Below are 143,591 nucleotides of genomic sequence, written 5' to 3'. Positions count from 1 at the left end.
AATCATTACAATAATTATAATTGTGGGGTCATCTGAAGAGGAAATAGAAGGAGAACAGGAGAGTTTAGACATGATTCAGACCAATTATGTTTATAAATTGATTCAGGCTAGCTTGTGATCTAGGATTTCTGTTTCGCAATTCAGCTCTTTAGAATTAAATGCGATTAATTCATTCATCTTACTGAAAGAATATGAAGTATGTCTCATGACAACATGAATCACTACATCAGGGTCAGCTACGTTTCTACCATAACATGACCCTCAGTCGGTCAGTTATAATACCTTTCAGAGTTACTGTTGTTGTTCTGGTGGCTGTCCCAACTCTATTCGTGGCAGTGCAGATGTAGATCCCAGCGTTGGTAGACGTGGCTGTGGTGATTCTAATAGTCCTCTGGCGCCCCTCAGTGGACAACTTCACATTGCGTGCAGCGGTGTAGTTCCACTTCATCTCAGGAGAAGGGTTCCCCTTAGCACTGCAGTTCAGAGACACATTACTGTCTGCACTCACCACTGTGTCATTCCCTAGAAGGAACTTAGGAGCATCCAAGGAGAAAGGAGGTGATTTTAGAGTAGACCACTCAAAACTATGCAATTTATGGGATTTCAATTGGAATTGGAAGCCATACCCGTCAAGTGTTTTTGATTTATGAAAAATATCAAGATTAATAGCCAACTTACAGTGCACAGTAATGTTGAGAGGTTCTGATGTCACTGTAGGATGGGGTGGTGGCCCCTCTGGTCCCAGGTCCAGTTCTGCTCTACATCTATACTGATCTCCATCATCATCTCTACTGGGGCTGATCATCAGAGTATCTGACACATCCACTGGTGTCTTACTGACAGTACTGTAAGTTACATTATCTAAGGGTTCATTCCCTTTGTACCACTTCACAACCAGGTTCTGTAGAGGAGTGATGTTCTGGATGTCACACTGCAGCTGGTACTGTGTCCACTCCACCATGGGACCAGAGTGTCTCAGAACAGAGATGGAGACGCTGTCTGGAATCTTTGTGATATAAATCATTTTTTTAAATAATTGGTTTCCACCTGTATTTTTCATTTCTCCTTTACACTTCCTACTTGTATGTTTTAATTGTATAGTGGACTTCACTATTGTACAGATTTAAAAAAAAAAAATTATATAGTAAACAGTGATATTTTCCTAATGAATCTACTCATATTCAATGGGACACACTTCCTGTACACAGTGAGAGTAAGGTCTTGACTGCATAGGAGACTCCCATTCAACTTTATGTTGCACCGAGCCTGTGTACCCCAGTCCACCACAGCCATGTTCCAGGTGACAAACTGGCTATTTTTCTCCAAGCTTGTATTTCCTTCTGTAGAGACCCAGTGCATCCCTAGGTGGGTATTGAACAATGTGCTTCAGTTGACCTCCAGTGGATTCCCGTGTCTCACCACCACCACTGGAGGCTCCAGAGTCAGGGGGTTGATGTCAGGAAGACCGGCTTCATCTGCAGCTGGTGATAAAGTCAGAGTGGGTGGTGTCTTTAGTCTTTGGTTGGATTTCACAATGACCTTTCCTGGAAACTGCAGTACGGGTGAACTCTGAGACACATCATATTAAATGGCTGATAATTGGTTACCCAAACATTTAAATTTCTCATGAAAATATTACATTAGGTTGTTGATGATCTCATCCCTTCTGAAACATGCTGAAAGGGGAATCACCTTGCCCAAAATATTCAGAAGCATTTCCTATTGTGCAAGTACAGTATATCATGGAACAATAATTGCTTAATAGAGCACTGTAAAGTACATAGTCCATCCCTATGCGTTACAAACTTGACAATGGTGCTTCTGTCAAATATGGAGTTTATATAGGTGTAATCGGCCTGTGTGTAGCTGGTGTGGAGGAGTCAGGCGCAGGACAGCAGATATGAGTAAGGAACGTAATTTACTCAAGGAATCATTAAATACAACTCAATAAACCAGCCCACAATAACGGACTGTATACATACAAACAATCACTCACAAAAACCATGGGGGAACAGAGTGTTAAATAATAAACAAGTAATTGGGGGGATTGAAACCAGGTGTGTAAAACAAAGACAAAACAAATGGTAAATTAAAAGTGGATCGGCGATGGCTAGAAGGCCGGTGACGTCGACCGCCGAACGCCGCCTGAACAAGGAGAGGGACCGACTTCGGCGGAAGTTGTGACAATAGGTTATCACATACTAGCCAAACACCCATACTAACAATCAAGCACCACACCCACCATCAGCAGTCATATATGTTGCTCTCAATGTTACACCACATGGAAATTCACACCCACCCCACCCATTTAGACACTGACATATCACTCAACAACATCAATAGTGTCTGAGTTGTACCTGAGTGAGTGTGTGTTTCTTGTGATTTCATGTCATTATATAATTGTATCCTTTAATTAGGGTCCTGAGTTGTTTCTATCCATGTGACCTGATCAGGAAAAACTCAGGGCCCTGTCTACTGATGACTGTTACCTTATTGCATTATTGCAACATATCAATATAACTTTTTATTGCTCATTGAATACTTTAATTTCTTGACTTTAATTGCTCTCAAATATTAGTCTTCAAATTGGCCATTGTGGGGTTAAAACTAATTTCCTTTGTCAACAATCAACTTCCGTTCAAGTTTTGTTAGCGGGAGGCGAGCACATGTTTAAGTACCACCCTGGGAGACAGCAAACAGTTACTATATCACCAGAGTAGATAATAACTATATGATAAACTACAGTCAACATAAACATCATAATCCACACAGCGATCACAACAACAATAGATATTAATAGATAAGTATGGAACAAATTAACCACTCACCTCCATGTAACAGCATGAGCATGAGGAGGCCCAACATCCTCTGGAGTGAGATCATGGTAGTTCTCTGGTACCCCATGCTGAGCAAGGTGAGGGTGATGTTGTAAGACAGGATGCCCTGACTGATGGTCCACCCGTTGGTCCAGGCTTGGTCCTAACGCTGTGCTAGTGCCAGTTAGTGTATCTCAGGCAGAGAGCTTACTGTGTGAAGCAAGTGTTTCAAAGAGGAAATTCAAACCCTACCCTGATGCTGTGCAAAGAGGAAACTGTTAAACTGAAACATGACTGAATCAAACCAGTGATGGAAAAAGTACCCAATTGTCATATTTGAGTCAAAGCAAAGATACCTTAATAGAAAATGACTCAAGTAAAAGTGAAAGTCACCCAGTAAAATCCTACTTGAGTGTAAGTAAAAAAGTATTTGGTTTTAAATAAACATAAGTATCAAAAGTAAATGCAATAGCTCAAATATACTTAAGTATCAAAAGTAAATGCAATAGCTCAAATATACTTAAGTATCAAAAGTAAATGCAATAGCTCAAATATACTTAAGTATCAAAAGTAAAAGTAGAATCATTTCAAATTCCTTATATTAAGCAAACCTTTTTCCTTATATTAAGCACATTCTTTTATTTACCGATAGCCAGGGACACACTCCAACACTCACACATAATTTATAAACAAAGCATTTGTATTTAGTGAGTCTGCCAGATCAGAGGCAGTAGGGATGACCAGGGATTTGCTCTTAATGTGCGTGAATTAGACCATTTTCCTGTCCTGGTAGGCATTAAAAATGTAACGAGTACTTTTGGGTGTCAGGAAAAATGTATGGAGTAAAAAGTATATTATTTTCTTCAAGAATGTAATAAAGTAAAAGTCATCAAAAATATAAATAGTAAAGTACAGATACCCCCAAAAAAACGACTTACGTAGTACTTTAAAGTATTTTTTACTTAAGTACTTTACGCCACTGCATCAAACCACAAAGTCAGTTCTCATTAGCAAAAGAAACGGACTCCTACTTCACCTTGTGGTGTAATCTTCAAACATTGTTTTGCAATTTTTTATAAAATAAATACATTGCAGTTAGAAAACAATTCCACATGTTGTGTTGGCATGTCAGTCTAACGCTGTCTTATTAACATACCTGTTTAACATATAAGAACTTCATTAACATCCTTCCTTTTCCATGAAGGAACCATAATATTGCTGTGATGCATGATTGACATGTGTATAACACAGGAGGCTGCTGAGGGGAGGATGGCTCATAATAATGGCTGGAACGGAGTGAATGGAATGGCATCAAACACATTTGAAACTATTCCACTCCAGCCATTACCACGAGCCCGTCCTCCCCAATTAAGATGCCACCAACCTCCTGTGGTGTATATCTAATAGGAAGAGGGTTAGGTGGGTTTGATCATCATGGTGACTGTTTTGAGGGAGTAGGAGCCCCCATGGAACTCTGCCCAGTAAACCCCGTCCTGGTAGCGGCTGCGGTAGTGACCCCCTCGATACCACACGCCGTTTAAGTTGGAGTGGGCACACATGTGGTACCACCAGCCCCCCTTCTGGAAGTGGGCACAGTTCCCTAATGAGGAAATGGAGAGAGAAACCAACTCATCAAGCCAAACCTGGGTGTTCAAACAGGCAGCCATGAAAAGAGGCAGAAATGAAAAAAGAGAGGGTAGTAGAGGTCAGAGTGGATTCACCTGAATAAGCATCCTTATCCTTGTCCAGAGTTGTAAAGGCTTTGTCATTGTGCCAGGACATTGAGTCTCCGGCATTGCCTTGGTATTCCCCCAGCCTCAGACGGTACCAGTCGCTCTCAGGCTCCAGGCGGAAGCTGTCGTACTCTGCAAACACCTGCCGGCCCTGCCAGTCCTCCATGGCCACCCGAAGCTTGTAGTGGGCCTGCTTGGTCAGCCAGTAGAGGTGCTCCAGACCCAGCCAGTACTCTCCATCCAGGTTCCCAAAGCCTTGCTGGGGTGGAGGGGTGCAACAGATAGTTTAGGGTTATGTTCACTGTAGCAATAGTTTTCATGATTTCTGTGGTGTTAAACCATCCTCAACTGAAGGATACTCTTGAGTCTCTGAGCTCTAATACCAGCTGTTTTTCTGGTTTTATAGCCCACTGTGATGGTTGTCAATTACAGTAACTATACAGCTCATGTTTCATCACATATAATCAGCTGAAATGAAAGGCAAATGGAGGAGGGGAAAGGATTATGGGTCTGCAGTGCACACACTCACTGTGTGTTTTGTATTGCAATGGTAATAGCACACTGGCTGATGTCATAACAAGCTCTTGAGCGCTTCACTTTTAGTGGCTCACTGCAAACTGGAGGTGAGAGCACCTTGTACTGCTCCCAGGTCCTGAAGAAGTTGACTGATCCGTCCTGTCTCCTCTGGATGACGGTCCAGCCTCCCTGGGCCTTGGTCTGTTCACACCAGGCCTGCAGAAGCCGGTTGGCGCTCTGTGGACGCAGCAGGTAGATCCCATTGGTGGTCTCGCCCGAGTCCAGCACATGCTGGCAGTCCCTCCAGGGTCCTGAGGGACAGAGATGGTGTAGGTATGTGGCTCACAAAGGCAGTTAGGATTTCGGAACATACCTAGGTTCAAATAGTCATAATTGTGCTCGATTGAGCCTGCCTGGTGCAATGGAACTAATGGAAGTCCAGAACGTCCAAACTCCGCCCATCTGCCACTAGGCAGGCTCAACCAACTGCTGGAAATGAGGGAGTGAGTGAGACACGTAATGGAGAGAGTGGTCTGGAATTCTGTTTGTTTTAGAGCCAACAGGGTCACAGATACATGTTTTCTCGATTTGCTTCAGCTTATCTCTTTGCTGCAGAAGACATTCTTTCACAACACATGTTGTATGTCTTATGTCACACTTGAAGAGATAAGCGTACACCGCATGAACGGACGCATAAAGGCTAAGCATCACCTCTCTCTCACACAGTCCAGACCAAGGGTTATTCATACTGTAACCGTACACTCATTCTATAGACAAGTATCTCCTTGTCACTCATCCCACACACATAAGCTCTGAGTCATGCTCCCTTTATTCTACATTGTAACTGGTGTGAAGTCCACATGCTGCTGCTGCTGCTCAGCTCCACTGTGGGAGGAGCCTGTCCATACAAGGTGGTGTCACACATCTGAATGCTCTGCCTTGTAATCTCACACATTCCAGTGCAAACTGGATACACAACGTGCATTGTATGGGGGTATCACCTTGTAATTCAAGGTTACATAGCAATGTCCTAAAGATGGCTGTGATTAGGGTGTGTGTGTGTGTGTGTGTGTGTGTGTGTGTGTGTGTGTGTGTGTGTGTGTGTGTGTGTGTGTGTGTGTGTGTGTGTGTGTGTGTGTGTGTGTGTGTGTGTGTGTGTGTGTGTGTGTGTGTGTGTGTGAGAGAGAGAGTTTGTTTGGTAAATTTGATTTTTTTAGATTCTAATATATTTTTATTTGGAATTCATCCTATTTGCTCTTTCTAAAGAGGAGGTGCTGACAAATCTGGTTATTGGTACCAAATTGTGGATTAGCCACTTTTGATGGTTTATTTCCTAAAATAGGATTATATTTTGGCCCATTTAATTGTTATTTATAACAAATATTATTGATGAATTTGCAAATGTTATATCAAAGTCAAACTTTGTGTGTGTGTGTGCATGCGTGTGTGTGTGTGTGTGTGTGTGTGTGTTGCTCATTAACAAAGCCCCTTCTCTACTCTGATAAGAACAGTTGGCAGTTATTAGACATTGTTTAGGCATTCCCAGAGAGATAACAAAGTCCTATCAGCGGGTCAGTGACTCCCCGAGCTTCTGCACAGTGTCTTCTGGAGTGTAAATAACACTGACAAAATACTGACATTGTTTCATACACAAACTCAAGGTCCCAACAGCAAACCATGAAGCATTTGAATGGCCGAAAGAAAACAGCTTAATGTTCTGATTGTTGTCAGAGGTGACAGAAAAACAATATCGAAACAAAGCAGGAACCAATGAGATATGCGATGTATTGACTGAAATAGAAACAAGGTGTTATAATGTGTGATAACGCTGCCGGGGGAAGATACATAGTGTTACTCTTTCACACGGTCTTTCAAAGACAGACCTTCATTCCTACATAGACAGTGTTGGTTAAGCTGAAAGCGCCGTTGGCAGTTGTAAGCTCTGAGGGTGCAGTGATTTACCTGGGGTCTTAGTGACAGGGAAGCTTATGAAGGGGGCGTCGGTAGGGGTGTCGGCCATGTTGGTGGGGAGCACCTTTGACCCCTGCAGGGGTTCTCTCTCCTTCTGTGGCTGTAGTGGAGGGGCACCCTGGTCTCTCTGAACATCATTAGCCAACTCCTTGGACTGTGAGCTGTCATTCAGACGCCCACTGGACTGGATACTCAGGGGTTCAGAGGTCATCTGTCCAATACAGCACAAATATATAAAGACTTTTGTACAGACCCTTGTGGGTACTGTAGTATGTTATGGTACAACTTTAGCTTCATGGGTCAGGGTCAGTGCTTGAGAAAGGCCAAAGATAACAATGCCAGTGGTTTGATAAATACAGAGCTCCCCCTACCTGTGGAGGTGGGGTAGTGTTCTTGGTGGCCTGGCACAGCTTCTCCAGCCGGGCGATGAGCTGACTCTGGTTGCTCATCATGGAGGTGAGGGCTCCATACTTCTTCTCCAGCTCCCTGTAACTAGTGGAGATCTGCAGCATCTGGGATGTTGGTCCACCATGACCGAGCAACAGACAACGGGACAATCAGGGATGTATCAAGGTGCTACATGCCTGTCATCGATAGGTAAAGGATACTAAGACAGTAGAGAGATAGTAGGAGCAGGTATACAGTTATATGATTTTAACTTCCCCCTTATGAACACAGCTGTTCCCACAATGCTCTCTGTCTGTTTACCTGCGCGGTGACGTTGAGCAGTAGGTTCTCGACCCGCCTCTGTTCGATCACCTGGTCCTTCTTGTACATAACCTCGTGCAGCAGCTGGGCGTAGAGCTGGGCGATGCGGGAGTTCATGCTGCCGCTCTCTTTCCGTAGTGCCCGTACCTCCGTAACCAGGGCCCCCTCCTGTTCCAGCTGGCCCCTCAGCTCCTCCAGCTGTTCCTGCTGACGGCTGAACTCACCCCGCAGAGCCGTTACCTCTGAGTGGTTGGAGGCTCCGGTGGTGGACTCGGTGCTCACGCACAGCGCCCCCTTCAGTTTCTGCTGGGGAACGATAAAGGTGTAGGAGCAGCGGCCTGCTTTTAGCTCTGAGGAGCGGGACGGGCGCTTCTGTGACTCTTCCTTCCGCCCCCCCACCTCAGGCATGACTAGGAGGAGCCCCAGCAACAGAGACAGGCCAATAGTCAGCTGCTTCTCCATCTACCTGTTCAACTGCTCTTCTGTCCGTGGAAATAAGCAGTGATAGAGATTCATTAGCAGATTCCCCCAATAAAACATGATACTCTATATCTAGAACATGTAGAGATGTATTCATTCAGTAAAACTAGCTTTTCCCCATGTCAAACAACTATAATCGCAGTCAGACACTGGCCACAAAGATGCAAAATTCCATACAGGCAATTTCAGTGGAAAGCAGAGCATGTAAAAGTGCTACCACAATATCTAAGATGCAGCTCAGACTGTCTCTCAAGCCTTGACAGCCCACCAGATGTTCCCCTGGAAGGTGAAAGTACACTTAACCCTGTCTGCCTGGCTGGAGTTTATTAGCAAGTCAACGCTGGGGTGACGATGGTCAAACAAAACCCAGTCAGAGTCAACTCACACTTCCATCCCATTGGTCAACACAATCCTTTCAGGGTCAACTCTGGCTACCACCATTGTCAACACCATAACCACCATTATCACCTCAACATTGACACAACACACTATATTTGCAGGGGTCACTACTCCTCAACCTCAGTGAAACACATTATTGGTACCAACAAGTTTCTGTAAGTAAACTGGAATTGAAACTGAAAAATAATACATCAGATGATTGCCAAATGGTAGTGTCAGAAGCCCTGTACCATATCGGCAAACATTAACCATTGATCATGTATCATTATAATAGCAGCACTATTCTTATTAAATCTGAAAGGTGATCCTATCTTTGTAACTTTTAAAGTGAGGGAGCATGACTTACCTCAGTCCTGTTCAGAGGTATAGAGTCAGTTGGCAAACTCTGTCAGCTGTGTTCCTGTGCGTATCCCAGAATCCTGAGCTCTACTGGGTACAGAATGTACTTCTTTAAAGCATCCTCATCTAGAATCCAGATGACAGGACTAACGGACCTTTCCTTAGCATTGCCTCAGAATGGTCTACTGCCGCAGAATTGCCTCCCAATGAGAAAGTCCACCGCTGGGGCTGTAGCATGCAGCCCGGCGACCCTTTTTCCTGGTGTGTCTCAGGCAGACCAGAGAGACTGAGCTACAGCAAGAAAGACTCAAGGGAGAAAGAGAACTACTCACCAAACTGACACACAACATTTTTTCAGCAGCAAGACCTCCCCCTCACTTCATCCCTGTCACAGGCCCTCTAAACAAAGAGAGACATAATTACAAACTACCCTAATGACACCCCCCCCCCCCCCTCTCTCTCCCCTCCCATCCTCTCAACTCAGCTGCCTCTGGCCCTCAGTGCAGGAGGCAGGAGCCCTCTCTCTGTCTTGGCCCGTTGCCTCCCTTCAGCCTGCTGTTCTCTCACAGAGGCCTACTCCCAGGCGGTCCACCTGTTACTGCAGTTCAGCTTCAAAAGGTAGCCTATGAGTAATCAATATAATTTATAAAACAATGTCCAATATAAAAACAATATATTGAGGGTTATAATATGGATAAGATGCAGATGAATATCCACCGTTATGACGAGGAGTAATTCTGTCAGTCATCCTGGATAGTCTCTTTCAACTGCTGTGTGCTAGTAGATGCGGGTCAGACGGCATTTCATCTGAAAAGGACCCATGAGCGCAACATGTGAAGTTCACAGGAACATGTCAAATTTGGTGGCAAATGAAAGCTAAGAGTCTATGATTTGACAAATTAAGGCATATATACCTTTTCCAATCATTTTCACCCTAAAAATGTGGAATAAGCAAAGGCTTTGATTTCTGGTCCAACAGATAGAAAATGGGTCTTAGAAAACATCTACCTGAAAAAGTATGAAAAGGTATTAGAAATACATTAAAAAACAATCATGTAAAGACCTCTGCCAACTATTATCAACACTTATATTTTGTTTTTTAGATTACTTTAGATTACATTGCCTTCTGCCTTGTAATTCTGTTACCAAAAACCTCTAATTTCACTCACTCATGAGAAAGGAGGATGAAAGGTCACAGAAGTAACAAGTAAAGGTATACCTACCAATTAGTTACAGTGTTTTTACTGATATCAAGTTTGTTTATGAATTATTAATTAAAACCTCTTAAGTCTACCCCCTCCTTTTTCGAACATTCTGTTAAAAATCGCGCAACTTTTCAGCGTCCTGCTACTCATGCCAGGAATATAGTATATGCATATGATTAGTATGTGTAGATAGAAAACACTCTGAAGTTTCTAAAACTGGTTAAATCACGGCTGTGACTATAACAGATCGTGTGTTTCATTGAAAAGCGCAAGAAAAACTGCTCTCTGAAAGCTAAAAATTATTTCCATGCGTCACTTTCATGGGTTGTTAAAAGGGCACAAAATTAATTATCGACCTGCATGCAATTCCTACAGATTGTCGTCATTTTCAAGGGACTTTTTTCTTGGTAAATCCAACTAACTGGATTCCATTTCTTCCGGTCTCCACCAGGATGTTTTGAATGTGCACATTGGCAGCCATTGATTTGAAAACGAGGAGCTATTGAATATACATCGCCCTGTAATCATTTTGATAGATTATAAACGTTTACTAATACCTAAAGTTGGATTACAAAAGTATTTCGAAGTGTTTTGTGAAAGTTTATCGTCGACTTTTTAATTTTAAAAAATGACGCAGCGTTTAAAAACAATGTTTTTTTCTGAATGACACAGCTTCCATAGAAAGCTATTTTGGGTATATATGGACCGATTTAAACGAAAAAAATACCCAATAGTGATGTTTATGGGGCATATAGGAGTGCCAAGAAAGAAGCTTGTCAAAGGTAATGAATGTTTTATATTTTATTTCTGCGTTTTGTGTAGCGCCGGCTAAGCTATATCTTTGTTTACATCGCATTCAGGCATTTTGAGGTGTTGCATGCTATCAGATAATAGCTTCTCATGCTTTCGCTTGTTGGCTAGGTTCACAACGAGTGTAGCTTTAATTCAATACCCTGCATGTGAATTTTGATGAAGGTTTGAGTTTTAACGAGTACATTTAGCATTTAGCGTAGCGCATTTGCATTTCCAGGTGTCTACTTGAGACATGATTAAAACTATACCAGGTGGTGTCAGAGGAAGGCCCAAGAAATTGTCAAAATCTTCAGCCACCCAAGCCAAAGACTGTTCTCTCTGCTACCACAGGGCAAGCGGTACCAATGCATCAAGTCTGGAACCACCAGGAGACTGAACAGCTTCTACCCCCAATCCATAAGATGTCTAAACAAGACTACTAAATAGCTAATCAAATGGCTACCCAGACTACCAGCATTGACCCTTTTTGTACTAACTCTCTTGCACACACACTAGACTCTATCCACACACTCACATATATTAACACTGACACCCCAACACACACATACACACACACACAAACACACTACATACGTCCACACACACATAACATGTACACACATGTATACTGACACCACACACATGCATACTGATGCCACACACACACACTTTCACATTCACCACATACGCTGATGCCTAGTAACTTTACCCCTACCTATATGTACAGTACATACAGTTGAAGTCAGAAGTTTACATACACCTTAGCCAAATAAATTGGCTGACATTTAATCCTAGTAAAAATTCCCTGTTTTAGGTCAGTTGGGATCACCACTTTATTTTAAGAATGTGAAATGTCAGAATAATAGTAGAGAGAATGATTTATTTCAGCTTTTATATCTTTCATCACATTCCCAGTGGGTCAGACGTTTACATACACTCAATTAGTATTTGATAGCATTGCCTTTAAATTGTTTAACTTGGGTCAAATGTTTCGGGTAGCCTTCCATAAGCTTCCCACAATAAGTTGGGTGGATTTTGGCCCATTCCTCCTGACAGAGCTGGTGTAACTGAGTCAGGTTTGTAGGCCTCCTTGCTCGCACACGCTTTTTCAGTTCTGCCCACAAATTTTCTATGGGATTGAGGTCAGGGCTTTGTGATGGTCACTCCAATACCTTGACTTCATTGTCTTTAAGGCATTTTGCCGCAACTTCGGAAGTATGCTTGAGTCATTGTCCATTTGGAAGATCCATTTGCGACCAAGCTTTAACTGATGTCTTGAGATGTTGCTTCAATATATATTCACATAATTTTCCTGCCTCATGATGCCATCTATTTTGTGAAGTGCCCCAGTCCCTCCTGCAGCAAAGCACCCCCACAACATGATGCTGCCACCCCCGTGCTTCACGGTTGGTATGGTGTTCTTCGGCTTGCAAGTCTCCCCCTTTTTCCTCCAAACATAACAATAGTCATTATGGCGAAACAGTTATATTTTTGTTTCATCAGACCTGAGGACATTTCTCTAAAAAGTACGATATTTGTCCCCATGTGCAGTTGCAAACCGTAGTCTGGCTTTTTTTATGGCGGTTTTGGAGCAGTGGCTTCTTCCTTGCTGAGCAGCCTTTCAGGTTATGTCGACATAGGACTCGTTTTATTGTGGATATAGATACTTTTGTACCTGTTTCCTCCAGCATCTTCACAAGGTCCTTTGCTGTTGTTCTGGGATTGATTTGCACCTTTCGCACCAAAGTACATTCATCTCTAGGAGACAGAACGCGTCTCCTTCCTGAGCAGTATGACGGCTCCGTAGTCCCATGGTGTTTATACTTGCGTACTATTGTTTGTACAGATGAACGTGGTACCTTCAGGTGTTTGGAAGTTGTGTTTGGAAACCAGACTTGTGGAGGTCTGCAAATGTTTTTCTGAGGTCTTGACTGATTTCTTTTGATTTTCCCATGATGTCAAGCAAAGAAGCACTGAGTTTTAAGGTAGGCCTTAAAATACATCCACAGGTACACCTCCTATTGACTCAAATTATGTCAATTTTCCTATCAGAAGCTTCTAAAGTCATGACATCATTTTCTGGAATTTTCCAAGCTATTTAAAGGCACAGTCACCTTAGTGTATGTAAACTTCTGACCCACTGGAATTGTGATACAGTTAATTTTAAGTGAAATAATCTGTCTGTAAACAATTGTTGGAAAAATTACTTATGTAAAGCACAAGTAGATGTCCTAACCGACTTGCGAAAACTATAGTTTGTTAACAAGAAATGTGTGGAGTGGTTGAAAAACAAGTTTTAATGACTCCAACCTAAGTGTATACTTCAACTGTATATACTGTAATCTAGTCAAGGCCTATCCTATTTAATTATTGCTGTACATATACTATTCTATACTACGTATTCTTCAGATATACAAAATATTCTATCTATATACTGTCCATAATGTCTATACATCCCAGTATATATATATACAGTACAAGTCAAAAGTTTGGACATACCTACTCGTTGAAGGGTTTTTCTTTATTTTGACTATTTTCTACATTGTAGAATAGTAGTGAATATATGAACGCTATGAAATAACACAAAAAAGTGTTTTAAAAAAGTGTTAAAGTGTTAAACAAATGTTGCTTTGCACACTCTTGGCATTCTCTCAACCAGCTTCATGAGGTAGTCACCTGGAATGCATTTCAATTAACAGGTGTGCATTGTTGAAAGTTAGATTGTGGAATTTCTTTCCTACTTAGTGCATTTGAGCTAATCAGTTGTGTTGTAACAAGGTAGGGGTGATATACAGAAGATAGCCCTATTTGGTAAAAGCCCAAGTCCATATAATGGCAAGAACAGCTCAAATAAGCAAAGAGAAACAATAATCCATCAATACTTTAAGACATAATGGTCAGTCAATACCAATATTAAGAAGAGAATTGCTTGGCCCAAGAAACACAGTGGAAATCTGTCCTTTGGTCTGATGAGTCCAAATTGGAGATTTTTGGTTCCAACCGCCGTATCTTTGTGAGACACAGAGTAGGGGAACGGATATCTCCGCATGTGCTGTTCTCAAGCATGGAGGAGGAGGTGTGATGGTGTGGGGGTGCTTTGATGGTGACACTGTCTGTGATTTATTTAGAATTCTGCATTCTGCATTTTGCAGCAATACGCCATCTCATCTGGTTTGCGCTTAGTGGGACTATCATTTGTTTTTCAACAGGACAATGACCCAAAACACACCTCCAGGCTATATAAGGGCTATTTGACCAAGGAGAGTGATAGAGTGCTGCATCAGATGACCTGGCCTCCACAATCACCCGACCTCAACCCAATTGAGAAGGTTTGGGATGAGTAGGACTGCAGAGTGAAGGAAAAGCAGCCAACAAGTGCTCAGCAAATGTGGGAACTCCTTCAAAGCTGTTGGAAAAGCATTCCTCATGAAGCTGGTTGAGAGAATGCCAAGAGTGTGCAAAGCAGCCATCAAGGCAAAGGGTGGCTACTTTGAAGTATCTAAAATATATTTTGATTTACTTCAATTTGTTTTGGTTACTACATGATTACATATATGATTATTTCATAGTTTTGATGTCTTCACTATTATTCTACAATGCAGGAAATAGTAAAAATAAATAAATAAAAACTTTAATGAGTAGCTGTATCCAAACTTTTGACTGGTACTGTATCTATCTATCTATCTATATATATATATATATATATATATATTTATACTCCAGACTCCAACATTGCTCGTCCTAATATTTCTATATTTCTTAACTCCATTCTTTAACTTTTTAGATTTGTGTGTATTGTTGTGTATTGTTAGATATTACTGCACTAGTGGAGCTAGAAACACAAGCATTTCGCTACACCCAAAATAGCATCTGCTAAATACACTACATGACCAAAAGTATGTGGACATCTGCTCGTTGAACATATCATTCCAAAATCACGGTTATTAATATGGAGTTGGTCCCCCCCTTTGCTGCTTTAACAGCCTCCACTCCTCTGGGAGGGCTTTCCACTAGATGTTGGAACTTTGCTGCGGGGACTTGCTTCCATTCAGCCACGAGCATTAGGGAGGTTGGGCACTGATGTTGGGCGATTAGGCCTGGAAAAGACCTCCCCCAAAATGTTTCCACAAAGTTGGAAGCACAGAATCATCTAGAATGTAATTGTATGCTGTAGCGTTAAGATTTCCCTTCACTGGAACTAAGGGGCCGGTCCCGAACCATGAAAAACAGCCCCAGACCATTATTCCTCCTTAACCAAACTTTACAGATGGCACTATGCATTGGGGCAGGTAGCGTTCTCCTTGAATCCACCAAACCTACATTAATCCGCCGGACTGCCAGATGGTGAAGCGTGATTGATCACTCCAGAGAATGCGTTTCCACTGCTTCAGAGTCCAATGGTGGAGAGCTCCAGCCCTCGCTCGGCATTGCGCATGGTGATCTTAGGCCTGTGTGTGACTGCTCGGCCAGGAAAACCCATTTCATGAAGCTCCCGACGAACAGTTATTGTGCTGAAATTGCTTCCAGAGGCAGTTTGGGACTCGGTAGTGAGCAGTGGTGTAAAGTACGTAAGTAAAAATACTTTAAAGTACTACTTAAGTCATTTTTAGGGGGTATCTGTACTTTACTTTACTATTTAAATGTTGGACAACTTTTACTTTTACTTCAGTACATTCCTAAAGAAAATAATATACATTTTACTCCATAAATTTTTTCTGACACACAAAAAGTACTCGTTACCCCTTTCCCTTTTCAATACTTAGCAGTTGTCACAACTTCCGCCGAAGTCGGTCCCTCTCATTGTTCGGGCGGCGTTGACGTCACCGGCCTTCTAGCCATCACGATCCACTTTTCATTTTCCATTTGTTTTGTCTTTGTTTTCTACACACCTGGTTTCAATTCCCCCCATTACATGTTCATTATTTAACCCTCTGGTTTCCCCCATGTTTGTGCGTGTTTGTTTTATTGTAAGGCTGTATTCTGACGGCTAGTATATTGTTGCCGGGTTTTGTTGTTATGCCCGTTTATTTCGTGGTACCGGTATTTTTCCAGCACCATAGTGTTGTGTTTGTACTGGTGTTTTCTTGAATTAAATACCTTGTCCACACATCTCAGCTCTCCTGCGCCTGTCTCCTTTCACCAGTTACCCACAGCCTTGACAGCAGTACAGGAAACTGGTCCAATTCACAAACTTATCAAGAGCAAATCCCTGGTCATCCCTACTGCATCTGATCTGGCAGACTCACTAATCACAAATGCTTAGTTTGTAAATGATGTCTGAGTGTTGGAGTGTGTCCCTAGCTATCTGTAAATACAAAAAACAAGAAAATCATGCTGTCTTGTTTGCTTAATAAGGAATTTGAAATAATTTATACTTTTACTTTTGATACTTAAGTATATTTAAAACCAAATACTTCTATACTTTTACTCAAGTAGTATTTTACTGGGGGACTTTCACTTTTACTTGAGTCCTTTTCTATTAAGGTATCTTTACTTTTTCTCAAGTATAACAATTGGGTACTTTTTCCATCACTGATTTTGAGGGGAACATTATGTAATTAATGTGTAATTATACAGTACGTCATCCACCCTGACAACCTGGCCGTAATTTTAAAGCTTCTGGAGCACCAGCCAAGTGAAAAAATGAACACACTATTACTCCACAAAGTACGTGTAATATCTGTCTGTATAAGTGTAATGTAATTACTATGTGTTACACAGGATTTAGCCAGTTAAAATTAAGTGTATCTTGAGATGTACTTACTTTTAATTATTGTGTACCTATAAAGTACGTTACCCATTCTGACAATGTAATCATTATCCAAGTGGGACAATAAACACACTAATACACCACAGAGTATAACTATATCTGTAATATCTGCATAAGTACAAGGATGTCGCTAATTGTTACACAGGATGTAGCTATTAAAAGTGATGTGTAACTTTATAGTTACCGATGAGCAATTTCGATATTACAAATTACGCATTACCAAGTGAAAATACCAACAAACAACAGATGAGCTTCTACTTTAGTTAACTTTATTGCAACATGTAAAAAGACCTTACATTTCTTACAAAATAATAAGGATTTATATTGTTAGATTCCTAATTTGCTTAATTATATTAAACAAAGATATAGGCCTACTCAATAACATGAAAATAACAATTCTAGTGGTGACTCAAATCGAGTCAAATTTTATTGGTCACATCCACATACACTATACAATAGTATGTGGACACCCCTTTAAATTAGTGGATTCGGCTATTTCAGCCACAAACGTTGCTGACAGGTGCATAAAATCGAGCACACTGCCATGCAATCTCCATAGACAAACATTGGCAGTAGAATGGACTTACTGAAGATATCAGTGACTTTCAACGTGGCACCATCATAGGAAACCATCTTCCCAACAAGTCAGTTTGTAAGTTAAATATTAAGCAAACCACAAGGCAACATTTTCTTGTTTTTTATTTATTTAAGGATAGCCAGGGACACACTCCAACTATCAGACATCATTACAATTGAAGCATTTGTGTTTAGTGACTCTGCCTGATCATGTCACGTTCTGACCATAGTTCTGTTATTTTATTCTTTGTTTTAGTATGGTCAGGGCGTGAGTTGGGGTGGGCAGTCTGTTTGTTTTTCTATGTTGGTTTTTGTGTTCGGCCTAGTATGGTTCTCAATCAGAGGCAGGTGTCGTTAGTTGTCTCTGATTGAGAATCATACTTAGGTAGCCTGGGTTTCACTTTTGGTTTGTGGGTGATTGTTTTCCGTGTGAGTGTTTGGTCCACACGGTACTGTTTCGGTTTTCGTTTGTTCACCTTATTGTTTTGTATTGCAGTGTTCAGTTTCTTTTCATTAAAGATTACATCATGAACACTTACCACGCTGCGCTTTGGTCAGATCCTTACTCCTCCTCAGACGAAGAGGAGGAAATCCGTTACAAATCAGTGACCATTTTCTTGTCCTGCTAAGCATTCAAAATGTAATGAGTAGTTTTGGGTGTCAGGGAAAATGTATGGAGTAAAAAGTACATTATTTCCTTTAGGAATGTAGTGAAGTAAAAGTTGTAAAAAGTAAAGTACAGATACCCCCAAAAATGACTTAAGTAGTACTTGAAAGTAAGTACTTTACACCACTGCAAAAGGTACACTTCATTTCAGCTAGCTAAATCCTGTCTACCACCTAGTAATTGCATTGTGTTATTCTGTGGTGTACTTGTGGGGTTAAATCAAAACAAAGTTTATGTGTCACGTGCACCGAATACAAAAGGTATTCAAGTGAAACAGTACAGTGAAATGCTTACTTACAGGCGCTAACCAACAGTGCAAAAAAGGTATTAGGTGAAGAATAGGTAAGTAAAGAAATAAAAACAGTAAAAAAGACAGTGAAAAAAAACAGTAGCGATGCTATATACAGTAGCGAGGCTATATACAGGCATCGGTTAGTTGGGCTGATTGAGGTAGTATGTACAGTGCCTTGCGAAAGTATTCGGCCCCTTTGAACTTTGCGACCTTTTGCCACATTTCAGGCTTCAAACATAAAGATATAAAACTGTATTTTTTTGTGAAGAATCAACAACAAGTGGGACACAATCATGAAGTGGAAGGACATTTATTGGATATTTCTAACTTTTTTAACAAATCAAAAACTGAAAAATTGGGCGTGCAAAATTATTCAGCCCCTTTACTTTCAGTGCAGCAAACTCTCTCCAGAAGTTCAGTAAGGATCTCTGAATGATCCAATGTTGACCTAAATGACTAATGATGATAAATACAATCCACCTGTGTGTAATCAAGTCTCCGTATAAATGCACCTGCACTGTGATAGTCTCAGAGGTCCGTTAAAAGCGCAGAGAGCATTATGAAGAACAAGGAACACACCAGGCAAGTCCGAGATACTGTTGTGAAGAAGTTTAAAGCCGGATTTGGATACAAAAAGTTTTCCCAAGCTTTAAACATCCCAAGGAGCACTGTGCAAGCGACAATATTGAAATGGAAGGAGTATCAGACCACTGCAAATCTACCAAGACCTGGCCGTCCCTCTAAACTTTCAGCTCATACAAGGAGAAGACTGATCAGAGATGCAGCCAAGAGGCCCATGATCACTCTGGATGAACTGCAGAGATCTACAGCTGAGGTGGGAGACTCTGTCCATAGGACAACAATCAGTCGTATATTGAACAAATCTGGCCTTTATGGAAGAGTGGCAAGAAGAAAGCCATTTCTTAAAGATATCCATAAAAAGTGTTGTTTAAAGTTTGCCACAAGCCACCTGGGAGACACACCAAACATGTGGAAGAAGGTGCTCTGGTCAGATGAAACCAAAATTGAACTTTTTGGCAACAATGCAAAACGTTATGTTTGGCGTAAAAGCAACACAGCTGAACACACCATCCCCACTGTCAAACATGGTGGTGGCAGCATCATGGTTTGGGCCTGCTTTTCTTCAGCAGGGACAGGGAAGATGGTTAAAATTGATGGGAAGATGGATGGAGCCAAATACAGGACCATTCTGAAAGAAAACCTGATGGAGTCTGCAAAAGACCTGAGACTGGGACGGAGATTTGTCATCCAACAAGACAATGATCCAAAACATAAAGCAAAATCTACAATGGAATGGTTCAAAAATAAACATATCCAGGTGTTAGAATGACCAAGTCAAAGTCCAGACCTGAATCCAATCGAGAATCTGTGGGAAGAACTGAAAACTGCTGTTCACAAATGCTCTCCATCCAACCTAACTGAGCTCGAGCTGTTTTGCAAGGAGGAATGGGAAAAAATGTCAGTCTCTCGATGTGCAAAACTGATAGAGACATACCCCAAGCGACTTACAGCTGTAATCGCAGCAAAAGGTGGCGCTACAAAGTATTAACTTAAGGGGGCTGAATAATTTTGCACGCCCAATTTTTCAGTTTTTGATTTGTTAAAAAAGTTTGAAATATCCAATAAATGTCGTTCCACTTCATGATTGTGTCCCACTTGTTGTTGATTCTTCACAAAAAAATACAGTTTTATATCTTTATGTTTGAAGCCTGAAATGTGGCAAAAGGTCGCAAAGTTCAAGGGGGCCGAATACTTTCGCAAGGCACTGTACATGTAGATATGGTTAAAGTGACTATGCATATACAGTGGGGCAAAAAAGTATTTAGTCAGCCACCAATTGTGAAAGTTCTCCCACTTAAAAAGATGAGAGAGGCCTGTAATTTATCATAGGTACACTTCAACTATGACAGACAAAATGAGAAAACAAAATCCAGAAAATCACATTGTAGGATTTTTAATGAATTTATTTGCAAATTATGGTGGAAAATAAATATTTGGTCAATAACAAAAGTTTATCTCAATACTTTGTTATATACCCTTTGTTGGCAATGACAGAGGTCAAACGTCTTCACAAGGTTTTCACACACTGTTGCTGGTATTTTGGCCCATTCCTCCATGCAGATCTCCTCTAGAGCAGTGATGTTTTGAGGCTGTTGCTGGGCAACACAGACTTTCAACTCCTTCCGAAGATTTTCTATGGGGTTGAGATCTGAAGACTGGCTAGGCCACTCCAGGACCTTGAAATGCTTCTTACGAAGCCACTCCTTCGTTACCCGGGCGGTGTGTTTGGGATCATTGTCATGCTGAAAGACCCAGCCACGTTTCATCTTCAATGCCCTTGCTGATGGAAGGAGGTTTTCACTCAAAATCTCACGATACATGGCCCCATTCATTCTTTCAGTCGTCCTGGTCCCTTTGCAGAAAAACAGCCCCAAAGCATGATGTTTCCACCCCCATGCTTCACAGTAGGTATCGTGTTCTTTGGATGCAACTCAGCATTCTTTGTCCTCCAAACACGACGAGTTGAGTTTTTACCAAAAAGTTAGATTTTGGTTTCATCTGACCATATGACATTCCCCCAATTGTCTTCTGGATCCTCCAAATGCTCTCTAGCAAACTTCAGATGGGCCTGGACATGTACTGGCTTAAGCAGGGGGACACGTCTGGCACTGCAGGATTTGAGTCCCTGGCGGCGTAGTGTGTTACTGATGGTAGGCTTTGTTACTTTGGTCCCAGCTCTCTGCAGGTCATTCACTAGGTCCCCCCGTGTGGTTCTGGGATTTTTGCTCACCGTTCTTGTGGTCATTTTGACCCCACGGGGTGAGATCTTGCGTGGAGCCCCAGATCAAGGGAGATTATCAGGGGTCTTGTTTGTCTTCCATTTCCTAATAATTGCTCCCACAGTTGATTTCTTCAAACCAAACTGCTTACCTATTGCAGATTCAGTCTTCCCAGCCTGGTGCAGGTCTACAATTTTGTTTCTGGTGTCCTTTGACAGCTCTTTGGTCTTGGCCATAGTGGAGTTTGGAGTGTGACTGTTTGAGGTTGTGGACAGGTGTCTTTTATACTGATAACAAGTTCAAACAGGTGCCATTAATACAGGTAACGAGTAGAGGACAGAGGAGCCTCTTAAAGAAGAAGTTACAGGTCTGTGAGAGCCAGAAATCTTGCTTGTTTGTAGGTGACCAAATACTTATTTTCCACCATAATTTGCAAATAAATTCATTAAAAATCCTACAATGTGATTTTCTGGATTTTTTTTCTCATTTTGTCCGTCATAGTTGAAGTGTACCTATGATGAAAATTACAGGCCTCTCTCATCTTTTTAAGTGGGAGAACTTGCACAATTGGTGGCTGACTAAATACTTTTTTGCCCCACTGTATGATAAACAGAGAGTAGCAGTAGCGTAAAAGAGGGGTTGGTGGGTGGCAGGTGGCGGGACACAATGCAGATAGCCTAGTTAGCCAATGTGCAGGGGCACTGGTTGGTCGGGCCAATTGAGGTAGTATGTACATGAATGTATAGTTAAAGTGACTATGCATATATGATAAACAGAGAGTAGCAGCAGCGTAAAAGAGGGGTTGGGGGGGCACACAATGCAAATAGTCCAGGTAGCCATTTGATTATGGCTTGGGTGTAAAAACTGTTGAGGAGCCTTTTGTCCTAGACTTGGGACTAGGTACCGCTTGCCATGCGGTAGTAGAGAGAACAGTCTATGACTGAGGTGGCTGGGGTCTTTGACTATTTTTAGGGCATTCTTCTGACACCGCCTGGTGTAGAGGTCCTGGATGGTAGGCAGCTTCGCCCCAGTGATGTACTGGGCCGCACGCACTACCCTCCGTAGTGCCTTGCGGACGGAGGCCGAGCAATTGCCGTACCAGGCAGTGATGCAACCAGTTATCTTCTTACTTGGATGGCAAGGAGATTCAGGTTTTCATAATGGCTAGCGTAAACATTAATTATACATTATTTTTGTATTATAATCTGGGATGACACCCATATGGTAGACCCCAGTCAGTGAGGTTAACTTATATATATTTAACTGTCACGCCATGATCTGTTTCACCTGTCTTGTGCTTGTCTCCACCTTCCACCAGGTGTCTCCCATTTGTCCCCATTATCTCCTGTGTATTTATACCTGCGTTTTCTGTTTGTCTGTTGCCAGTTTGTCTTGTCCCGTCAAATCCTAACCGCATATTCCCATGCTCTAGTTTTTGTTTTTCCTAGTCTCCCCAGTTCTGCCCTTTCTGCCTTTCCTGATCCTGCCTGCCGTCCTGAACCTGCCGTTGTGTACCTGCCTGACTCTGATTTGGATTATGACTGTTTGCCTGCCTTGACCTACCTTTTGCCTGCCCCTTGTACTATAATAAACTCTGAGACTCATACCGTCTGCATCTGGGTCTTAGTTAACCCAGATGGTACACTTTGGGGGCAAGTGCTAGCAACAACATTGAGTGGAGCAGCTTCTATCTCAACGCCATCAGACTGTTAAATAGCCATCACTTTGCTGCTTCCACCCAGTTATACATAGACTTGAAATCACTGGCCACTTTAATAATGGAACACAAGTCACTTTAATAATGTTTACATAGTTTTGCTTTACTCCTCTCATATGTATATACTACATTCTATTCTACTGTATTTTAGTCTATGCCACTCAGACATTGCTCGTCCTAATATTAATATATTCCTTAATTCCATTATTTTACTTTTAGGTTTGTGTGTATTGTTATGAATTGTTAGATATTACTTTTTTTTTTTTTTTTTTTTAATTTTACCTTTATTTAACCAGGCAAGTCAGTTAAGAACAAATTCTTATTTTCAATGACGGCCTAGGAACAGTGGGTTAACTGCCTGTTCAGGGGCAGAACGACAGATTTGTACCTTGTCAGCTCGGGGGTTTGAACTCGCAACCTTCCGGTTACTAGTCCAACGCTCTAACCACTAGGCTACCCTGCCGCCCCACTGCACCCACCCTACTGCACTGTTGGAGCTAGAAACAAGCATTTCGCACACCCGCAATAACATCTGCTAAACATGTGTATGTGACCAATAACATTTGATTTGGAGATTTCGAAGGGTGTGGATTGACAGGTTGGTAATTAGAGCCTATTGAGCATCTAATTTGTATAATCTCAGACACCCAGCATCTGTCTACAATAATTACGACCTTGTGACAGTTATTACTGAATCAGATGCAGCTGAGAAGAAACTAAATACTAAATTGGTGAATTGAAACACTAAATTGTTGAATTTAGTGGAAACTTGCCCCTATGTAACAAACATGGTAACAAGCATTTGTTGTTACACCTCTGTAATTACAGAATGAAATTACCACCAGTTACATGTTATTACAGTGTAACTATGAGTTATTACAATTAACTACACTACCTGTTACATGTAATTACACTGTAATAATGAAGTTTTACCTTTTGGACTTCATATTGCAAATGTTCTTCAAATTTTTAGGTTTGACAAAAGTTTGGTTAGGCATTTGAATAAGACGAACGTTTTTCAATGTGACACACAACGCGCCGGCGCAGTGAGGTCCACGTGGTTGAAGAGCAGTATCTGATTGAAATGGAGGACTCAGAGAGGCATAAAGAAGCTTGCTCGCTTTTTACATTCAGATAGTTAGGTTCATTAGCGACGTTTTATATTATTGACTCTATTATATTGTTTTGTTAAACTGCTATTATGGGAAAGTCAAAGGTAAGCGGTTAAGTAGATGTTGGCTAACGTTAGCTAGCTAAAGCTTTCTAAATAACGTTAGCTATCTAGTTATTGACACGATTATTGTAAACTGAATAAAGTTACTGGTAACTATATTTAATATTGTCTCATCTGCATGTGTAGTTAGGTGGATGAAAATGATGTTTTTATGAGAATATCTGAACAATGATTAAAATATTTGTAACTGATTACATCCACAACGGCGTTAGCTCGTAACAGAGCGAAATATCGTGGCCATTTAAACGAACGTGTTAATTCAATTTCAGACCAAAAACCAGAAGAAGTCACGTTTGAGTGCGAACCATGTGGTGGAAGAGGTGTTCGGTGCGGTCCCTCACTCCTTCGTGTTTCACGGTTGCCAAGTTGTCAAGAATGTCGGTCAGCTAGTGGAGAACATGCGGCGCGTCGTGGAGCCCTTCACTGCAGAATCCCTTAAGGTCCGTTTGTTCATGTCATGAAACTCAAAGCTGGTATTTATAACTGACTTGAATCAAAGTGACGTTACTGCATGCCACATTTGTTACTTAATATACGTGTTAATTTTTATAAAACTTTCAACCACTGTTCTGAGTTTATACATGGAAGTGTGTCTTGGCTCATAATAGATTGCATTTGAGGTCTTGCCTGCTTGTGATTGACAGGTGAGGAAGAAGAATGTGCTGAAGGACTTTGTGGCTGTAGCAGGGCCACTGGGAGTGACACACTTCATGATCTTCACCAAGACGCCCAGCAGTGTCAACATGGTAAATAAGTCTGCAAACACCAGGGGTGTATTCATTATTGAAACCGTTTTACTGTTTAAGAACCATTTACTGTTTAAGAACCAAACTGAAGCAAATTAAACAGGGAGTAACATACTTGATTTTGTAAAGTAGAAACTCATATTTTTCTTGTCAAAAAGTATGTTTTGTTATATATATTTTTACCCTTAAAGGGTTTTGTTTGGCGTAAACAGTTTATTTTCCAACAGACAACATTTTGCAACACCTGTTGCGTTACTGTACCACAAGGGGCTTTAACAGTAGACACTGCAGCTGCTCTAAACCCTTGGCCTTTTCAAAGGCAGGCAAAGGGAATAGCTTTATGATTTATCGCTATTGATCAATGAAGTATATGCTGTGTTAGTCACCTCCTTAGTTATTCCAATTGCTGGTGCAGATGATGAGTTATGAGAATATCTGAATTCATGATTAAGATGTTTTATCACTGATGCATCAATATCTACAGTTGGGCTGTTTACTAGATCCTAATGGCAAATTAGCAAGTGTATGAGTATTTTTTTTCTCTTTCCAGGGGCTTGCTCGGCTGTCTAAAGGCCCTATGCTCCATTTCCGGGTGACCAAAGTGAGTACACAAACCCATATGACTTACTGTAAGAGATGGGCTCAAAGGATGACAGATTTTGACGTGACTGTTCGGTGATATATGTTCAAAGTAAACGCACTGATGAGCCCCAATACTAGAAACAAGCAAATATAGGGGTTTGGGCTTCAATTGCTTTTCCTGAATATGTTTTTAATCGTTTTAGGTACTCCCTTATTAAAGATGTGGTCTTGTCACTGAAGAGGCACAGAATGCATGAACAGCAGTTCACACATCATCCACTGCTGGTCCTCAATAACTTTGGCTCGGAGGGCATGCATGTCAAACTTATGGCCACCATGTTCCAAAACATGTTCCCTTCCATCAATGTGCACAAGGTATGTCAAAGGCACCAGTACCTGGATTTTTGCTTTATTGGGGATTTGTGAAATATGATGATAGTACAGTCTTCTGATTATCTGTGACAATCACTCAAAAGTAAACGCTTTCTGATATCCCACAATCTTTTTATCCTCTTATTATATTGATGAGAATCAGATTAGTATGCATTTTAACAGGTTTGCTTTTTGTAGGTAGCCCTCAACGCCATAAAGAGATGTACTTTGCTGAACTACGATCCAGTGTCTCAAGAAGTTGAATTTCGCCATTAGTACGTATACAAGATGTTTTGTGCACTCGTTTTAATTCAAGGTGGCTTGGTTACTCTATAGGAAGACTGCTTGGGCTCAGAGGATGACAGATTGTGATTTGACTGTTTAGTGATGTATATTCAAAGTAAACGCACTGATGCACCCATCATGCAGAATCCCCCCCAGTAGCTGACTAAATGGTTCAGTCCACACTCATCCTTGTCCTTTTCCCTATCCCCCTCTGCAGCGGCCTGAAAGTAGTCCCGGTGGGCATGAGTAGAGGAGTGAAGAAGCTGATGCAGGAAAAGTTCCCCAACATGAGCAAGTTTGAGGACATCAGTGAGCTGCTGATGAAGTAAGAGCCCTGTCTGTCAGTCCTATCAGACTGCAGATTATCTCCTGCTGTACTTGATCTATCTGGTCTATCTGCATGTGTTTGGGTTGTCAATATTGCTTTGATGAATTTGAACTGTTTCACAATGTTATTTGGGTGATACTACCTTGTCTATGCTGGCTGTGAAGTGATCTACCTACAAAGTCATTCTGATTTGGCCAGCTGTTATGTGTTCTCTTACCCTGCTAACTTTCTTTCAGAGGAGCTAATCTTTCAGAAAGTGAAGCAGAGCAAGATGCAGATCACAACATAACGGAACTGCCACAGATCTACTCCGGGCGTGGTAACATGGAGTTTCAACAGGGCGCTGTGAGACTGACTGAGGTGATTACCATGGTGACTTAGTGGCTGATCTTACTGATATTACATTGTAACCAGTGTTTCTATAGAATTGTCTGCTCCTGTGTTGGCAGTGACTATAAATGCTAGGTTTATAGCATTAGTTTGTCTTGTCATGTTCTGTCCATGGGATGTACATGATGAAAAGATATCTATGATTACCTGTGATATTTCACAAAAGTAAACGCTTACTGACACATCCTGACATTTATCACCATGGTGCCTTCAGCGGTTGATCCTACTGATGTGACATTGTCAGCCGTTTCTGGTAGGGTTTTACAGCATCAGATTGTTTTTTCTTCAGATAGCCTCACGCATCACCATGCAGCTGGTGAAGATCGAGGAGGGAATGGGAGAGGGGAACATTCTCTACCATGCAGTCAGTAAGTACACCTGTCAGTTTCCTGTTTATTTAACTGTCCATGGAATGTACATGATGAAAAGATAACGACGATTACCTGTGATATTTCAACAACAAAAATGTAAACGCTTACTGACACATCCACTGAGAATGGGTGTTTCTGTTGATTGGTCATGGTGAAATGCTGATACAGGCACTCTGAATGTATTTTCTGATGTCTCCAAGACTGAGGAAGAGCTTCAGGAGATCCTGATCCGAAAAGAGGCGCAGATGAAAGAAAAGCAGGAACGGAAGAAAAAACAAGAGCAGGATGCTTCCCAAAAGAAAGCTTTGCGTGAGGAGAACAAGTGAGTGTTATAGCACATTGTAACTGCTATTCATTCTACCTGAGTTGGAGTGGAACGGTGATGTTTGTTTCTGTAATGTCAGGAAAAGAAGCATGGCGGGCATCAAGAGGAAGCGCCAGGAGGAGGAAGAGCATGACCCTGAAGTGGAGGATCCCGGGAACCAGGATAACAGGTTGTTGAATCTGACGACGAGGCAGAGTACTACAGACAGGCTATAGGGGAGGAGCCAGATGATGGTATGTACTCTTTCAGTACTGAACCAAATCTCAATAGTTTGTGTTTTGTTGTACTATATTTTTGTGCTACTTTGGCAGACAAAATCACCTTCTATATTTATTTTTCTCCCTCCCATCTAGATATGTTCCCTGCAGCCAAGAGGAGGCAAAGACCTGAAAGGCCCTCAGGAGGAACCTTCAAGAAGAGGAAACCGTTCTCTGGCGACGACAGGAAAAACAAATATGGTTCCAAGTCACCTCATAGGTCTGGTCTGAGAGGGAAACCCAGAGACCGAATGGGGGGTGACGTGGACAGGAAAGAGGGAAAGAGATTTGGTGATGGGGGCAAATCTTTTGGAAAGATGTCACCAGGGGGCAAAAGGTTGGGAGGAAAGACATTTGGTGATGGGGATAAAAGATTTGGAGGGAAGTTTGAGGGGGGCAGTAAATTTGGGGGTGATAGGTGTTCTAAGTTTAAGGGCAAACCTCGTCCTGGTGGTTTCAAGAAGGGTCCTAGAGGGGCGAATGAGGGCTTCAAACAGAGGAAGGGGAAGAGCTGAGCTTCATAACCCTGGATTGATGCGTGCTGAGCGCTCTACCCTGGTAAAACATCAGGTGGCAGTATGGACTCACGCTTGTGGTCACTGCAGTTTCTGATCAACATGAACAGAGGAATGTATTCCTTCATGAAAGGACATTGGTATCGCCACAAGTCAGCTGGAGGACTGGATGAAAATGCAATGATGTAATTTTGTGCCTTGTGAACATGTTTATAAAAAATATTATAAGCATTGGCAAATAAATAGCTGAATACAAGGTACAGCTCAGTTGTGTGTAGCCTTTTTATCTTGGGGCCGACTCATGTAGCCTCTGCCACAAGCTTTCACTTCAAATCGTGATCGTAAACTGGAGCCGAGGCTGATGCACATGAGACTTGAGTATGGAACGCCATTTGGGTCTTTGCGTGTCAAAAAGATACACATAAAATAACACTATTTGACTTGTGTCAAAAACCTTCTTGACCAATCGACCTGAATATGACTCCACGTCACATAATTTAACACGTTTATTATTTTTTTACGGTGTTATTACACATTGATTACACTCACTCGTAATTCATATGTTACATCGATTCACCGATACGCATGCTATGAGTCATAGATTTTTGTCACTGATGATCTACATTTGCATAAAGTGTGTTCGGACTCCGCCCAATTCTCAGGTACTGATGACAGACGTTCACTCACCTTCTGTTCTTCCGAGGTAAAATAAGCTGTCCAAATGGCGTTCCATAGAGTTGTCACCTTTTCATTTGGTACTGTGCTACAAATAGAACAAGGGGCATGCAGTGTTGGTCACATTTCTTGAAAATGCCTACAAATGGGTTGATTTGGTTGGATGGAAGGTCAGAAAAGGAAGTGACTGCTTTAAATCTTTGTACATGTAACTAACCTATCATGGGAAGTTCTACTGGTCTCTGAACGTCTACCCCAGGAAATGTAGCCTTATCTGTCTGTCAATGAGTAAGTACTAATCTGGCTTTATTCTGAGGTCATTGCCATTATACATTTAAATATCTGTAAAGTGTAAGGACAGAAATGGAGTAAATGTGGACCGTTTATAATTGACCACCTGTTTTTGAATACTGGTGCATACTTCTGGTGTTTGTGTCTGTTGAATAGCCTGGAGAAGTAACATCAGAAACGGTCTTGTGGCTTTTCTTAGAGAGAAACTATATGGAACTTGTTTTAGGCTCCATGGGGTGTTTTGGACAGACATTCTGTTGGTTTAAGATTCACACCACCATGGTCCATGGTACTTTAGATTATTATTTGCTATCCATTGCACAACATTAGTATGGAGAACTGCAGTGTGTTTTTATTTATTTTTGACCACAGATGTATATTTCTGATAAGACAACAGCTCTGAAGATATCTTAAACCACTACTAATACTATCAATTTATTACATGTATTGCGACAGAATGATACTGATTGACGTTATGAACTGTTATGACTGATGTATTGGCTGGCACAGTGCAAAGTTCCCCTTAGGGGATCAGGATGAACTGCATAAAAGAATGGTTCTCCACTTCAGAATATAATGAATATATTTATCCTTTTTCTTCCACAGAGATGAACAAATACCACTATTGGGAGCCCGTTTGCACAGCCTTTTCCCCTCCTATTTTCTAATCTCCCACAGAAATCAATACACAAACATGGATGCAGTTATTGCCTTCAATGTACGGTGTTGAGTTCTGCGTGGCGTTGGTTGGTAACCTGTTTGCCCTGAGACTCTTGGCGACCAGGGAGAGGAACAACTGGCACACTGGTGTGGTGCTGTCCTGTAACCTGGCCATCAGTGACCTGCTCTATGTCCTCACCCTGCCCCTGCTCATAGTCTACTACATGCAGGACAAGAACTGTCTGTTTGGGGTGGCGGTCTGTAAGATAGAACGCTTCCTCTTCACCTGCAACCTGTATGTCAGTATCTACTTCATCATGTGTATCAGTGTGAACCGCTATGTGGCCATTGTGTACCCCTTCTTCAGCCAGAACCATGTGAACCCAGCCAAAGCCAAGGCTGCCAGTGTCGTCATCTGGATCTTTGTGACAGCCATCTCCTCTCCTGTGCTGAAGTTTGCCTCCACATGTCCAGAGGGAATCAACAAAACCCGTTGTGTGTCCTACCCCTATTGCACCAACAATGTTGCAGTTGCATACACTCACTTGTTTTACAAAGTATTTCTATCTGTGGCTGGGTGTTTTATTCCCTTCCTGGTCACATTTGCATCATACTGCGCAGTGTTGAGGACGGTGTGGAGGAATGGGAATATAACCTCCCTGGAGAAACGGAAGGTGGCCCTGATGGTGTTTGCAGTGGTTGTGATGTATGCCATTTCCTTTGTGCCTTATCACCTCCTCCAGAGCTACTATTTCTACCAGAAGGTTGACGAACTTGGCTCTGTCTGCGACTGGGTGTACAAGGCCTACCAGGTGTCCAAGGGACTGGCTACACTGAACATGTGCATCCATCCACTGCTCTACATGGCTGTGTTTGGTAACATCCGAGTCACCTGCTGTGGAAGGAGCTCAGCAGATATGGCAATGAATAATACATGAACAAAATGATGCTCTCTCTGCTCTTTGGATGCTTGCACTTATGGTGTTTCTGATAAGCAAGTGTTACACACAGTTGATGACTTATCTGTTAATAACTGCAGCTATATGCACTTCCTTCCAATGTTCTGATGTAAGATGTTTTTGATGGTCATGTTTCTTTTCATGATATCTAAACTATGCCCTCTTCTATATTCATTATTACAGTATCAAATAATAGAAATTGAACATATTCAAAATAACTATTTGAAATGTAGCTACATTACAACATAAAAACGTACAGTTTTCACATGATGAGAAATATATTAACACCAAAAGCACTGGATAAAAAGTTATTATAACAACCATTTATGCCCTAGGAGACAGTGGATGGAAAAGCGTGCTAGTTTGAAATTAAAAAGAGTCGCTGTAGCTATTGATAAAGAACATCAAGACGATGCAGCTGCTTTAGAAGTGGGATGCACTGTTGAGCGTTACATCCCGAGGGGTTCGTGCTGATTGTATGGAGATTGTGACAGCCGTCTCTTGTGAGGGCAAGAACAAGATGAATGTGAGAAGTGCAGCATTATCATAAGGTGATGTATACATGGGGGAATGGAGGGAAACGTGAGGCAGATGAGGTCTAAAAGAGAGGGAGAAATAGGGTGAGCCTAAGTCGGTTAAAAATGGCGGGGAAAAGGGAGATGGTTTTTTAAAGAGGAATGGTAGAATGTGTAAGCAGAGTGAGTTGTACGCAGGATTGAAGACAGGAGGGGAAAGGGAAGTGAAACAGGGCGAAGTATCAGAGGCGCAATGGCGACCTGTCATTTGGGCAGGAAGCTCCACCTGTTTAGTAATATTTTTTTTTTTTTTTATATATATATATATATACACGTTTAGTGTGTTATTTTGGCATTTATGTGTCACATAAATGTTTACAACTCAAACAAAACATTTGTTAGCAAAATGTATAATTGTAAACTGGGTGGTTCGGTCCCTAAATGCTGATTGGTTCCCGAGTGGCGCAGCAGTCGAAGGCACTGCATCTTATTAGTGCTAGAGGCGTCAATACAGACACCCTGGTTCAAATCAGGTTGTATCACAACCGGCCATGATTGGGTGTCCCATAGGGCTGCGCACAATTGGAACCCGCTTCGTCAGGGTTTGGCTGGTGTAGGCTGTCATTGTAAATAAGAATTTGTTCTTAACTGACTTGCCTAGTTAAATTTAAAAATATACAGTTGAAGTTGGAAGTTTACATACACCTTACCCAAATATATTTAAACTCAGTTTTTCAGAATTCCTGACATTAAATTCTAGTAAAAATCCCCTGTCTTAGCTCAGTTAGGATCACAAACTTTATTTTAAGAATGTGAAATGTCAGAATAATAGTAGAGAGAATGATTTATTTCAGCTTTTATTTCTTTCATCACATTCCCAGTGGGTCAGAAGTTTAGATACCCTCAATTAGTATTCGGTAGCAGTGCCTTTAAATTGTTTAACTTGGGTCAAACATTTCAGGTAGCATTCCACAAGCTTCCCACAATAGGTTGGGTGAATTTTGGCCCATTCCTCCTGACATAGCTGGTGTAACTGAGTCAAGTTTGTAGGCCTCCATGCTCACACACGCTTTTTCAGTTCTGCCCACAAATTTTCAATATGATTGAGGTCAGGGCTTTGTGATGGCCACTCCAATACCTTGACTTTGTTGTCCTTAAGCCATTTTGCCACAACTTTGGAAATATGCTTGGGGTCATTGTCCATTTGGAAGACCCATTTGCGACCAAGCTTTAACTTCCTGACTGATGTCTTAAGATGTTGCTTCAATATATCCACATAATGTTCCTCCCTCATGATGCCATCTATTTTGTGCACCAGTCCCTCCTGCAGCAAAGCACCCCCACAACATGATGCTGGCTGCCACCCCCGTGCTTCACTGTTGGGATGGTGTTCGTCCGCTTGCAAACATCCCCCTTTTTCCTCCAAACACAACAATGGTCATGATGGCCAAACAGTTATATTCTTGTTTCATCAGACCAGAGGACATTTCTCCAAAAAGTATGATTTTTGTCCCCATGTGCAGTTGCAAACTGTAGTCTGGCTTTGGAGCAGTGGCTTCTTCCTTGCTGAGCAGCCTTTCAGGTTATGTCGATATAGGACTTGTTTTACTGTGGATATAGATACTGTTGTACCTGTTTCCTCCCATATCTTTAAAAGGTCCTTTGCTGTTGTTCTGGGATTGATTTGCACTTTTCGCACCAAAGTACGTTAATCTCTAGGAGACAGAAAGCATCTCCTGAGCGGTGTGACGGCTGCGTGGTCCCATGGTGTTTATACTTGCGTACTATTGTTTGTACAGATGAACATGGTACCTTCAAGCTTTTGGAAATTGCTCCCAAGGATGAACCAGACTTGTGGAGGTCTACAATTTTTTTTCTGAGGTTTTGGCTGATTTCTTTTGATTTTCTCATGATGTTAAGCAAAGAGGCACTGAGTTTGAAGGTAGGCCTTGAAATATATCCACAGATACACCTCCAATTGACTCAAATTATGTCAATTGGACTTTCAGAAGCTTCTAAAGCCGTGACATATTTCTCTGGAATTTTCCAAGCTGTTTAAAGGCACTGTTAACTTAGTGTATGTAACCTTCTGACCCACTGGAATTGTGATACAGTGAAATAATCTGTCTGTAAACAATTGTTGGATAAATTACTTGTGTCATGCACAAAGTAGATGTCCTAACCGACTTGCCAAAACTATAGTTTGTTAACAAGAAATTTGTGGAGTGGTTGAAAATTGAGTTTTAATGACTCCAACCTAATGTCATGACTGTCCTGACCAGGTCAGGTTACAGGAGAACACGACCCTACAGATTATCTCTCAACCCCAACAGAGGAGGAGAGATCTAGGGGTCTGAAGATGTGGGGGGTTTTATGACCCCTCACGTCCCTGTTAAATCTCAGGCCACAGACAAATTCCTTTGTCCTGTTACTATGGAGAACCAGCCTCAGATCATTAAACATGAAATAAAGGGACTTTGGAACAATGGTTTCCGTCAGCCACAATGGTGGTCATGACGATAGATGGAATATGAAAATGTATGTCATTTTTGTTTTGTTATTAAAGGTTAATAGATGACGTTATCACAAAAACATTGTAATGTGAAGAGTTTTCCTAGTAGATGTTTGATGTTTATACATTGTACGTTGTATGGAAAATATCAAAATCAAAGAGAATGTTTTGGGGAAGATGAAATGTTAAGTTAGTTGTCTAAAATTGGATTTGAATAATATCTAGACCTTGCCTCATTAACTTGGTACGCCCAGAGAATTGCCCTAAAGGCGGTTACGCCCACTTCTGACCCAAGGGTATAAAACCTGTGAGTATAGAATTTACAGACAAGACTTCGTGACCCCAACTGCAGCAAGGTCTAAAAAGTCAATGAACCCAGCAAGTTTAAAGACAAAGAAATCATTTTCTACCCAAGCTACGGATGAGTAGCTGTGTCTAAGCGGGTGAATTCAAGTCGAACCACCTAGCCTCCATCTCCCATCGAATCTTGGTATCTAAAGGGTTTCATTCCTATGCTGTGAGCTCTGAGCTACAGAGCTGTCTGTTCATCCGGAGGGCGATCAGGGAGGTGCGTCATCGAACAGCTGAAGGCCTACGCAGAGAATCCTCTGAGATCATCCCCACGTAATTACATCATTATATTCTGACCCATAAGAGCGGCAGTTTGGGGCAAGGGTTAGAATAGCATAGCTGACAAATTCACCCAAATGTATATTTCTCTTGTGTACTTTCTTTTTTTCTCTCTCTTTTGAAATCCTTATTGTGGGTAACACGCGCCATAGTGTGTTTGCCCGTTATACTACTTTTTAATCAATAGCCTATAATGTGTTTTGTCTATGTGTATCTTTTATCATCATTTTAGCTTTTTAGTAAATAAATATTAAACTAAGATTGGTGTGGTACAAATTCATTGGTGAGACCCGGGTCTGTTGTGAAATCGATATTCTGATATTCTTTGAGTTTATTTGGGAAAAAGAAACTCAATAAAAACTAGTTTTCCCATGGTGCCCCAGGTTAATGAGTTAATAATTGCTTGATTCAGTTAATCACGCAATTAGAAACTTTAATCATTCGATGAACAACAGTCGTCACATTAACTAATACAACGTCACGGCACTAAGTATATGTAAACTTCCGACTTCCACTGTACAGTCGTGGCCAAAAGTTTTGAGAATGACACAAATATTAATTTCCACAAAGTTTGGTGATTCAGTGTCTTTAGATATTTTTGTCAGATGTTACTATGGAATACTGTAATATAATTACAAGCATTTCATAAGTGTCAAAGGCTTTTATTTACAATTACATGAAGTTGATGCAAAGAGTCAATTTTTGCAGTGTTGACCCTTCTTTTTCAAAACCCCTGCAATCCGCCCAGGCATGCTGTCAATTAACTTCTGGGCCACATCCTGACTGATGGCAGCCCATTCTTGCATAATCAATGCTTGGAGGTTGTCATAATTTGTGGGTTTTTGTTTGTCCACCCGCCTCTTGAGGATTGACCACAAGTTTTCAATGGGATTAAGCTCTGGGGGGTTACCTGGCCATGGGCCCAAAATATTGATGTTTTGTTCCCTGAGCCACTGAGTTATCACTTTTGCCTTTGTGCAAGGTGCTCCATCATGCTGGAAGTTGCACTGTGGGGCAGCAGGGTAGCTTAGTGGTTAGAGCGTTAGACTAGTAACTGGAAGGTTGCAAGTTCAAATCCTCCGAGCTGACAAAGTACAAATCTGTCGTTCTGCCCCTGAACAGGCACTTAACCCACTGTTCCTAGGCCGTCATTGAAAATAAGAATTTGTTCTTAACTGACTTGCCTAGTTAAATAAAGGTAAAATAAAATTGTTCGTCACCAAACTTTTCCTGGATTGTTGGGAGAGGTTGCTCTCGGAGGATGTGTTGGTACCATTCTTTATTCATGGCTGTGTTCTTAGGCAAAATTGTGAGTGAGCCCACTCCCTTGGCTGTAGAAGCAACCCCTCACATGAATGGTCTCAGGATGCTTTACTGTTGGCATGACACAGGACTGATGGTAGCGCTCACCTTGTCTTCTCCAGACAAGCTTTTTTCCGGATGCCCCAAACAATCGGAAAGAGGATTTCTGCAGAATATCAGACTTTTGCAGAATATCAGTCTGTCCCTCATGTTTTTCCTGGAGAGAAGTGGCTTCTTTGCTGCCCATCTTGACACCAGGCCATCCTCCAAAAGTATTCGCCTCACTGTGCGTTCAGATGCACTCAAACCTGCCTGCTGCCATTCCTGAGCAAGCTCTGTACTGGTAGGGCCCCGATCCCGCAGCTGAATCAATTTTAGGAGACGGTCCTAGCGCTTGCTGGACTTTCTTGGGCACCCTGAAGTCTTCTTCACAACAATTGAACCGCTCTCCTTGAAGTTCTTGATAATCTGATAAATGGTTGATTTAGGTGAATCTTACTGGCAGCAATATCCTTGCCTGTGAAGCCCTATTTGTGCAAAGCAATGATGACGGCACGTGTTTCCTTGCAGGTAACCATGGTTGACAGAGGAAGAACAATGATTCCAAGCACCACCCTACCTTTGAAGCTTCCGGTCTGTTATTCGAACTCAATCAGCATGACAGAGTGATCTCCAGCCTTGTCCTCGTCAACACTCACACCTGTGTTAATGAGAGAATCACTGACATGATGTCAGCTGGTCCTTTTGAGGCAGGTCTGAAATGCAGTGAAATTTTTTTTGGGGGGGGATTCAGTTCATTTGCATGGCAAATAGGGACTTTGCAATGAATTGCAATTCATCTGATCACTCTTCATAACATTCTGGAGTATATGCAAATTGCCATCATACAAACTGAGGCAGCAGACTTTGTGAAAATTAATATTTGTGTCATTCTCAAAACTTTTGGCCACGACTGTATATAATATATCAGACCATGGGTGTGACAAAACATTTATTTTTACTGCTCTAATTACCACGGCTACGGGCTGTGTCCTAGCACTCTGCGTTGCATGGTGCAATAGAACAGCCCTTAGCCATGGTATATTGGCCATATACCACACCACCCTCGGGCCTTATTTTCTTAAGTAAATCCGATTTGTGCATGTGCATAACTACAGATAAATTCTGACAGGAGAGTTTGAGGGATCAAAGTTGGACAGATGATCTCAATATGTTCAAGAACTGTCTCACTATCTCCTCTGAACAGTTGATGTTGAGATGTGTCTGATACTTGAACTCTGTGAAGCATTTATTTGGGCTGCAATTTCTGAGGCTGGTAACTCTAATGAACTTATCCTCTGCAGCAGAGGTAAATCTGTGTCTTCCTTTCCTGTGGCGGTCCTCATGAGAGCCAGTTTCATCATAGCGCTTGATGGTTTTTGCGACTGCAATTGAAGAAAGTTTAAAAGTTCTTGATAGTTTCTGGATTGACTGACCTTCATGTATTAAAGTAATGACGGACTGTCATTTCTCTTTTCTTATTTGAGCTGTTCTTGCCATAATATGGACTTAGTCTTTTACCAAATAGGGCTATCTTCTATATACCACCCCTATCTTGCGGTCAATTTGCAATCTACAAATGATTTGTAATTATGTTCTGGCCCCCCGACCTACCACTCAAGAAAAAATTGGCCCCCGGCTGAATCTAGTTGATGATCCCTGCTTACGGGCATGTGTAGGAGTGTCTAGGAGGGAGATTCCTTGGTGTAAGACATGTGCAGAATGGGGCATTAGGCAAAGGAATTTGTAGCATTGGGGAAAGTAGTGGTGTGTGATAATTGTAGGGGTGCCCATGGGGCTGGGGATCAGAAATGTCCAGTGCAAGAGAGGCAGGTTGAGGTTTCCAGGGTTAGAGTAATTGTTATATGCTGAGGCAGGGAAGGAATTAGAGGAAGATGGGTCAAGGGGGAGGGATCCTGAGAGGAGTGGTGTAAATTGTAGATCTGTACCAGTACAGAGGGATAGGCCAAGTGATATATGTTTCAGTAAGATTGGATTTTTAGCAATTATAGCAATGGTTATCAACTGAACTGCAGGGACGTAATGTAAATCGCAGAAAATCGAGGTTGTGGTGGCAGCTGCAGAAAGGTTTTTTTGTTGTTGTGCGAGACTTGATGTCAGAAGAGTTACAGTGTGTTAAGTATTTTCAGGCTGTTGGCCTGAGGTAGGAATACATATATTTAAAAAGTGGAGCAGGGGGGTGGTTTATTTTTATATTGTTTATTATTATTATATATTTTTTTGTGTTTAGATGGTAGGGTATTTGTTGATTAAAAACAAATTCAAGCAAAGTATAAGGTAGTTAGTTATACTCCAGTCTAGTAACGTTAGGTTGCGGTAATTCAACATGAATTGGTTGCCAACCGCCGATAAACCTCATCGAATAAGATTTTGTGCCCTATCGTTTAAGGTGCATTAAGTAGCCTCCATACCCGTTGGTGGCACTAGCTATCCTATTTGGTAAGCTTTTTAGTTTGTGTCGTTCGTGTTTTTTTCATTGTTCTCTGGCGGCTGCGCGCACAGACAGAATGCCGTCGATTGAATACGACGAGTGAGTTCTTCAATACAAATATAATGATTATCGTATATATCATGTCTTTGAATTCTCAAACACTGTGTGTTAATCCTTCTTTCTAGTTCCAAGCCCAGTTGGGCCGATCAGGTTGAAGAGGAGGGAGACGAAGGTAAGAAGCTGGCTAGCATTAACTTGCTAGCTAAACCAGGCGATTTCCACGTGTATTTTTTCTTCATTATAGTCGTTAGTTTCTCTGTCACACTTCGTAGTCATTACGACAATTTGGGGGATTTGTCAGGGAGAAGGCTACCCCCCCCCCCCCCCTAACGTTAGTTGGCTAGCTAGTAACGAAAGTTAGTCTGTCAGGGAAACAAAGTCTACTCGTCATATGGTGGGTAGTTGGTGGTAGGCAGACAATCCACTAACAGACAGTATCGATATTATTGTTAACTATCAGGACCTCATTTGTGTGTTGTCATCCCCACCACCAGGTACCCTACCCCCTCCAAAAGAAACCGTCAAAGGAAATGTCAAAACCATCACGGAATACAAGATCGACGAGGATGGAAAGAAGTTCAAGGTACTTTGTTTTAATGCTTATCCAAATAGGAGAGTGGGTTTCTTGATTCCTTCCCACATAGTCTACTGCCCCTGATGTCTAAATCAGATGTAACTAACCAAGAATTGAACATTTGTCATTTGTGTTATAGATTATTCGCACCTTCAAGATTGAGACTAGGAAGGCCTCCAAAGCTGTTGCCAGGAGAAAGGTCAGTATTTTATTTGGGAATTTAGCACAATCTTAACATTTGTTGCACAACACCTCAGTATTGAGTTTGATAGGATTGTACATTAACCCTTTACACTTGTACCTGTATATGGATGGGAAATGGCAGATTTGGAGGCAGTGGCTGTACAATAACATGCTATGCATGACATCAGAGCTCAGGGTCTCCTCCTCCTCAGCTTTGTATGGGTTTTGACTGACAGCTGTTCTGAACTTGAGCACTGCATGTGACAAGAAGTTTCTCCCATCCATCCCGCTAATTGGGTAACTTTAGAATGGTTTTGTCTGAGTGAGGGAAATGCTGTAAATTACGAGGCTCTATGTGTTTTGTGACAGATGAGATGTTACGGATTATAGTAAATACCACTGATGTCATACAAGCAAACCATATCCTAAGACTCATTTAATATACACTGTCAACATCTATGATCACAATGTTTGATATACAGTTACAAGATGACATGACATTATACCCCCCCCCCCCCCCCCCCCCCCAAGCAATTAACCAGCAATGCAGTTATAAGAAAAAATAAGAAAAAAAGAAATAACAAATAATCAAGGAGCAACAATAAAATAACAGTAGTGAGGCTATATACAGGGGGTTCCGGTACAGAGTCGATGTACAGGGCCACCGGTTAGTCGAGGTAATATGTGCATGTAGGTAGAGGTAAAGTGACTATGCATGGATAATAAACAGAGTAGCAGCAGTGTAAAAATGGGGGGTGGGGTAGGGATAATGCAAATAGTCCAGGTAGCCATTTGATTAACTGTTCAAGAGTCTTATGGCTTGGGGGTAGAAGCGGTTAAGAAGCATTTTTGACCTAGACTTGGCGCTCCGGTACCGCTTGCTGTGTGGTAGCAGAGAGAACAGTCTATGACTAGGGTGGCTGGAGTCTTTGACAATTTTTAGGGCCTTCCTCTGACACACCCATAAAATTGCCAAGGACTCCAACCACCCTAGTTATAGACTGTTCTCTCTGCTACCGCACGGCAAGTGGTACCAGAGCGCCAAGTCTAGGTCAAAAAGGCTTAACATCTTTACCTGAGTTTGGTTGTTGGGTATTGTGAAGATTTGCTGCTGAATACACATCTGAATGCACTCATGACACAAATTTCGATTGGCTTCTCTGAGTTGCCTTGTGAAAGCCTAACATTAAGATCATATTTTATAATTTAGCTAGTCATGTTGGCAATAGAAGAAACTTTCAAATGATGCCCATCTGACCCAGATTGGGATTTATAATGGACCGTTTTTGTATTGCATAAACACCAACAGTAATTGGGTTAAGGCAGGGATGCAGGGCGGTGTTCCAAACAAAGTAACTGCAAGTGTGCTTCCTCTAGTTCCTCAACGGCACAGATAGGAGAGCTCAAAAAAGCACCTTACAGTTGAAGAATCTTCAAGTCATAAAAGTGCATTAAAATTGCTTAGGGACTGTTCACACTTTGGAGAGGTGTGGCCACTTAACACCAGTTAGACCTTACTCAAACCCTCGTCATTTTCTGTTCTTTGTTGCACCTACCCAAAATGTTCCACACATATTCTTTGTTACTGAATCTATCCAGAATATTTTCAGATTTTGTTATCAACAAATGTGTCAAAGTACAGTACATTTAAAATGCACATAAAATCAACAGTGTAATGTTTGGATTCAGTCATGTCAGGTGAACTATTGTCATCACCTTTAGTCTGATCATTTCCCCATAATCTCCAAAGTGTTTTCTTTCAGTTGCTGCCATGTGAATAAGGATATGCATGACCATTTCAATTTAGTCCTATCCATATAGGCCAATTCCCATGTGTGTAAGGGGTTAAAAAATGGAAGGTATTTTGATTTGACTTAACATTGTTTTTCTATCCCCTCCAATCAGAACTGGAAGAAGTTTGGCAACTCAGAGTATGACCCACCAGGTCCCAATGTTGCTGATACCACAGTCAGTGATGATGTCTTTATGGTGTTCATCTCTAGCAAAGAGGTGAGAGAGAAGCTGATCTAGTATTGTTCTCTTTGAGCCATCAGAGATCTCTTCAGTCACAACAATCCAACAATATGTTTTTGTATGATGTAGTTATATGATCCTTGTTCATTGTCACCTTTTAGTTCCGGTATAAATCAGTGATGTAATAACCTGAATCCTTCTCTCAGGACCTGAATGCCCAAGATGTGGAAGAGGACCCTATGAACAAGCTGAAGGGACAGAAGATAGTGTCCTGTCGAATCTGTAAAGGAGACCATTGGACCACCCGCTGCCCCTACAAGGACACTCTGGGTCCCATGCAGAAGGAGCTGGCCGAGCAGCTGGGTCTGTCCACTGGAGACCCGACGAAGACTGCAGGAGGTATTGTCATAATTGCCCATAGCTTAGAAGTTATATTGTGTTGTAAATGTACAGTCGTGATTGTGGTTTAATGATTTTGTTAAATTGACATCACTGATGGATATTTTTTTTAAACTTTGTTTCAGACGAGCCTGAGCCTGCCGCACCAGCTGCAGGGAGCAAAACAGGGAAGTATGTGCCCCCCAGCCTGAGGGACGGCAGCACACGTAGAGGAGAGTCCATGCAACCCAATCGCCGTGGTGCATGTACGTATGATTCAACTTTTCCACTGTTTTCTAGAATAAGGAGCATAGTCTATGGAGTCACCAGACCAACACCGTAGTATCTTGATGTCTGGACAACACTCATGGTCCTGGTTCAGCATGGAGCAGTCTAAGCAAAACATTTCTCCTCTTGATTTCATTTGGGTAAGATGCCTAAACGGCTGGGGGTGAGAACACAAACCCAGACTGTGTATCCTTCCACAGCTGATGACAACGCCACCATCCGTGTGACCAACCTGTCTGAGGACACCCGTGAGACGGATCTGCAGGAGCTCTTCAGGCCGTTCGGCTCAATTTCCAGGATCTACCTGGCCAAGGACAAAAACACAGGCCAGTCCAAGGTGAGAGCAGCAGAAGTTCAAATGGTTACTAGTTTAGAAGTAGTGTATACATGCACCAGCAAGTTAATGGAGTAATTGAAAATTGTGGGAGCATTTACAGGTCTTTCAGAAGTTCAACTGGTTGGTTTATTCTGAAATTGATTGTCCTTCAGGGCTTTGCCTTCATCAGTTTCCACCGCAGGGAGGATGCAGCCAGAGCCATCGCAGGAGTGTCAGGATTTGGATACGATCATCTTATCCTCAATGTGGAATGGGCCAAGTGAGTATTGTTTGACTTGTGATGAGCGATTCATGTCAGATGGAGCACTCATCAGGAACTATAGATTCCATATGCATTGAAAGCTTTCAGTGGCTGTTTAGAATTTAGACACTTCACTAAATTGCATCAGATTCATTTACTGATTTTATGCAACCATCTTTTCTTCCCTCCCAGACCATCAAACAACTGAGATGGCGATTACATTTCATTAATGTAGTAAAATGTGGCTCTGAATAAAGACTTAATTCCCTGACTACGTAAATCCTGGTATGTCTCTACAGAACCTTTTCATGGAATACAAACTTGGAATGACTCCATTTTTTTGGGGGGGGGGGGGTATTTGGGTCAATGCACCTCCCAACCAGTAAATAATCTATCCCTGAGCTCATACTGCAAGGAAACTACCTAACAGCATTTGAGGTAAGTGAATGAAATAGTTTCCCCTAGTCATGAACACATTAGGGCATTTAGAATTGGCAGTGAGCGACAGACTGCCGGGGGGGGGTGTATTGGGACAACATTTGACCATTCTACATGGGAACCTGTTTAATAGAATCTGATCGATTCAACATAAACGTCACCAGTTACTGTATGCACTGATTTTTGCTGCCGTTTTGAAAAATCAGACAAATTGATGTACTGAAGGCCAAGAAGACACCATTTAATAAGAGCTTTATTTGAAATATTACAACATATAAAAACTACATACGATTCACGTTCCAAGCAGATATTTGCAAATACAGTTAGAAAATCATAAACATGGAATGGTACTGCAGACTGGCCAGCTCATTTAAAAAAATATGAGGATCTCCTGTGGCTTGGTGGGCTCCAGGGAATTTGATGACTCAGTGGAAAGGGGATTGGAATAGGGCTGGGCACTAGTCCGACACCATCTTCTCCTGCTTGAGGTTCTCTTCCTGCTTCCCATTCTCTGAGGGAAGAAAATGACATCGTATGGATACTACTGATGACATGCTTCCCATCCACATTAAAGCCACTATCAGTAATTCGCCCAAATGAGCAGCGGTAGCTAATACAGAATATAATGCACTTTGAGCAGGCCTAACCTTTCTCATTCTCTTTTGTATCGTCATGCTCCTTGATCCGCTCTAGGACACACTTCTTGATCTCTAGTCCAATGGCTCTGGAGAGTGGTGGAGGAACAGCGTTGCCAACCTGATTTTGGGGGGGGGGACCAGTGTCACTCAAAGGCATTTTCTGGGAGGGGATTGAATTCCAGATGGAGAACAGAGAGACCAAGTCCAGTACCTGTCTGTGTTTGTCCAGAACGTTTCCGAAGAAGCGGTAGGTATCAGGGAAGCCCTGAGAGCGCGCACACTCCCTCACACTGACCACTCGGTGCTGCTCTGGATGCAGGACACGACCCTGACACATAACGGGACATTTTAGTACCCAAAGCATCCAACATTACAGCTCTGCAGGAAAAGGACCCCAATACATTTCTATAGACTAGTATTTACAACCACATGTTATTACATGGCTGTGTCCTGAGGTGAAATGGTCCTAGCCATTCATCAATTCCAATAGAACTGGTACAGTATTAGATTTTACCTGCTTGCCCATGGGCTCAGGGTTGGTAACTGTGGTGCTGAAGAAGCCGTCCCACTCCAGCCTGCCGTAGAGGCCAGCCCAATGGTTGTGGCGGTTCCCCGTGTGGGGCAAACACCAGGGGATCAGTGTGTTGAACTGCCTGTCAGCAGGGTCACAGGGCACCCCTAGAGGACAGGATGGCAATAAGAACATATCTACAGACAGCATTACAACAACCCCTTGGATTTGCCATCCAAATTACATTGGCCATCTGACCTGAAAGTGCTATAAAAATGAACATGTTAAGACTATTTGTCAGAGTTATGAATACTCCAAGCACCCACTGTTTTAGCCAAGAGGTTAAACTGATAAGGTTGCTATTTTTTTTTTAAATCCATTAAGCATTTCATAACATTTGTATGGCCCTAAATATCCATGAAATTTAGTACCTCCTGAACAAGTACAAACACCCCTCAGTGCTCCAGAGCTGCTGCGACCATTCTTCTTGTCAGGGTGGGTGTAGCGGAGCTTCTTGGATGAGGTCCCATCTCTCAGCCGGACCTCGATGTTGGGCAGGTCCCTCCAGTCAGAGCCAGGCGCCAGGGGGATGTGCCTCATACGGGCAGCTACAAGGGCACTCAAGTCCTGGGAACAAAAGAGGGACTTAGTTTGTTTTAGAGAAAGCCATCCATCCTTGTGACAGTTCCCAGTGCATATATGGGGCATTGCATAATTCCATTGAGAAGCAACGATTTTTACTCCTAGTTCTACTTCCGAGATGATCCATTCCTGTTTTGATACACTCATGTAGACAGTCACCACACGCCATGAATTTAACCAACACCGCAAGCATTATAGAGGCACTACAAATTTGCTCTCCAAGTGTGGTGCTCTCTGCTTCTGTAAAAACCAAAACAGCTTTTCACTAAGCTGAACTGAAGTCTAATAGCTGACTAAATTATCCAAGAGAAGACCGAGCCACACCTTTGGCTGTTCTAACAAGTTACTGCTGAGCCACCAGGTGATTGTAACTATGAGGCAGCAGCTGTACCTTGCAGATGTGGTCTTTGAGGATGGGCTGGTACTGCGTGCCTCTGATCTGCCTCTGGAACCAGGACTGGGGCTCTCCGTTGTAGGAGATCTCCAGAGCAGACGCTCCGTTGCGGATCTCTGGCAGGTCAGACATGGTGTCTCTGACTGTGATGGTCCTGTACACACCACCATTACCTCTGAAACAGGAAGGAACAATCAGAAACTAGACAACCCTCATCCTTCACATCACAAGCTATACAACACGCGTTTACATTGACTGGTGGCTGGTTACCGTGTGACGTTGCTGAAATATTTCTTATCGTCCACCACCACGTTGAGAGAGCATGCCCGGGGAGCGAACACATGCAGGGGCTCTGGGTAGCGAGGAAGCTTCTCCCCAGGCGCGGCCGCCAGGATGATGGCCCTGCGCCGTGTCTGAGCCACACCGTACTGCCCAGCCTGGGAAGTGGACAGCAGAGGTCAGGCTTAAGCATATGCCATGGATGACTTTCACAACATGTAGCACCATAACTAAAATTGCATAATACTGCAGACTATTGGATTCATAAATCAGAAAGAAACATGCCAGCTTAAGTAGACTAATAACTCACCTGAAGGACTCCGAATGTGCACTGATAGCCCATGCGGACAAGACAGCGGAGAGTCAGTTTCAGGACCATGGAGCTTTTGAAGGAGACAAAGTTCCTCACGTTCTCAAGCAGGAAGAACTTGGGTCTGTAGTAGTCGCAGTAACTATAGGAGAATACACGTTAGGGGAAAGTATACAACTACACAGCAACCACTTAGACTGGAGCTTCTGTACTTGGCCAGATGAATAATATACTCCTACATATGTTTAACTGACCTGAGATAAGACACCACCAGAGAGTTTTTGAATTTGGAGTAGGTTCTGGAGTTGAAGCGGTTCATGCCGCTGAAGCCTTGACAGGGAGGGCCTCCACACAGCATCTCCACATCTCCCTTCTGGGGCAGCCGCTGGCCCAGGGAGTTGGTCTTCTCTCCAGACATCACCAGCTTTAGCAGCACATTGCAGTCCTCTGTAAACACTGTGGTGCCCGGGTTGTTCAGTCTGAAGGCCTGGGCTGCTGGGTCCCACATCTCGATGGCCCACAGAGTCTCAGCGATACCTGACAGGTAGGAGCAACAAATTGCAGTCACTATGTGGCCTGACAAACACTTAACTGCACTCTTGTAAGAAATTCTCCCTGTATATTAAAATAAGTTCCCTCGGTCACCCACAACTTAGACATTTCCCAAGCTGTTGAAGTGAAGAAACTACTAACCAGCTTGGTGGAAGCCTTCAGAGAGCCCACCGCAGCCAGAGAACACGTCCAGGGTACGCAGCTTGGGTACCTTGGGGTCCTGAGGCTCCTGGTCTGGAGGCTCCTGAACAGAAGACGACTTCCCTTTGCCTTTACCTGGAGGGCAGGGGGTTTGGAGCCACAGTTACAACAGTAGTCAGAGAAGCCTCATGACAAGCCTAAACCTCTAATAGGCATGAGGACATTTCAAAAGGAGAGAACTATGTGACTGGCAATAAGTCCCACAGAGGAGAGTAGTTACCTTTGCCCTTCCCTTTGCCCTTGTTCACAGCAGAGCGGGCATGGTTGGGTGGGTCCTCAAAGCTCTTGGACTTGGCATTATAAGCCTTTGAGTTAGAAGGAAACCGATATTACCATCTTGAGCAAACTTCATTGAACAAGCATTTCAGCTACTTAGCATGCAAGAATAATATGTGAAGTTAAAGTTGCTCAATTGCTTCTCATCTAGTCCAGCCTCACCTCAAGGAAGTAGAATCGGTCAGGTCCACCTGAGGAGAAGTCCTGAACGGTCTCATTCAGGTCCTCTCCGTACTCCACACGACACCGGCCCAACACCTCTGACATGTTGACTGTCACTTCCTCGTCACTCCAGTACAGCTGGTTGATGTCTGTGTGGTAACCTGCCTTCGCCCCCTTGTGAGTGTTCTCAGGCCTGACAGAGGGTGAACATTAAGAGTACAGTAAAACCAAAATACAGACATGCACGTATTGGCACCAGTTCACATCCCTTACAGTGAAGAGATTCATTTTAGGCCAAAATTCTCATTGTACAAAAGTCACTAAATTTGACATGGATCCAAGGGGTCCTTCTTTGCAGTTCTAACATGACATTTGACTTGGGCGCTCACCTGTAGAACTTGTACAAGCGCAGTTTGACTTCAGACACGTCAGCCTTCCCATTGCTGCGTCTGTGGCAGAAGATCTCCTTGATGCGTCCCACTCTGAAGGGCTCAGGAGCATCCAGGTTGGAGCCCTTGATGTAGTCTGAATGCTTCCTGTAGTACTCTGGGTACAACTCCTCATCCACGTCCTCCTTCCTGTGAGGACGCTTCACTGGACTGGCTGCCTTCACACTGAGCACACAAGAAAATAATGTTAATGTAAGGGGAGATTTAAAAAAAATTAAAAGCTGATGTTGAATTTGCCAACACTAGGACTTGCCTAGTTGTCCCCAATGGAGACCATGCCTATGTAAGGCAGTGGTACTGAAACTTTCAGCAGGGACCCCATTTTTGCACCAGAATCTCTTGGGACCCACCCCTCCCAAATCAATACAATTAGATTTACATCAAATGATCTTCAATTCATTAGATTTATCCCTTAACTTCTTGGTGACAGGGGGCAGTATTTTCACGTCCGGATGAAATGCAAGCCCAAATTCAACTGCCTGTTACTCATCCCCAGAAGATATGCATATTATTATTAGTAGATTTGGATAGAAAACACTGAAGTTTCTAAAACTGTTTGAATCATGTCTGAGTATAACAGAACTTATTTAGCAGGCAAAACCCTTCAGATCTTTTTTGTTTTGTTTTTTGAGGTCACTCTTTTCAATGCGTTTTCCATTGGGAATCCAGATTTCTAAGGGACCTTCTTGCAGTTCCTAACGCTTCCACTGGATGTCTTCAGAAATTGGTTGAGGTTATTCCTTTGTGTAATGAAGTAGCCCTGTTCAGAACGAGGGTCACTTCAAGTGTATTGTTAGATAGAGGCGGGTGACCAGAAAGCTAGCTACAGTTTATTTATTTTCCTCCTGTATTGCACACAGATAATCCAGTCTTCAATTTTATCGATTATTTACGTGAAATCCTGAAACAAGGGGGCACTATTTTTAATTTTGGAAAAATAACATTCAAAGTAAACCGCCTATTTCTCAGGACCAAATGCTAGAATATGCATATAATTGACAGCTTAGGATAGAAAACACTAAAGTTTCCAAAACTGTCAAAATATTGTCTAAGTATAACAGAACTGATATTGCAGGCGAAACCCTGAGGAAAATCCAATCAGGAAGTGCCTCTTATTTTGAAACCGTTGTGTTCCTATGCACCCCTATTGGCCATTGAAAGGGATATCAACCAGATTCATTCTTCTACGTATTCCCTAAGGTGTCTACAGCATTTTGACGTAGTTTCACGCCTTTATGTTGAAGAATGAGCGTAAACGACTACATTGCGTAAATGGCCAGCTGAGGGCTCAATGATTTTTGCGTAAAAGACAGAGGTAGTCATTCTCTCGCTCCTACTGAAAAGCCAATTGTCCCGGTTGATATATTATCGAATAGATATTTGGAAAAACACCTCGAGGATTGATTATAAAAAACATTTGCCATGTTTGTCGATATTATTTGGAATGTTTTTTGGCGTTGTCGTGACCTCTATTTCCGGTGGATTTCTCAACATGACAAACAGGTATTTTGGGTATAAAAATAATCTTTATGGAACTAAAGGAACGTTTGCTGTGTAACTGGGAGTCTCGTCAGTGAAAACATCTGAAGATCAAAGGTTAACGGTTAATTTGATTGCTTTTCTGATTTGTGACCAGCAGCTTCCTGCTGCTAGCTGGACAATGCTATGCTAGGCTATCAATAAACTTACAAACGCTTGTCTTGCTTTGGCTATAAAGCATAATTTCAAAATCTGAGATGACAGGGTGATTAACAAAAGGCTAAGCTGTGTTTCACTTGTGATTTCATGAATATGTTTTGACCGTTGCGCTATGCTAATTAGTGTAGTTGATGACAATTCTCCCGGATCCGGGATGGGTAGTTCCAAGAGTTAATGGGACATATTGGAGTGCCGACAAAAGAAGCTCGTCAAAGGCATGAATTATATTTTTATTTCTGCGTTGTGTCGCACCTGCAGGGTTGAAATATGCTTCTTTGTTTACGGAGGTGCTATCCTCAGATAATAGCAGCGTTTTCTTTCGCCGAAAAGCCCTTTTGAAATCTGACATGTTGGCTGGATTCACAACAGGTGTAGCTTTAATTTTGTATCTTACATGTGCGATTTCATGAAAGTTAGATTTTTATAGTAATTTATTTGAATTTGGTGCTCTGTATTGTCACTGGCTTTTGGCCAGGTGGGACGCTAGCGTCTCACATATCCCAGAGAGGTTTTAACAGATCTTTCTCAAAAACATTTGTCTACTGTCCCATACAATAACCTGTACTCTTAATTTGTGTTGTTGCGACCCCACTGCAATTACCCCACGACACCAACTTTGAATACCACTGATGCAAGAGAATCAACGAGGGGCTTTGCATCCTATGAAAATCATGAACGTGGAAGGTGATCCACAATGTGATAGCAGAGCTGAACTAAAATGCCATGGAGTTGCATTGTCCAGAGAATGCTTAGAGTCCAGAGTTAACCTTTTATACCAAGGCTATAATTGAACACATTTGCCACTAGAAATGTTTAACATCCACTGAAGTAGATAGCAAGTTCACAAGATCACTACCGGTACATTGTTTTGGTCACCAAGGCAACTAGACTTGCTAGCTTACCAATCAGAAACAAGTATTCAACAATGCCATGTATAAGTGTCAGTATTCCTGGATGTTGCACTCACCTGAAGTTGTATGCGTCGGGCGGTAGGTAGCAGCTGTCTCCCACCCTGAACTGCTCTCCCTTCAGGCAGGCCAGAGCATATAAGGCCTTGGAGTCGTGGTCCTCGTCCTTTATGGGTTCAAACACCCGAGGAGTCTCCTTCTCTTCCCTCTCCTCAGCCCTACTACAGCTGGCACAGAAGCTGAAATACAGGGGACACGGTAACCCAAGACCAACTTACTAATCCTCCTATGAAAATGTCACACTTAAGGTTCATAGACATTGCTAAGTAAAATTCAAAGACTTTCAAGCACTGAATTGTAATTTGAAGACCTCAATTTGTATTGAATTGCAGTATAGAAGAAAAACAGCATTACCACTTGACAAGCCTTTCCAAAGGCACTATGCATTGGAATTCAACATTTTTCCATTTGAGATGTAGGGTATTGTATCATGTTTCTCAAACAAAAAACAGCCAAAATGTCCCTTTGTATGGCAAGCCAAGTTCAAGACAACATTTGATGTCATAATAACCGTACATGGTTTTACCGCAACACCAGTCAATTGAAACTGTAGGAAAGAAATGAAAGTCTACATCACAAACTGATCAGAAATGAAATCGTTGGAGCAGGAGATTAAAAAACCTTGGCTACAACACATTTCAAAATGACTTTAAGAACCACACAAATGTTTGCTTTTCAAGGTATTCCAGTACTAGATTTTCAGAGCTCCAAATGTAAGTACTTATAGCACTGATAGGGCTGTCAAATGTCAATTATGACTCACTTGAACTTGCAATCCTCTTGGGGTGTGAAGGTGGGCGGGGTCTCAAAGCGGGCACAGTCTCCTTCATACCACAGCTGGTAGAAGAAATTCTTCCCATTGTCATCGTCAATCACCTTGATGTCCTCTACCATGCCACCCTGGAAACACAGTGGTACAAAATACATCAGTGATGAGGTGCATTGAGTAGTAACTGTATAGACAATTGGCATGGCAATGACTGTAGGAGATGGAAAGACCGTGCACACAGATCTGGGACCAGGCTAGCGACTCCGCTTAAAGAGCGATAAAGCCAATGAATTCTTACCTCCATAAACCAGTTGTCTGAAGGGGCCTTGTACATGACGTTGACCTTGCCCTCTACGTAGCTCAGCTGCATGTCTTCACAGTCCTCGACCAGGAACAGCTCCAGAGGGTCAGAGGACTCCCCCAGTACAGTATCTGTACCGCGGCAGAACCAGTGGGCATGAAACCACTTCCCATTGTTATCCTCCCACAGGGATGTGATCCTGGAGACCCAAGACAGTCAACACCTGACCCAGACAGAAACCAATAGAAAAGGCCAAGTCAAGATTCTTAAACTGTTATAGGACCTACCTGGCCAGGTAGAGCAGGATTGATGGGTCATCAGAGCTGACAGAAACACAGTCTCCCACCTCCAGCACCTCATTGTCCATACACACCTTCATGTAGTAATGCTTCTTCCCCTCAGTCTGAACACAGGAGGGAGAGGAAAGAACCTTTATCCCAATAGCTGTTTGCATTGCAGCAAGTCAGTGAAATTACATACACATTTTTTATATTAAACATCTGGTGTACTAAGGGATATTTTGATCAGTTTGAGGTTAACCTCTTTGATCTCTAGGGGCGCTATTTCATTTTTGGATAAAAAACGTTCCCGTTTTAAGCGCGATATTTTGTCACGAAAAGATGCTCGACTATGCATATTCTTGACAGTTTTTGAAAGAAAACACTCTGAAGTTTCAGAATCTGCAAAGATATTGTCTGTAATTGCCCCAGAACTCATTCTACAGGCGAAACCAAGATGATGCGTCAACCAGGAAATGAGCAGAATTTCTGAAGCTCCGTTTTCCATTGTCTCCTTATATGGCTGTGATTGCGCAAGGAATGAGCCTACACTTTCTGTCGTTCCCCCAAGGTGTTAGCAGCATTGTGACGTATTTGTAGGCATATCATTGGAAGATTGACCATAAGAGACTACATTTTCCAAGTGTCCGCCTGGTGTCCTGTGTGGAATTCGGTGCGCAAACGCCAGCTGCTTGTACTTTTCCATTTGATTGAGGGGAGAAACCATGCTTCCACGAACGATATATCATTGAAGAGATATGTGAAAAACACCTTGAGGATTGATTCTAAACAACATTTGCCATGTTTTCAGTCGATATTATGGAGTTAATTTGGAAAAAAGTTCACGTTTTGAGGACTGAATTTTCATTTTTTTTTTGGTAGCCAAATGTGATGTGCAAAACGGAGCTATTTCTAATACACAAAGAATCTTTTTGGGAAAAACTGAGCATCTGCTATCTAACTGAGAGTCTCCTCATTGAAAACATCCGAAGTTCTTCAAAGGTAAATGATTTTATGTTTTTGTTGAAATCTTGCGTGCTGGATGCTAACGCTAATGCTAACGCTAAATGCTACGCTAGCTAGCCACTTTTACACAAATGATTGTTTTCCTATGGTTGAGAAGCATATTTTGAAAATCTGAGATGACAGTGTTGTTTACAAAAGGCTAAGCTTGAGAGATGGCATATTTATTTCATTTCATTTGCGATTTTCATGAATAGTTAACGTTGCGTTATGGTAATGAGCTTAGGTCTGTAAATAGAATCCCGGATCCGGGTTTGGTAGACGCAACAGGTTAAGAACATCAAAACTAAGGAGTACATACTTTGATAGAGTCTCCAACCCAGGTCAGCTTGCCATTGCTCTGCTTCTTAGTCTTGGCCTTGGACACCTTCTTTGAAGGGGCCTTTACAGGCAACAACTCTTCCTCCTCTATGTTCTCATCATCCTCAGCCTCCTTTACTGCCAGGTTGGGGCATCTGGTGGGGAAATTACATTGGCTAATGTGATTTGCTCCCTTATCAATGAGTTCAAGCCACCATACCTACAACATAAGCCCCCAATTTGAAATAAAGGGCTGTGAAGATGTTCATTAGCTGGCTAGCATAGCCCCATTCCCAGTTCCACCCCATGGCCCAGTTCACACTTGCTGGCAGTTAAAAATAAAACAATCGAGTCGAGTTAGTTTTAAGAGTCTCCAAACTGTTTAGCGTTTTTCCAGAATGAGCTCATGGGAAGAAAGTGTTCTGGAACAAAAATGGTATGAGTGTTCAGTTACAGCCATGGCAGGCACAATTTATCTAGACAGCTAAGGGGGAAGAGGGGCACTAAAGACCAGCTAACTTACCTCCTCTTCTGGCAAGCCTGCTTGCTGCGACCACTACCCCCGAACTTGATCATGTCCTTGCAGGCTGAACACTTGCCACAGTCTGGAACTAGGCAAACCTGGAGACAGAAGAATGAGAACATGCGTTTTAAACTAGGGCATTTCATACCAAAGCTGCAGCCTAAAGTTACATCTAGACTTAGACCAGCTGCCAAACGACCATCCTACCCATGCTAGAATACGGAGATGTAATTTAGAGAGCGGCAGGTAAGGGTGCTCTTGAGCGGCTAGATGTTCTTTACCATTCTACCATCAGATTTGCCACCAATGTTCCTTATAGGACACATCACTGCACTCTATACTGGTCATCTCTGTATACCCGTCACAAGAATGCTTACTTGTAAAACCTTCCTAGGCCTCACTCCCCCATATCTGAGATAGACAGCAGCCCTCGTCCTCCATATACAACACCTGTTCCCAATAATGTTTGTACCATGTGTTGCTGCCATGCTGTGTTGTCTTAACCTCTCTTGGGTATGGGGAAGTATTTCCACATCCGGATGAAAGAGTGCCCAAAGTAAAGTGCCTGTTACTCAGGCCCAGAAGCTAGGATATACATATAATTGGTAGATTTGGATATGAAACTTTAAAGTTACTAAAACTGTTAAAATAATGTCTGTGTATAACAGAACTGATATGGCAGGCAAAACCCTGAGGACAACCCCCCCCCCCCCAAAAAAAAAAATTCTGCCTGTTTACAATGGCTATCACTTATTATAAGGAAAAATCCTCAGATTGCAGTTCCTAGGGCTTCCACTAGATGTCAGTCTTTAGAAAGTTTCATGTTGGTTTTTGGAATGAGCCAGAAATGGCAGTTTTTCTAGGTGGCTCCCATTTTGGCTGTAGTGTTTCCAAGCGCATGGAAGAGACCGCGTTCTTTGGTATTTTTCTCCGGTAATGACAATAACGATTCTGTCTTAAATATGATTGTTTATTTATGTATTAGGGTACCTAAAGTTTATAATCAAACATTTGACTTGTTTGGAAAAGTTTTAGTAACGTTTGGGATTCATTTTGTATGTATTTTGATGGAGGGAAACTGGGTGGATTATTGACTGAAGCCTTATTACCCTTCTGATTTTATGAAAGTTAAATATTTATAATTCTGTAGTTTGAATTTTGCGCTCTGCAATTTCACCGGATGTTGGCCAGGTGGGACGGTAGCCCATAAGGGGGCAGTATTGAGTAGCTTGGATGAATAAGGTGCCCAGACTAATTGCATCCTACTCAGGCCCAGAAGTTAAGATGTGCATATTATTAGTAGATTTGGATAGAAAATACTCTGAAGTTTCTAAAACTGTTTGAATGATGTCCGAGTATAACACAACTCATATGGCAGGCAAAAACATGAGAAAAAAATCCAACCAGGAAGTGGGAAATCTGAGGTTTGTCATTTTTCAAGTCTTTGCCTATCCAATATACAGTGTCTATGGGGTCATATTGCACTTCCTAAGGCTTCCACTAGATGCCAACAGTCTTTAGAACCTTGTTTCAGGCTTCTACTGTGAACGAGGAGAGAATAAGAGCTGATTGAGTAAGAGGTCTGGCAGAATGCCATGAGCTCAGTCAGGCGCGTGTCCGTGAGAGGTAGCTGCTTTCCTTTTCCTTTCTAAAGACAAACTAATTCTCCGGTTGAAAAGTTAAAGATTTATGTTAACATCCTAAAGATTGATTCTATACATCGTTTGACATGTTTCTACGAACTGTAATAGAATTTGACTTTGTCTGGCCTGCGCGTCGTGAATTTGGATTTGTGAACTAAATGCGAACAAAAAGGAGAGGTATTTAGACAAATTATGGACTTTATTGAACAAAAAACATTTGTAGAACAGGGATTCCTGGGAGTGCATTCTGATGAAGATCAAAGGTAAGTTAATATTTATAATGCTATTTCTGTCTTCTGTTGACTACACAACATGGCGGGTATCTGTATGGCTTGTTTTGGTCTGACCGCTGTACTCAAATTATTGCATGTTGTACTTTTTCAGTAAAGCTTTTTTGAAATCTGACACAGCGGTTGCATTAAGGAGAAGTCTCTTTAATTCTGTGAATAACACTTGTATCTTTTATCAATGTTTTATGAGTATTTCTGGAAAATCACCGGATGTTTTGGAAACATTACTGCACTTAACGCGCCAATGTAAACAGATTTTTGGATATAAATATGCACATTATCGAACAAAACATACATGTATTGTGTAACGTGATGTCCTATGAGTGTCATCTGATGAAGATCAAAGGTTAGTGATTATTTTATCTATATTTTTGCTTTTTATGACTCCTATCTTTGGCTGGAAAAATGGCTGTGTTTTTTTTTAGACTTGGCTATGACCTAACAATCATGTTGTGCTTTCGCTGTAAAGCATTTTTTTTTAAAAATGTTTTTAAATCGGACACGATGGGTAGATTAACAAGATGTTTTTCATTTGCTGTATTGGACTTGTTAAATGTGTGAAAGTTATATTTCTAAAAAATATTTTTGAATTTCGTGCGCTGCCTTTATTGGAATGTTGTCGAGGGGTTCCGCTAGCAGAACGCCTGCACTAGAAAGGTTAAGTCTCTTTATGTAGTGTTGTGTCCTATATTTTTAATCCCAGGCCCCCATCCCCACAGACGGCCTTTTCGTAGGCAGTCATTGTAAATAATTTGTTAACTGACTTGCCTAGTTAAATTAATTCTAAAGTGCTACATACTTCAATTATGAACAGAAGACTGTTCCAATTAGTTGCATAAGGGTTTAGCTAGTTCGAGTGGCAGAAGGTTTGCACTTATTCAAAGTGCAATTAAATAAGGCTCCTCCCAGCCTTGGCTCAACCTTATTCAGATTGGCACTTAGTAAGTTACCTCACAGACACCACAGCGCTGGCGTTTGATTCCGCCATCCTTCTCATTCTGATCAATCTGGTCAGAGAAGAAAGTGTCAAAGATCTTGTAGACCAGCTTGGTGGTAGTCGCTCTAGTGGGCCCTCCTTTGCTGTCCTTCTCAATCTTGGTGGGATGGCGGATGGCCTGTCTTCTAGCAGCTCTCCTATGAAGGCAAAGAAGCAGGTGGTTGGGTGATGGCCCAATGCAATCAATTATTATAACAAATATTAGTACAAAATGTAGTAATGCTGTGTTCAAGCTCTCAACAGCCAAAGCAGCCATGCTTTTAGTAGGCATGCAGCAGATTTTTTTAAATGACAAACAGCACAAATTGGGATGAGCTATACAGTTCACCAAATTGCTCTATGACAACATTTGTTGCAATGCACACCAAACAAGCCAAGGATATATTCAGACCGAAGGGCTGTAGAATACCTACCAGTACAACAGCATGCTGCATTAGGGAATGTCAAGAGGATTGTTAAACACCAGGGATCAGAGGGAACAGACAGCAGGGAGACAAACATGACCCCCTTATTGTTCCACAACACAAATCAGCATGTGAACATACACAGCTCTGGTGGCTTTAGCTTTACGGTTTCAACATAAAATGAACCACAGCCAAATTAAGACTGAATTGCATCTTCAATCCAGCTACTGACAGACAAGTCTGCCATTATAACTTCATACTAAGAGTTATGATTCTCTTCCAGCCACACAGCTTAGTGAGAAGCAGACAGCACTAAAGGGGAAGGACGGGGGGGGGGGGGGGGGGGGGGGGGGGGTGTGCTTATAATGGCAAGTCTGTTGCAACATCAGACAATACCAGGTCCTATCATTACCTCTTTCCCAGGGTGACCCCAGCCAGCTTGATCAGGTCCCTCATGCAGGGGGTAACGATGATGGGCTGCTCGTCAGAGTCCCCGGCCTCGTCGTAGCTCTCCACCTGCTCCACCACAAACTGGGCGTGGCGCAGCAGTGTGTCCTCTGTGAAGCGGTTGAAGTTCAGCCCAGCAGGAGGCACTGTGGTCTTAGGGGCAAAGAGGAGAGCTGGCGAGTAAAGTCAGTGCTAAAGCTGATGTTGCCATGTGAGGATTTGGCCCATGTTAATTAAACAAAATACTACCTGCATTTATCCATTAAACTTTAGTTGCAGCCATTTGAAACATTTTGCACTAATGAACATGACCCTGGTCAAGTGTCTACACCAAACATTAGTATTTCACCTCAATCTTGTTGAGGAGGTCCTCATAGCTGACGTCAGGGTTCTTCTGCAGGAACTCCACCACCATCTTGCTCATGTAGATCTTCTCCTGCATCACGGCGAAGATGGGGGCGTACTCTTCCCTAGGATCCATCAGGATGTAGTCAGCAAAGGCTGGAGAGAGAAGACGTCATGGGTTAGAGATCAGAGTCACTATATACACACACCCCATGAGTATAGGCATTAGGCTAATGTTTTAACGTTCAATCCACTTAAACCTAAAGGAAGCTCTTGATTAGATTACCTGTAGTGAACCCAATTAAGGCCTTCTCTCCTCCGTCAAAACCAGTGATCCACCAGGCATTGATGGGACCAAGCTTTTTGGCAGGAACCCCACCTAGAAGAATAGCAGTACAGTAGTTAGCCAGATGTACACCACTCAAGTATACCTCACATAAAATGGTTTAGTAAAGATAGTTGATTTAGAATGGTTGGAGGAAAACAAGTATATAAACAGTTAGTGTGAAAAAGGTCAGGGCCATACCATCCATGCAGGGGTTGTCATCATAGATGGGCTTGACGGCACAGCTGAAGTACAGCTCAACATTCTTCTCAATGAGCCCAGAGTCAAATGGACACAGGTGGCCACGCTTGTCATAAACACTGCAACAAAGAACAGTTCACTTTTACCAAGGTGACAGCAAAAAACATGCACTAAAAGGCTGATGCGGTATACATTTGCAAAGGGACAGCATGAAGGGACCACTCACCAGAAGTTGGTAATCTTGTGCTGGGGTAGTTCTTCGTAGTTCTCAAAGCCGTCTTCGTTTGAGTCAAACAAAGAAAGGCGCTCATCTGTTAACATTTCTGGCTCATCCAGCTGTAAATATACAAACATAAGCAAGAAAAGTAATGGTTTCATTGATTGTTCTACCAGAAGAACTCCATATTGTTTTACTCTATAAAAGCCTATTTAGTGCAAGTCATCATTCAACAATTATCCAGTTGGCCCCAATGATACGTTAATGGCACCTTATCACATTTTCTGTAGTCACACACACACACACACACACGAGTTTCTCACCGCATTATCAGGATCTCCCTGAAATAACTTGAGGTCCGAGTCATCCAGATACTGCCTGCAGTCTGGACATTTAGGGGGTGGAGTCTGAAACAGGAGATGAGCATCAGTGACACGGCAACTCTGCACCAAAATTATAACTGCGTGAGTGCAGGAATAGGCCTCACCTTAGCTGCAGCCACTTGCTTCATTTTCTCACTAGTGGCATCCTCTGCAACTGGCCTGAGAAGAGAGATGTGACAGTCAATGCAAATTGGAGGAAGGGTGTGGCCAATTGAAGGGAGGGGGTTAGAAGGTGGAAGGTCTTACTTATTGTCTGGCTCCACTTTAAAACGCTTCTCTTCCGGTGTCTACAACAGAAAGGACTGATTAGGAGGAGCATTGATTAATAAGAGTAAATCACAAGTTGAGTGGCAGGTACAAAACAATAAGATCACCTCCTCTTCCTCCATGTCCCGCTCTATTTTCTCCTGCTCTTCCACTTTTCCATTTGTAACCTCTCCATTCACCTCATCAGACTTGCACTTCTGACTGCAAGGGAGCAAGAGGAAAGTTTACTCATGAGCAGAATGCATAAGACCTTGAAAGGTTAAGGAAAACAGATGAGTTCCTACTCACACTTTGGAGAACATTGATAAGATGGTCGGTTGTTTCCCGGAGACAGAGTTTCTTGTGACCCTGGAACCAGGAGATTCTGGACATAAGCAAAGAAACAATGTTTTCTTATTTAAGGATTTGGAATCAATTGCACATGCATCCATGTGCCTCAACACTTGGTCATTTCCCAAAATGTACAGTTCTCTAAAAATGTGTTCGGTGTTTTACAAGTTGCTTGGTCAAACAATTAGATTGACATCAGAACCAATCTTTCAGAGCAAGAGACATCACAGAAAAGTAAGGGATACTGTATAGATTTCAAATTGATGTTCCCAGCCACTCCTACTCACTCTTGGGCTCAGAGTCTGACTTGATCTTCCGTCCTCCCTTGCCTTTGGGGGCAGAAGGAGACTTCATGGCATCAGCCTCTTTAGTGTCCATGATTCCATCATCATCCTCTTCCTTGTGAGAGTCACCATTTGCTGCAGAGCCATTTGTTTTGCCATTCTTGCAGTTCTGCTCCACAACATCCCCATGTGAGCCATTCTCCACACACAGCTCACGTCCCAATAGGGCCTTCACCTTAGAGAGGTAGCCATCCTGAGGGGAACATGCAGGCCCTGGTTAAAATCACTGCACTATATAGGAAATAAAGTGCCATTTTGGACAAACCCAAAGATACTATTTCTGTGGAGTGAGTGATGGGCCAGAGTGGATGGATTTGTTTGAGTGACAGGATGCAGCCACAACTCACCATTGAGATCTCTGAACTCTTCATCTTGGCTTTCAGGCTGCTGAGCTGGTCCTGGGCATCCGCATGCAGGAAGTCCTGCACCAACTCCACCTTTTCTTTGACAAGGTCCTATGAGTTAAATAAACTCGTTTAAGACCTGCTTTGGAAGGTGCTACCCATCTAAGTTATTTTAAGTGATTAGCCACAAGCAGTTCACTCGCTTACTGTGAGGAAGACTATTGGAGCATGAGGTCTCCGAGCCTGATTTGTATTTATTTAACCAGGTAGGCTAGTTGAGAACAAGTTCACTTTTGCAATTGCGACCTGGCCAACAGGCTTGGAGACGGCTTGTAGCTACAAGCCATCAGAATGTTGAACACTATGCAGCTCTCCTCACATTTATCTTGCACCCCAGTATCTCTACTTGCACAGTTGTGAGAGTGAGTGAGTGAGTGAGAGTGATAATTATTATTTTTCTCTCTCTTTCTGCACATCTACCATTCCTGTGTTTAATTGCTATATTGTAATTACTTCATCACCATGGCCTATTTATTGCCTTACCTCCCTTATCCTACCTCATTTCCACATACCGTATAGAGACTTTTTCTACTGTATTATTGACTGTATGTTTGTTTATTCCATGTGTAAACTGTTGTGGTATGTGTCAAACTGCTTTGCTTTATCTTGGCCAGGTCGCAATTGCAAAAGTGAACTTGTTCTCAACTAGCCTACCTGGTTAAATAAAAGGTGAAAAAATAAATACAAATCCACACGATTGCATGCCACACACAAAAAAATAATGTAAACACTTGCCCTGCAATCCCCAAAACAGGTGTAAATATTAGACTATAGATTGTACATTCTTGTGTTATACTTATGCTAAAATGTTTATTCTAGTTTGAGCCATTTACTTTCTCTTGTATTATTTCATATTGCCAAGTGACCGGCAAGTAACCATTTCGTTGGACGATGTATACCATGTGTATCTTGTACATACGACGAATACAACTTCAAAGGGATAGTCATGATCGGCTTTCTGGGCATTAGTCAACGATGAAATAACATAGAAAACGTAAATAAGTATTTAGCAACCGAAACCAAATGTCCAACTTGGTAGTTCAGGTCACTCACCTCATCTGAGATCCCATCTTCATCTTTTTCCAACACCTCCAGCCTGTTTAAATATATATATATATATATATATTTTTTTTTTAAATAAAGTGTTAACCACTTGCTACAATGACCTAAACATGAACATAGTCAAATCCAACATATCAACATGTCACAACTGGTTGGCAGGTCGCTAACGCTAAATGTTAACGATATCTAGCTAATTAGCTGGACACTTGATTGTGAACCTGACTTAGATTTGAATTCCTATCCTAGCTACTGTACCAATCATCGAATAAAATAAGCCAGCTAGAGTAATGTTATGCTGTAAACAGACAAAGTAGATAGCTAGCCGTTTTGAGTTGCTACCATTTCACAAATAGTCGATGATAGCTAGCAAGCTAACAATTAGAGCGATAACGCGAACGTTAACATTAGCCAACTAGGAAATAAAAACATGCATGTATCCAATATTGAAGTGAGAGGCAACAGCTGACATGAGCCAAAATGTATTATTTGGCGCCAAATCTATTCCAAAGCACAACGCATCTTTGGTACAGTTAAATAGCTAGACATGGCATAGGTAGTAAACTGTGTGGAAGATGCTAGCTAGCTATCCAGTTAGCTGAGCAGCTTCAGCATGGCAACATTAATTCGCAGTATTGTGCATGGAATGGTGGATCGTGTGATGCGGTGAGAATAAGAATACCCAATGCCATGCATGTGTGCTTATTTGACAGGACAAAGGGTGAACTGAATGCAGTGTGCTGCAAGCTAGCTAGCCGAACATGACAGCACTGCAACATTACATTTGCGCTAGCTAGCTTGTAACGTTACCTTTTCCTGACATCCACCGGCAGAGACAAGGAGGTATTGGCTGGCATTTCAAGTGTGAACGTGATAGACTAAAATATAAAATTCGTTTAGATTAAACAACAACAAAGAATCGTTAAAACAATGTGCTAAAACCAGAGCTCTCTGAACAACAATGTGTGTAGCATCTGTTGTAGGCTATATGCAGTTCAGGCGCGCGGGCCCTCTTTTCGCGCGGAAACCCGGGCATTTTGGGCTTTACCATTACGTTGATGTATAGGTGAAACGCATGGAGAATATGGGATCACATTTCATTAATAAATGTATCGATTAAGGTTTTGAACAACTTTTACATTGATAGTTAAATTAAATAATACATCCATTGCATTGGCTGTTTGTTTCATAGTATATTTTCACCTCTATGGAATATTGTAAATTGTTGATACCCCCATTGATTTGCCTACTAGGAAACTACGTTCACCACAATGTACATGATTTTTCGAGGAAAATGCAATCGGATTGCTAGTGATAATGGTTGATGTTTTTTTTACTTATCAGAGATATACATCGCTGGCTTTATAAATGTATTTGTTATGGTGACCTGCTGTACAACTAAAGCCTCATGTCCACGAGATACCGCAAACTCTGCGTTCCGGCGGCTGTCATTCATTGTCAAAGGAGCAGTACGAATGCTACGTTAGGGATGACGCACTAGGTGGTTGTGCGTTCTGTGCACCATGCGTTCAATATTTTCAAAACGCATATACATATGGTGGACACGGGGCAACTTGGCATACGCACACGAGGGGGTGGCTGGGGTGTGGTTTATTTATGGGTAATTTCAGTGGCAACAGAAATTGTATTTGAATTCCATAATTTTTTATTTTGAAATAAAATAAATTGTAACGCACAAATTTAATTCAGAAATGTAACTTGTATTTAATTATTTGAAACTGAATTGAATGAATATTGCATTCAGTTTTCAAATAAAATAGAATTGAATGTTAAAATTCAATATTTATATATTCAGTTTCAATGTTGTAGATATTGCATTCACTGTCTGTGTACCAAGTTTACAAACTATAATTTCAAGTTAATATAAGTTAATATATTAAACTTCTCAAATGCATTCAGATTTCAAATTCAGTTCTATAAATTCAGATTGAAAACCAGAGACCAACATCCTGGTGCTTTACAGTGCTTGACTTGGTCTGAAATAGGTGCCGGTACTCAATTTGGGTGTCGGTACTGTTTATATTTAGGTCCAGAAGCTCCACAATACTTTTGAGCTAATATTTTCTAAAAGTAACAGGAGCTCAAGCAGTAGAACATTTGAAATGCTGGTACTCAGCTCTGGTGCGCTCCTGCCTAAGTCAAGCACTGCTACTTTGCCAGCCAGGAAAGGTAGAGGATAACAGATTTAAAGACTGTGTTAACACACTTAGCTAAAGCCTATAGAGACTCACATTGGAAGTGTAAAAATACCCATAAAACCTAGCGGGCAAACAGGGAAACAGTTCCAGTTGTTTTTCCACCATTCATTTTTTTCATAGGGGATTTTAGAAACACTTAAAATAGGAGCTGTGTTTTGTGTAGGCTTACCCTGGCGTGACGTTTTGATAAGCCATTTAAATCTCTCTCGGAGAAGGTGACATAAATATATTTGTCTATTTACTCTCAGATTCGAAAAACGAATTAGCATAAAAGTAGAGATCATGCAAGACTAGAAATCCCTGCAAGCTCCTGCACATCATCTCTGACACCTTTGTTAACAGGTATTATATCCATTTAAAACTTGCACAGGACAGTTCACAGAATTGTCCACTTAAAATATATTTAGCCAATTTATTCATTACTACATGGTAGTTAATCTAGAGATGATCTAGATAGAGACTGCTTCAATTAGGCAGTCTCGTCCAGATCATCATGGCATTTGTAGTTCTTTATAATAGCCACATGAGCAGTTTCATTTTACTAGGCAAGTCAGTAAGAACAAATTATTTTTTTCAATGACAGCTTAGGAACAGTGGGTTAACTGCCTTGCTCAAGGGCAGAACAACAGAATTTTACCTTGTCAGCACCAGGATTTGATCTAGCAACCTTTCAGTTACTAGTTCAATGCTCTAACCACTAGGCTACCTGTCACCTCAGTTAGGTAGTTAATTAGCATTTCATTTTGGGGGATTAAATACAGGCTAATTTAGTGATAAAAGTCACTTTGTCCTATGGAGATGTACACGGTTATCAAAATGGCAGTCTACACGAAACACAGCCTTTATTTTAAGTGTTTCTAAAAAAATAAAAAAAGAACGGTGTTTGACCGCTAGGTTTTTATGGGTATTGTGACTCATACAGTGGTACTCTATTTGGATACATTCAGGAAGTTCATGTAAAGGACTGCACCCTGCTTGCTTATCAAGTACCGCTTAAAGTGCCAGGGCCCTCATTTATCAATGTTGCGTAGAAAAGCTTCTAAATTAACTGTACGAAGAAAATGTAGAATGTTCGCAAGTACAACAAAGTTTGTATTTATCAATTGCTCGTACGCTTGATTTACACACACGTATATGTATTTTGCCTTGATAAATCAGACACGTTCTAAAACACTGCTAGTGCACGTGAAGTCTAATTTACATAAAGAACCGCCCTAAATGACCAATTATGGTCATAAACCTTCCCTTTAACGCTGCAAGAAATGTCACTAATTTCTGTCCGCCAACGTGGAGAAATCAAAGAAAATAAACTTTTTCGCTGAAATAGAAATATAACTTTTGATCACTGAAGTGGAAGCAAAACAAGACATACTTTTTGGAGCCCTCAGCAATGGCTTGACAAATAAGAGAACAAATATTGCTTGGGAGCAGGTTAGAGTTGTGGTAAATTCTGCCTCTGAGTGCAGAACAGTTAATTAAATTAAATAAATGGTTTGATTGGAAAACGTATGCAAAAAACAAACAAAAAAAAGATCCACAAAAGGGATAGAAGTGCAACAGGAGGAGTACAGAGTGACTCTTCACTGTCTACAATGGACCAGCGCATTGGCAGCATAATTGGAGAGACCTCAGTGTCTGGCATCATTTGATGGTGATACTGAGGACCCTCTCCCAGACCCTGAAGGAATAGCAGACACCAACTGATGGTAAGCCAAACTTTATTTTCGCAACCATATTCAAACATGGAACACATCTAAATATTTTTTCCTGACAAATATATAACAAAACATGAAATCTTCACAGATGTGGGTGATTTGCCTGACCCCCTCAGCCATCCCCAGGCCTACAAGAAGTGTGTCTGCTTTGGCGAGCACTTCAGCTGTGCGGCATGTTTTGACTGACGCAGTACTGAAACAACAAGAGATCAACACATCAATTATTGTACTCCAACAGCAGCTGGAGGATGTATGCAACGGCCTGAGAGAGAAATCAATCATTGAAATAACTTAAGCATGTGAGACAAATTCTGACGCAATGTAAACGTGTTTTCCTTGTCGATTTGATTACAAGATTTGGAAGAACAGATACCTTTAAACCGTTGTATGATATTGACTCTTGTCTTCAGTTCCAGAGCTATGGGTGGTGGGAAACACTCCGTCAGGCATGGGCTCATCGGATCTGGGTGGATCATTCAGTGGAATGCCATTTTTGAATGCAATGTTGTGCCTTGACAATGTAGCAAACCTAAAAAGGAATTTGCACATTGTATTACATTCACGCAATGGCATTTGAAGATGTCATTTCAAAGGCAAGCCTTGCTAGGCTGGTATTGCAGTGTGCCTCCTGTCCCAGACAAGCACAGCCAACTCCCTTTCAACAGGCCTATGGTGCGCGCCACTGTTCTTGTGCGTGCGTGGCCTTGGTTGTACCTTGCATCTTGTTGGTTTGTGAGGGGAGTCATCAGCCATGGTTTTTAATGGGTAGCCCCGGTCTCCTGTAGTTATGAACACAACATTCAGTTTCCCATTAGAGGTCGAACATGGCAAATAAAACACTAGTCACTTACCAATAAGCCATCCATACTCAACAGCTCCCGTCTGGAGGTTAAGGCCAACTGAACTGTTGTTCTGCGCAATGACTGAATCATGTGTCCCACCTGGCCACTACAGTCAACAAAGACAAATGTGAGTCACAGATGACCTGCACATTGACAGAATGGAAACCTTTTCTGTTGACGAAGTTGATTTTGTTCACTGATGGTGCTTTTATTGCGATGTAGGTGCAGTCAATTGTTCCCTTTTCACTCTGGCCTGTTGCACAGCAGTGTACGGAAACAATGTATTGTGGGGTCAATGAAATAATGCCATGAAGGACTGCAGGCAATATTCGGCTCATGGTTGGTTGTGAAATGCCAGACCAATCCGCAGTCTCCCGTTGGAATGTTCCAGTGGCCAAAACTTCCAGGGTGGAGAGGACTTGGGTGTGCACTGGGATTGCATTGGTGCGTTACGTCTCACTTTCTAATACTGGAGAGAGTTGGATGCAGAGATACAATAAAATATGCCTTGGGAAACTTAATCTACTAATAAGCCAAGCGTCGCTCTCAGCAAAAGATTCTGCACGCTCATTGAAAACAGCTCCCTGCGTAATGCAGCTTGTGCCAGATTGACTTTTCTACCACAAGGTGCTGTGCGTACACATGGTCAGAGTTGTGCTTAAATTTACGCACATTCTCAAGTATAAGTACAAATTGATAAATCCCACACTTTGCTTAGAAATGATCACACGCATGCTTTACGAACATTTCTTTTCAAACTCCACATTGATAAATGACTGCCCAGGATGATGTCTCTGAATTTAGAAAACTGAATCTGAATGCATCTGAGAAGTTGAATAGAGTGCATTATTTATTTATTTATTTATTTATTTCACCTTTATTTAACCAGGTAGGCAAGTTGAGAACAAGCTCTCATTTACAATTGCGACCTGGCCAAGATAAAGCAAAGCAGTTCGACACATACAACGACACAGAGTTACACATGGAGTAAAACAAACATACAGTCAATAATACAGTATAAACAAGTGTGAGCAAATGAGGTGAGATAAGGGAGGTAAAGGCAAAAAAAGGCCATGGTGGCAAAGTAAATACAATATAGCAAGTAAAACACTGGAATGGTAGATTTGCAATGGAAGAATGTGCAAAGTAGAAATAAAAATAATGGGGTGCAAAGGAGCCAAATTAATTAATTAAATAAATACAGTAGGGAAAGAGGTAGTTGTTTGGGCTAAATTATAGGTGGGCTATGTACAGGTGCAGTAATCTGTGAGCAGCTCTGACAGCATTCGGGAAGTATTCAGAGCTCTAGAGTGCCTCTGTGGCGATGGGAGACACTTCCAGAAGGACAACCATCTCTGCAGCACTCCACCAATCAGGGCTTTGTGGTACAGTTGCCAGATGGAAGTCACTCCTCAGTAAAAGGAACATGATATCCTGCTCTGAGTTTGCCTAAAGACTCAGACCATGAGAAACCAGATCCTCTGGTCTGATGAAACCAAGATTGAACTTTTGGGCCTGAATGCCAAGCGTCACGTTTGGAGGAAACCTGGCACCCTCTCTACGGTGAAGCATGGTGGTGGCAGCATTATGCTGTAGAGATGTTTTTCAGCAGTAGGGACTGGGAGACTAGTCAGGGTCGAGGGAAAGATGAACAAAGCAAAGTACAGACAGATCCTTGATGAAAACATGCTCCATAGCGCTCAGGACCTCAGACTGGGGGGAAGGATAACCTTCCAACAGGACAACGACCCGAAGCACACAGCCAAGACAACGCAGGAGTGGCTTCAGGACAAGTCTCTGAATGTCCTTGAGTGACCCTGCCAGAGCCTGGACTTGAACCTGATCAAACATCTCTGAAGAGACCTGAAAATAGCTGTGCAGCAACGCTCCTCAACCAACCTGACAGCGCTTGAGAGGATCTGTAGAGAAGAATGGGAGAAATTCCCCAAATACTGGTATGCCAAGAAGTGTCAAGGCTGTAATCACTGTCAAAGGTGCTTCAACAAAGTACTGAGTTAAGGGTCTGAATACTTATGTAAATGTGATATTTCAGTTTTGTATTTGCAAAACAATCTTGACCTGTTTTTGCTTTGTCATAATGGGTTATTGTGTGTAGATTGATGAGGGGGGAAAAACAATTCAATACATTTTAGAATACGGATGTAGCATAACATTTTATTTTTTTTTAAGTTAAGGGGTCTGAATACTTTCTGAATGATCAATGTTTCTTTTGAAATAGTATTTAAATAGGAATAGTTTCACCATATTAAAACGAGAGTTCAGTTCATATAACATGGTTGACCTTAGAATGAGGGTCATGTTTATTTATTTTTTACCTTACAATTAATAACTAATCATATGAAATACGTAAACTCCAGAAATTACTATGTCAAAGCATTGTAAAGGGCTTAACAACGATGGTGAAAACCTTTGGGTTTAAGTGGGTTAAAATATTCCTAGAAGTCACAGAGTGTCTTTATTGATATAAAAACGTGTTCTATATTAATGGGTAATTCGTTTAATATAACATACTTTTAAAATGTAAAATTGGTGCACAATTTATACTTAAAATATCAAAGGGATGCAGAAGGGACTCATTTCGTGGAACGACCAGTACACAATAGCAACATTTGTGTCTATTGTCGAAAAACAAACCTTCATAATTGCAAGTGTGTGCAGTAAAATGTAATTAAAATCATCCCAGAACCATTGAGCACATAACATAAGCCAGCATCTCTTCATATTTATTTTGGGTTGGACAAATGGAACGAATAGATAGATATAGATCTGTATTATTTACATTATGCAACCGAAAACAAAAGTTAATAATGAATGTGTAGAAATACAAAGTATCCATGAATAAAAAATAAAATAATTATATTAAAAACTCACACACATCATACTCAACATATTATGATAGAAATTAGTGCTGTGAATGAAAGTGAAATGTACAAGTAAAGTTGAAGTCTGTTTCACCACAAGGTGGCACAAGTTCATTACGGTTGATGTGAATTTCTTGAGGCTGAGGGTGTAACAGTATAGCTTCCGTTCCTCTCGCCCCTTCCAAGGCTCGAACCAGGGACCCTCTGCACACATCAACAACTGACACCCACAAAACACTGTAACCCATCGCTCCCTAAAACCCTCGGCCCTTGTCTGCAAGGGGAACAACTACTTCAAGGTGTCAGAGCGAGTGACGTCACCGATTGAAACGCTATTAGCGCGCACCCCGCTAACCAGCAAGTCATTTCACATCGGTTACAAGAGCATATGAGCTTCTTTGTACGTGTGTTTTTGCTGTGATATATCTATAACAGGAATGTGCAGCTGACTCCAAGTGCCTGTATGTTTTAAACTCGCAAGTGTGCAGTCTTGTTTTTCCCAATATGAATGCCTGATTGAGGGTGTGCCTGTGTGGCGTGAGTGTTCATGTCTTTTTAAGCATATGCAGCTGTTTCAGTTGAGCTTTATGCACACAGCGTAAACCTTTATGCCTTTTGTGTTCTTCACCTACAGGTTTCTAGACTGTCATATCCTGCTGCTGAGCTCTGGAAATTATTGGCCACATTCCCAGCAGCGCAGGGTCATGGCTGGAAGGGATCCAGCTTTTGTCAAATTAACTTTAAAAGTATATTTTTTAAGCATTTTACCTAACCTTAACTTAATTCTCCTAACCTGCTATGTTAATTATACTAACCTGCTGCGTAAGTTCTAACCTGCTACGAAAAGTCAAATCGGACTTTAATTTGACAAAAGCTGGATCCCTTTTAGTCATGACCGCAGCACAGCCTCCTGGGGCAGATTTAGCCAATGTTCCCACCCAGGAATCCTGGACGTCTGACAGCAACCAGGCCAGACTCTCTTTCAAGTCCACACTCCGTCAGCCTCTCCCGGGCCGTGGCCCAGAGTCCGCCCTCCCTCCCAAGGCTGTCTCCCATCTTTATGGAGCGCCCAGAAAAACAGCCACTCTCCCTCCTAAATAACAATTTCTTAAAACTGCCTGCCACACCCGATTTTCTTTCTTTCCCTCCCTGACCTCTCCTGCCCCTTATGGTCACCCCTAACATTTCACACAACAGAAATCTTTCTCATGTTAGTCTGGAAGCAGTTAAAACCATGCTGTTAGATGTGAAGGCCAAGGTTAAATGGGGAAAGTTTAATGGCAACATTTCCATAGAGCTTTTTCATGTTGAAACAAGTATTTTTTTAGACTTTGTTAGAGCATGTTTGGATTAAATATCAGTTTTCAATTACACCTCATGCAGCCATGTGAGATTTTGAAAGATGGCAATAGGCCTGGAAAGTGAAACGTATCAGAACATGTTTTTCTCATACAATACATGCACAAATATGAACTTTTGTGTGCACACATTCACTTGGTTAAACACACACAAAACGCATTGGATTCTTTTGATACTTACATTTATTTTATAAAAAGGAATGCATTTAAGAAAAACAAATAATGTACCACTATTAGTGTTTAATATGTACCGTTCTGACACAGGCATAGTGCTACTGGACACACAAGACATTCCATACATGAACACAGTTCATACATACATACATACATACTGTACATACTTACATACATAGTTATTCATATATTTATACAGGGTTAGACAACACATGAATGAAGTGATAGGTATGTTTGCGTTGTCTTTTAAGAAACCCGGGAGAGCGCAGGCAGTCAGGCAATATGGAAGCTGCCATATTGCTTTCACTATTCCTACTGGTCTGGTCTAGCCCGGAATCTACATTCATAGGTTCAGTTTATTGTGAAGTGAAACAATTGTAACAGAGCATATCAGTTTGGATTCCAGGCTAGGGCTCGCTGTCTAACTAGCAGGCTGTAAAAACCTGCATGGAAATATGAGGACCAGAAGCGTGGCCAAGTGAGAGTGAGTGTGTCTGGACAAAGGCAGATGAGGTTCTTCCTGAACAACAGCAACCGCTTTATGAAACACAGGACTTCCTGTCGTTAGAGGAATTAAGAGTTTATTTAGGCGTCTTAAGAGAATAAAGAGGGCGACCTCTCTTGAGAAGGGAATGGAGACCCCCGCTCCCCTTGAAACGGGATCTTCTCTCGTTTATGGAGGGGGATTATTGGGGAAGATGAGACGTGTCTACTCTGGACGAATCCCATGTCTTCCTGTGTTGAACAGGACTGTACTATTTTTCAACCATTCTACCTGGACATGCTTGGTGGTGATATTGCTGTTATTTGTTGTAGTCTGTTTTTAAGACTTCACAGTGAGATTGACCTACCCTGTTTAATCCCACTCTCTGCACTGCAATGACAAGTCAATGATCTATAATACTGTAAAAAAATAGAGCGGTCTCGCTCCAAACACTTCAGACTTACATTCAGGCCCATTCCCCTGGAGCAAGAACCAATAATAACAGAAAGCACACTGCCACTGCGTTGCTACAACTTTGTTAAAACAACAGTCCTGTTGGTTATGGGCTGCTGGGTAGCTGTAATTGAGTGAAATTTATCAGTGCCAACTCACTTCAAGAAATGTGTTTTCTGATTGGGCCTTCCTCTTAGGAAACGTTAGTTACAAAAGACAACATTAAAAGGGAGAGGGACAGATTTAAGTGGGCGGAGAGAGAGAGAGAGAGAGAGAGAGAGAGAGAGAGAATGTTAATGAACAAGCTGAACTTACTGGAGTACACCAATACACATTAGTTCTTACAAAGGAGTTAGAATGTCATGCAATATACGTAAGCAGAGTACTTTTGTTTTTTGCAGTTAATAAAAGGGATCTATGTATGTTGATATATGAAGGTATATAGCCCTGGTTTAGAGGGGTACTTGTAAGGGTTTTGGCCTGCATGGAGTGCAGTACTGAGTGAGGACTAGTCACTGCCTGGGTGCCTCACGTCTCTCTATATGAGCAATGGCCTATGAGTACTGTATGTATGGATACATATATAATTCACTCAGGGAAACTTCTGTGGTTTAACCTTTCAAGAGGGCGACAGCCATAAACAATCACACAACGCTTACATGTCTACAAAGTGCAATATGTGAAAGCTTTCCATTATCAGGGTGCAGTAAAACACTCCAACAACTCAGCATCACGATTATGTATATGGTGTCTGTGGATTTGGCTTTCCATAAGAGAGTCTGCATACATGTAAAACAAGTCAACATGCAGAACATTAATTATGTATCGTTATAATCAAGACTCCCTCAACAAAGATTGACTCCACTCTGTGAAAGTCCCTAAGAAAATGTTTAAAACATTGTTCAAAAATAAGATTAAAAAAAGTCTCAGCTATGATTGTGAATTCATTGAATAATAGTGAATTCACTCTCGAGGATGATTGCGTTACCACGCTCTTGTGGTGAATCGGTTGAATGCTGATTGTGAATTCACACAGGTATGATTGTAATGAGAGTCATGTGACATCTCTCCAGACAAACAGACAAGACGGTCTTCTGTGTGGCAGTTCTGGAGTGGGGATGGGGGGGGTCACAGGTGTGCTTTCCTCTTTAAGTCTCTTCACCTGCACACAGCCCCATCACACACACTATCCCTCTCACACACCCAGTCGAACAGACACACGCACACACATTCACATTCAGAAACACACACTGTGTGATTATAGCATCGAATCAGACACAGGTGGTGCACTCTGCCTGCATGATGGGCGTGGTCTGGTGTTCGTGTTTGTTGGTACAGTGCTCCATAGAGCTGGAGCTCTTGAGGGGCACCAGGCATCGGTCAGTGGGGCGCCCGCTGGTCAACAGCCCCCAGCAGCACAGCACACGCAGGAACTCTTTTCTCATGTCCTTGCTGCGTAGCGTGTAGATCAGTGGGTTGAGTGCCGAGTTGAGCGTAGCGATGCCGAAGAAGATGTCTGCCTTGGAGAGGACGGGGCAGTCCAGCCTGCGGCAGGAGGTGTCCAGGAGGAGGACTGTGAAGGCGGGCAGCCAGCACACGATGAAGACGCCCAGCACGATGGTGACCGTCTTCAGCAGGGCGTAGGCCGGAGAGTTGGTGGCCTCCTGGTGGCTGGAGCGCACGATCAAGTAGATGCGCACGTAAAGGATGCCGATAGAGAGCAGGATGATGCTGAAGATGGTGACCACAAACAGGATGTACTTCTTAGAATAGAGAGGCAGCAAGACCGAGCACTCAGGCAGGTTGTTGATGCAGTTCCAGCCGATGATGGGCAGGCCCCCCAGGAGGATGGAGGTGACCCAGCACGTCCCGATCAGCAGGAACATACGACACGTCCTGTTGGAGCCGTACACCCTGACCTTGGTGATGGCGATGTAGCGCTCGATGGCGATGGCCAGCAGGCTGAAGACGGAGGCGGCCAGCGCTATAAAGGCTGTGCCCTCCCGGATGAACCACTGCACCGGCACCAACTCAAAGGTCCTTGGCCCTGATAGGAAGATGTTGGCGATGTAGGCAGAGCCGGCCAGCAGGTCGGAGAAGGCTAGGTTCCCGATGAAGAAGAACATGGCGGAGTGGAACTTCTTGTTGCGGAACACGGCAATGAGCACCAGCAAGTTCTCCAGAATGATGATGCTGCAGATGATGACGAAGACGATGTTGAGGGAGCTGAGCTGGGCCTTCCCGTTGGTGCGCTCCTCCAGCTCCTCCGAGGTCATGTCCTTGGCAAACACATAGTAGGCATGGATCAGGGTCCGGTTGTAGTACTGGGAATACTTGCTCTTCATGGCAACAACGGGGTGGCAGAGCACGGTGGCTTTTCGACAAAGAGTCATTCACACAGTGGTGTGGTGACGGTAGAGCTGGTCTGGGCCAATAGTCATTCTCTCAAGAGGAGACGTCTGGGAGACAGGGGGAGGACGCAGGGCAGGCAGGCTGAGGGGAGGGACTGTGCCCGTCCCAGAATCACGTCTCTGTGGCCCAGGAAGCCTGGTTGGGTCACCTGCAGAGAAACAGAGATTAGGTCAGGATTACTAACAGGGCATATAATAGTATGAATCGTGTGATTTTAACCAATTATGAGTAGGCATTGCCTACTAATTGGTTGATATCATTGGAAACACTTTTTTACTACAAAACATATAAAAAGCACACTTTTCACACGTTGATGTTGGGGTGGTGCTGGAGATAACAATGAAGTTTAATTTTAAAAACTTTTTTCCCTTTAAATAATAATTTTAAGAGGTGGAAAAAGGTTGATTCAAGTGTCAACTCATCTAGGGGAGACAAAGTAATGAGTTGGTCTGTGTGAAATAGTTTATTAAGGTCAGACTTGCTTATGACACAAATCAGAGCAGTTGTGTGTGTGTGTGTGTGTGTGTGTGACTGATTCTTACTGCCATAGGGCCTGCTTTGGCCTGTGGACCTGGGGTGATCAGACATGTCTTAGGGTTCAAAAATAGATCCAATCCGGACAGATCTGGCATCTGCCTTTAGCCACAACTATCCCCTGAGCATTACACAGCGAGGACTGTGTGTTACCACATGTGCTACTGCTGCAAATACACTGTGTACTGTGTCCTTTTGCTACATCTCCAGCTAAACACCCACACAGGCAGACAGTTGCTGCTTTTGTCTGTGCAACAGGATTGGAATGGCAGTAAGGAGATAGTTTATTAGTGTTGAGCATTGAGAGACTCCAGGGCAAGGTTTACGTCATCATCATAACCTATCATGAAGAGTTAGACTCTTTGACCAATCTGGAACTGTAATTCCTAGGAAAATCAGTACGAGGAAAAATAGGAAACAAGACATTTTTCTTCCAGAACAGTAAGCCTATATATTTCTGCAGACAGAGATCACCTGTAGGCTGTAGCCTCAGAACCTAATGGTCCGTCAGGCTAGAACACACAGCAGCTAGGTCTGTCTGTCTACCAAGGATATTCCGCTCACCATTTCTAAGCACCTTGCCGTCAACACTCTGCTCCGTCACACCATCGTTGTCCGGACTGAGCAACATTTAACTCTATTGAAGTCCCTCTAACACCAGCATAGCAGCATAGATCGCGGATCAGCCAGACTAGGGCCAGGGGCAAGCCTCAACGTGATGACCCCCCAAACACTGGAGGGCATATCACAAGATGGGGACTTTCCAGACTTGTGGGAAGCATATTATTAACCAATCTGAAGTGAAATGAAAAATCTATTCTCATGGTCATTGGTTAAGATTGTTGTAAAAGCCACAGTTGGGACATAACATTTTAATTAGCAGATGTGTGTTACTGGCTTTCAGATCCACTCTACCCTTAAACATTTACATTCAATAATGAGTTCAAATTAAGCCGTTTGTTCATTTGAATGATAGTTTAAATAATGACTTGCAATCAAATGTATGCAATCAACACACTTGTCCATAAAGAAAGCTTGGAATCAGTAGTCAAAAGTCAAAACAGTGTTGAAAGCAAAGGGAGGCTCTGTTAAAACCAAAATAAAAGCTGTCCAGCAGTAAAGAGGATCTGGAAAGCTGATCAGAGTCTGAGCTCTTAAATACATTGACGGTAACGAGATGCGTCTGGAGAACAGCTCATAGTAACCGGATCCTGATGCTTTCACTGCACGCCTCCTCTCTACAGCCTGAGCTGCTGCTGCCTGCTTCATTTCCCTAATCTAAACGCTTTTACTGCTGTTTGGGTAGCTAGCTAGGTAGTCTAACTGCCGTCCTGTCTACTGGGCTGTGACAAACCTCGGTGAGGGTGGAGAGAGGAGCTGGGCTGGGGAGAGTGGAAAGAGCGGCGTGCCCATGTGGAATGGCATCTGGACACAAAGGCAGGAATCTGAGACATCTCTGTGACGCACACAAAACCCTCACGCACTCGTGCACACACACTCACAAAAACACACACTGATACCAGCACACACCAGACTCCCACATATAAGCTTCAACGTCATGTGCCTGTCCATGCACCGTACACAGGAATGAAATGTACTGAACATAGCCCTATACACTCTGTCACACACACCTAAGAGTATATACTCAACACACAGAGAGCTGAGTAGAGCAGCACACCAGTCCAGCTGCACACACACACACACACACACACAGGTTGAACACACACACAGCTGCTCTTGGTTACTAATAATAACCAGAATGCTCTGCTGTTTCCTCAAGCAGGAACAAAAGAACAATAGTCTCCTTCGGCGTGGAGGAGCTCTGCCTTCCAGCCTGAATAACACAGCCACACCAAGCCCTGCTGGAGTCACTCCCACCCCGGTCAGACTACTCCCAATAGGGCTGCTGTAACTGTATTAGCCGTTGGACGTGTGCTGATGTATGCCCATTTTATGCTGGGGTCAAATCCAATGTCCCCTCTGTGGAACAATAAAGTTGATTCAATTCAATTAATATATTCCTATTTCCTTATCGGAATCATAGCATCAGGTCTCCGCCCGTCCCCCGGTTTCCTGTGTCCATAAGTAGAGAGAAATCAGGACTTGAGGCTGAGTGGCTCTGCCAGCCGCACCAGTGTAATTACATCAGGTTACATTACTACTGCAGACGGTAATGATGTTGTTATTGGAGGAGTCAATATAAACCAGCTCTCTAAAAACTGCTGAGATTGAACAGAGCAAGAGAAGATGATGTGATGTTTTGGAAGCAACTTCTTCCTTCCCCTCAGCTCATCTTTCAGTTAGGTCTCTTCAGTCAGATTTCTAAGGACTGTTTTCCGACTTTGCTAGTAGACGGCAGCTCAAGGTCCCGTCAGACTGTGTGTGACCGTGGAGACCTTGGCGTGCCACATGACATCTCTGTGACCAGGGGATTTGACAGCGTGTGAAACCTGATGGGCTGGTTTACCTGCAGTGCTGTTGTCTCGCCCTTGATCTGCCCTGCCCTGTGCCATACAGGCCCAGACGTCTCCACGGCAACTAGCTGACAGACAGGACATGAGAACAGCAGGCTTCCTGCGCCACTGCTCTGTAGTCCTGAACCTCATACGGCACGAGTCACAACTGTGCACTGTCTTGACACCTCATACATCACTGTCAGATCCCTGATGCTGTAGCCAAAACAGATAAACACATGCTCAGCACCAAGACCAAAACACACCTGCCACTATTCCTTCCTTCCCTACCTACCTTCAACAACAGGACGTGATGAGAGTGACTGAGATGAAAGATTACACTGAGGGGTAGGCCTAGATCCAATGAGAGAACAAGTCTGTGTGCTATGTGAGATTCATGTGGTTCCACTGGCAGGTTTTACACTGGTGCAAGAACCTAAAGCCTCAGGCTTCTGTATTTCCATGGCTCAAGGCCCTACTCTAACCCACATTAGTGTTCAATGGTCTACTGCAGAACCAGGGGTCTCGGCCATACAGTACAGGCTGGAGAATGGTGTATCCATTGTGAGTGTGTAAAAAGAGAGCGAGAGAGAGAGATGGACGGATGGAAAGAGTGAGAGGAAATAAGAGGTAAAAGGCAGCAGCGAGAGACAGGAAGACAAGCACCAGATATACGTTTCTCAGGTGTCAATCAGAGACAGGAAATCAAAAAAACGCTTCAGGGAGCACATTTGCATCAAGAAAGGAGCCGAAGACGGATCACCAAACATGTATGCTCATGCTGCATAGCCTAGATATGGGGTCATTATCAAAGCTATGTAAACGCAGCAAAAAAAGAAACATCCCTTTTCAGGACCCTGTCTTTCAAAGATAATTCATAAAAATCCAAATAACTTCACAGATCTTCAATGTAAAGGGTTTAAACACTGTTTCCCATGCTTGTTCAATGAACCATAAACAATTCATGAACATGCACCTGTGGAAGGGTCATTAAGACACTAACAGCTTACAGACGGTAGGCAATTAAGGTCACAGTTATGAAGACTTAGGACACGAAAGAGGTCTTTCTACTGACTCTGAAAAACACCAAATGAAAGATGCCCAGGGTCCCTGCTCATCTGTGTGAACGTGCCTTAGGCATGCTGCAAGGAGGAATGAGAACTGCAGATGTGGCCAGGGCAATGAATTATAATGTCCATACTGAGAGACAACTAAGACAGAGCTACAGGGAGACAGGACGGACAGCTGACCGTCCTCGCAGTGGCAGACCACGTGTAACAACACCTGCACAGGATCGGTACATCACACCTGTGGGACAGGTACATGATGGCAACAACAACTGCCCGAGTTACACCAGGAACGCACAATCCATCCATCAGTGCTCAGACTGTTCACAATAGGCTGAGAGAGGCTGAACTGAGGGCCTGTAAGGCAGGTCCTCACCAGACATCACCAGCAACAACATCGCCTATGGGCACAAACCTACCGTCGCTGGACCAGACAGGACTGGCTAAAAGTGCTCTTCACTGACGAGTCGCGGTTTTGTCTCACCAGGGGTGATGGTCAGATTCGGATTTGGAGGTGGAGGGTCCGTTGTGGTCTGGGGTGGTGTGTCACAGCATCATCGGACTGAGATTGTTGTCATTGCAGGCAATCTCAATGCTGTGCGTTACAGGGAAGACATCATCCTCCCTCATGTGGTACCCTTCCTGCAGGATCATCCTGACATGACCCTCCAGCATGACAATGCCACCAGCCATACTGCTCGTTCTGTGCGTGATTTCCTGCAAGACAGGAATGTCAGTGTTCTGCCATGGCCAGCGAAGAGCCCGGATCTCAATCCCATTGAGCACGTCTGGGACCTGTTGGATCGGAGGGTGAGGGCTAGGGCCATTCCCACCTGAAATGTCCGGTAAATTGCAGGTGCCTTGGTGGGAGAGTAGGGTAACATCTCACAGCAAGAACTGGCACATCTGGTGCAGTCCATGAGGAGGAGATGCACTGCAGTACTTAATGCAGCTGGTGGCCACACCAGATACTGACTGTTACTTTTGATTTTGACCCCCCCTTTGTTCAGGGACACATTATTCCATTTCTGTTAGTCACATGTCTGTGGAACTTGTTCAGTTTATGTCTCAGGTTGTTGAACCTTATGTTCATACAAATATTTACACATGTTAAGTTTGCTGAAAATAAACGCAGTTGACAGTGAGAGGAGAGGATGTTTCTTTCTTTGCTGAGTTTAGTTTGTGACCATGTAGAACATCTAGTGTGTCTCCAACACCAAGGTTGTTTTACATCCACAACGGATCAGAACTAAAACAACCAGATAATAATCAAAGCTGCTCAAAGTTTATCACGCAATGTGTATTTAGTAAGATATTCAAATGAACCGTGCTGAATATTCAGGAGTCCGAATAGTAAAGATCTTCTGAAACCTTATCCTCTGGTTTCCCCGGGCTCGACTGGTGCAGAGAGCTAGGTAACACTGTGCAACAAAGTGGGACTTGAAAGGGAAGTGTAGTAGACAGGACTTCAAAATCGTCAATTAACCCAATTGATTCTGAGTTCAGGCATTTACATTTTAAATGTGAAAACTATTTCTAAGATGCGTACTTTCAGATTTTCCAATCTCACCTACGTTGCTCGCACTTTGAAGTCCACAGTGTAGGGGGGAGGTTCTAAGGGTTAAGCTAGATGGTGATGGACAGAGATCAGCCAATTATTACTGAGAGATCAGCCAATTAAAACCAGCGGTTGTTTCGTCCGCTCCTACCACAGACTTCCAGTCAAGACCCGTTCTGAGGCGGTGTAAAACTAGGTGGTTCGACAGAGAGAGCCGGCTGTTGGACAAAATTATCTGGTTCCTAACCCCACACTGAGACCAAGCCCCCCCATCCCGGCATAGTGGTCATGTGACCCACTGATAGCTCCCTGCTCTGCTCTCACAAAAGCCCCAGGTGGTGTTTTCCCTTTCCCAGCAACACCTGATAAGCCCCAATTAGCAGTGTGTCTGTGTGTGCCTGCTGCTCCCCTCCCAAATAGCTGGTCCATTACCCACCTGCTGTCACTGCAGCACTCACAGCTACCCAGCTCCACTTTCTCCCGCTGCAGGGGAAACCAGTGAACCTAGACATCAGTGTTTGAGATACCTCAGACACAACATCGTCTTGTATAACTGCACTCAGTCACATGGACACACACATACATATACAGTACCCCAAGTGTTCAAAACATTAGAAACAACAATATTGAGTTGCACCCCTTTTTATCCCCAGAACTGCCTCAGTTCGTCGGGTCATGGACTACAAGGTGTTGAAAGCGTTCCACAGGGATCCTGACCCATGTTGACTAACTTGTTTCAACTGGGCCCTCACGATTTCCCACGCCAATGAGCTTGGAACAGACACAGCTGTATTTGCGCAACGGAGAAGTGTTCAGGTATTGAAATTTCTCTGACATATTTTGGGTCGGATCTGATCCACCTCGGAAACCCGAATCGGATGGGGTATTGATTTTGCAAAAAATGTCAGATGGGAATTTCAGAAATCCAATTCGATTTGGATCAACATTTCCGGATCTGAGATGACCTCTACTTCACACTAACCCTCTATCACATTAAAGCTGTTGTATTCGCATCAAAGCACCAGACAGACACAATCTTACCTCTGTAGTAGTAATCTCTCTCCTCCTCCTAGCTAATCTCTCTCAGGTTTTAGAGCAGACAGAGGGTTATGGGTTATCATTATCCATCATAGTCCCACGCTGGGTAGGACCCATCTTTGCTGTGATTGGATGCCTTGTCGGGTTCCATTTTTGGCCCGTCTAATGGTGTGGTGAGCATACTCGTTGAGAGCTCTGCTAGCTGTCTGGAGGATTGTTCCATTTTGCACTCCCTCCCCTTAACGCCTCCTCCCCCACCCCGGTCCCTGACCACAGGTTATCACCCTTGACGCCAAGTGTCAATAGTGTCTCTGCGGTATCAACACAAATGCAGTGAGATGGAGCATTAACGATGTCAGTGCAGGAAGGAAGAGAGATTTCTATCTCAGCAGGACCGTTAGACACAATGCAGTGTATAAGGTCAGGAAGCAATGGGGCTTGAAACATACAGTGCCTTTGGAAAGTATTCAGACTCCTTATCATTTTCCACATTTTGTCACGTTACAGCCTTATTCTGAAATGGATTAAATAAAAACAATTCCTCAGCAAAAACAGAAATACCTTATTTACATATTTCGGACCCTTTGCTATGAGACTCGAAATTGAGCTCAGGTGCATCCTGTTTCCATTGATCATCCTTGAGATGTTAGTACAACTTGATTGGAGTCCACCTGTGGTAAATTCAATTGATTGGACATAGATTGTCCAAGACAAGATTGTGCCGAGGCACAGAAATGGGGAAGGGTACCAAAAAGATGTATACAGCATTGAAGGTCCCCAAGAACACAGTGGCCTCCATCAAAGGAAGAAGTTTGGAACCTTCCTGAGCAATCGGGGGAGAAACGCCTTGGTCAGGGAGGTGACCAAGAACCTGATGGTCACTCTGAAAGAGCTCTAGAGTTCATCTGTGGAGATGGGAGAACCTTCCAGAAGGACAACCATATCTGCAGCACTCCACCAATCAGGCCTTTATGGTAGAGTAACCAGATTGAAGCCACTCTTCACATGACAGCCCGCTTGGAGTTTGACAAAAGGCACCTAAAGACTCTCAGACCATGAGAAACAAGATTCTCTGGTCTGATGAAACCAATATTAAACTATTTGGCCTAAATCCTAAGCGTCACGTCTGGTAGAAACCTGAAACCATCCCTACGGTGAAGCATGGTGGTGGTGGCATCATGATGTGGGGATGTTTTTTAGCGGCAGGACTGGGAGACTAGTCAGGATCGAGGAAATGATGAACGGAGCAAAGTACATAGAGATTCTTGATGAAAACCTGCTCCAGAGCACTCGGGACCTTGGAAGGTGAACCTTCGCTACAGTCTAACAGGACAACGACCCTAAGCACACAGCCAAGACAATGCAGGAGTGGCTTCGGGACAAGTCTCAGAATGTCCTTGAGTGAACCAGCCAGATCCCGGACATAAACCTGACGGAACATCTCTGGAGAAACCTAAAAATAGCTGTGCAGCGACGCTCCCCTTCCAACCTGACAGAGCTTGAGAGGATCTGCAGAAAAGGTGTGCCCCCACGCTTGTAGCATCATACCCAAGACAAATCGAGGTTGTAGTCGCTGCCAAAGGTGCTTCAACAAAGTACTGAGTAAAGGGTCTGAATACTTATATAAATGTTATCAGTTTTTAATTTTTTATAAAATAGCAAAAATGTCTAAACTTGTTTTGCTTTGTCATTATGGGGTATTGTATGTAGAGAAAATAAAACATGTTTTCCCCTCATCAAATCAATTTAACTGTAACCTAACAACGTTTGGAAGCTACTGTACATCATACATAGTATCTACAGCAAGTATTGCCATGACGTGGTTTCTGTTGACCCATTATAGATCTATAATAGATGCACACAAACACACTATGGTATGGATCTATAATTCACGAAGTCTACAGTCGCAGAGACTAAAAACACAACTCACTCAAAACCTCTTCCTGTCAGACAGACAAACGTTTTATCGGATAAGAGAGAGCTACGCTGAGGTCGGTTTAGTTTCAGTTAGATAATACAAAAATAAATCACAGTTTAAAAAGAAACGACATTAAAATGCACAAAGCATTATGTGGGTTGAATGCTGTAACAGAGAATAAAACTAAATAAAGTCCCACGATGGTAGTGACTGTCCATTACTGCTTATCACTTATTAACCATCATTTATTCACATGACTTTATTTCAATATTTCACCTTCCAACAGGACAACAACCCTAAGCACACAGCCAAGAGCATCATTTGATGCCTATTTGATGACTACATTATTTCATTGTAAGTCATTATCTCATCTCTGCAGAGCTGAAAGTCACATATTTGAGTTGCTCTTCAATGTAAATAAGGCCCATTTTATGACTGCTGAATACCAACTAACACACTTAGATCATGTACACTACATGATCAAAATTATGTGGACACCTGCTTGTCAAACATCTAATTCCAAAATAATGGGCATTCATATGCACACAAACTATTTGCATACAAATGTGTAGATGCTCTACAGACGATCAGTGACACTTGTATATCACCCTTTACAAGACAGTGTTTTCCAAATCAGACGACACCCCCCCTGGTCTCTACTTTACACACAGACACCAGCTACACTCTCTTCTATAGCTACAAGTCATTACATAGTGGAAACGGGCAGGGAAGGACAAGCCCTCTACAGCCCCAGCCAGTTAGCCACACACTGAGCTTAGCTTCACAGTCAGAATGTAGTGGGACTGAATTTGCTGGTGATAGCAGGTGGCAGCAGTGTGTCTCTGCTCTCTCTCCACATCCCTGAGCCCCAGGGCTCCATCCATGACATGAAGTGATTTCACAGCCATCACTGCAGCATTGATTGCCCTCAGTCCGTTCCCAGGGCAAGGCAGAAGTAGAGGCAGAGCATTCAAGTTCACAAAACCAGCAGGACCAGGGGCAGAAACACTATTTGAATAGTCTATCAGCAACATTTCAACTAACTAACTAGCTACTAACCCTAGCTTTAACCCTAACCTTAACACTTATCCTAGCTAACCCTAGCCCTTATTCTAAACCTAACCCTAGCAAGCAGTTGCTTATCAACAGATAGTTTGTTGATAGTATGATCCTCTGTAGAGCATGTACAGATGGGCCAAATAAAGTGTGACTTTAAAAACTCAGCTAGGTGAGTGGTCACAGAGCAGAAGAGACACGAGCAGCACTCATCCTAAACCCTAACCGCGGTCACTGTATAGATAGATAGGTCTTTGAGTTCCATCTGCAGTCACAAACAGAAGAGGTTTTATCTCGGGGTGTTTTCCCATAGGGAAAATACATACAACATTAACAACCCAATTGTGAGGCGTTAATGAAATAACACTAACTGCTACATTAACCCAGGGTAAGTCTTCAGGGCAACAGTCATGCAGTAGGTTGGTGGTGGTGGTGGTGGTATCAATGATGATCTGTGAGAGAGAGAGAAAGAGAGAGAGCAGTGATCCTCCCCTGCCCTTCTTCCTGCCTGGTGTTATCTCCTCTAAATGGCTCAGTGTTGACAGGCAGGCTGATAACACCCGCAACCGCACAGCCATGCAGCCAGGGCTGAAACCCACACCAGGAGAAAAAAAACACACAAATAGCAACACACACGACTTCCACCGAAGGTGGCTCCTCTCCCTGTTCGGGTGGTGCTCGGCGTCACCAGGCTACTAGCTGCCACCGATCCTTTTTCCTTTTCATTTGGTTGTGTCCGTCTTGTGTTTCACCTGTGTTTGATTTAGGGTAATTAGGGGGGGGGGGGGGCATTTTATCTCGCCATACCCTCTGGGTTTTGTGTGGGATTGTTACGTTTGCTGGCATTTAGTTTGGGTTGCGTTTTCTTGTGTTCTGTTGAACAGGTGTTTTTTTCCTGGACGGGGTCCGGTTGTTTTGAGGCTACTGTTGTAGTCCTGTTTCCTGTTCTTTGGACTTGTTAATAAAACGCCCTTCTCGAAATTTGCTTTCTCCTGCGCCTGACTCCACACCCACTTCTCCTTGGGGAGATTGTTGACAAACACTGAAACGCCACACAACAACACACGCATGCTAGTGGACCAGACACAAGAGATACACACAGACACCTGCAAAATGCCAAAATAAAAATATTATCACTCACACAGACACACCAGCATAATCTTATCTATATGCATACCACTTTGACACTGATAATCACAACTGTTTAGAGCTCAATTTCCTAAACAAAGGAAATGGCTATGGTGAAATCTCCACGAGCAGACTTTGGACTGGAGAGTGAATCACTTGGTCTGTCTGTGATTTGACCTTTGACATACAGTTCTGTAGCACCTGGCTTTGTGGAGCTGGCTACAGCGTGGACTGACTGATTGTGGGGGAGTGAAACTCAGACTCAAGAGAGACGAGGCTCTGTCGCTGAGAGACTTGCACTGTTCATATGACCGCCAGGCAGCTAAATGAAAGAAAAAACAGAGGCGAGAGGAAGAGAGGCTGTTTCTGTGTCGCTCTGTGACTTGTACTGTAGAGAGGCCGGACGGACCAGTGATATGAGATAGAAGCCTGCAATATCTCAGTTTTAAGCTTTAAGAGGAATTCCACAGGGGAACTTAGTGCACATTCGGAGAAAGAGTTTTTTAAATATGGTGGAAAAACGTCTTTGTAGCTTGCTTTGTGTAAACTTACCAAACCATGTCCGAGACAAACACATTCCTCTGGCTCTTCACTTGGACGTATTGTTTAGATGAGTTATAGTGAAACATTAGTCCAGTAATGATCATTAAATATTTACATTCATGCGTTATCACTGCATAGCTATAGTAGTACAGAGTCAGATAACTTCTACTGATGCAGAAAAAAATAACAGAAATATATTTTCTTACATACTGTGACCAGATATCTACTTCTGTTTTTTGTTACAGAACTCTAATTTGCAGAGATGCTAACTTCTTGCTAACTTCACATTGTTTTTAGCTTCAAAGACAGAATGTCTTCCTCTCCCCCCTTGTCGTATGGTGTGGGGATTTGTTAAAATCTTGCTGAAGTTGGCAGATTATCGAGGAAGTGTAAAAATAAATAAACACTGAATGATGGGTAATCTTGTAATTAGGGATTGACCTTCCCCAGCCTCTTTTGGGGGTCGAGTCTAGTTTCTGTCTGCACAGTTCGGTCAAGAAGCAATGTTTACTTTCAATGTATGGATATGTGCCCTCTCTCCCTCCACTTGAGAGGGACAACTGAAGAAGGGCATCGTGCAGCATTGCCCCTACCCAACGGGGAGGGGCAATGCATCAGAGGGGGTGGCACCTTTGAGGCAATTACTGTAATACATTTACCCTCAGTCCATTCCTGTCAACCCGTCCCACGGGACACACTGCCAAATGATTCATTTTCTTACGTCGCACTATTCTGCATATTTCTCTTTCATCTGGCGTCCTGATTTAAAGGGACCACATTTCCCTCTCTCCGTGTTCCCCCTCCTCCTCCGATATACTTTACACTTACCACAGAGATCAAAGCACAAGGGCACAAAGAGCTGACTTAGAACACATCTGGAGCAGACATGTTCTTATAGTTCCGTATTAAGGCCTCATGACTCCATATAAAGGAACCAACCACTCTCTGGTTTGAGGCTCGTCATGACACCCTGAGCCGTCTTAACACCACATCATTTCAACACTCATTTCACACGAAAGGTTTGCAACAACCTGAGCAGTTATACGTCTCTCAAGAGATCACAGTAACTAGGTTTCCATCCAGTTGGCGACAGATTTGTATGTGAATAGACTAACATCAGCACAGAGAAAATGTGAATTTCCTCACCAGTAGTGTGTTTCAACCAAATGGACTTGTGGATAAAAAAATCCGTGTGATGACATTGTTTTTTGCTTGTAACCAAATAAAAATCTAAAAAGTTTAATGGGTTTCCATTAAATTCAACTCTCCCAATAGTGTTGTCACAAAATGTTTTGTTAAATAGCACATGTTCCTACTCTAGTCTTGGCACGTGGACTCACAGATACAGTGAGGGTAGGCTAGTCTACAAGATGAGATTATTATGGATAAGAGCGAGAATATTTGTATTTGTCAAACGGCGGTCAAGCATCGATCATCATGTCACCAGAACAAGACCCCAAACAGTTATTGGAAAGGAGCATCAAGCTCCACCCTGTGAAGTTCATCACAACTTATTTCATCTGTAGCCTAATAAACTGCATGGTTTCCTGAGTCGTAGTGGGAGGACCACACACATATCATTGCGTGACTCCAAGTTTACTTTGATATGATAGTTATTAGATCAATATTTGCACATAAAAGGTGTTTCCACCTCCATTTCTCGCATTATACATTTTACAGACACAAAATTATCTGTCTGCATTTAAAAATTGTACCTACACTTTGTTTCCATCATAGCTGTCGTGATTTATTTTTTATAAAAAGGTATGACTTTACTTGCATAAAAACTGTGGACGGAAACGTGGTTAGTGTCACAAAGGAAGCGTGGTAGTAAAAGATAACAGTAGGCTAATGTTCTCACGGCACTAAGACACGTACACACTAGTCACATTACTGGTAAACCACAGAGGCAAGGCTCGGAATATTTACACTCAGCCCGGAGGCCTGCTTGTCTCCATCCAGCTCTGTAACTGAAAACAATGCGAACGCAAGGCTCAGTAGTTTCAGCAGGACAAGTCAGTCTCGAACCAGTATCCTGGATCGCTCAGAGCAGTGGGGGGGAGGACAAGGAGCTCTGTTCTTCTGTTGGACCTGAACATAACAGGTTGGTCTGGGTCAGAACCCTTCAGTTTGGAACAAAGTGTTCCATTATGGGTCAGATCTGGAACTAACAGCTGAGCTCAAGGGAGGATGAGGTGTGCTTGTTTCAGGTTTCAGCAGCGCTGCTATTCTCACATCTCTGTGCTGTTGTTTAACACAGTCAGGTACTCCTAAACGAATAGGCTTTGAATGCACATTCACCTTTTCTTTGTCCCAGCTCCTGATGCTCGAACTTGGACTCCAACCCTACTCCGGTTATATTCTATTGCCTGGCTAGGATACTGTATGTAATGAGGGTTTGGGAAAGCGCACAGCATCCATGTGCACAGCATGCATGTGATTGTGCATGTATGCATGTTAATGAATGTAAGCACTATAGAAGCAGATTCCAAATGCTTTGACACATCTCTATGTGTGTGCAATATTAGTTGTGTGTGTACACAAATTGGTGGTGAGGGTGCAGGCAGTGACTGTGACACGACAAACTGCATGCTTGTTCCTCTGATGTTCCTGTGATCTTTCTATGCATCAATAACAGCAGACTGTCACGGGACAGAGAGCTGGGAGGCCACAATAGAGGAGAGGGGGATGGTGCCAATGAAAGAGATGAGAAGTGTGTAAAAAAAATGGTAGCATCTATAGGGCCGAACAGAGGGGGACAACGCAGTTCTGATTGCTTTAAAATTCTGTTTTAGATGCTGCATTGAAGCCTTCCGTATTTTATTAATACAGACCTGCATTCAGAGCTTTGCTGTCAGACAAATACATGGTTGCCTAGTGAGAGAACACGCTCTACGAACATTCAACAAAGTCTTAGACAGGATGACATGTTCTTTAGAAAAAACTATCAAGAGCTAGCCAATGTGTCTCATGAAAAACAACGAGGATATTTCGACATCCAGAGACCTCCCGAGCACTGACATATAAGAGCACCAATCCCCCCTGAGACTGGACACATACAGTTACAGTACATGGTAAAAGCAGACCACATACAGAGGCAGAGTGAGCTGTACGGAAACAACCCAAGAGGTTCAGTTTCAAGTCACATGCACAAGTACAGAGAAATGCCTTTCTTGCTAACTCAAAGCCCAACAATGCAATAATCCATAACAATTTAATACTAGAAGAATAATATATATGCTATACACAAGTTCCAATACCATATTTACAGGTGCAGGGATACTGGAGTGATGGAGGTAGATATGTATAGGGATAAAGTGACTGGACAACAGGATATGAGATAAACAGAGTAGCAGCAGCTTGCATGTGAGTGGGTGTGCAGAGTCCGTATAAATGAATGTGCATATTATGTGTGAGTGAGCGAATGATGGAGCGAGTGTTTGTGTGTGTGTTGGAGTGACAGTGGGTGTGAGTTTGTAGGGCCCTGTGAGTGTGCATAGACAGTGCAAATACTGAAATAAAAGGTAAATAAAGCTACAAGTTAAAGTCTGTGTAGCTATCTGGTTAGCTATTTGTCAGTCGTATTGCTTGGGCATGGAAGCTGTTCAAGAGCCTGTTGGTGTCAGACTTGATACACTGGCACCTCTTGCCGAGCGGCAGCTGAGAAAATTGTCTATGGCTTCGGTAGTTGGGGTCTTTGATGATTTTCCGGGCCTTCTTTTCACAGTGCCTAACATAGAGGTCCTGGATGGCAGGGTTGTATGCTATAGCGCTGTGTGCGGTAGCCATGCTCTTTAGTTTAGCGCCAACCTCAGGGTTAATCCAGGGCTTTTGTTTGAGGAAGTAGTGAACCCTGACCGTGGGTACAACGTTGCTGATGCATTTTCTAACGAAGTCATTGACGGAGGTGGTAAGCTCGTCAACGTTAAATCGGTGGAGTCTCAGAACATATTTCCAATCAGCGCTAGCAAAGCAGTCCTGAAGCATACCCTCTGATTCTGGTGACCATTTCTCAATGTTTCAGATTCTGCTTGTAAACACGAAGCAACTGTACGGAGTCATGATCTGATCTGCCCGAATGCCAGACAAGGGAGGAGATTGTATGCTTGCTTATGGGTAAAATAGCAGTGGTCTATGACTTTCTCCCCCAGTGGCGTTGGAGACGTGTTGATGGAAGTGGGGCATCACGTGTCTTAGCGATGCCGAATTAAAATCGCCGGAAACCAGAAAGGCGGCCGCTGGGTGTAGGGCTTCCTGCTTGTTTATTGCCTTGTACAGCTCGTTAAGTGCCAGTTTATTATTTTGATTGGCCTGAGGTGGTATGTATACAGCAGTCACAATAACAGCTGAAAAGATTTGGGCGTTTGCGCCATGCTACGACTATTTCACTGGCTTGCAACCTCTCTAAAAGTACCTTGACGGAACAGTTGTATGTGTGTATATTTGTGTATGTATGCTATAATATTAATAGTGAGCAAGTCTGAAAGTACTCTGCCATGCTGTGGGGGTATGGTTGAGGGCACTGAGAGAACGGCTACTTGACTTGGAGCAGAGAGATGATCTCACAAGAGTTACAACATTTGACCTGTTGTCACGTTTGGTTGAGACAAACATCGTCCATTTCAAATTGATCTGCCAACTCCTATAAAGCATTCTGAACTGCTGCATGACCTCACTCCAGTTCAGTTACTCGTGGTATGGGTTTTTCTTTGTGCAGTTCACTTAAAATCCCATTTCAGTATGTCAGTCAGTTAATGAGGGGAAGTAGGCCAGCCAATACAGAGTCTGTCAGTCTGCCACATCCATCTTTATTCATAATCACACATTAGAGATGTATCGCCAAAACGTTGTTAATGGAACAGACCTTCTTTCAGAGTTCCAAGTCTCAGTAAACGAGTCAAACACTGCTCTAAGAACTTTAATCTGAGCTTCTCCCACTTGAACAATCCTGAAAGGCCTGACTCCAACTCCTTGTCTCCCTCCTTCTCCATGTGGGGGGGGGGGGGGGGGGGGGGTTGAAGAAGCACAGCTTTTCTTCCAGCTGCACAAACAAAGCCAGCTCAGAATAACAATGGCTGCCAGAATGGAGGGATGTGGGTGGGGGTGGGGTTCCAAACCACACATCTCCATGTGTACCTGCTCCAACATCACTGAAACATGACCACTGACTGGGATTGACCAGACACCAGGAAACCACAATCTGACCACATTGATTAACCATACAGCTGTAGCAGGAGCGCGGAGCTCATTCCACTCCCTCCCTACCGTAAATCACAGTATTCGTACACTGTACAGTTCTCAAAGTGTTGTCGCCTTCTTCGAAAGCCACAAAACCAAAATGAAAATGTTGAGGTGGTTTGTTATTGTTTCATGTGCCATGGATGAAAGATCCAATATTGCAATCCAATAACCTTTCTTAGCCTAATTACTTAGACTGGCAGAAAGTTTCTCCCAGTCTATGGGTGGTCCACAGTGAAGTTAAAAATACTGTATGATGCAGACATGCCTCTATCACAACTGTGCAGGATGATTTGAACCAAATCCCTTTAATGATATGTCAGGCATGCTGGTATGTTGGTGAGGGTATTAGGGTGCGTAGCCATGGATACGTTTATGGTTAAGTGACTAGAGAAGACGGGATATGTAACAGGACCTTTTAAAGCTGTTGGATTTGGGTAAGGAATTTAAACATCATCCTGGACTGAAATACCCCAAACCTTTCCCTCCTCCAAATGTCTGCTCAACTAAATATTTATAAAGTATTCCTGAGATCACGTCTGACAGTGAGTCCGGGTGTGTTAGACAGATTACGTTTGGAAATAGTTTCATGTGTCTGTGTATGTGTGTAAAATGTTGGGAATGGGACAAAAGCAGAGCAGGCCATATATTTCCTGATCGGAGACACTCCCAGTTCTTGGCTGTGTATCAGAAAGCTACATGCTGTCAGCTGTTTGTTGCAGCTTGTACTTCTGCAGCCTGCGAACAGAAGGCACTTATTTTTCTACAGCTGCCACACCCAGGAAAAGTGTTTTTCAGGCTAGCGGAGATTCTCATTTGGGCAAAAGACCGTCCTCTCATTGACTTCTCCTTCCTCTCTCCTCCGTGACCCGGTAAAACCGATAAGTGGTCGAGTGTTAATTCGTTAGTAGGCGAACGAAGGAGGCTGCTCCCTTCCTCGAATACCAAGTTCGACAGATGATGCACAAGAGTATCCACAAGAGTATCCACAAGAGTATCCACAAGAGTATCCACAAGAGTATCCACAAGAGTATCCACACCACAGGAGGTTGGTGGCACCTTAATTGGGATCAACGGAATTGTGGTAATGGCTGGAGGGGAATGGTCTCAAATACAAACACATGGTTTCCATGTGTTTGTTGCCATTCCATTCCCTCCGTTCCAGCCATTATTATGAGCCGTCCTCCCCTCAGCAGCCTCCACTGAACCTCACGGCAGGTAGCGCAGAAGTGTTTTAATGCCCGCCACACCCCTTTGAGTCAGCAAATGTTTTCCCGAAGGAGAAGAGCATGCACACATTTATAAATGATATGCTACTTATCCTTTAATCTAGAATATTGCACTAACAATATTTGTTTTGATCACTTTATACATATATTTGGGGATCCACCCCTGTAAAGGCATTACACACATTGGTTGTAGGATACGTTGTTAGTCAGTGCTGCAGCTCTTATCTGTAAGTAGGGGATTGACACGTGACTGTTTCTTTTTAACCCTGCCTGTACAAGCCAGAAGGTTGTTGCACCCGTTGTTCCCTTCTCTGATCTTTCCGCTGTCCGTACTCCTTTCTGAAATGGCTGACTAAAGTAAAGTGGTTGTGTGTAGTAGACAACAAGAGCCTTCAGCGTCCCTAAGGAAAAAGACTTCTCACTGCTCGTATTAGCGGCCTCGCTCTCCCAGGATTGGAGCTGAAACATGAGCATCCTTTAGGGACGACCCCACCCACATCTCCCTCCGACTTCAACCCCCATGTGACCCGGCTTCCGACCTGGCCAAGAAATAATCCCACACATCCAGTTCCCACTGCTGAATTATCATCAATTTATTTATCCATCTGTTTACTTTCAACAGTAGTTTATTTATTTGTCCATTGATTTGACTTGCATTTCTCACGCGCTACTTCTCCTTGCAGTCTTCCTCCATTCAGTAGGCTTTGGTGACCCTGGGGCCCATGGGGGGGTTCAGTTCATGAGGGATAAACTGGTGACTGAGCAGGGAAGGAGCCAATGTGGTTAACAGCACCCAGAGACCTCCTGACCCCAACATGATGATGTCATGATCTGCTGGATTTAACCAGAGAGCAGTCTGACATCATGGAGTTTAGATTCACTCTATACGGACTGCTAAACCCAAAAACATGTGTCAGAGCCAGAGCATGAGATCCAATGAATCCCTTTAAATCCTTTTTTTGTCTTTAACAGTAAGTCTGCCTGGTTACACTGTGTGGATGCTGCTGTCATGTCTGCCTGGTTACACTGTGTGGATGCTGCTGTCATGTCTGCCTGGTTACACTGTGTGGATGCTGCTGTCATGTCTGCCTGGTTACACTGTGTGGATGCTGCTGTCATGTCTGCCTGGTTACACTGTGTGGATGCTGCTGTCATGTCTGCCTGGTTACACTGTGTGGATGCTGCTGTCATGTCTGCCTGGTTACACTGTGTGGATGCTGCTGTCATGTCTGCCTGGTTACACTGTGTGGATGCTGCTGTCATGTCTGCCTGGTTACACTGTGTGGATGCTGCTGTCATGTCTGCCTGGTTACACTGTGTGGATGCTGCTGTCATGTCTGCCTGGTTACACTGTGTGGATGCTGCTGTCATGTCTGCCTGGTTACACTGTGTGGATGCTGCTGTCATGTCTGCCTGGTTACACTGTGTGGATGCTGCTGTCATGTCCGCCTGGTTACACTGTGTGGATGCTGCTGTCATGTCCGCCTGGTTACACTGTGTGGATGCTGCTGTCATGTCTGCCTGGTTACACTGTGTGGATGCTGCTGTCATGTCTGCCTGGTTACACTGTGTGGATGCTGCTGTCATGTCCGCCTGGTTACACTGTGTGGATGCTGCTGTCATGTCTGCCTGGTTACACTGTGTGGATGCTGCTGTCATGTCCGCCTGGTTACACTGTGTGGATGCTGCTGTCATGTCTGCCTGGTTACACTGTGTGGATGCTGCTGTCATGTCTGCCTGGTTACACTGTGTGGTTGCTGCTGTCATGTCTGCCTGGTTACACTGTGTGGATGCTGCTGTCATGTCTGCCTGGTTACACTGTGTGGATGCTGCTGTCATGTCTGCCTGGTTACACTGTGTGGATGCTGCTGTCATGTCTGCCTGGTTACACTGTGTGGATGCTGCTGTCATGTCTGCCTGGTTACACTGTGTGGATGCTGCTGTCATGTCTGCCTGGTTACACTGTGTGGATGGTTGACTGTTGGTGTGATGGAGCTGTTAACAGCAGCACTCCAGGACTCTGTCACTTGGGCCAGAGATGAGAGTGTGTGAAGTGAACGTGTGTGAAGAGGGTTGGCAGAGGTCAGTTGTGGCAGCGGCGTGGCGGGTTTTGTTCTAGTGTAATGAGCAGTGAGGTCACATGGTCCCAAAGCAGATGGCCAGTCGCCTGGATCAGGTTATATCTATCTCCAGCCTGTCAGCCAGCCCCCCCCCCGGTAGCACAGGCGTCCCATCCACACCCGAAACAACCCACAGCACTCCCACAACATCCCCATCTCACACCTGATATTCTTCTCCACCTACATAAACTGAAAACACCAAACATTATGAACACCTCCCCCCTTTAGACTCAGAACAGCCTCGATTTGTCAGGCATGGACTCTACAAGGTGTCAAAAGCATTCCACAGGGATGATGGCCCATGTTGACTCCAATGCTTCCAATGACTCCAATGCTTAGCAGGATGTCCTTTGGGTGGGGGACCATTCTTGATACACACAGGAAACTGTTGAGCGTGAAAAACCCAGCAGCATTTCAGTTCTTGACACAAACCAGTGTGCCTGGCACCTACTACCTTACCTTGTTCAAAAGCACTTAAATCTGTCTTGCCCATTCACCCTCTGAATGGCACACACACAATCCATGTCTCAATTGTCTCAAGGCTTAAAAATCTGTCTTTAACCTGTCTTCTCCCCTTCATCTACACTGATTGAAGAGAATTTAACAAGAGACATCAATAAGCATTCACCTAGATTCACCTGGTCAGTCTATGTCATGGAAATAGCAGGTGTTCTTAATGTTTTGTACACTCAGTGTATGTCCTTCTCCCACCCACCACCCCTCTCAAATTATGTTATCCTGGAGAAATGTTTGCTTGTCTTTATTTTGTGTTTTTTTGTCTGTCGTGGTTCCCATGTGCATCTAAGCATTCAGTTAGTTTAGCGCTCTGTTGCCATTGGTTAAGCATGAGCTAATGTCATCAGGAGCTTTTAACATTTTAGAGATGTTTAATGACCAGCACACTGAAGAGAGGGAGCTGAGGAGAGAGAGAGAGAGAATGATGGATGGGTGTTTTTATCAGGGTAATAAAACACTAGTTCCTCCTCCTTATCCGCTTATCTCTGTGTTTCTCTTACCCATGAATAGATTACCGACACCCTCATTCTGTGTGGGTGTGTCTGTAAGGTGTTTTTGCATAATGCTATTCTTTCAAAGAGCAGAAACGTGCAGGGTGCGTTTATGCTTTTCATTGTCAATGTGACCCAAAACTGTGATCTAACAAACACTATCATTCATCTTGGCCAAGGTGCAGAATGGGTCATAAACACACCATAACAGACATCACCGCAGTCACCTAAATCCACACAACCCAGACAATTATGACACATCTTGTTCCACACATCTTAATCCACATATTCAACACGCTGAACTGTAATGTCAAGCAGTGTCAGGGGAAGGCCCTAAAAACTGTCAAAGACTCCAGCCACCCAAGTCATAGACTGTTCTCTCTGCTACCGCCTGGCAAGTGGTACCGATGCACCAAGTCAGGAACCAAAACGACCCTGAACAGCTTCTACGCCCAAGCCGTAGGACTGCTAAATAGTTAACCAAATATCTACATTGAACCCTTTTGCGCTCTCTTTTGACTCATCACATACGCTGCTGCTGTTTATTATCTATCCTGTTGCACTTTGTTAAACTTTGATTTGATTTTGTAGTCAGTTAAGACCTCAGCATATAATACATGTACAGTATGACAGAACAGATAGGTTAGCCTAATGTAATGGTTTGTGAAAGTGTGCAGCAAGTAGGTAAGGGCTTTTACAATAGAATTATGAACAGTTTCTTTATCTTTTAAGATAAAACTGAGCAGTGTTGCTAAAAATATATATATATATTAGCCTTTATTCATTTTGGAACACTTGAAAACATTTTAGAATGGAAATTAGGTTTAATCCACCAGGCACTCGGGGACCCCGATCCGCCCACCAAGCAGCTCCGCTCCGGTGAGATGGTATAATGGAGCCTTTTGTTTTATTAAAACATCCTTTCAGGACAATGCGCCCTTTACAGTGACGGATGAGCGGACCTCGACAACACACGAGGGGGGCACAGCGGGTCTTGCAACCGCTACAAGACGTATAGAAGCCCCATGCGAAGCTAAAGCCAGGGGACCACAGCCCCACCCCCCTCGACAAACTACAATACACATAGAGCAGTAGTGGATCCGCCAGCAGCGGGCACGGTGGCTTGTTAATATTTAATGGATCATGTTACTCATTATACACAACGTTCCAAAACATCTGTTATTCTCGGAGAATAAAAACAACATATATATTGACGGATAATTTTCTGGTTGTTCGATTAACCATCTAATGACTAACCTTGAGGGACACTAATAAGGCATCACCCAAGACACCCATAAACTTCTCTTAGAATTTGTGTGTGGTTTCCTTTTACGTTATATACTGATAACCTCTCAACACGTTTGACTGCATCCTGGTAATCATTCATGCTGCCCAATTCTAGTATCATTAGGGTTACTTAAACAATCCTGTGTGATTAGACGTCAGTGGTTGCCACTAAATACGTGCTATAGGTCTTTGGGTAGGTTAATATAAAATAATAGGCTATATCTTCCCAAAGTGGGCGAAGTTCATAACCGCCCTCGTGTGTTGCAGACTCTCTGCACATTGTTCATTGATTGATCGTTTCTTTGTTTTTCTAACAAACGGCACGTGTAGAGTGTACACTTGCCACAATTGTACAATTTGGCTGGTAGGTTTACACATGAAACCACTTACCCCATGTGCGAAGTCGGCCGGTGTAGTTGTGGTTGTTGTCGACAAAGGTGTAGCATGTGGCTACCTATCTCCAAATCAAATGCATTTTCAAAAGTTCACCTGATTTGTGAGCGCTGTCTTCTTCTGGGTCGAGGGTAATGAGGACAAAAGTTCGGATGACGACTGGGAAGTGTTGCTTGTCTGGTCAAAAGTTCGGATGACGACTGGGCAGTGTTGCTTGTCTGGTCAAAGGTAAATCCATAGCTGGAACTACTCTGCCTCAAAATAAAAAGTATATACTGCGAAGACTGAATTATTCCCAATACAAAATACTTTAAAGACAATGCCTAAGACTTTTCGTTAGGCTCATACTTTCTCCTTTGTTGCTCTATTCCCAGTGTCCGTGTGGTTGTTCCTTCTCTAACTCTGAGAACAACAGCTCCACCGGCTATGGAACAACAGGGAGGCGCGCGCACATTACGCTCCGGTCACACACATATTTCCTCAGAACCACTGTCGAAACGTCCTACTACAGAAAATGAACACCAGTCTCATTGGTGGTTAATGGTTTTCACTTATAATGTTCAGATAAACCCTCTACCTTTATTCATAGTCACTAATTAGACTTACAGGATAACAAATTGCATTTTCATTGTGAGTTTTTCTCTGTCCAGTGTACAAATGAAGTCCAGATGTTTTCGTCCTTAATGTTCCACCACCTCACTTCCGGAGCCCTCGCGCTCCCTGGATGAACGTGAGTCCAGTGCTCCTCCAAATCTAAACTAGCCTGAGACCCGAGGAGTCTTCTGACAGACTACAGTACTGCAATTACTGTCTCTGGCATACAGGCTATTCATATACGGAAGAATTTCAGTGTTTCCCATACATTATTTGTAATTAGATTTTACTATTAGGGAAAGGAAATGTATTTGCATTTCAACTTTGATATGGCTCATAGCAAAACATGTAAATAAGTGTTGAGTCAGTTGTTCATGTTGACTCATTCTTGTTTTTGTCTTTAATCAATACATCATGGCAATTGGTCTGCTGTCAGTCAAGAAGGTAGGGGAGAGGTGAGTATGGGCATGTTCTGTCAGTCATTATCAAGCCAGAAATCCAGCCTAGCTACTGTACCGTGATGCAGAGTGACATCAATGTAATGCTGTTGTATACAGCAGCCAGAGACCACATGACACATTACACATATCTTGGTGGCAAATGAAACTAGGTAATGAAACTCACACAGATTAAACATATAGTCCATAAACTGTCTGCTTTCTCTCCCTCTGTTGGTGAGTGAGTTGAGAGTGAATAGAGCTGCATAGTCAGAGGAGACAGGCAGTGATTGGGCAAACCCCATCCACCAACTGTAGACATCCTTCCCACCTTTCTTCCTTCCACCTCTCCTCCTCCACCAGCTGCGTGGGAGGTGTTCTCTCAGAAGCAGGGAAATTGTGAAATGATCTTGAATAGAAACACACTGTATATTTGGGAGAAATCAAAAGGAGACTCAAAGTTAACGTTCTGTTTCTCTGGAAACTGAGAGAGGCTCTTCAACACGTGGGCGTACCTACCCTCTAAGGCGCCAATTATTTTCGTACCTCCATGTCAGTGACGTCCTCCACTTAAGCGTTGGCAGTTTGAATGGACAGTGAGTAATCTGGATGTCTAGCAAGCGCTCATTATGGACTGACTTCACATTGTCAGGGAGTTTATGATGGGACAAGACATTTGAGAGAGAGTGCACTGCAAAGCCTCACAGAGGAGAGAGGAACCCCCAACCTTGCAGCTCCCACTTAGCTCAGGGGAGGGGTCAAGAGCCCTGACCTCACTTCCTGTTGGGGCTACTCACAAGCATTCCATTGTCTGTGAGAATGTGACTGGGCTCTTGAGACTCCCCACATCTGGCAGCTGTTATTACGGCCCCTGCATGGTGAAACATCTGTCGATGTGCCCTTGAGCAAAGCACAACCCGAATTTCTCCTGAAAGTCACTTTGGATAAGAATGTCTGCTAAATGACAAAACAAATGTGAAGTGCCTTTCTTGTAAGTGAACATGGATTGTTGTGACACAGTCTGTGGTTACCTGACTTGTCTCTAGCCCTATGGAGTTATGTGAAAGTGAGAGAGAGCGAGAGACAGACAGACATTTAGCGAAACAAAACTATTTCTTGTAATGTCTAGCAAGCAGACCTGGGCAGAAAAAGTAAGTTTGTATTTTGTAGTTTATTAGAAAACACCAACATTTCAAATACTTGAGGTAGTCCAACAGTAGTCAGATATAGAAAATCAACTACAGGCAATTATTTCCTTTGATATTCAAATAAAGGTCTCAGAAAAACGAATCACCTTTGAAAGTATTTTGAATACCTCTCAGAAAAACACAATATTGAAAGGTATTTTATATGCAAGGTATTAAATATATATATACTGAACAAAAATATAAACGCAACAGCCAACAATTTTACTGAGTTACAGTTAACATAAGGAAATCAGTCAATTGAAATAAATAAATTTGGCCCTAATCTATGGATTTAGCATATTTAAAACTATAGTTATCCCAGGACTGATAGCAAGCAAAATGTCCCATTGAGTAAGAGCAGATATTGTGACTCCTCAACTCATCTCCATACCTCATCTCAGACCCAACAAGGCAGAGTGGTATTAGAGGATCTGAGTTTCCTTTGTTTCTACTTTTAGATGCTGGCCAGCCTTCACTAGGGAAGTCATCACAACAGTCAAGCCTAACTGTTCTCATGCTCTATTTCAGTGAAAGGGGACTTTCCATGGCTAAATGGTATACATTTAACCTATTTTCTATGGTGTTTACAGATACAAGGATGTTGTCAACGTCATGCACGGGGATTTCAATTATGATTAAACTGGTTAAGGGGGACCATTATTTAGGGTGCACTGAATGCACAAGGCCTAGGTTCCCTCCTTTGCACAAAGATCAGGCAAGACAATACTAAGAAAATATTCTGTTACTATTCTGCATGAGGATTGCTGGGTGAAATCCACTGTGTATTCCTGTTAGTATGACCTTGTTTGGATTTGAGAAAGAGATGTGAAGAGAAAAGCAAGGGAAGGATCTCTTACTCACATCACTTCCTCTTCTGAAGTCAGAGAGCAGCTCCACAAATCCTGGACAAAAGCCTTCCTCTTTCCGTCACAGATGCTTCAAAGTACCCAAAGTTAGACTTTATATTTTTAGCACTGTGAATGTTCCTTAAGTCATGTGCATCTGTAATCCATTCGTGTGATACAATGAGACCTGATGGTCACAATGACATGAATAATGAGTGTTACTCTGAGTGTTCTCATTCAGGTCAAAGGATGTGGAAATTATTTTGGTTATGTAACGCCTTTGTGACCGTTAGTCTCCAGAGCGACATATTTCTCACCAACTGATGATTGAGACAGAAGGGTTCATTTTAGCATTAGCTCATAGCCTCATTTTAGTTTAGGTTTACCAGTAACTTTTCTAGTGCAATTTTCTAGCGCAATTATGCTTTACCACAAAGTGGTTATACTACATACAATACTCCTATTTTTGGTTCTATCTTGGTACTAGGGTAGTGCTGCAAACAGTCAGAACATGAGACACAGCTAAAGGGGCTTTGCATGCTTGCATGTGATCGTGGTTCAGCGCCATATTCTACACTATATTTTATGAATACAGCATAGGGCATGTTCTGAGAATTGTCAATATGAGTTCTGGATGTTCAAATCAATAGTGTTACTGTAGATGAACAGGCATCCCAGTCAGAGGCCTCAGCTACAACTGCTTCCAGCCACTCTGAAAAATCACTAAAACCTGTGCCTTTAACCATCAGTAAGTATCCTGATGCGCTGTGTGATTCAATCAACGGAGCAATGGGACCGAGTGGCGCAGCGGTCTAAGGCACTAGTGCTAGAGGTGTCACTACAGACCTGGGTTCTATACCGGGCTGTATTACAATCGGCTGTGATCAGGAGTCCCATAGGGCGGTTCACAATTGGGCCGGCGTCGCCCGGGTTAGGGAAGGGTTTGGCCGGGGTAGGCCGTCATTGTAAACAAGAATTTGTTCTTAACTGACTTGCCTAGTTAAATAAAAGTTAAATAAAAAAATAAAGACAGCAGGCTGTGTGTGCTGCTGGTTGTAGAGGAGGTGTGTGTGTGTGTCATTGCCCAGTGTTTTTGTTCCCCCCATACCCCTTAAAAAACAGAGTAAACATTGTCGCTTGGACGTCTGCTGATCTTCTCCTCTCACCAAATCACCCATTAGTGGCTTAAGTGTTGGTCATGCCACATGTCTCTCTCTCTCTCCCTTTCTCTCTCGCTCTGTCTGTCTGTCTGTCTGTCTGTCTGTCTGTCTGTCTGTCGTTCACAGGTTAAGTGGTAAAACAGGTCCCCCTGCTCCCCCTCCTCCATAATAACCTCTAGTGTTACCTTCCACTCTTATCTCGAACCTGATCTTCTAGCTTTCTCTTACCTACACAGTAGACTTGTAGTTGTTAGAAACATTTGATCTCTTCGTTGTGGGGTGAGGTTCACCTCATTGTCCACACCACATGGAGGGCGCTTTGTTTCCCCCCACACAAATGAAACCGTATGTGCTTTTGTTAGTTATGTACATGATGGGTACATGAAGCCACTTATAACACCCGATTTTATTACAGGCACATTATTATTATACATATTTTATAACTGCCAGGCCTTGTTGTACCCATCTTCTGTTTGCTTCCGGTGTGTCCTTTGTTAGTGTTTTCTCTGTGTGTCTTTGTATTTTCTCTCTGTGTGGCTGTGTGAGGGGAGTCTCTCTGAACGTATATGATCTGTCTATTTATTTTCCTAGCAGAGCTCTCTGTGGGTATGAGTGAGATGTTTCCGTGGTGCAGTGGATCTCAGTGTGTAGTCAATGTTAAAGGGTTCCACCCCTTCTGCCCAGGAATCTCTCTCAGGAGTATAGAGTTACCCCGATTATTATAGCCTGGACTCAATAGACTGTTCCCATGTTCCACTTTATTCACGTGTGTGAGTGTGTGGATGTGTTGTTGTGGGTCTGTGTGTTGGTTACTCTACTGTTGTATTGGGTCATATCTATTATGTTCCATTTCAGTGTGTGTGACTCTGCCATCCCCTCTCTCCCTCTGACAGGGTGTGGAAAGAAATGAGGAGGGCAGGGAGGTCCAGAGAGCTCCATGGTGAGGGACGGTATGGACACAGGGATTGGGAGATGAGGGACACAAGGTAGGGGTTGGGGGCCATGAGTTTTGAGGCTTCCTGGAGCTTAGGCCCTGTGTTTACAGAGCCTTGCTGAAGTACCAGTATGAAAACACATTCTCATCCGCACATTCATTATTAAACTAGGCTCTATGAACATGATAACTCAGGGATAATGTTTTCCTAAACAGGACCTGTCATTTGTGCTGTCATACAACTCTTGTCAGTCAGCTTAGATCACCTTCTCTGTGTGTGTCTGGTTGAAATATAAATACATGTACATATCAGAGGCTGGTCATTGGAAACATTTAACATTTATAGATACATCAATGAGAAATATCTGTTTAAAAATACTGTACTGAAATGGTCTAATCTCAATAGCGCCCCCTCATTTGAGGACGGATTGAATAATCTCTCATACTGTAGGCATATGCGATTTGGACGATTTTGATGAACTGGTTAACATTTCCAAGGCCAGATATAGCAAGCATGTTTCACATTAGTTATTAACTACCAAAAGGGAGGCCTTTGTGTTTTTAATTGTGGTGCCACTATGCCCACATGAGCTTGTCAGCTATCTACTAGCGAGCTCTGATCCAGGGCGTTACTTACGTGCGAGATGTAAACAAATAATTCCTAACAACTGGAATAAAAATTGAATTATTTCCCCAGTCATTTTCACCAGTCCTCCTCAACTTCTAAAGTCTAAAACAGGCATGAGCAGCAAGCACAGTTAAACAGGAACAACAGACTGAGTTTAGGAGTCAGTTAAGCGTGAGAGGTGACAGTCATGGATGGAGCACTATTATATTCAGAAGCATCAGAGAGGACAAGGGAAAAATCTGAAACCACATGGCAGCCACCAGCGTCTCCCCTTGTCATTGGTGGAGAAATCCAACATAGACATTTACAGATAATTATTTTATCTGTGTGTGAGTTCAAATGCTTAATATACTCGCAGGTTCAGCTCAATGGTTATGGCGGTGTGCCTTTCTCTCCCCTGTGTGTGTGTGTGTGTTTGTGGACATATGGGTGGATGTAGTGTGTGTTTGATGTGTAAGATTGTCGCCGAATACTGTTTTGCATGTTCTCCCGCTCCAGTTGTGGAACATCTGGACCCATAGGTTGACCTGCAGTATGTAGCCTACTAACTGGACAGGCAGTCTTAGAGACATGTGTACTCAGATAAAAGAGAAAGAAATTGGAGCACAGATGTTTCACAGCGTTGGCACAGCTCAGCAGGACACCCCGAAGAAAGGAACGCTTGGGCTCTCAAATGCACTCATGCAGACTGTTACTACCCTGAAGATTTTGGGAAGGAGAGGGTGGAGGGGGGGGTGTTTTGGAGGATAGTAAATGATGTGTGAGGATGGGGGAGCTGAGTTAGTTGGGTGAAAAAGGTGAAAATAGGGTAAGGAAATAGAGGAAGGATGAATGGATGGATGGATGGATGCAGAGAAGTTGAAGGAAGTGAAGTGTGTCAGTAGAGGGTAAAATAAGCTTTCAGTAAGCAGGTCAAGCGTGAGCCTATTGGAATCTCACCTCCAGGAGATTGTACACACACTGCCAGTTGTTTACCTGAGAGATCGAGCAGAAGATCAGTGTGTGTGTGTGTGCGTGTGTGTGCGTGCGTGTCTTACTCACTTTGTGTATTTGTGACAGGGATGACTGTGCATGCAGGATTTGTTTGTATAAGTGTGTTTACAAAAGAGTGTTTGTGCCGACTCATGTGTCAAACACACATCTCTCCCCTCTCCACTTCCTTATCTTCTAATCTCTCAGGGCAGGATTGGCTGGTTGACTGCAGGGGTCAATGTTGGGGTCATCAGATAACAAGGATCAGGGTCAGGCCATAACAGGAGCACAGCTTTAATATCTCTCTCTCTCTCTCTCTCTCTCTCTCTCTCTCTCTCTCTCTCTCTCTCTCTCTCTCTCTCTCTCTCTCTCCTTTTCACACTATTGTGCCGTCCTGAATCGTACTGTGCTGGCTCAGATATTTTCTTTCCACTCTGTCCTTTCTAGCACAGTTCCAGCAACTATGATGGATGGTAACCAGGCCAGTGAAGTACAGCTCGGCTCAACTCAGTAGGTTAAAAAGAGTACTTCAGTTAAGAGGGAAAACAAATGTGAAGATGACTAAGGGATATCTGTGAGTGTGTATGAGTGTGTGTCTATGTTTACTTGTGTGACAGACAGAGTGACAGGGTGGTGGAATGTGCGTATCTTAAAATAACAAAGGCTGTGAGAGGAGATGACAGGGAGACAGTGAGGGTCTAGATCTCACTCTCTGCCGACACAGCCTGGAGCAGTGCAGTCTACAGACATCCCAGACACTCTGCCGACACAGCCTGGAGCAGTGCAGTCTACAGACATCCCAGACACTCTGCCGACACAGCCTGGAACAGTGCAGTCTACAGACATCTCAGACACTGCCGACACAGCCTGTAGCAGTGCAGTCTACAGACATCCCAGACACTCTGCCGACACAGCCTGGAGCAGTGCAGTCTACAGACATCCCAGACACTCTGCCGACACAGCCTGGAACAGTGCAGTCTACAGACATCTCAGACACTCTGCCGACACAGCCTGTAGCAGTGCAGTCTACAGACATCTCAGACACTCTGCCGACACAGCCTGGAGCATTGCAGTCTACAGACATCCCAGACACTCTGCCGACACAGCCTGGAGCAGTGCAGTCTACAGACATCTCAGACACTCTGCCGACACAGCCTGGAGCAGTGCAGTCTACAGACATCCCAGACACTCTGCCGACACAGCCTGGAGCAGTGCAGTCTACAGACATCTCAGACACTCTGCCGACACAGCCTGGAGCAGTGCAGTCTACAGACATCCCAGACACTCTGCCGACACAGCCTGGAGCAGTGCAGTCTACAGACATCTCAGACACTCTGCCGACACAGCCTGGAGCAGTGCAGTCTACAGACATCCCAGACACTCTGCCGACACAGCCTGGAGCATTGCAGTCTACAGACATCCCAGACACTCTGCCGACACAGCCTGGAGCAGTGCAGTCTACAGACATCTCAGACACTCTGCCGACACAGCCTGGAGCAGTGCAGTCTACAGACATCCCAGACACTCTGCCGACACAGCCTGGAGCAGTGCAGTCTACAGACATCTCAGACACTCTGCCGACACAGCCTGGAGCAGTGCAGTCTACAGACATCCCAGGCACTCTGCCGACACAGCCTGGAGCAGTGCAGTCTACAGACATCTTAGACACTCTGCCGACACAGCCTGGAGCAGTGCAGTCTACAGACATCCCAGACACTCTGCCGACACAGCCTGGAGCAGTGCAGTCTACAGACATCTCAGACACACTGCCGACACAGCCTGGAGCAGTGCAGTCTACAGACATCTCAGACACTCTGCCGACACAGCCTGGAGCAGTGCAGTCTACAGACATCCCAGACACTCTGCCGACACAGCCTGGAGCAGTGCAGTCTACAGACATCTCAGACACACTGCCGACACAGCCTGGAGCAGTGCAGTCTACAGACATCTCAGACATACTGCCGGGGCGGGACACAACACCAGACATTCACAATCACCTAGACAAGAAAATGGCCATAAAGGACACCAATTGTGCAGCTGAGACCATCCATGACACAGCTATTTCAGTTTTACCATCCATGTTCATGATCAGTTGATATATACAATTTTGCCTTGTTTTCAGTGCAGACTTGTCTTTTCTTGTGCAGGTCTCGGCACTTAGCCGTTTGCAATGAAAGGGACCATGGTGTTAGTTAGCCTCCACCAGGGATCTGGGAGTGGTGTTGTTATTGTAAATCACACTTGAAACACACTTGAAATTGAGCAGAGATTTACTGACTGTGCAGCGGTAGTGGTGTGTTGCACCACAACACACCACCACCCTGGTGTCTGGTGCTTTGATCTCCTACACACTCTACACATTCTTCCCTTCTCCATGTCACTTCACTTCCCTCTCCCATGTTTACGAGGGGCTGGCAGACAGGAACTGAACACTTCTCCAGTCCAGTTGCCCAGACCTCTGTCTTCACGGTCACCAGGGTCACCACAACAGTCACCCTGACAAACCACCGCTGCTGTTAGACAAATAAGTGAAGATCTTTTCCGACTCTCGTTTTCATTTCACACCTTTACGCAATCACAGGAGGGCGGGAAGGAGGGAACGTATTGTGCAACATTGGAATCATCACACAGCGTTGTAAATGTTTTATGGCCACCCATTTTCCATCTCACATGAGATAGCGGCTATTTTCATAGTCAATAATGGCACTGTTTATTTTTTCACGAAGGTCAGGAGTTTTTATAGCATGGGACGGTGGGAGATCATCTCTCTCTCTCTCCCTCTATCTCCTGCACTCTCTCTCTATCTCTCTCTATCTCTCTCTCTTTCCCTCTCTCTCTCTCTCTCTCCTGCACTCTTTCTCTCTCCTGCACTCTCTCTCTCCCTCCTGCACTCTCTCGCCTGCTTACTCTCTATCTCACTATCTCTCTCTCTCTCTTTCCCCCCCCCCCCTCTCTCTCTCTCTCTCTCTCCACAGTCATCATCAGGTTGGGTCTGTTGTGTTGATTCTCCTCCTGGTTCCTGCTGCTGCCTCCACTCCTCTTTCCTTCCCCTGACCTGTAAACTGGGTGTTGAGACAGTGAGCAGGGAGCAGAAAGGCCTCGAGCAGGAAAAGGCTCCTCTGTGCTGCAGACCAGAACAGGCCAGACCAGGGGAGGGGAGACCAGAGTGGAGGATGGACGAGAGGGATGGATGAAGGAGGGGAAGGAAGGTTTTGGCGAAGTTTGGTGATGCTGATACAGCTGTGCCGTAATTACATTATGACCTCACCGGTCACATCCAATCAAAACTGAAATAACACGGCGGTTGGTATTCAAAGGAAAGGGGTGAAAGACTAGGAGCCCAAAGAGAATAGAAAATTGAACGGCAGCACCCTTATTGCGTACACTATAGACACTACTGTATAGACACAATGTTAACTGTAAACACTCACCTATTACACAGTGTGCTCTAAGTACTCAAAGCTAAGATTCCACCCACACATGGTCTACTTAAGCAATAAGGCTCGAGGAGGTGTGGTATATGGCCAATATACCATGCTAAGGGCTGTTCTTACACGCGGCGCAACTCGGAGTGCCTGGACACAGCACTTAGCCTTGGTATATTGGCCATTGAACCACAGGGTTCAATTCTCGGGCCGACTCTTTTCTCTGTATATATCAATGATGTTGCTCTTGCTGCGGGCGATTCCCTGATCCACCTCTACGCAGACGACACCATTCTGTATACTTCTGGCCCTTCCTTGGACACTGTGCTATCTAACCTCCAAACGAGCTTCAATGCCATACAACACTCCTTCCGTGGCCTCCAACTGCTCTTAAACGCTAGTAAAACCAAATGCATGCTTTTCAACCGTTCACTGCCTGCACTTCCGACCTAGAATATGTGGACATCCATAAGTACCTATGTGTCTGGCTAGACTGCAAACTCTCCTTCCAGACTCATATCAAACATCTCCAATCCAAAATCCAATCTAGAGTCGGCTTTCTATTTCGCAACAAAGCCTCCTTCACTCACGCCGCAAAACTTACCCTAGCAAAACTGTCTATCCTACCGATCCTCGACTTCGGCAATGTCATCTACAAATAGCTTCCAATACTCTACTCAGCAAACTGGATGCAGTTTATCACAGTGCCATCCGTTTTGTTACTAAAGCACCTTATACCACCCACCACTGTGACCTGTATGCTCTAGTCGGCTGGCCCTCGCTACATGTTCGTCGCCAGACCCACTGGCTCCAGGTCATCTACAAGTCTATGCTAGGTAAAGCTCTGCTTTATCTCAGTTCACTGGTCACGATGGCAACACCCACCCGTAGCACGCACTCCAGCAGGTGTATCTCACTGATCATCCCTAAAGCCAAAACCTCATTTGGCCGCCTTTCCTTCCAGTTCTCTGCTGCCTGCGACTGGAACAAATTGCAAAAATCTCTGAAGTTGGAGACTTTTATCTCCCTCACCAACTTTAAACATCTGCTATCTGAGCAGCTAACCGATCGCTGCAGCTGTACATAGTATATAGCACACCCAATTTACCTACCTCATCCCCATACTGTTTTTATTTTATTTACTTTTCTGCTCTTTTGCACACCAGTATCTCTACCTGCACATGACCATCTGATCATTTATCACTCCAGTGTAATCTGCTAAATTGTAATTATTCACTCCTATGGCCTATTTTGTTGCCTACCTCCTCATGCCTTTTGCACACAATGTATATAGATTCTTTTTTTTCTACTATGTTATTGACTTGTTTATTGTTTATTGTTTACTCCATGTGTAACTCTGTGTTGTTGTCTGTTCATACTGCTTTGCTTTATCTTGGCCAGGTCGCAGTTGCAAATGAGAACTTGTTCTCAACTAGCCTACCTGGTTAAATAAAGGTGAAATAAAATTTTAAAAATATACCACAAATGCCCGATGTGCCTTATTGCTATTATAAACTGGTTACCAATGTAATTGTATACACTACCGTTCAAAAGTTTGGGGTCACTTAGAAATGTCCTTGATTTCCATGAAAACATACATGAAGTGAGTTGCAAAATTAATAGGAACTAGGCAATAACTTATTTAACTAGGCAAGTCAGTTAAGAACAAATTCTTATTTACAATTACAGCCTACCAAATGGCAAAAGGCCTCCTGCGGGGACGGGGGCCTGGGATTAATATAAATAAATAAATAATGTCACGCCCTGATCTGTCTCACCTGTTCTTGTGATTGTTTCCACCCCCTCCAGGTGTCACTTATTTTCCCCAGTGTATTTATCCCTGTGTTTCCTGTCTCTCTTTGCCAGTTCGTCTTGTATGTTAGTCAAGTCAACCAGCGTGTTTTTCCCGTTCTCCTTTTGCTATTCTCTTTTTGCTAGTCTTCCCGGTTTTGACCCCTGCCTGACTCTGGACTACTTTCCCACCTGCCTGATCATTCTGCCTGCCTGATCATTCTGCCTGCCCTGACCTTGATTCTGCCTGCCCTGACCTTGATTCTGCCTGCCCTGACCTTGATTCTGCCTGCCCTGACCTTGATTCTGCCTGCCCTGACCTTGATTCTGCCTGCCCTTTGGTACCTTTTGGACTCTGAACTGGTTTTGACCCTTTTGCCTGTCCCTGACCATTCTCTTGCCTTCCCCTATTGGATTAATAAATACTGTAAGACTCCAACCATCTGCCTCCTGTGTCTGCATCTGGGTCTCGCCTTGTCATGATCGTACGAACTGGCCATGATAGACCCAGCAGACTTGGGCCAGCTCCACCACGCTGTCTCCCTGCAGGGAGCCAACATTGGGAGACATCAGGAGTTGTTACAGGGCCTTTTGGAAGGGCTCAGTTCCTTGACGGCACGCCACGACCATGGGTTAAAGGCTATTATGGTGCAAATCAGGGAGATAGCTCAGACTGTCTGCCACCTCTGAAAAATACCAATCACCCAGTATTTTTTTCCGTATCTGTGGTGAGTGAGTTATCCCCACGGAATACCATGACCTCCTGGAAGTGTTTAGCAAGGCACGTGCTACATCCCTTCCCCCGCACCGTCCTTATGATTGTGCCATTGATCTTCACCCAGGCACTACACCACCTCGGGGTCAGTTGTACTCTCTGTCCCGACCAGAGACCATTGCTATGGAGGAATACATAGTCTCTGGCTACTGGGGCCGTCCGTCCGTCTGCATCTCCTGCTGGCACAGGGTTTTCTTTTGTGGAGAATAAGGACAAGACCCTGCGCCCATGCATTGACTACCGGGGACTTAAAGAAATCACTGTTAAAAATTGTTAACCCCTACCTCTCCTTTCCTCAGCGTTTGAACCTCTCCAGGGAGCTACCATGTTTTCCAAGTTGGACCTTCGGAATGCCTACCACCTGGTTTGCAAACGTGAGGTGGATGAGTGGAAGACAGCCTTCAACACAGCCAGTGGACATTATGAGTACCAGGTCATGCCATTTGGACTCCCCAAAGCCACTGCTGTCTTCTAGGCTTTGGTCATGGTGTGCTTTGGGACATGCTAAACCGATTTGTGTTCGTAAAACTTGGACGACATCCTGTTTTTTCCCGATCTACCCAAGAACATGTACTCCATGTCAGACAGGTCCTTCAGCACCTCCTGGAGAACCAACTGTTTGTCAAAGCCTAGAAGAGTGAGTTCCACCGCTCTTCTATCACCTTTCTGGGATATGTCATTGCTGAGGGCAATGTTCAGATGGATCCTGGAAAGGTGAACGCAGTGGTGGATTGGCCTCAACCAACATCCAGGGTTCAGTTGCAACGGTTTCTTGGTTTTGCAAACTTCTACAGCCATTTCATTCAGGATTACAGTACCCTGGTGGGCCCCCTCTCGGCACTCACCTCCCCCAAGGTACCATACAAGTGGTCTTCAGCTGTTGACAAAGCCTTTGTGGACCTGAAGCATCGGTTCACAACAGCACCCATCCTCATCCATCCGGACCACTCACGTCAATTTGTGGTGGAAGTGGATGCTTCGGATGTTGTAGTGGGGCAATCCTGTCCCAGCGATCTGCCCAGGACCAGAAACTTCATCCCTGTGCTTTCCTGTCCCATCGTCTCAATCCTGCTGAAGGGAACGATGATGTTGACAGCTGAGAACTCCTGGCAGTGAAGATGGTGTTGGAGGAGTGGAGGCACTGGCTGGAAGGAGCAGAACAGCCATTCCTGGTCTGGACCGACCATAAAATGTGGAATATCTCCATTCAGCCATGTGCTTCAAGGCAGGCCCGGTGGGCCCTCCTGTTTACCTGATTCAACTTTACAATTTCCTACCGTCCAGGGTCTACAAATGTGAAGCCTGATGCTCTTCCGCCTATACAGTTCCTCTGCCACACCCTCAACCTCTGAAACCATTCTCCCTACCTCATGCCTTGCTGCCACTGTGGATTGGGATATTGAGAACCTGGTTCGCGAGGGTCAACGCTCCCAGCCTGGACCTGAAGGGGAACCTAACCCAGTCCGGTCCTGGAATGGGCTCATTCCTCCAGGCTGACCTGTCATCCAGGGTCCCTTCGTACACTAGCCTTCCTTCGACAATGTTTCTGGTGGCCGACAATGGTCTCTGACGTCTCTGCCTTCGTCGCCGCTTGCACTGTCTGTGTTCAAAACAAGACTCCACGGCAAGCTCCTTCTGGCCTCCTGCAGCCACTACTGGTTCTTCATCGTCCCAGTCTCTGGACTTTGTCACTGGGCTCCCTCCGTCTGATGGCAACACTGTCATTCTGATGGTAGTCGACCGGTTCTCCAAGGCCGCCCATTTCATCCCTCTCCCCAAACTATCTTCTGCCAAGGAGACGGCCCAGCTTATGGTGGTCTCCACTCGGGGTTCTCGTCTCAGTTCTGGAAGACATTCTGCACCCTTATTGGGTCATCGACCAGCCTGTCATTCGGATTATATCCCCAAACTAATGGTCAGTCGGAGCGAGCCAACCAAGACCTGGAGACCACCTTAAGGTGCCTGGTCTCAACCAACCCCACTAACTGGAGTGGTCAAGTGGTCTATGTGGAGTATGCCCGGAACACTCTTCCCAGTTCTACTACGGGACCCTCCCCTTTCGAGTGCTCCATGGGGTTATCAGCCTCCACTCTTCGCTGAGCAAGAGGTCAGCGTACCCTCGGCCCAGATGTTTGTCCGCCTCTGTCGACGTACCTGGAGAAGAGCCAGGGCGGCTATTCTCAAGACCAACTTCAGGTATCGTCGACAAGCGGACTGCCGCCGGACCCCAGCTCCCCGCTACCGCATTTGGCAGAATGCTTCCTGTTGTAGGAAGAAATTGTCTCCAATTAAACGCCATCCACAGGGTACGGCATGGCGTTGCAAAATGGAGTGATAGCCTTCCTTCAAGATCCATTTAACCCTGTACAAATCTCCTATTTTAGCACCACCAAAGCACCCCCAGACCATCACATTGCCTCCACTATGCTTGACAGGTGGCGTCCTTTGATCCGAACACCTCAAACTTAGATTAGTCTGTCCATAACTGTCACGCCCTGACCTTCGTATTCTGTGTTTTCTTTATTATGTTGGTTAGGCCAGGGTGTGACATGGGTGATTTATGTGTCTTGTTTTGTCTAGGGGTTTTGTAGTCTATGGGGTTGTGTTCAGTTGAGTGTTCTAGGTAAGTCTATGGTTGCCTGGAGTGGTTCTCAATCAGAGGCAGGTGTTTATCGTTGTCTCTCATTGGGAACCATATTTAGGCAGCCATATTCTTTAGGTATCTTATGGGTGATTGTTCCTGTCTCTGTGTTTTGCACCAGTTAGGACTGTTTCGGTTTTTCCACGTTTTCTTATTTCATTAAAGATGTTTAAAAATAACCACGCTGCATTTTGGTCCGCCTCTCCTTCCCAGGAAGAAAGCCGTTACAGAATCACCCACCAACCAAGGACCAAGCAGCGTGGTAACGGGCAGCAGCAACAGCGGCAGAAGAATCAAGACTCCTGGACGTGGGAGGAGATCCTAGACGGGAAAGGACCCTGGGCACAGCCAGGGGAATATCGCCGCCCAAAGGCAGAGCTGGAGGCAGCCAAAGCGGAGAGGCGGCGGTTTGAGGAGGCAGCACGGCGGCGCGGATGGAAGCCCGAGAGTCAGCCCCAAAAATGTATTGGCGGGGGGGGGGCACAGGGAGAGTGTGGCAGAGTCAGGAGTCAGACCTGAGCCAACTCCCCCTGTTTATCGTAAGGAGCCAAGGAGGAAACCAGAACCAGAGCCGGTGTTGGAGGTGAGCGAAGCAGAGACCGTGAAGGAGTTAATGGGGAAATTGGAGGAGAGAGTTATGAGGGAGTTGCTGTGTTGGTGCATGAGGCATGGCATTCGCCCGACGGAGCGTGTCGGGGATTTGATGGCACCTGGGTCAGCTCTCCATACTTGTCCTGAGGTGCGTGCTAGTCGTCTGGTGAAGATTGTGCCAGCCTCACGCACCAGGCCTCCTGTGCACCTCCCTAGCCTTGCACGTCCTGTGCCAGCTCAGCGCTACAGTGCTCCTAGCAGTGCTAACCGTGGCGGGCGTGGTACTGGTCAGGCACCGTGTTATGCGGTGGAACGCACGGTGTCCCCAGTGCGCGTGCTTAGCCCGGTACGCTACATCTCAGCTCCCCACATCTGCCGGGCTAGGGTGAAGATCCAGCCAGGGCGGTTGGTGCCAGCCCTGCTCTCAAGATCTCCAGTACGCCTTCACGGTCCGGTCCATCCAGTGCCACCTCCACACACCAGCCCTCCGGTGGCAGCTCCCCACACCAGGCTTCCTGTGCGTGTCCAGAGCCCAGTAATCCCTGTTCCTCCTCCCCGCACTCGTCCTGCGGTGTGTGTCCTCGGCCCAGTACCACCAGTGCCGGCACCACGCACCAGGCCTACAGTGCGCCTCGTCTGTCCAGCGGTGCCAGAGCCTTCCTCCTCTCCAGCGCTAGCAGAGTCTCCCGTCTGTCATGAGCCGCCAGAGTCTCCCGTCTGTCATGAGCCGCCAGAGTCTCCCGTCTGTCATGAGCCGCCAGAGTCTCCCGTCTGTCATAAGCAGAACGTTTTCGTATTTTGTATAGTGTTCACGTTTTCATCTTTCATTAAAGATGTTTAGAAATAACCATGCTGCATTTTGGTCCGCCTCTCCTTCCCAGGAAGAAAGCCGTTACAATAACACTTTTTCCAATCTTCCTCTGGCCAATGTCTGTGTTCTTTTGCCTATATTAATCCTTTATTTTTATTGGCCAGTCTCAGATGTGGCTTTTTCTTTGCAACTCTGCCTATAAGGCCAGCATCCTGGAGTCAACTCTTTACTGTTGACGGTGAGACTGGTGTTTTGCGGGTACTATTTAATGAAGCTGCCAGTTGAGGATTTGTGAGACATCTTTTTCTCAAACTACACACTGTAATGTACTTGTCCTCTTACTCAGTTGTGCACCGGGGCCTCCCAGTCCTCTTTCTATTCTGGTTAGGGCCAGTTTGCGCTGTTCTGTGAAGGGAATAGTACACAGCTTTGTACGTGATCTTCAGTTTCTTGGCAATTTCTTGCATTGAATAGCCTTAATTTCTCAGAACAAAAATAGACTGATGAGTTTTCGAAGAAATGTATTTATTTCTGGCCATTTTGAGCCTGTAATCGAACCCACAAATGCTGATGCTCCAGATACTTGACTAGTCTAAAGAAGGCCAGTTTTATTGCTTCTTTCATCAGCACAACACATCTCAGCTGTGCCAATGTAACAGTATAGCTTCCGTCCCTTTCCTCGCCCCTACCTGGGCTCGAACCAGGTACCCTCTGCACACATCAACAACAGCCACTCTCAAAGCATCGTTACCCATCGCTCCACAAAAGCCGCGGCCCTTGCAGAGCAAGGGGAACAACTACTTCGGGATCTCAGAGCGAGTGACGTCACCGATTGAAACGCTATTAGCGCGCACCCCGCTAACTAGCTAGCCATTTCACATTGGTTGCACTAACATAATTGCAAAAGGGTTTTCTAATGATCAATTAGCCTTTTAAAATGATAAACTTGGATTAGCTAACACAACGTGCCATTGGAACACAGGAGTGGTGGTTGCTGATTATGGACCTCTGCACGCCTATGTAGATATGCCATTAAAAATCAGCCGTTTCCAGCTACAATAGTCATTTACAACATTAACAATGTCTTTGTCACTGTATTTCTGATCAGTTTGATGTTATTTTAATGGACAAGAGAGACAACACAACACTACATAAAGATAGACCTAAGACAACAACATAGCAAGGCAGCAACACATGACAACACAGCATGGTAGCAACACAACATAACAACAACATGGTAGCAACACAACATGGTAGCAGCACAAAACATGGTACAAACATTATTGGGCACAGACAACAGCACAAAGGGCAAGAAGGTAGAGACAACAATACATCACACAATACATCATGTTGCAGCTCGTTCCAGTCGCTAGCTGCAGCGAACTGAAAAGAGGAGCGACCCAGGGATGTGTGTGCTTTGGAGACCTTTAACAGAATGTGACTGGCAGAACGGGTGTTGTATGTGGTGGATGAGGGCTGCAGTAGGTATCTCAAGTAGGGGGGAGTGAGGCCTAAGAGGGTTTTATAAATAAGCATCAACCAGCAGTAAAAAATGTTTTGTCGTACCCGTCATATACTGTCTGATATACCACGGCTGTCAGACAATCAGCATTCAGGGCTTAAACAACCCAGTTTATAATCAAAACTAACACTCTGGCCGTCTCACAATCTCACAACATTGATGAGGAAACCTGACTCTGGCCATATTGCATTAATACATCGAGCCGACTCTTTTCCAGCTTAAGTAGATGATGACAGATGAAAGGAGTGTGCCGCCATATATTGGATTTCTTATTGAATAATATGATGGGAGTCACGGTGTCAAACACAGCTGCCTGCCTGGCATACACTGAGACTGTGACTGAGGTTTCTACATGATGAAGACTGTAAGTAGTTTCATTTGTGAACCCACTTTCAGCCTCCAGGCCTGCCAGATAGACTCACTGGTTAATTCCTAAAGATTTAGTATGATGTGAGTCATGCCATTAAATCCATGGCAAACAAAAGTCAAAGCTAATCTAGGGCAGCAGATAGAACAGTCACTGCAACACAAACACACCAGGAACACTGGTTTGTTAATGAGAAGAGAGCAGTTGACACATGGGACAGAGTTCATTGTGAGGAGGGCAGGCCGAGCAGAGCAGTCATCCCTCCAAGGAATTATGGGAACTTCCCTCACTAGGAATTAGGGGTGGCCTATGGAAAATGTAAGAGACAGGGGCCACATTACATCCCTGTTAGAACCAAGCCTGTTCAGGCTCAGATCTCTACTACACTACCACATGAGCGGGAGGTGTGTGTGTGTGTGTGTGTGTGTGTGTGTGTGTGTGTGTGTGTGTGTGTGTGTGCGTGTGTGTGTGTGTGTGTGTGTGTGTGTGTGTGTGTGTGTGTGTGTGTGTGTGTGTGTGTGTGCGTGTGTGTGTGTGTGTGTGTGTGTGTGTGTGTGTGTGTGTGTGTGTGTGTGTGTGTGTGTGTGTGTGAGACTAACAAGCTGTGGTGGTATGGAAGTGTTTTGTGACCATGGACCGAGCTGTAGTGCTGGAAAACATCCAGTGTTTATCTTGAAAGTCAGAGTTTGGCAACAGTGAAACTGTCCTGAAGAATGCTCCATAAAGTGACGAACATCGCTGCGAGCTAACACAAAAGAAAGCTGGCTTAAATTAAAGGCTCACACGAACCCCTCTTCCAGGGCTATCAGTGATCATGTTAAATTGAAGCAGATTGGTTGAGATGGTTCTGATAGTTTTACGACTCCATGGTGAAACTATAATAGCAATGCTATAATGCTAATACGCTGTGGGTCTGTGTGGGTGTTGGTAACTTGCTAGAGGGTTTGTCCTCTTTCTGTTGCATAGGAGGCATTGGTGCTGACAATAACTTATTAGGCCGCTGGTGTGACTCATTGAGAAACTGGTTCAAAGGGCAGAACAGTACAGTAATAGAGATAAACTCTGGTCCTTTTTATTATCACACTAACACACACACCTACAGGTGCATGCACAAACACGCACACACACACACACACACACACACACACACACACACACACACACACACACACACACACACACACACACAAACTCATATGCAGTTGCTCAAGAGACTCTATATACGTATAAGGTTACACATGCTTGCCTCTACGTGCATGTGCATCCACAGCCACAGCCAACAGAACAACAGTGTGGCTGATTCATTGTCTCAATGTGCATACTGTTCAGTCTGAACTATTGTAATCAGTTGGACTGTTACAAACCAGTCCACTTATCCTCTACAGTCTTCAGCTGACTACTTGAGCCAGGGAAATGCTATAGTTACCTAATCATGTGCAGTGTTGACCCCTTAGCTCAAATAACAAAGTTGAACTGTAGGGTTCAATCTTTGAGAAACATATCTACCCTATAGGGATAGACAGGGTGAAGTGTGTAACTCAATGCAATAGACAGGCAGGGGGAAGAGATTGTTCATTAGCTTTCAACCTCCTGAAACCCATCTGGAGGAGAATTGATTTAACGGCCATGGGTGAAATATAGCTCCTTCCCTGGCCTTCGGACCACACTCACCCCTTAACACCCTGCTCCCTCTCCCACCAAAAGGCCTCGAATTCCAGGAAAAGTTGGAGTGAAGTTTTGGTCCGGGCTCTATAAATCAGTGCTACACACCCCAGCCGGTCCTTGTTTCAGAGGAACCAGGAGTGAAACATCACCACTCCCTCCACTCCTTAACCCCAACCTAACCAGGTGTCTGTTCAGCTTTGATTCAGACACTCTAACCAAAGATGGTGGATAAATGAAGATAGTTTACTCAGGCCGTTTACCATTGGAAAAAATGGTCAGTACTGGTCTACTTCACAACAAAAAAATGATTTAACCTTTATTTAACGAGGCAAGTCAGTTAAGAACAAATTCTTATTTACAATGACGACCTACCCCGGCCAAACCCAGATGACGCTGGGCCAATTGTGCACCGCCCTATGGGACTCCCAATCACAGCCGGATGTGATACAGCCTGGATTCGAACAAGAGACTGTAGTGACACCTCTTGTACAGAGATGCAGTGCCTTAGACCGCACCACTCGGGAGCTTAAGCTTTGGCTCTCACATAGACACCAATGCGATAGCAGCTGGGTCTGGTCTACCTAGTTCATTGACTCACATTGAAACAGAAAAATTGAGGGAGTGGGATGTCTCACTTCCTATTCTCTCTCTGCTCTGACCACAACTGTTTCTGGTCCTGTCTGTCTGTTGCACCATAGTTGAGTCAGAGTCATTCTGCTCCAATCAGACTCCTTATTAACCTATTAATGCTACTGCGTGTTAGTCATAGTGTCTTTTATAGGCCACAATCAACAGTGATGCCTTCCATTCATCCCTCTGCGCCTGAGGCTGTTGCTATCTCTAACAGCCATATACCAGGAGGGAAAAGAGAGAAACAGTTAGGCCATAAACACCAAGGAAATCATTGTTGTCATGGTGAAAATAACACAAGCTATGGAGATGGTGGTCAGCGGAGATAACGAATGACCTGGGGATAGCATGCAATATAACAGCTGTCAATAATAGCACCAAAACACATTTAATGGGTGACATAAGAGGCATTTGTCATGATTCATGACATGATGGAAAGACACATCAGTAATTAATTGGCCTGTAATTATAATGTGTAAAAGGAGTATGTGTGTGTGTGTGTAACTGGTCCTGATACAACCCAGCCCATGGGCCTTGTGAGTGATAGACCTGTCTGCACATGCCCATTAGGCAGCAGTGAGGCAGTAGGCTGATTCATCTGCAGGGCTAGGTTGGTTCGTTCACAGGTGAATGACACATCCGTCAAAGGGCAGCAGCAGATTGTCCTCTGTTCTGGGCCAGGCCAAGGAGAAGAGGAGTCATGACAGGAACTCTCAGTTCAACTCTCATGAATAACACACAAACAGAGAACATCCGTAAACAGTTTAGAAGTTAGCCGTTTGTTTCAATTCTTTCCAAATGGGTGGGTGGGGTGGAGGGATGAGGGGATTGGAGGGGTGAGAGGGTGAAAGAGTGAACCAGAGCAGTTGATATTCCCTCTGTAGGGGCCCAATAGGGCGGAGTGACATCATCAGCCTTCCTCTGCCTCCCCTGCTCCTATGGGACGTTCTGCCTGTACAAACAAACCCACCCTCTGGGCCTCTTGTCTAATGGGAACCAGACCTGCCCAGGCACTGAACCCTCCCTCTGTCTCTCTTTCTTTCTCTCGCTTTCTCTCTCTTTCGCTCCCTTTCTCCTTCCTTCCTCCTTTCTCTCTTTCTCCCTCTCTCTCTTTCTCCCTCTCTCACTACACTCCCACACTCCACAAGCAACTACAGCTGAGGGATGCACTTCAATTATCCCAAACAGACCTGAAACTATTTCCTCTCTCTCTCCCTCCTTCTTTCCCACATAGCAATGAGTCATGACGTTCCACCTTTCCTCCGCTCTGGCTGACCTCTGTGACCTTGGAGCCACCAGACGCCCACCAACCTTTGCTTATCTCTCGCTCCCAATCTCCCCCTTGACCCTGCTCCTCCCCTCACAGTTACATGCTCTCTTTCTTGCCCTCCCTCCGTCCCTCCCTCCTTCCCTCCCTCCCTAACCCACTCACTCCCTCACCCCCTTTTCTCTTGCTGATTATTTCATCCCTGTAACACTTTAGTGTCACTCTGGCCCTTGGCAAGCTCTTCATCTTATGTGCTATTTTTCCTTGGCCTAGTTTTGAGGTAACGCTTTTCAGCTTGTGAGATAATGCGCTCAGCGGTCTAAGGCACTGCATCTCAGTGCTAGAGGCGTCACTACAGACACCCTGGTTCGAATCCAGGCTGTATCACAACTGGGAGTCCCGTAGGTCGGCGCAATTGGCCCAGCATTGTCCGGGTTTGGTCGTGGTAAGCCGTCTATGCTAACTGGACAATCTCATGTCAGTAACTGCATCATTAGATGTCTAACCAATGAGGTAAGCACATACTAATCACAGACTCTCCACTTGGCCAACAGTGGACGAGGCACCATCTTGGAGAGTGCAGTTCCTCTCTGAATGCAGGTCTGAATGTTCTTATTGTGTAAGGAGTATGTTCATAGTTTATCTGTGAATGTCCTCCCGGTCTCCTAGCAGTTCTGTTTCACTACAGCATGAATCATGGCAAAGAGAGAGAGAGAAAGAGAGAGTGCGAGAGAGAGGGAAAGGGAGAGAGAGAGAGAGGGGGAGGAGAGAAATGCTATCAAACCACAGGGACTCCACATCGAGTACAATGCAGAAAGGGCTGGTTGAGAGCGTAACGGATGACATTCACTTCCTAAGACATGAGGCACTGTTTTTATAGTACTTCCTTATCACTGGTCGACTGTGTCACTGCTAATTAGCATATCTCTGGAAGATAGAGGACGACAGAGTATGTGTTGCTGCTGCCTTCTGTTCCACTGACTCACTGTGTGTGTGCGTGTGTATGTGTGCGTGCGTGGTGTGTACTAAGAGTGTGTGTCCAACACTATAATATGTGAGAAGGCCCTAAGGGGGTGTGTGCCAGAGTCAGCAGCGGGTGGGAAATGAAATGTCCTGGAAACATAACAGATTTGTTGTAGAGGCAGTAGAGCAGCACCATGAGAATGACTGGAGGGATTGGCAGGGATTCAGACACACTGGATCTTACTGTCACTTCTGTGTCCATCCATCCATCCATCCCTCCATCCATCCATCCATTCATTCATTCATCCATCCATCCCCTCCCTCACATCTGGGCACAGACTCACCAATGTCCCTGCAGGCAGAGTGCTCAGACTCCACAGCCTCCTCAGTGAATTCACCCCCACCCCTCTCCTCTCTGCCCCCCTCTTTCCCTGGCCTGCTCTGTCTGTTTTTCTCCTTTTCTGTGGAGCTGCTGTGTGTTGCTTTCTGGCAGCGCTACTGTCTTTGTGTCGTGAGGGCCGGGAGTGGCCAGGCCCCAACACACCCCTCTGGAGCAACAGTGTGTGTTTGTGCACCGTTAGCAGAAAGCCAGACCTGGCGGTAACAGACATGTACAGACTCACTGGGGATGACTGTCCTGGAGACTGAGGGAAGGAGGGAATGCAGGTGTGTCTGTGAAAGTGGTATAAATGATAGGTGAGTGTATGTGTCAGTTTGACTTTGTTCTTTTGAGTGACTGTGCGTGCAAAGTTTAACCTCAAAATCCTATGCTTGTGCCCCCCAGTGCTGAATCGATCTGCCGTGAATGTCTGCTCGCAGCTCTCACATGCCAGCTGGATGAATGAAACACACTGTAGGCATTGATCAAAAATGTGCTTTCTCACTACTCTCTCTCTCTCTCTCTCCTGATCCATTTCTCTCTCTCTTTCTTTTTCACTCTCTAATCTCCTTTCTTAGATAAAACCTATTGTGAGAAATTGAAAAGGAAAGGTCGTCTTGCAGGGCTTGACCTGATGATAAGGTAACATTCACTGAGTCTACAAAATATTAAGAACACTCTTGCCATGATATAGACTGACCAGGTGAATCCAGGTGAAAGCTATATTAGGAAGGTGTTCCTAATGTTTGGTGTGCTCTGTTATTTAAATAGGCCTAAGCGTTGCAATGTATCTATTGATACTTCACATCAAAAATAAACACTCCCGCTAATGTAATCGTAGCCAAAATCATAATAACCAATTACTTTGATAGCCTTTACAGACAGTGTTTATTCTAATCTAAGAGTTTGGTAGTGTAAATGTCATGTTACGAATAGTCTATTCTACTCTAATCTAATGTGCACACTGGTGAGGACCCACTCAGGTACTTTCCATTCCTTCTTTAGAATCACTTAGAAATTGGAATGGATTGGAATGATCTTTCTTTTCACAGGTCGAGCGTTTCTCTAAATGGGGAATGGTTTTCTTGTCCAGAAGACAGAGGTTCTATCCAGAATGCAGTAAAAACACTCACATTGTCAAAGGTGTGTGTGTGTGTGTGTGTGTGTGTGTGTGTGTGTGTGTGTGTGTGTGTGTGTGTGTGTGTGTGTGTGTGTGTGTGTGTGTGTGTGTGTGTGTGTGTGTGTGTGTATATATATATGTGTCCATGTGCACGTGCATATATGTCTGTGCGTGTGTGCACGTATGTGTGTGATCTTCCTAGTCTACAGTAGGGCCCCCTGAGAGAAAGAGCTGATGCCTGCCCCCACACCTCCTCTGTGTATAAGGCAGTAGGCCAGGTGGATGTGTTCCTGTTGCTGCTGCCTGAGGAGAAGCAGCTGTAGAGTTGAGCTCTGCTACAGCCTTGCCTAGGCGTTTCCTTGATGTCATCAGAGTATAGCAATAGCACCCTGGCAGCAATAAACCGTCAGTCAAATTCATTGACTCACATCAGGGACAAAAGATTCCAGTCAGTTTGTCTCTCTGTCTCCATGTTTTTACGACATATTGACTTGGGTTTTTACAGAAAGATACAGTAGCCTACAGCATGTGTCTAACCAATCAGACGGATCGGTTCTCCATTCCTTTTGATATTTTGTGCTTCATTTACAACTTGTCTTTGTCGAATCTTTCTTCTCTTTGTCGAATCTTTCTTCTCTTTGTCGAATCTTTCTTCTCTTTGTCGAATCTTTCTTCTCTTTGTCGAATCTTTCTTCCCTTTGTCGAATCTTTCTTCCCTTTGTCGAATCTTTCTTCTCTTTGTCGAATCTTTCTTCTCTTTGTCGAATCTTTCTTCCCTTTGTCGAATCTTTCTTCTCTTTGTCGAATCTTTCTTCTCTTTGTCGAATCTTTCTTCTCTTTGTCGAATCTTTCTTCTCTTTGTCGAATCTTTCTTCCCTTTGTCGAATCTTTCTTCCCTTTGTCGAATCTTTCTTCTCTTTGTCGAATCTTTCTTCTCTTTGTCGAATCTTTCTTCTCTTTGTCGAATCTTTCTTCTCTTTGTCGAATCTTTCTTCTCTTTGTCGAATCTTTCTTCCCTTTGTCGAATCTTTCTTCTCTTTGTCGAATCTTTCTTCTCTTTGTCGAATCTTTCTTCTCTTTGTCGAATCTTTCTTCTCTTTGTCGAATCTTTCTTCTCTTTGTCGAATCTTTCTTCCCTTTGTCGAATCTTTCTTCTCTTTGTCGAATCTTTCTTCTCTTTGTCGAATCTTTCTTCCCTTTGTCGAATCTTTCTTCTCTTTGTCGAATCTTTCTTCCCTTTGTCGAATCTTTCTTCTCTTTGTCGAATCTTTCTTCTCTTTGTCGAATCTTTCTTCTCTTTTATTTTCTGTGGCTTTTCTGTTTCAGTCCTTCCTCTTCCACAGTGTTCCAGTCCTTCCTCTTCCACAGTGTTCCAGTCCTTCCTCTTCCACAGTGTTCCACTGCCACATTGCAGTCCAGTCTAGACCAGTTGTGAAAGTTAAGCCACCTGGACCTGGATCTAGAAATGCTTTTCACAGAGGACCTCTTGGTTCCTGGTGGCACCTTCATTGTGGAGGACAGGGTCATAGTAATGGCTGGAATGGAATAAATGGTTCATGTGTTTGATACCATTCCATTCACTCAATTCCAGACACTATGATCAGCCGTCCTCCCCTCACCAGCCTCCTGTGGTTTCAATGCAGTTAAAGCTCTACTCTATAAGTAGAGACGTGCGACCATGATGATGTGGCATGAGCAGTGAGCACTAATGAGAATCAACTGAGTTAGGGGCCTCCACACCCCCTCCTTCCCTCCGTCAGACCTCTCTCCACTCCACTCCCTCCTGAATAAAATATTGAGTGTGGGATTACTTTCACAAAAGGAGGAACACGAACCCCTGACTTCCTGCCCAGTGATGAGGTCACCGGTCTCTAAGGGAGTGTCTGTGAAATACATGCTCAATATCAGCCCAAGCGATGGATGGCAGGGAGGAGAGGAGAGAGGGAGGGTGTGGAGGAGAGAGAGGGGGGTTGAGAAAAGAAGTATGTGGAAGAGGGAGGGGGTGGAGAGTGAGGCGGGGGGGGGGGGGGTCAGAGAGTGAGGGAGTGGAGGAGAGAGATGGGCAAGGAGAGGTAGAGGACTAGAGTACTCTGGGGATGTGAGGTGGTAGTGGAGGGTGGCTGAGGAATGAGCTGGTGGTGCTGGGGTAGGGGGAGGTAGGTTTAACGTCCAGTTATTGTCTCTAGCGTGCCGCGGGCACTTGGCCTAGTACAGAATGTACTCATGTTATGGAGAAGGCTTGGCTAGCTCTTAAAAAAATACTCTGGGGGGGTGGGGGTGTGAACGCTCCACAGCCAGGAAAATCTCACGAAATGGGGGAGCGAGTTCCAGAGTTGGCCAGAGAAAACCTCTTCTTTTCATTTATCCCAGATGGCTCCATAACAGTAAATTGCTCTGTGAGTGGAGACTAGGGGAGTATTTGCTTTGTGATCAGTCTTATGGCCTATGAGGAGAGATATGGATCAGTATACTCCAATACCCAGCATGCTCTACTTCTCCCTGGGGCCTGCTTCATTCGTATCTGACAATGTTGAACCTTTCACCAACCTATAATATCTTCCTGACAACCCCCAAATCCCAACAATAGCTCCTTTGGATAAAAGGAACTATGAGTATTACATCAAATCTCCCTCCCTGTCTCATGTAACCCCTATGTAACCTGTTGTATCACAATCTGTTCTGAATCAGCTGGCTTCCTCTTCTCCCTGAAATTCTAGATGATATAAGTGTGTGCTGCTGATTGGAGTGGGACCTGCTCTGTGTCTGCATGTGTCTCAGTGAAGGTCATGTGCTGTGTGTGAGCCATTAGCTACTCTGTTCCCTCTCCCCAGGCCCAGGGCAGCTGGCTGGGCCTGGGCTGCTGGGACGACTGATGAGGGGGGAGCACCTCGTGTACCCTGCCTGAGGCTGGGCAGAGCCGGCTGGGGGTGAGGATGGGATAAGGGTGTCTCTCTCTAACACACTCAAACAAAGCCATTTTGTTTCTAGCCCAGGCCCAGATGAAACTGTTCTGTTGCCAAGGTTCCTGATCTCTACATCCTGCCTTCAAACGACTAGCAGGAACAAAGACTCATACAGCACACTGCATGGCGCTAGGTCACACACTCACACATTCCCACTGCCTATGTACACACTATCACTCTGTCCCTTCACCCTTATCTCCCCTCCCTCTCTCCGTCTCAGCCTCCTCCATCGCTCTCTCTCTCTCTCTCTCTCTCTCTCTGTCTTTTTTAAATTTCTCTAACGTTCTCTGACCCAAAATGTAATTGACTACACACACACACACACACCCATCCACCCACCCACCCACACACACCCACACACACACGCACGCACACACACACACACACACACACACACACACACACACACACACACACACACACACACACACACACACACACACACACACACACACACACACACACACACACACACACACATTTTACTATCTTTATGGGGACCAAACAATTAATTCACATTCAAAATCCTATTTCCCCTGACCTTAACCCTAACTCTTAACTTTAACCCTACCCCAAAATCCTAACCCTAACCCTAAAACTAAACCTAACCCTAAACCTAACCCCTAAGCCTAAAAAAGCGGTCCCCACAAGGATAGTAAAAACCAAACCACACACACACATTGAGACACACACACACATTCTCCCTGCTCTTATTCCTCCTATGTCTCACCCCTGGGCAGTAACAGCATAATGCTTTCCAGATGCTGTATATTCTCCACCCCTACCCAACTTTGGAAATGCCCCCCTCTCAAGGCGTTAATGGTGCCCAGGAGGCCTCTGAGAGGGGGAAGGGGTCAGCAGCCCTTTCATGCTCCCATTGAGCTTTTAAAACAGTTCCCTTCCCTCCTTTCCCTTTCACAGAGTAATCCCTGACCTGTCGTCTCTTTGCCCTGATCTGCAGGGTTACATACAGTACATGGCTGTGACGGAGTTGAAAGACATTCTGACAGTATTTCAGTACACAGATAAGCTCTAACGCATATGTGAAAAGTCCACTGCTGTCCTTTCTCCAGATGGTTAGTGATGTTCATATTGGGTTTCCAACTGTCTGCAGCCACTGGATGATGGGCTTAGGTTATTGGCTGTAACCACGGTGGGGTATCTGGTGTCGGTGGTCTGCTGTTCAGCGAGGTGCCTTGCTCCCTCTGTCTTCGTTCCTCTTACTGTATCGCCCAGTCTGAATGATGAACATCTATCCACTGTAGAAAATCAATGGCCAGTCAGTTTAGTCTCAAAAGCTGGTTTGGTTTACTGCCGTCTCTCCCCACACCCTGCTAATGGGAGAGGCGCATTAAACCAGTATGATTAAACCTCCGTCTTAGATCTCTGTGTGTCATACAGGGATACATGCTGTAACCTCATAAGGGCCACAAGGGATCCAGCCCCAGTCCCTTCTGCCCCAGAACCCCAGTCCCTCCAGCCCCAGAGCCCCAGTCCCCCCAGCCCCAGTCCCTTCTGCCCCAGAACCCCAGCCCCTCCAGTCCCAGATCCCCAGTCCCCCCCGCCCCAGTCCCTTCTGCCCCAGAGCCCCAGTCCCTCCAGCCCCAGAGCCCCAGTCCCCCCAGGCCCAGTCCCTTCTGCCCCAGAGCCCCAGTCCCTCCTGTCACAGAGCCCCAGTCCCCCCTGCCACAGATCCCCAGTCCCTACAGTCCCCCAGCCCCAGTCCCTCCTGCCCCAGATCCCCAGAACCTCCAGTCCCAGAGCCCCAATCCCCCCTGCCACAGAGCCCCAGTCCCCCCTGCCACAGAGCCCCAGTCCCCCCTGCCACAAAGCCCCAGTCCCTCCTGCCACAGAGCCCCAGTCCCTCCAGCCCCAGAGCCCCAGTCCCCCCTGCCACAGAGCCCCAGTCCCTCCTGCCACAGAGCCCCAGTCCCTCCAGCCCCAGAGCCCCAGTCCCACCAGCCCCAGAGCCCCAGTCCCACCAGCCCCAGTCCCTCCAGCCAGCCCATGTCTATAATTCAAATCCCCCTCTTTAAAACAAGGACGAGACATCTCAATCGGTGTAAAAAATAAAAAAGTGTTTTATTTATGTTGTTGTGCTAGACAACCTTAGGGTGGTTGGAAGAGGAAATATGAATATGAATGGTACAGAACTGAAATCAAGGATGGCTGTGGCACATACGCACACACACACTTGCACGCATGCAGTGCACACACACCCACATATACACACGGGGAAAATGACTGTAAGTCTGTAAGTCTCAGGCACACTGAGGTGGAGAAAAAGAGATGACACAGAAATAAGACGGTATACAACTGGGGCACGGAGACATGATACTAGACAACACAACATCATGGTAGTCCAGCGGGTCCAGCGGGTCCAGGGGGCATGAGCATGGCTGGGGCCACAAACCAGACGAGACGGGCTGGAGGGCGGAGGGCCGAGGGCGGAGAGCAGAGAGCGGGAACAAACTCCAGTCTCCAGACCGAGGAGCTGTTCTGTGAGAATGTGTCCATCTGCAGCATACGCTGGAGCCCGCCCAAAAGAAACAGACTAAAATTAAACCACAGCAAGACAGCCAAGCTCCATGTTTAAAGTACTCACAAACAGAGGATTACTGTGTTATACCGTTTGTAAAGCTCTGAGAAATGGCTAATAATGCTGTCTAAATCCTACCACAATACAGCCAATGGTCTTGCTAAACAGTCTGTTGTCATGTACTGTAATAATACACTATTGTTGAGTATCTATCATAGAGCAAAAATGGGATTATATAGGTTGTTTCTGTTCTGGACATAATGTAGATTGCATTTCAGCTCAGACTTTTGATCTTGATGTCTAGGACTTGTTGGGGATATACATTTACTTTGAATGGTGGTGGCTTTTTCTTCAACCACCCATCAGCACCATATGTACAAACCACCCAGCAGCACCATATGCACAAACTACCCAGCAGCACCATATGTACAAACCACCCAGCAGCACCATATGTACAAACTACCCAGCAGCACCATATGTACAAACCACCCAGCAGCACCATATGTAAAAACTACCCATCAGCACCATATGCACAAACTACCCAGCAGCACCATATGTAAAAACCACCCAGCAGCACCATATGTAAAAACTACCCATCAGCACCATATGCACAAACTACCCAGCAGCACCATATGTAAAAACCACCCAGCAGCACCATATGTAAAAACTACCCATCAGCACCATATGTACAAACTACCCAGCAGCACCATATGTAAAAACTACCCATCAGCACCATATGCACAAACTACCCAGCAGCACCATATGTAAAAACCACCCAGCAGCACCATATGTAAAAACTACCCATCAGCACCATATGCACAAACTACCCAGCAGCACCATATGTAAAAACTACCCATCAGCACCATATGTACAAACCACCCAGCAGCACCATATGCACAAACTACCCAGCAGCACCATATGTAAAAACCACCCAGCAGCACCATATGTAAAAACTACCCAGCAGCACCATATGTAAAAACTACCCAGCAGCACCATATGTACAAACCCCCCAGCAGCACCATGTACAAACCACCCAGCAGCACCATATGTACAAACTACCCAGCAGCACCATATGTACAAACTACCCAGCAGCACCATATGTACAAACTACCCAGCAGCACCATATGTACAAACTACCCAGCAGCACCATATGTACAAACCACCCAGAAGCACCATATGTACAAACTACCCAGCAGCACAATATGTACAAACCACCCAGCAGCACCATATGTACAAACCACCCAGCAGCACCATATGTACAAACTACCCAGCAGCACCATATGTACAAACCACCCAGCAGCACCATATGTACAAACCACCCAGCAGCACAATATGTACAAACTACCCAGCAGCACCATATGTACAAACTACCCAGCAGCACCATATGTACAAACTACCCAGCAGCACCATATGTACAAACTACCCAGCAGCACCATATGTACAAACCACCCAGAAGCACCATATGTACAAACTACCCAGCAGCACAATATGTACAAACCACCCAGAAGCACCATATGTACAAACCACCCAGCAGCACAATATGTACAAACCACCCAGCAGCACCATATGTACAAACTGTCCAGCAGCACCATATGTACAAACCACCCAGCAGCACCATATGTACAAACCACCCAGCAGCACCATATGTACAAACTACCCAGCAGCACCATATGTACAAACTACCCAGCAGCACCATATGTACAAACCACCCAGCAGCACCATATGTACAAACTACCCAGCAGCACCATATGTACAAACCACCCAGCAGCACCATATGTACAAACTACCCATCAGCACCATATGTACAAACTACCCAGCAGCACCATATGTACAAACTACCCAGCAGCACCATATGTACAAACCCCCATCAGCACCATATGTACAAACCACCCAGAAGCACCATATGTACAAACTACCCAGCAGCACAATATGTACAAACCACCCAGAAGCACCATATGTACAAACCACCCAGCAGCACAATATGTACAAACCACCCAGCAGCACCATATGTACAAACTGTCCAGCAGCACCATATGTACAAACCACCCAGCAGCACCATATGTACAAACCACCCAGCAGCACCATATGTACAAACCACCCAGCAGCACAATATGTACAAACCACCCAGTAGCACCATATGTACAAACCACCCAGCAGCACCATATGTACAAACCACCCAGCAGCACCATATGTACAAACCACCCAGCAGCACCATATGTACAAACCACCCAGCAGCACCATATGTACAAACTGTCCGGCAGCACCATATGTACAAACCACCCAGCAGCACCATATGTACAAACCACCCAGCAGCACCATATGTACAAACCACCCAGGAGCTTTCTAACAACTGTTTATATCTCTATCTCTCATTTTTCGGTTAAAATATGTCACCGAAAATATCAATCATGTTTCCTGTCCTGTGTCCTGTTGAACCATTATTCAGAGATTTCTTCATATCAGTGAAGTGTTTGATGACAGGAGAATAATTGTGTATTGCCTAATGGTTTCAGTTAGAGGGAGAGATTAAGAGACCACAACAGAGACTCTTTCTCATTATCCTATTCCTCTGCTAATAGTGATGAATGCAAGGTGAATGTGAGAAACAGGAACATCATGTTAGAGTGTGTGTGTGTGTGTGTGTGTGTGTGTGTGTGTGTGTGTGTGTGTGTGTGTGTGTGTGTGTGTGTGTGTGTGTGTGTGTGTGTGTGTGTGTGTGTGTGTGTGTGTGTTACATACATGACAGTGGGATTGTCTGTGGTCTATGTCTTCGCCACTGTTGAGTTTTTCCAAATCCATAAGATACATGAGACTGTTGGCTGTGAGAACCACCTGCCCTCTTCCCCATACCCACCATGACAACCCCTTCTCAAGTAGTAGAACAGCTTGCTGACACAAAATAAGAAACAACATGAATCTTTCTCCAGGATAAACAAACACCCTAATTAATGGCAAAGGTTTTTAGCTTCTGGTTAGCTGTGGTCTTTGATATGATAAGAGACTTCCATCTAGTGGTTATAGACACACTACTACAATGTCTGAGGACATGACTCTAAACCAGGAGAACTATTGTACAGTCTTGATTTGCACTATTGTTCATCTACAGCAGTATACTGCACAACATGTGCATTACTTACAAGGTGAATGTGAGAAACAGGAACATCATGTTTGTGTGTGTGTGTGTGTGTGTGTGTGTGTGTGTGTGTGTGTGTGTGTGTGTGTGTTCACGCGCTCGTGCATGTGCGTGTACAAGTGTGTGTGCCAGGGTCGGAGTTGTGGGCTGCCACTAGGGGGCCTGGCCCGCCCTACCATACCTCCTTGCCCGTCCAAATAAAATATTGAAATATTGATATTTTATTTGACTGTGATGCGCACTGACAGAAAGACAGATCAATCTCAGATAACATTTCAGAGCGAGCGAAACAGCACCCCCCTATCTCCGTATGTATAGACCATGTATCTGATGCTGTCTGGAATAAATGAGCATGGCATGTCATACATTTTCTGGCCAGACAAACTCAGATACATGGGCTAGATGTAGTAATACAGAGGGGCGCTGTTTTGCTCGCTAGTTTCAGCAGAGAGGAAGAGGCGAAGCGAGAGGGCTCATTCTCGCCAAAATCTGTCCTTAATAAGCCCAATGCGTTTCTATGGGCATTTTATGCAGAAAAACGGGACGCCAATAGAAATCAAATGCCCATCCTACTGATTCATTTGTGCGCTGGCTGTGGTGTGTGCGTGCTTGTTTGTGCACCTGGGTGCTTGTGTGCCTGTGAGTGAAGTGTAGTGAATGTAAGCATATATTATTTCAAGCAACAGGGCGGGAATTTCTCCTAGGAGCAGCATCATCAGATGATATTGAAAGGTCTCTTGACTGAAAATATTTCCACTTTATTATCCCCTAATGCATTACACAATCTGGTATAATTCCTCCACAATCTCACAAAACACAGCAGAGGACCCATACATATCCATACATATCATCCCCACGCACATAGTTATGGATCTATTCAGTCACATGATAACATGATAAGAGCCAGTCAGCCAGCAGCTACAGTTTACGATGGAGTGCTTCCTCTACTACACAGGAGGTGCAGGCTGGATCTGCTTGTTGTCAGTGAGGAGGAGAGGAGGGAGGAGAAAAAGGAGGAGGGCTTACTCCTACGTGGGAAAGTGAGAGCAGATTCTTCATGCAGGAGTGTTCATTCTCCCATGACTCAGCAGAGAGAGAGAGGTCCTGTGAAATCCAGTCCCTCAACAGCCATCACTACCCCCATCCCACCTCCTCCTCATGAGAGGCAATAATAAGAGAAGAGAGGGGAAGAGCAGAAGCAAAGAGGACAGGAGAAAGGGGGAATGAGCCTCTGATTCATTTTTTTCATATTTTCAATTATTTTGCTAAAAATGTGGGGCTCGCCTTGAATGACGATTCGCTGCTGGGTGTTATAATAAAGACTATAGGTGTCACACCCTGATCTGTTTCACCTGTCTTTGTGCTTGTCTCCACCCCCCTCCAGGTGTCGCCCATCTTCCCCAGTATCCCCAGTGTATTTATACCTGTGTTCTCTGTTTGTCTGTTGCCAGTTCATCTTGTCTTGTCAGGTCTTACCAGCGTGTTTTCCAGTCTGCCCTGACCCCAAGCCTGCCTGCCGTCCTGTACCTCCCTGACTCTGACCTGATTACGAACCTCTGTCTGCTCTGACCCGGAGCCTGCATGCCATCCTGTACCTGCCTGACTCTGATCTGATCATGAACCCCTGCCTGTCCTCGACCTTCCCTTTGCCTGCCCTTTGTCTGCCCCGTTTTTACAATAAATCATCTGAGAACTGGGCTATCCACCTCCTGTGTCTGCATTTGGGTCATATCCTGAGTCGTGATAGTATGAACTAGCCATGACTGAACCAGCAGACTCAGACCAGCTCCACAATGATGTCTCCCAGCAAGGAGCCACCATCGGATGACACGAGGAGTTATGGAGGGACTCCATACCCTGGCAGAACGCCATGACCAGGTGTTCAATACATTGCTGGAGCAATACCAGATTCCCTACTAGGCAGTGGGCAACACCAGTAATCCCCCAGACTCTCAGCAACCCCGCCACCAGTGGAGTTTCTTCCCAGCCTACAAATATTTCTAGGTACTCATTGACTCTTGGACCAGCAAGAGCTTTATGGATGATACCCTGGTGTCGAAGCTGGGAATCCCCACACAACACCTCTCCATTCCTATGGACATCAGAGAGTTGGATGGGCGCTCTATTGGCAGACTCACCCACATTACGTTTCCCAATTACCTGAGAGTGTCGGGCAATCACAGTGAGAGTATGCAGTTCCTTCCCATTGAATCCCCTCATGCACCTGTGATTTTGGGGGTTCTCCTGCCTCCAAAGGCACAATCCTCTGATCGACTGGGCTACTGGTTCTATCCTGGGTTGGAGCCCGTTTTGCCATGTACATTGCCTGAAGTCGGTGCTGCCTGCCCTGTGACTTCTTCCTGCAGGCTTGGGAGAAGCCCTGAACCTCTCAGCCATTCCTGCGGAATACCAGTACTACCGGGAGGCTTTCTGCAAGGCTCGCTTCCTCCGCATCGGCCCTATGACTGTGCCATCGACCTTCTCCCGGGCACTAAACCTCCTCAGGGGTGACTTTATTCCCTGTCAGGTCCAGAGACCAAAGCGATGGAAGGGTATGTTGAGGACTCTCTCACTGCTGGATTTATGCGTCCCTCTTCCGCAGCTAACCAGATGTTGGTGCCGGACTCTGCCCGTGCTCCTGTTCTGGAATGGGCATATTCCCCGAGACTCACCTGTCATCCTGGCTCCCGTCGAACCTCTGATTTTGTCCGACAACGTTTTTGTTGGCCCACCATAGTTCCTGATGTCTCTGCATTTGCTGCAGCCTGAACTGTGTGTGCACAGAACAAGACTCAGTGGCAAGCTCCGGCTGGCCTCCTTCAACCACTTCCCGTCCCTCACCATCCCTGGTTCCATATATCCTTGGACTTCGTCACGGGCCTCCTGCGGTCTGATGGCAACACCACCATCCTTACGGTGGTGGACCGGTTTTCCAAAGCCGCCCATTTTATTCCCCTTCCAAAGTTGCCCTCAGCTAAGGAGACGGCCCAGCTCATGGTGCAGCAGATCCAGTCTTCCGGATCCATGAACTGCCGGTCGACATGGTCTCCGATTGCGGTCCTCAGTTCTCGTCCCAGTTCTGGAAGGTGTTCTGCACCCTTATTGTGTTGTCGGCCAGCCTGTCCTCTGGTTTTCATCACCAGTCCAACGGCCAGTCAGAGAGAGCCAATCAGGACCTGGAGAAGACTCTTCGCTGCCTCGTCTCCACTAATCCTACAACCTGGAGCCAGCAACTTGTGTGGTTGGAATATGCTCGCAACACCCTTCCCTGTTCTGCTACGGGTCTCTCGCCTTTTGAGTGTTCCCTAGGTTATCAGGACCCGCTCTTTCCGGAGCAAGAAGCAGAGGTCCGCACACCTTCTGCCCAGGTGTTCCTCCATCGTTGTCGCTGTACCTGGAAGAGAGCATGGGCCACCCTCCAGGTACCGACGACAGGCGGACCGCCACCGGACCCCTGCTCCCCGCTACCGTCTTGGGCAGCGGGTATGGCTGTCCACTCGGGACCTGCCCCTCTGGGTGGAGTCCCACAAACATTCCCCCCATTTTATTGGTCCTTTCCCGATCTCTAAATTCCTTAGCCCTTCTGCTGTTCGTCTTCTGTTGCCCCTTTCCCTCCGTATACATCCCACTTTTCATGTGTCCAGAATCTCCTGTTTCCCCGGTGTATTTATATCTGTGTTCTCTGTTTCTCTGTTGCCAGTTCGTCGTGTGTTGTCAGGTTTTACCAGCGTGTTGCACATGTGTATGATTATTTTGAAATGCACAATTTCATGGAACAGTTTCATTTCAATAACAACATGGCTAATCATAAAAAATCTTACTTAAAATTATAAAAATCTAAAAAGTTGAAATTCAACTGAAGCAAGAGCACCAGCCTTTGCTTTTTTTTCAAATAATCTTTATTAAAGTTTGATCTCACATTTTTCAAACTTAACATGAATTAATATGAATACATATCTGTTTTCACATCAATACATTCATTATTAGTCTACTTAACATGATTTACATATTTAATAGTGTTCATGGAAGTTTTTGTATGTCAACTTGTTTTTTGGAGTCCAGCATTTTTCTTCTTTTTAATTCCGTTTTATTTAAAATAATGTTTGAGGTGACAAAACGATTTTTTTTATAGTCATAATACATCTTCTCTTTCAAATCTTATTGTTCACAAGGCATATTATTGTCCATCATAGATCTTCAGTATTGTCATCCATGTGAGTATCAAAAACACCGTGAAACTATTTAAACATACATCCAAATCAATACTGTTCATCGGGTTACATATTTCTTTAGTGCTGTAGTAGTTCATTTAAAGGTGTTCTAACCTACAATTCGGCATAGGACAAAATGTACTTTTAACAATTGTTTTATTTTACCCGGTAAATTAACTGAGAACACATTCTCATTTACAGCAACAACTTGGGGGATAGTTACAGGGGAGATGAATGAGCCAATTGGAAACTGGGGATGATTAGGTGACCGCGATGGTATGAGGGCCAGAATGGGAATTTAGCCAGGACACCAGGGTTAACACCCCTACTCTTACAATAAGTGCCATGGGATCTTTAATGATCACAGAGAGTCAGGACACCCGTTTAAAATCCCATCTGAAAAGGTGAAGTAATTTAAATTATTTTATTTAGACAGGAGTCATTATATAATGTTGGCAAAATATCAATTTACTTTATGGGAAGCCAGCATCCGAACAGTGCACCATGCACCCACCATTTTTCCTTTCTAATGCGCAATTGGCTGAAACCAGATATCTGCATATAATGACGAGAAGCTCATGTCTCCGCCCTAACAATGGTGTTCGTTTTCCCAAAGGCAGGAATGCAAGCAACAAGCTTAGGTCTGCGTATTATGCCCATAGAAATGCATTGGGCTTATTGAGCAAAGATTTTGGCGAGAGTGAGCCCTCTTATGCCATGCCATGCTCATTTTGTCCAGACAGCATCAGATACATGGTCTACACATACCGCGACAGAGGGGAGCCGTTTTGCTCATTCGGATGCTTTATCTGAGATTGATGCATCTTTCTGACAGTGCCGTCTCGGTCAAATAAAGAATCAATATTTCAATATTTTATTTGGACGGCAAGGACGTAGGGTGGGCCAGCCCCTCTAGTTCCCACCCATAATACCGGCCCTGTTCATGTTCAGGGCAGCCCAATCTGAATTGGGGAACAGGGGCTGAAGTGTAACATTATGAAATATTTTCTCCCTGAGCCAATTATATTTTCACGACAAGCAATGCAGTTACTGTACCTTATACTGTGCTTTTAGAAACTATTCACACCCCTTGACTTTTTCCACATTTTGTTGTGTTACAGCCTGAATTTACACATACCGTTATCTGTAAGTTCCCTCAGTCTAGTCGTTTTCCAATGCCTCGCAAAGAACGGCACCGAGTGATAGATGCGTAAAAAAAAGAAAGACTCCCTTTGAGCATGGCGAAGTTACCAATTACACTCAGGATGATTTTTCAATACACCCAGTCAAATGTTATTTGTAACAATCGCCGAATACCTTACCGTGAAATGCTTACTTACAAGCCCTTAACCAGACATTCTTCCTAACTCAGTTGCCGGAGAGGAAGGAAACCGCTCAGTGTTTTCACCATCAGTCCAATGGTGATTTTAAACAGTTACAGAGTTTAATGTCTGTGATAGGAGAAAACTGAGGATGGATCAACAATGTAGTTAATCCACAATACTAACCTGAATGACAGAGTGAAATAAGGAAGGGGGAGATCACAAACTTCAATTCTTTCCAGTCTGATACTGACATGCAAACGGTAGGTCACATTTTGAAATAAAGCATTATGTGTGCGGTACCTGTTAAATGTTGGGGGCTTCCTTGGATGTGCTTTTGTGTTTTATTTTAATGCTTTTTAAGCAAGTTAGATAGCATACTCTAATTAGCTCCCTGCTAATTCACAGTTATTTCCATGCTAACAGACGAATCACAAATCTACAGCCATCAACATACTGTTGTCCTGCACATCTGATGTGCTTCAATCACCTAGGACTGCTGGCTGGACAGGCCTTTTTTTAAAACACAAAGCAAGAGAGTTACAGAGTGTGATGACATCTGTTACATATGTATATAATGACATGTTTGATGTTGATGTCGAAGAGCTAACCATAACCTTATTAGAAGAGGCATTTGGATTTCATTGAATTGAATTCTATTTCCTTTCATTCAAATTCTGTATCGTGTGTACTACTTACATTTTTTATTTTTGTTTACATTTTTTGCAGACGCTCTTATCCAGAGCAATTAGGCTTAAGTGCCTTGCTAAAGGGCACGTCAACAAATGTTTCACCTAGTCAACTCGGGGATTCAAACCATCAACCTTTCAGTTATAGGCCCAACACTCTAAACCGCCATGAATTAAATGGGAATTTATGAGGCATTCTGTTTTCAATTCTGAATTGAGCCCAACCCTGATACAAATAAGAGTAGGAAGAGAGCTGTAATCCTCCATCAGTGACATCAACTATCACTAGACTATTTTTGCTGCTCATGACTTAACTCCTGATTTGACTCTGGTTGGGGGAGACTCTTTATGCTCCATGGCTCCTATCCTCCCTATCCTTTGTTACAGGAATTCAATTCCTTTATGTTTTATTAAACCAATTCAATTCAACACTCTGTCCACTCCTAAGAATTTGTAAGACCTTTATTTGCATAAAATGGACAGAGACCAGTCTCAAAATCAATCAGTAGTGTTTATTCTCGAGAGTACTGAACATGATACAGTTTACCACAGGTTATAAACTGAAAATGACGTCATTAGTTTTCGAACTGTCCCGTCTCTTCTCCACCCGGTACAATAGCAGTATAGTTCTCCCACCAATTTAGATCATTTATGACCGAGCCAAGGTCTTCCTGTGTAGATAAGCATTCTAGCCAGTCTGACGATAAGTTCATTCGTTTCTACCAAGGAACCGACAGTCATTGTTCTAATTCTTGGTTATAATTACACACATTATATTCAGTACTAGGATTAAAAGAAAATTCATACATCTATACAGTAACATAATAGTATTCTGATTAGTCAGTCCTGATTGAGATGTATACATAATTAGTCATTATTGATTAAAAAAAATCCCTTAACACCTTACAATATCCTCATAAATTACAGTCGTGGCCAAAAGTTTTGAGAATGACACGAATATTAATTTTCACATAGTCTGCTGCCTCAGTTTGCATGATGGAAATTTGCATATACTCCAGAATGTTATGAAGAGTGATCAGATGAATTGCAATTAATTGCAAAGTCCCTCTTTGCCATGCAAATGAATTGAATCCCCAAAAAACATTTCCACTGCATTTCAGCCCTGCCACAAAAGGACCAGCTGACATCATGTCAGTGATTCTCTCGTTAACACAGGTGTGAGTGTTGATGAGGACAAGGCAAGAGATCACTCTGTCATGCTGATTGAGTTAGAATAACAGACTGGAAGCTTCAAAAGGAGGGTGGTGCTTAGAATCATTGTTTTTCCTCTGTCAGCCATGGTTACCTGCAAGGAAACACGTGCCGTCATCATTGCTTTCCACAAAAAGGGCTTCACATGCAAGGATATTGCTGCCAGTAAGATTGCACCGAAATCAACCATTTATCGGATCATCAAGAACTTCAAGGAGTGAGTTTCAATTGTTGTGAAGGAGGCTTCAGGACGCCCAAGAAAGTCCAGCAAGCGCCAGGACCGTCTCCTAAAGTTGATTCAGCTGCGAGATCGGGGCACTACCAGTACAAAGCTTGCTCAGGAATGGCAGCAGGCAGGTGTGAGTGTATCTGCACGCACAGTGAGGCAAATACTTTTGGAGGATGGCCTGGTGTCAGGAAGGGCAGCAAAGAAGCCACTTCTCTCCAGGAAAAACATCAGGGACAGACTGATATTATTTAAAAGGTACAGGAATTGGACTGCTGAGGACTGGGGTAAAGTTATTTTCTCTGATGAATCCCCTTTCAGATTGTTTGGGGTATCCGGATAAAAGCTTGTCCGTAGAAGACAAGGTGAGCGCTACCATCAGTCCTGTGTCATGCCAACAGTAAAGCACCCTGAGACCATTCAAGTGTGGGGTTGCCTCTCAGCCAAGGGAGTGGGCTCACTCACAATTTTGCCAAAGAACACAGCCATGAATAAAGAATGGTACCAACACATCTTCCGAGAGCAACTTCTCCGAACCATCCAGGAACAGTTTGGTGACGAACAATGCCTTTTCCAGCATGATGGAGCACCTCGCCATAAGGCAAAAATGATAACTAAGTGGCTCGGGGAACAAAACATCGATATTTTGGGTCCATGGCCAGGAAACTCCCCAGACCTTAATCCCATTGAGAACTCGTGGTCAATCCTCAAGAGGCAGGTGGACAAACAAAAAACCACAAATTCTGACAAACTCCAAGCAAGAATGGGCTGTAATTAGTAAGGATGTGGCCCATAAGTTGACAGCATGCCAGGGCTAATTGCAGAGGTCTTGAAAAAGAAGGGTCAACACTGCAAATATTGACTCTTTGCATCAACTTCATGTAATTGTCATTAAAAGCCTTTGACACTTATGAAATGCTTGTAATTATACTTCAGTAGTCCATAGTAACATCTGACAAAAATATCTAAAGACACTGAAGCAGCAAACTTTGTGGAAATTAATATTTGTGTCATTCTCAAAACTTTTGGCAATGACTGTAGACATTTCCTGTTTGTTATCTGGTTCCAGTTTTTTTGCTTAAATTTCCTTATGTACCTTGACCATTAGAGGTGTCATGACGTTGGCCTGGGGGTAGGTTTATGACAGTCATAAATACCTCTTCCCCCCTTTTTCCTCTCTCTACCTTACTGATGTTACATTTGCAAACCCCTTGGTTAACATAGAGATTCTGGGAACATCAGAAGGTGGAGGGAAATTAACTATATTCTGGTAATCCGACCAACTGAACATGTGCGGTGGTCCTTAATGAACATGATGTCAGTTCGGTTGTCATCTGAGACATTCTCATCAATGATAAGATGACATAAACTCTACAGTGGAAAGTCTACACATCAGAGATTCACATGGAATTGTTGTTCAATTTAAATATTTGAATATGAAATTATTCGTGATGGAATGAAATTTTAGCTTCTAAAATGTGAGATTTGGGTTTTCATAAGATAGGGCTCTGCTCAATCAGTGGCCTGCCCCTGTGAAGGGACATGGGCTATAAAACTTTTCAAACACACCCTCCTCTCCCTTCCTATATAAGCCCTTGACGACAATATAACCTCCTGTTCCGAGGACGTGAGGACGACGGTCCGATGTCAGAATGGTTCAGATAATAACTACAGAACGAAGCCAACATCAGCATGAGTTTTGGTTGCGAATGGTATGAACTTTGAACTCTTATTCACTACAGAAGTGATACCTCCTAGCCGTTGAGTTAGCAATAGCTGCTGCAAACAAGGGTTAGGAAGGAACAGACAGTGTATCCCGTCTACCACACAACGAAGTTACTACAACGTATTCAATTTACCAGCAGAGACCTTCTTCAAAGGACAAAGGACTCAGTTGGGCAACACGGCCATCCATCTACCACCAAACTACCGAAGGGCAGCTCAGTGTAAATATTTATTGCATTTTCCTTTTCCAAATGGGCGGTCATTTAGAATGCATAAGATACTGTATTTACGATTGCACAGCTTCACCCTTTGTTCCTCAGTCTTCCCGCTCTTTCACTCAAAACCAGCCCCATTTCTTTTGTGTAACCAGCTGTCATATCTGTTCCGCCCGCTAGGGACGTTTTCCTTTATGACGTAATTTGTTATCAAGTTATGATTTAAATATGTGTATGTGTAATTCTGTGTGATTAGTTAGGTATTTAGTAAATAAACAATTAAACCCAATTTTGTATTGCTGATTCAACTTGTTAGCCAGGGTTCGTGCAGATAACCCAGGATTTACAACTTTCAGATGAGACTGAATTAAGATGACGATTAATATTGACTGCTATTGATGTAAAATATTACTAGGTCTTTAAGAGTTTATTTGGAAGATAACAGCTCTATAAATATTATTTTGTGGTGCCCGACTCTCTAGTTAATTACATTTACATGATTAGCTCAATCAGGTAATATTCATTACGGAAAAATTATTTTATAGAATAGCATGTCATATCACTTAATCCGGCATAGCCAAAGACACGACAGAGGGTAGGAAGTTCCCCACCCATCTATTTAATGTACTGTCACGTTCTGACCATAGTTCTTTTGTGTTTTCCTTGTTTAGTGTTGGTCAGGACGTGAGCTGGGTGGGCATTCTATGTTGTATGTCTAGTTTGTCTATTTCTATGTTTGGCCTCAATCAGAGGCAGGTGTTAGTTATTGTCTCTGATTGGGAACCATATTTAGGTAGCCTGTTTTGTGGGTGGTTGTTTCCTGTCTCTGTGTTCTCTGCACCAGATAGGACTGTTTCGGTTTTGCCACATTTGTTATTTTGTCATTTGAAGTGTTCAGTTTGGATTTATTATTAAATAAGATGAACACTCACCACGCTACACTTTGGTCCTCTCCTTCCCAGGAAGAAAGCCGTTCCATGTACAGTGTTTCTTAATGTGTTGAATGGTTTTTCTTTTAAGATTAATGGAAAAGTGGAAGTGACTTTGATAACGACTTCAATGAATCCCGACTGGGAAGTCTATGATTGAGCAATCAACAACCACGGCCACCCACATTTACAGTGGATATGGGGAGTAATGGCTAAACCCTTCTGGTGTGTGACTCTAGTATGCTTTATGATTTTTTTTAAACACATCTAGTCATCAGCATGTGATACGAGAATTCTTAAAAGTTCAGACAGAACCAAGTTCATGTTCTATGGCTGCATTTATACAGGAAGCCCAATTCTGATATTTTGCCCAATTATCGTCAAAAGGGCTGATCTGATTCCTCAAAAGATCCATTAGTGGAAAAAAAATCTGAATTTGTCTGCCTGTGTTAACGCAGCCAAACAATCTTTCATTTATAATACTCAAACATTGTGCTGGCTAAAGTGCTCTTCGTGAGTGCTTTTTCCCTGAATTATTCCTTGTGATGATTGGCAAACAAAGAACGGCAACATCTGTATAGTTAGATCCTTCCCAGAACAGTTTGTATGGAATTAGAGTATACCTTCTCTCAGAGCACATACTGTACATAGTCCAGATTGGACCCAATCAGGGAAAACAAGTGACTGGTTTTGGCCAGGGTATTTGTTAACTTACATAAGCACTGAGAGGCGTGTGACAGAGAAAGAATGATCAGGAGAAAGCGTTTACATCATTGTAAAATAGGAACCTTGTTGCAGGAATAAGAGCAGAAGAGTTTCAGGAGTCAGATAGAATCCTGTGCAGAAGTTTACTTTTATTTACAGAATAGGATGGTGGTTCAGATGTGTAATTGTATTTTGTAAATATCAACATTTACAAAACAATAAAAACATGTAAAAAAAAATATTTACAAACTTCACAATTTAACTGGTCAAATGAAAAGAAAATGCCTTATTGGAGCAGACAAACCTGTCTAGTCCATAAGACTCAGGTTGGGGCTATGTCAGGCTCACGTCAGCCTCCCCTCACTATTACCAAGACAAATCTATCAGAGAACCCCAAAACAGCTATTTGTGCTCTCCCTAGGACATACCAATGTCAAATGACATTTACAGGTTAACTTTTTTTAAACAAAATAATAAATAAAAATGTTAATGGCAATCATGTTAACTTTGAATAAGAATATGGCCATGTGAATCATGTAGACCTACTGGACATTCATGTATGTGACTGATTTGAGCTAGGATTAGCTGATATCTATCACACTATTGCAGATGATCGAGACTGCAGTTCTGTTGTCATCATTAATCATTATTGCCTGGCTACCCAAACTCCTTGCTCCAGTCAAATGATATGCCCACTGATGTTAGTTTCTTCTCAGTTATGAGTCTGGATCTGAGTACCTCCCCAATGATTTCTAGAATGCACTCACATTCTAACCGTTCTGATTGGTCCCAGAAGGCAATGGGTCGAGCCAGAGTCGTAACACACGTGGGCAAAGCGGCGTTTTGAAAATGCTGTATGTAGTACTGTATGTAGCAAACATAGAGCAGCGGAAGAATTCAGTTTGAGTCTTCAGGCAAGAAACATTATGGAAGTAGTTATAGTCCTCTGGGCAGCCATCTTTCTGCAATCTGGTCTCAGAGCGTTTCATATCATTCTCTATGTAAATCCGAGACACTCCATTTAGTATGCTATGTTATGTTTCGTATGGTAAGTATTCATTTGTGGATGTCCATCATCCATTTCGTATGATAGTTTACGAATTACAATTTGTTTGATATGTTACGAATTGCAGTTCATAGAATATGTACGAAATGCAATTCGTACAATATGTTACACATTTGCTAAATGTATGATGTGGTATGAATTCCAATCCAATGTTAGCTAGATGGCTAGGCAGCTAACACTACTTTAGCTAGCACTATGGGTTAAGGCTTAAGGTTAGGGTCAAGGTTCGGAGTTAGGTTAAAGTGTTACGGTTAGGGTTAAAGGAAGGGTTAGGTAACATGCTAAAAAGTAGTAAGTTGATGCAAAGTGATGATATTCGAATGCCCAACCTTTGGGTTGCTAGACGTTTGCGTTATACGCCCACCTATCATCCTTTCGTTTTTGTCATAAGTAACCTACAATCTTATGTAACCGTACCAAACGTAACATATCATAGTAATTTGAGTGTCCTAGCTTTGACGTTAACTATGTTACGTCTAGTCTATGAGACCAGTCTGGGGCAGCTGACAGGTCAGGGTTAAATTGGGAGGAGAATTCCCTTGAAATGTTTTTATCTTTCTAAAACTCAGGAGTCAACATAGAGCATGAGTAGACGTGTTTGTGAGTGTGTGTTCTGAGAATAATGTGCGTTTCACGAACCCTGATTCATTGTTGTAGGTGTTTAGTTAGAAACCCCCTTTCAATTGTATACTGAGGGAGTGAGTGGCAAATGCTCTATATAAAATCTACTCTAAATACTGTTTAGGAAAATATCCCCTATTCAGAGTGTACCCAACCCACTTACTCACCAGGCCTTATTCTAATTGGCAAGCTATGGGAACGGCTTCTAAATTCCAGTAGCCCCATGAAGAATGTGTAGACACAGAGGGGCATTTGTTGAGCTCATGTATTCTACATGATCATATTTCAGAGGTTTGCGTCAGGGATTAAACGAACAACAACCATATTGTTTTAATGTGCTCCACAAAATGTAACCATTTTTTACTTGCTATCTTTTACACTTTTAAACAGCTTACTGAACTGTGTTAACAACGAGACTGTTGACTGTACTCAGAAGTGTGAGAAAATACAGTCTGGTCACCAAAGCTGACGTGGTCATTAGTTTGTCAACAGGGTACAAGATCACGCCATCAGTGTCCTGTTTCAAAGCATTACAAAGCTATCAGAGGCTGGCCTTGGAGTGGGACACACACTGATTGTGCGCACACACACACACACATGTAGATACTGAGGGGCACAGAGAGCAATGAAACAGTGAGGAGAGAGAAATGGAATGGGATAGGCCTGCAGAAGGGTGAATAGATGAATACACTGTCAGAGGGACACAAGGGACAAGGGGCCACATTCTACATTTCAGAAACAGTGTAAAGAGGGTGCCAACATTTCCCTTTTCCCCAATTTCTACCTTCTGGAACACACTGCACTGTTTTCCTCTGTGTTAGGGTATTCATTTGTCTGGTGCATTCTCTGTTATTTTTATGTTGCCAGCAGGGATGTACTGTCCTGCAAATGCTGCACTGTTTCCACGTGTTCTGGTATCAAAGTTGCTAAAAGAAAGGAATGAAAGTGTCATCTTAAGAGGAAGTCATGTGTGGGATGAACACTCAAAGAATAGCTACTGTGTTTCAAATCCTCTAGTGTATTTGTGTTGGTTTGACATGTCGCTCTCTGAAACATCTGAGTACACTGAGGAGCAAACTGAACCTTCGATCCACAGGAAACTGAAATGTTTGAGGTCTGACCCAAAATGCAACGTGTCAACTCCCTCCAGGTCTCTCTGCTTTAACGTACATACGGGGGAGCTACAGGATCTCTGGTGGTAAAGTATCAAAACATACACAGGGCTGACAAAGGGGAGCGGGAGGAAAGCTGAGTTTTGGTTTCCTCAGCTACAGTTCTGAAAATGTCTGTCCCATTTGGTAACTATTTACTTTGCCTTTGACCTTGTTGCTTAGATATGCAGAGCCCCTGTGTGGAGATTAAAGTTTCCTTTTGGCTGGTGGTCAATAACAATATCTTTGATCTATCCATTTACATTGAATACTATTGTTCACATTGAGTGTCTGTGTATGAACTTTCTATAGCGTTTTTGGACATTGACTAGAGACTTTACATGTGGATGTAGGACAAATAACACAGACTCAGAATGTCTTGAGAGCACTACAGTATGAGAGCACTATTGAATAGGGAGTGTGTCGGAGACATGACTGGAATTCAAA

The 143,591-nt window shown here is 43.8% G+C and overlaps 7 protein-coding genes across 9 annotated transcripts; 4 read left to right on the top strand and 3 right to left on the bottom strand.

Moving 5' to 3' along the window:
* Window positions 1-3,440: 3,440 nt before the first annotated feature.
* LOC139421282 (angiopoietin-related protein 2-like) lies at window positions 3,441-9,247 on the bottom strand. The gene is made up of 7 exons (XM_071172011.1): window positions 8,970-9,247; window positions 7,745-8,226; window positions 7,408-7,548; window positions 7,028-7,247; window positions 5,183-5,376; window positions 4,538-4,808; window positions 3,441-4,416 (listed from the first exon to the last, which is right to left on the bottom strand). The coding sequence occupies exons 2-7, from the start codon at window positions 8,204-8,206 to the stop codon at window positions 4,232-4,234; spliced, it is 1,473 nt and encodes a 490-aa protein (XP_071028112.1). The 5' UTR covers window positions 8,207-8,226; window positions 8,970-9,247; the 3' UTR covers window positions 3,441-4,231.
* Window positions 9,248-23,839: 14,592 nt separating this feature from the next.
* LOC139421284 (peter pan homolog) lies at window positions 23,840-28,242 on the top strand. Its single transcript, XM_071172013.1, is given in 13 exon segments — window positions 23,840-23,998; window positions 24,286-24,456; window positions 24,661-24,762; window positions 25,313-25,362; window positions 25,548-25,719; window positions 25,915-25,991; window positions 26,219-26,326; window positions 26,566-26,689; window positions 27,009-27,087; window positions 27,283-27,412; window positions 27,495-27,583; window positions 27,586-27,648; window positions 27,769-28,242. Coding segments are annotated over 13 exon segments (1,599 nt in total). The 5' UTR covers window positions 23,840-23,983; the 3' UTR covers window positions 28,188-28,242.
* A 1,609-nt stretch (window positions 28,243-29,851) lies between these two features.
* Window positions 29,852-31,487, top strand: LOC139421283 (purinergic receptor P2Y11). The gene has a single exon (XM_071172012.1). The coding sequence runs from the start codon at window positions 29,852-29,854 to the stop codon at window positions 30,749-30,751; it is 900 nt and encodes a 299-aa protein (XP_071028113.1). The 3' UTR covers window positions 30,752-31,487.
* A 6,750-nt stretch (window positions 31,488-38,237) lies between these two features.
* LOC139422229 (eukaryotic translation initiation factor 3 subunit G-like) lies at window positions 38,238-42,524 on the top strand. The gene is made up of 10 exons (XM_071173399.1): window positions 38,238-38,321; window positions 38,408-38,454; window positions 38,777-38,865; window positions 38,996-39,055; window positions 40,945-41,049; window positions 41,220-41,412; window positions 41,538-41,657; window positions 41,880-42,016; window positions 42,169-42,275; window positions 42,450-42,524. The coding sequence occupies exons 1-10, from the start codon at window positions 38,299-38,301 to the stop codon at window positions 42,463-42,465; spliced, it is 897 nt and encodes a 298-aa protein (XP_071029500.1). The 5' UTR covers window positions 38,238-38,298; the 3' UTR covers window positions 42,466-42,524.
* A 406-nt stretch (window positions 42,525-42,930) lies between these two features.
* On the bottom strand, window positions 42,931-61,664 carry LOC139421280 (DNA (cytosine-5)-methyltransferase 1-like). 2 transcript variants are annotated; one of them, XM_071172008.1, is made up of 35 exons: window positions 61,436-61,625; window positions 60,620-60,662; window positions 59,510-59,617; window positions 59,106-59,355; window positions 58,777-58,852; window positions 58,596-58,689; window positions 58,468-58,508; window positions 58,326-58,380; window positions 58,162-58,245; window positions 57,848-57,957; window positions 57,622-57,740; window positions 57,382-57,474; window positions 57,100-57,251; window positions 56,716-56,903; window positions 56,313-56,327; window positions 55,853-56,036; window positions 52,970-53,067; window positions 52,448-52,601; window positions 51,133-51,248; window positions 50,843-51,044; window positions 50,539-50,675; window positions 49,775-49,954; window positions 47,050-47,274; window positions 46,661-46,853; window positions 46,443-46,527; window positions 46,163-46,297; window positions 45,724-46,006; window positions 45,470-45,611; window positions 45,151-45,317; window positions 44,878-45,055; window positions 44,276-44,471; window positions 43,848-44,011; window positions 43,545-43,661; window positions 43,343-43,451; window positions 42,931-43,206 (listed from the first exon to the last, which is right to left on the bottom strand). In XM_071172008.1, the coding sequence occupies exons 1-35, from the start codon at window positions 61,480-61,482 to the stop codon at window positions 43,154-43,156; spliced, it is 4,593 nt and encodes a 1,530-aa protein (XP_071028109.1). In that variant the 5' UTR covers window positions 61,483-61,625; the 3' UTR covers window positions 42,931-43,153. The 2 variants fall into 2 exon arrangements, with proteins under 2 accessions (XP_071028109.1, XP_071028110.1); XM_071172009.1 differs by lacking the exon at window positions 56,313-56,327 and having other exon boundaries at window positions 61,436-61,664.
* An 8,142-nt stretch (window positions 61,665-69,806) lies between these two features.
* On the bottom strand, window positions 69,807-96,525 carry LOC139421279 (sphingosine-1-phosphate receptor 2). 2 transcript variants are annotated; one of them, XM_071172007.1, is made up of 2 exons: window positions 95,830-96,525; window positions 69,807-73,312 (listed from the first exon to the last, which is right to left on the bottom strand). In XM_071172007.1, exon 2 carries the CDS (start codon window positions 73,143-73,145, stop codon window positions 72,024-72,026), a length of 1,122 nt encoding a protein of 373 aa, XP_071028108.1. In that variant the 5' UTR covers window positions 73,146-73,312; window positions 95,830-96,525; the 3' UTR covers window positions 69,807-72,023. The 2 variants fall into 2 exon arrangements, with proteins under 2 accessions (XP_071028108.1, XP_071028107.1); XM_071172006.1 differs by having other exon boundaries at window positions 95,731-96,392.
* A 27,672-nt stretch (window positions 96,526-124,197) lies between these two features.
* On the top strand, window positions 124,198-125,417 carry LOC139422533 (uncharacterized). The gene is made up of 2 exons (XM_071173690.1): window positions 124,198-124,253; window positions 124,802-125,417. Exons 1-2 carry the CDS (start codon window positions 124,198-124,200, stop codon window positions 125,415-125,417), a joined length of 672 nt encoding a protein of 223 aa, XP_071029791.1.
* The last annotated feature ends 18,174 nt before the right edge of the window (window positions 125,418-143,591 follow it).

This window comes from Oncorhynchus clarkii, chromosome 12, assembly GCF_045791955.1.
Source record: "Oncorhynchus clarkii lewisi isolate Uvic-CL-2024 chromosome 12, UVic_Ocla_1.0, whole genome shotgun sequence".
NCBI classification, from domain to species: domain Eukaryota; kingdom Metazoa; phylum Chordata; class Actinopteri; order Salmoniformes; family Salmonidae; genus Oncorhynchus; species Oncorhynchus clarkii.
Note: the sequence above shows the minus strand (reverse complement) of the source record. Positions and strands in the feature narration are given on the sequence as shown.

What these genes read in the sequence shown, in the direction of transcription:
- LOC139421282 (XM_071172011.1), bottom strand. Translation starts at nt 8,206, where the DNA reads ATGGAGAAGCAGCTGACTATTGGCCTGTCTCTGTTGCTGGGGCTCCTC. An exon ending in ACACTACCCCACCTCCACAG is followed by an intron (nt 7,248 to 7,407) that starts GTAGGGGGAGCT and finishes TGTATTGGACAG; the next exon opens with ATGACCTCTGAACCCCTGAG. An exon ending in GGATAAGGATGCTTATTCAG is followed by an intron (nt 4,417 to 4,537) that starts GTGAATCCACTC and finishes TTTCCTCATTAG; the next exon opens with GGAACTGTGCCCACTTCCAG.
- LOC139421283 (XM_071172012.1), top strand. Translation starts at nt 29,852, where the DNA reads ATGCAGTTATTGCCTTCAATGTACGGTGTTGAGTTCTGCGTGGCGTTG.
- LOC139422229 (XM_071173399.1), top strand. Translation starts at nt 38,299, where the DNA reads ATGCCGTCGATTGAATACGACGA. An exon ending in CCGTCGATTGAATACGACGA is followed by an intron (nt 38,322 to 38,407) that starts GTGAGTTCTTCA and finishes CCTTCTTTCTAG; the next exon opens with TTCCAAGCCCAGTTGGGCCG. An exon ending in TGAAGAGGAGGGAGACGAAG is followed by an intron (nt 38,455 to 38,776) that starts GTAAGAAGCTGG and finishes CCCCACCACCAG; the next exon opens with GTACCCTACCCCCTCCAAAA.
- LOC139421280 (XM_071172008.1), bottom strand. Translation starts at nt 61,482, where the DNA reads ATGCCAGCCAATACCTCCTTGTCTCTGCCGGTGGATGTCAGGAAAAG. An exon ending in TGTTTGTACTTGTTCAGGAG is followed by an intron (nt 44,012 to 44,275) that starts GTACTAAATTTC and finishes CCTGTCCTCTAG; the next exon opens with GGGTGCCCTGTGACCCTGCT. An exon ending in TTCTGGACAAACACAGACAG is followed by an intron (nt 43,452 to 43,544) that starts GTACTGGACTTG and finishes CCCCAAAATCAG; the next exon opens with GTTGGCAACGCTGTTCCTCC.
- LOC139421279 (XM_071172007.1), bottom strand. Translation starts at nt 73,145, where the DNA reads ATGACTCTTTGTCGAAAAGCCACCGTGCTCTGCCACCCCGTTGTTGCC.
- LOC139422533 (XM_071173690.1), top strand. Translation starts at nt 124,198, where the DNA reads ATGCCCCCCTCTCAAGGCGTTAATGGTGCCCAGGAGGCCTCTGAGAGG. An exon ending in GCCTCTGAGAGGGGGAAGGG is followed by an intron (nt 124,254 to 124,801) that starts GTCAGCAGCCCT and finishes TGTGTCATACAG; the next exon opens with GGATACATGCTGTAACCTCA.